Genomic DNA, 124,285 nt, shown 5'->3' with positions numbered 1-124,285 from the left:
CTCTTCTCTGCCCTATCTCATGTCCCTGCACTGGCTGGGAAAGCAGGCAGAAAACTGTCAGAGGAACGCATGTCAGATCCCTGGCACTCGTCATCCATGGAGCCTTGGCTCTAGGAATCTGCTTCACTTCGTCGCCCCAGACCGCCTTCCTTATAAAGCTAAAATGTCTCAGCACGGGAGCGCCAGGGCGATCGGGCAGGCTGGGGCACAGGCAGAGCGTGGCTGCCTGCTACCCGTGCTAACCCGGCTCTCCCGAAAACGCCTCCAGAGGGGCAGGCCAGACCTTTCACACACTTGGACGGGAGGAAAGGAAATACAGGCAGGGTTTTTTTCCGTAGATTATAGAGACGGAGAGGCCAGCGGGGCTGCCGGCGTAACTTCCTGCATGACACAGGCTGCCCTGAATTAGTTCTTGTGTAAATTAGAGCACTGTTGTTAGGAAAACAGTTGAACTGATAATCTCTGCTGCAGTGGCTGCTAGGTTGTTCTTAAGGTTACTTTTCTTGTTGTAGCTTATATTGAGGCTGCGTTGCTTTAATTACCTTCAAGTTACTGGATCTTCTCAGCCAGGGACTGACTCCCTGAGTTCCAGAGAGAGGAGCTGGATATTATGATCAGGCTTTCCTGATCCTTTTTTACCATAAACTGAACTGATTAAAGTCCCTTTTGTGTTGAGGCATATTTTCCATTTTCCACTTTTGGCTCACGTCCAAATCTTATGTATCTGTGTCCTTTGGGACACTGGACCAGAACATGCTATTCTAATTGTGGGAAAGGAAATTTCAAATACAGAACCACTTTACCCTCCTAACCAGTCATTGCCAGTGCTTGAATGTTTAAACAGGGAACAGGAATAGGCCTTTAACCCATAAAGTCACGGTGGAAATTCATGGCCCACTGCTTGTCACCGTGGCCTGCAAGTCCAACAGGGATTCACCATTCCCTGTGCACTGTGTCAGAATAAACGCATCAGCCCTGCTGGGTCAGGACAAAGGCTCCGTCTGTGCCTGGGTGCGGCGGGGGCCAAGCAGCCCCTCATGGAACAGCCTTCTCCCTGCAAGCATTAGACATGCTGCCATGCTGAGCCCTCAGGGTTTTTTCCACTGCTTTGTCCAATCACTTTTTGAGCCCATCTCTTCCTAACAGGATAATTTTGGCAAGGAGGAGGCTCAGCCCTGGTGCGGCAGGCGCTGCTGGGCTGTCTGGGCCCCAGCGAGAGCACAGAAGCGTGATGGAGAGCACGGGCGCTGGTCTGTTCTGGCCTCCAAGTTCCCCACCAGCACCCATCAGGCTCCAGCGCAGAGGACGGACACCCTTCATCGCACGGCCACACTGCCACGGGGATCCCAAGGGCTCCAGATTGCTGACATGCTCCAGGCTCCCAGAACCTCACGCTTTACCTGTCAGGACTTTGTTTCCTTCCAGGTCATTGGCTTTATGCTATTTAACATTTCCTGCTAGAAACACAACCTCAGTTCCAATTCCCCGGGGAGCATCTCCTCTGCTGTCTCGCACTTGGCCAGGTTGTTCCTTGATCACACACGCCGCTGCACCAGCAGCTCGCTCTCCGATACCGAGTGCCACAAAAATTATCATGTTCGTTTGAGAGGTTTATTTTCTGTACTCCCTGATGATTGGTATTTATATTTCTCTGCTTTCAGTCTTTATAGATACGATCACATATTTTTCAGTCATTATTTTGCATGGTATGACTGTTGAATAGACACACCTGTTTACAAGGCCATCCTGTTTACTTTTTTAAAATGCTGGCACAACATCAGCTTGCTTGTTCTCTGGAGCTTCTCCAGGCTTCCCTGTCTTACTGGATGCCAGCATTAATAGTTTGGATTTTTAAAAGCAGCTTTTTTTTTTTTAATTTTGAGATGCAGGATACCCAGACTGTTGAGTTTTTAACATTTGCCTTATGCAACTGTTGTTTAACATCTTCCTGAGTTACTGTTAGAGTGGAAAGCATTTCACCCTCGTGACAGGAATGCTTCATCTGGCTTCCTCCCAAACACAGGAGCGAGGTATTTATTGCCTTTCCTTCCTGCCCAGCTATCCACAGTCCCACCATTCCCAGCCCATACTGCGCATCCAGCCTGTCCTGCCGCTGCCCTGGGCCAGCTTGCTTCCTGAAGCCATGAAGCTCCGCGTGGTGCCACCACCTCCCTGTATCTCTTTGCATCCACTGATCAGCACAACAAACATGTACCTTGTGTGTGTTCTCTGGTTGTGTCCCCAAGTGGAGATGCAGACACAGGTGACTTCTTTTGCTCAAAAAAGAAGCCATAACACTTTCGGTTTTTTTAACCTACAGAGCTTTTAAGGTGCCAAGTCTTGCATCTGCATCGCTCCCAAATTAGCTTCACCTGCAGCTCACAGAGGAGGGACAAACGCATAGAAACAGCAGCAAAACATGCATCTGAACCAGCCACTGAAAAGCTCAGGAACTGCTTGAAAGTCAAAGGCACAAACAAACAGAGGGAAAATGGCCCCATGGTGGAAGCAGAAACCCAAGGTTGGCTCTCTGCTTTCCCCTGGGCTTTCCCCACCAGCTTGGTGGCCCCGGGGCGGGCAGATCGTGTCTACATGACAGCGGGTGCCTACAAAAGAATACAGAGGCACTTTGGAGCACCCATGGAGCTCCTCCTTTCAACCGAGTGCAATATATCTTCATCTGTCTTAGAAGTAAAATGTCGTCACTACGTACCTCAGATGGATGCCACGGTAGTAAAAGGACATGCTTGAGAGACAGGATGTTTGGATGTATTTGCAATACAAGCCATAAAAATAGTTCAGGCTGATATGACTCCACAGTTTGTTTATTGTCCTTATGATACTGTAGCACTCTGCCTGGATCCATGAATATTGCCCTGATCGAAACCTGCACTTAAAAATCAATGGAAACCTGGAATCTGCTCAAGGGTAACTCTGTACATGAGGGAGTGCGTAAGAGTAATGCAAAGTGTGCTGGCTGGCCCCTCTGAAGGAGAAGTTTTTGTCTTTTTTTGGTCTTTTTTTAATGAAAGGAAATTACTGCATGTATTTTTCTGGCTGAGACATATTGTCCAAAGTCAGAGGACTCAGAGCTGTGGTTCCTGCACCGGCCATCTTGTCACTGCTGCTCAGATTCTGTCACTGATTTACCTGCCTGGTGCAAAGTTTCTCCCTTTGCTACTGTCAAGTCCAAGCAGTTTCTACACTGAATTCACAGTGGTGCTAAGGCCTCACTGTGCTTCATGGCATGGCACCTCCTTTGCTGTGAGTGAAGACTGTGCCCCAGGCTACTTTTGCATTATTGTTTTCATTGAATGTTTGCTGGCCATGCTTTGGGCCAAAAGGGCACTGTTTCTGTCCATGGATGTGATTTTGAAGCTGCAGCATTTCCCAGGATGTTTCTCTTCTGAACCCAGACCTGTCCCTGCTGTGCCTATTGCCAGGTGGCCTTGGTGGGACATGTCTGTCAGCCACCCTGGCAGGCAGCACGGAGGTGCGCTGCTCCCGCGGGAACTGGGCTTTGAAGTGTGAGGTGGATGTTTACGTGGAGTTTCTTTTTGGTACTGATGCAGCACTGAAGTCAGGGTCCTGCTGGGTGGGAAGGGAGAGATGTCTCCTGCTCTGCTGCAGCAGCGTGGCAGGACTTCAAAGCACCGCCTAAAGAGCTAATGGCAGTAGCTAGTACAGGACCAGCTTCTGTCCCTCGTGAGAAACGCGTTCTGTGTGAGGCCGAGCAGCCACAATTTTAGCTGGCTTGGTTTTGTATTTTTAGGCTCCCATGGGCATTGCAGCAATAGAAACAGCCACAGTCATCATCATTCACCATCATAGCACAGCCTGTTTTGCCCCAGTCAGTGGAACAACACACCAGGTCGTGACTCGACTGTGTGGGGCTCTGGGAGAGCACACACCATGTGCAGCCCCACGGCGCAGAGCTCTGGGCTGGGCAGCAGGACCAGCGCTCTGGGCAGGGAGCCGGGCAGCAGGACCAGAGCTCCGGGCTGGGCAGCAGGACCGGCAGCCCAGGGCTGCAGAAGCCCCAGGGCAGCTGCCGAGCCAGGGCTGACTCACACTGGCTCTCCGGGTGCGCCCACCCTCGCTCTTAACCATTTGTGTTCACTCACATAGGGAATGAAAGAAAACAGGAATTAGCAGGAATGCTCCAACACGCAATCTGAGCGTGCAGCTCCCTCTCCTTCATCTCTTCGTGCCCTGTGCTCCCTGCTGTGTCTTGCTGGTGCTTGAGTGCAAGGTGCTTGTCCCCACCCACAGTGCAGGCACAAGGGCACCCAAGGAGACTTGTGATGGCCACCATAAACAGCACTTTTTTTGAGAGATATTTGCAGAAAGGAGGCCATTATGTTATCTGCCCACTATCTTGGAGAAGTTTACTGCATATCTCTGTTTCCCTCCTGGTTATATCTGTCCCTCCAAGGGAGGACGGTTGCTCCTGACTATCTCGGAGAAACACTGCAGCTCCTCACCATGGGAGCTGCCCCACTGCTGCCATCCCCTGCCCCGGTGCCCCTTGGACCTGACAGGCAGGCGTGGGAGCCTATGGCAGGACCTGCCATGGATTCTCTTATCCCTGAATTTCCTTCTCCTCCCCACCCACCTTGGGTCTCAGGGGCTGCATTGGCTGACCACACCAGTGGAGAACTTCAGAAGCAGAGAAGATGCCAGGTAGGCTGGGGAGGATGGCAACCACTGGGGAGGATGGCAACTGCTGGGGAAGACTCAGCATCCCCCACCAGCTTGCAGCCCGGACAGGCAGGCAAAGCCCAGCCCTGGCTGGAGCTAAAACACGGCCTCATTTCACAGAAAAACAATCCCTCTTTGTGCAGCCTGTTCTCCCAGAACAATCCTTCGCTCTGACAATGTCCTTTCTGTAGCTTAGTCCCACGGAACGACCAGCAGTGTGCTCAGCCTGACGCCTGGCAGCTTGCACCAGTGTCTGCTGCAGCCCCAGGTGCAGCACCTGGAACCCTTGGGCTGGGCAGCTTCTGCATAGGACTGTGGCCACTTCAGATCAAGTCTAAGTCTTCCCAGGAAAGTCCCCAGCAAAGCCTGGGGCACTTGGGAGGTGTTTTTCTTCTGGTTTTATTCAGTCCATGGGGCTGCGTGGCACTGCTGCACCGCATGTTAGGAGGGGAGCCCTGGGACGCAGTTGTGGAGTGTAGCATGTGGGTGTCAGGTCACCAAGTCTGACCATAACCCCAACTGCCTGCAGGGAGTGGAGAAGTCACCTGGCTTTGCCAAGCTGCTCTCTCAGGCTCCAAGCAGTCTGGGACAGGTTGCTGGAGCCAATCAGCTCCTGTGGGCTTTAAATCACAGAGATAAAGTTAAATGGTTTCAGCTGAAAAGAGAGATTCTGGGGAGGAGTAGGACTGGGGCTTTCCCACCACCTGCTTTGTCTCTCCCCAGGAGCATGTGCTCATGAAACAGCCTTGAAAGCTCCCTGAGAAGGGCCAGTTTTCAGGTCCCCACCAGAGGCAGAGCTCAGAGAGCTGCCATGGTCTTCTGTCACAGTATCCTGCATGTGGACAGTCACAAACGCTTGCACTGGTGACCAAGGTCTCCTGTTGTGCTGCATGCGTTGAAGCCCTCAAAGCTCCTGGTCCTTTCCAGCCTCTCACTGGTCTGTTCTGGGCCTTGAGCTGGTCCTGCTGTGCCTCCTGTCACGCAGAGGCACTGAAGAATGGGCTTCTCCAGGCTTTTAGTCTCCTTGGGTGCCTTGCTCCAGCCACAGCTCTGCTGCCTGTTCCCCACACAGGTTTTGTGTAGATTTGGAACAAGCACCGTTATTCCATGATGTTATCCTGCAGACCACAGGAACAAACAGGGATGCTTTAGCAGGTCCAGTGTAAGCTGAGACTTCTGACGTGTCTGTAGAAGACTCCAGGGTGCCACTCATCGCTAGGGTGGTGTTGCCAGCCCAGAGAAGTGGGTGTCAGGGCTCACGCTGGAGAGGCTGCTGGCCTTCACGCAGCTGATAAAGAATTCTCGTCCCAGCAGGAAACCTCAGTCATGTGTGCTGCCCAGCCAGCTGTCAGGCAAAGTCCAGCAATCAAACAGACCGGGGTGAAAGTCTGCCATCAAAGCACCTGTGCCCCAGCACACCACCACCGTGACTGCAAGCTTTGGAGTGATGCTTCTGCCTTCTCTTTTATCTCATGGTGTGCCTTTTTCCCGGTGATGTTTTAAAGTAAAACTACAGCATCATGTTACAGCAGGGATTTCAGCGGGGTCATTTCATGCCTGCTGGCTACAGAAATGTGAGCTGTTTGCTGGTCGCTTGAGGGGCTTCTGGGGACTTTGGATTCTGGGAGTGAAGGTATTTCTTGTGGCTGAGGGGGAAGAGGGCAACACTGACAGCGATGGGGTAATTGGCCTTTGCTCTCAGGATGATGTAATCAGCAAAAATAACAGACAAAAGTTTGCACAATATGAGTCACTTAATGTTGATATCAACCATGGAAGGAAGCAGGTGTGCTGGGCATGGCCTATCTGCCCATCTCCATTTGCTGAAATCACAAACAGACATTTTGGCATTTACTGGTCCTTCAGGCTCCAAATAGTGTCATATGTCTCCAGTTTTAGTGGCCAGGAAAGCCTTGCTTTATTTTCTCAGTATAGACAGAGGCGGTGAAAGAGCATTTCTTGGATGTTTTGCCGTTGTCGGTGTAATCAACTTGTCAGTTTTTGTCATGGAGTCACAGAGAAGGTGTACAGCACTGATGTGCGGTTGATAATGCTTTAGGGTCCAACCACAAGAGAAGAGCTTAAACATTAGAGAGCCAATTTACATCCAGTGGTTTTATCTGATCGCATGCAAAATCACTGGCTTTTCTTGATTAAAAATAAAAGGATGGGAGGATCCGGAAATTGTCTTTTCACTCTCCAAGTGTAATAAGTTAGGTGAATTTGCTAACTATGTATGTCAAATACACTACTGAAAAATTAGAGGGCACCTGTGTTTAATTTCACTAAATTAATTTGGTCTTTTTATTATCTTTCAGATTTTTCACATTGAATAATGTGAATGGTTTTTCCACATAAAAGCCTCACAATTCAATTTTTCAGTATTTAAAAAAAATTCATAGTTATAAATTCAGTGAATAAGAGAATATAAACTTACTACATAAATCAGACATGATCAAAAAGATGGTTTAGTTCCCCAGAAAGCCAGGATTTTGAGAATTTTGAGAATCTCTGTCATGAAAACTGAAAAACTTAGCACCTGGAGGGTCTGAAACCCCCTTTTTCCCCACCTAGCTGCATGGGGATCCTAAGCCACTCTTCCAAGACTGGCACTAGAAAAGGTGCAACACTGAGAAACTGCACCAGCATCTCTCATCACATGCAGAAGAAATTATCGTTGCTAATTCCTAAGGTCATAACCTTTCATTGAACTTCATTCCTTTTTCATTGCTTAGTTCCTCCAGACCTTCCCATCTGACAGTCTGATGATCCTCTGCAGTGACGATGGCTTCCATCTTTGGGCCTTCAGCAAGTCACATTAGTGCACACCTGCTTTTTGCACGAAGGCAGAGCAACAAGGAGAAACAGAGGTGCACCTGGCTCCGCAAGATGCCAGGAGAAAGCAGAAGACAAGGACTGGTGGAGGGAAACACAGAAAGGAGGACTGCAGAGACTTATGCTCACCTCCATCTGATCAGATCTCCATGTTGAGGAGGACCAGCAAGACCCTCACTAAAGCTAGCGGTTTATGATGTGTTGTTCTCCAGCATAAGCAATGGGGGAAGGAGCTTAAGCTCTTCCAAGCTGGAGCCTGGCACAGCCCAGGCTGCTGCAATCATGAGCACAACAGCCAGGTTGTGTCCTGAATCGCAGGTGAAGAGTTAATGACCTGCAGGGCTTTGCCTGCTGCGGGAGCAGTTGGTGCAGGAAGGACACCCTTGTGCAGGGGTGTGACACAATCATCTCGGGTTTGACAGTCCAGACTGCAGTCAGAGCGAAACGACAAGCTTGGCTGGCTGCAGACGGCTTCTCTCCCAGATTTCAGGTCACGCAGGTGGGATTCAAGATGGTGGCAGAAGATTCTCCATTTATAAAAGTCTCTCTCCAGCCACTTTGGGAACATCAGGCTGTACACAACAGGTCACGTCACTCTGGCCTTGTCTCCCTCACCCTCACCTCCCTTATTTTTGAGGGATTTTCTTTGCTACGTGTGCTCATGCTACCCTGCTTCCAAAGAGCCTGGAAGGCAGAAACCCAGATCCACAACATGCAGCAGATTAGTCAAGTCCTTGCTGGAGGCCTGTCCCCAAGGGTTAGGAGGGGACTCTGCATCACACCCCTGCCAGCTGAAACGGGGCCAGCACTGCACTGGGTCCCCTCACCCAGGGTGCTCTGGCAGCCCAGGGTCCTCGGGCCAGGTGAGCTCCTGCCCAGGCTGATGGAGCTTTGGGGACGAGGTGGGAATGGGGAACGCTGAGGAACTGCAGACACCTGCTGAGCATAAGCAGTAAAAAAAGGCAGACATGCCAACAAAGGTAACTCATCAAAGCAAGTGAGTGTGAAAAGAAAAAACAACTGATAAAGGAGAAATAAGATGGAAAAAAAATACATTTGATATGTTGGAGAATTAAGGAGAGAAACTGAAGATGCTATAACGAGGGAAATCCAAAGAGCAAATACACCACAGGAAAAATGGTGGAGATGGCAAATGCAACAGGGAACAAGAGTCCACGACCAAGAGAGAGGAAAAAGAAATTCCATTCAGGGCAGAAAAAAAGAGAGTGACCTGGAAATTTATTCCAATAGCAGGAAGAGGCTGGGCTGCATAATTTGGGGCTCAACCTGCCAGCAAGGGTGGATCCAGAGGAGAGAAAGAATGCTTGGAGAAAGCTATGAGATGTGGGATACGAGGTATCTAGTAGGGAGTGGGAAGGAATCTGCCGGTGATCTGTCATTTCATGACAAACAAAATAGCAAGATTTCCTCTGAACCGGAGCACAAAACAACTAAAAATAGATTAATGGTGCAAAATAAAAGGAGAAAAAAAAAGTGAAGAATAGCAAACAAGACTGGTGCCTGTACTTAACAAGGGAGAAAGAGTGATCCAGACAGCTGCAGGCCCGCCGGTCAGATGTTAATAGTATTCAATTAAAGAGTAACGCAGCGCATGGACAGGAAATGAAAAGTGGGTAAAAATATGGTCTATTATGTCTGACTAAGCTGATAGTTTAAAAACCCCTTTCTATAAAGCTATAGACCCTGTGTGGACTCCAGGGAAGGAGCTGAGAGCCTGGGGACCAACTGGGAACCTTGGTAGATGTTAGGGCAGAAACCAGTACAGGAATTTCGTGTGGGAAGGAGTGATGAAGGTCAAGATGAAAGTAGAGCCTGGTGAAAGGATGCATATCAGGACACACAGAAGGTTACTACTGAGGTACTTTGTGGATGTTCTTATAAATTGATTTCCCTAACGAGTGGCACAAATATTAAGAGTACTGGCACTGTAGGAGGGTAAAGAAATGCTGTACCATAAAAAAGGTGTGACAGTCACCAGGAGTGTAGTTCTTTACTTCATTTGGGGGACTTTGTGAGCTGTAAGCACCTGAAGAGGAGTTACAGGAGGCCAGAGAGGAACTCTGACCTGTCACTGCAAAGCAGGACTGAGGGGTGAATGCAGCCCTGGCTGTATCCAGACAGGGAATTCTCACCGGGAGAGCACTGTCTGTGACCACTTCTGGTCACCCGTCTTCAGAGCGGGAACTTGAACAGTGAGATGGCCAGAAGAGTTTCCCTGGTAGTAGACGCAGGGACAGGCTGGCTAGTAAGAAAATGCTGTAAAAACTTGTTCGGTCTTCCGTGTAATGGCCAAGAGGGAGATGATTGCTGTCTACAAATACATTGGAGCATAAATACCAAGGTAAGGATATATGTGAGAGAAAAGACAATGATGGCACAGAACAAATGGATATTAACTGGCCATGCATCAATATAAGCTGGAAATGAGAAGATAGCTCCCAACAATTAGAACAGTGAATTCTGAAACCGCCTTCAAATCAGACAAACATGAGTCAAAGCCCAGCCATTTTCTAAGATGAAGCTTGTTAAGTCTGTCAAGACGACACACCATGAAGTGGTGCTGCAGACAGCATGCAATCACACTTAAAATCTCTGGGGCATCCTTCTGTCCTGTGTTACCAAATGCTTGCAGTAGCTGTTGTGGTGTTACTGCCAAAAGAAAAATGACTGTATGTGACACTTGCTTATTGATCTGTAGTTGTTTGTTTCCTAAGTGTTAGGGCTGGAAGAGTCCACCTAAACCACTGAAGTTGAGGGCCTCCTGCTGACACCGAGCTCCTGTGAAGACGTGCACCCCACGGCCTGCGAGTGACCAGGAGGCTGTGCCTTGGCTGTTGATGGCGACCCAGGCTTTGCTTGGCCTCTCTGCCCACCGTGCGGCTGCTTCGCCTGCTGGGGAGCACCGTGGCCACCCTGGGGGAGCCTGCAGGACTGGGACTCCCATTGGCGTTGGACTAGGACAGGACCAGTTCCGCTTCCCGAGCACCATGGAAAGCAGAAGTCGGTGTGAGAAGCAGAGGTGGGTGAGTGCAGTGCCAGGACCTCTGTCCCCCCACTTCCCTCACCACCACCCTCAGGCCCACCCAGACCCTGGCTAGACCCGCGACCTTTTCTCAGCCATTTTCCATTTCTTCCCTCCTCCTGCTGCCCCTCGGACTCCCCAGCCTGCTTCCTCTTCCCTAAAAATCAGCCAAAACCGCCCCAAAACCCGGCACCCCCCCCCTCCCCCCCCAAAACGTCACGGCGCTGCGCGGCCCCGATCCCTCAGCCCCTGCCGACGTGGGCGTGGCCACGGCATGGGTAGGCCGCGACGCCAGCGCCGATTGGTCTCAAGGAGCGAGCTCCGCCCCAGGAGGTGGAGCTCTCCCCCTAGGCCAATCGGCAACGGCGAGGGGGGTAGGGCAGCCCTATTTAAGGGCGGGGCAGCGGTGGTGGCGGGCAGAGTGGGGTGCGGCTGGTGGTGAGTGGGTGCGGTACGGGGTGCAGCGCACACGTGGGGACAAGGAACACCGCGCCGGGACGGTGGGTGTTGGGAGGGAATGACGAACCCGCAGGGGCGAAGAATGATGGGTTCAGCTCTGCCTGGTGGGGCTGGCGTGAGGGTGCCTGGTCTTTCCTAGGAGTCTTCTCAGATTATCGTGGAGGGGGAAGTTTGGAGAGGCTTGGGAGGAGGTGTCTGAGCTCGCTGATGGGTTGGAGTTTGCTGATGGTGTGTGCTGGAAGGGCTTTTGGGGCTGTTTGCTGAAGGTAGTTACAAATCAGGGAAGTGCTGAGGCCTTAGTGGGGTTTAGCTGCTTTGGGAGTGAAGCTTTGCCTGCCATGGGTGGTGGGCCCTGCCCTGGCAAGGCCATGTGCTGCCTTGGCAGCCGCTAAACAGCAGGAAGAGGCTCGTGTGCGCCTGTGTCCCTGTCACCTGGGATGCCCCAGAGCATGGGAGTAGGTGGGTGATGTCTCCATTGCCAAAGTGTCAGAGGGATGAGTTTGGGGAGGTTGTGGCCAGATGGGCGGGAAGGGTGTTGTGACATGCCCTTGGCAGATGGTGAGGCCGGGTGTGGCTGCCATTAGGCAGGAAGGTGCTGGTGGGGGCTGTCACCCCCCTGGAGGGGGGGATAACTGTGATAAGCAGCGTGGCTCCATGTGACAGGCCAGTGGTGTGCAAACCTGCCAGGAGGAAGGTAAGTGGAATCCGAGTTGGATTGTTAAAATAGTTTTTAAGAGCAGCTGATGCTGTGAGGAGTTGCACCAAGTTCATGACCTGGTGCCGCTGTGCCGGGGCACCCTCTGGGGTGCCCAGGGAAGGGTGTAATTCCCTTCCCGCAGCCGGGTTGCCCTCCTTTGGGGCGGTTGTATGCCAGAGTCCCCTGTGTGCTGTCTTGGCACAGTGCTTGGGATGTTTTCCCAGCCTGCCAGGAGGGAGGACTTGCCTCTCCTCGCTGGTTGTGCCCAGGGCACGAACACCCTGGTCTCCATCCCGGCAGGTCTGTGTCCAGTGGCCGTGCTGGGGCTGCCTCCCTGCAGCTGGCAGCCATGGGCCCTGAGCCAGGGGGTCGTTTCCCCTCCGGGTCAAGATCTGGTGGCTGCAGAGCTTCAAGGAAGGAGATTGGCATCGCGGCGTTGGTGCTTCTGCTGCGGCTGGGGACAGCTCCGTCGCTGGTCCCGGCCCGTCCCTCCAGCCGGCAGCAGGACAGGCCGCGGCCGGGGCTTACTGGAAGGTGGCTTAACCCCCCCCGGTGACCTCGGAGCGGCGCGGGGTCTCTCTGGGACCCGCAGCCGCCGGGGTGTCACGCAGCGGCCCTTCCCCGCGGCCCCAGCCGGGTGGCAGCCCCGGGCCCGGCCGTGCAGGCCCCGCTGGCGGCGGAGCCGGCGCTCGGCCGGGCCGCGGCACGGCGCTTCCGGGGCCCGCAGCGGCGGTAGGCCCAGGCGGCGCCCCACCCCGAGGCCGCGCCGGGAGCCGCCCGCGCTTCCCGCTGCCGGGCTGGGGGCGGCGGGGCGGGTCCCTGCGGGCGTCAGCGCTCCATCCAGCCGGCGGTGGGGCAAGGGGCCTGTGCTGGAGCCACGTCGCTGGGGATGGGAGCGAGGCACATGTGGGACACTGCCGGGGGACCCTGCCTGTGCCGGCTCCCCAACACTTTCCGTGCTGGTGCGGCTGTGGAGCTCGGCCCTGGCTGAGAGCTGTGGGGATGCCGAACTGCTGAGGAAAGCTGTGGGCTGCTGGGCCTTCATCACAGCAGGGCGAGAGCAGCCTCCGCTGGCTGCTCGGTGGCCGGAGAGCGTTCTCCTGCACATCAATGTGCCTTTGAGATGGCTCTTCCCTCCTCCTCCGGGCAGGGTGGCAGTACCAGGCCTGCCCTGCTGCTGCCACACAATGTTAGCTTTGAGTGCCTGCTCATGTAGGTGCTTGGGCTCGCTCTGGCCCTTGCTCTGGAACGCTGGTGGGAGGAGGAGGAGGTCCCTGTCACCCTCCTGCTGGCAGCAGTAGCCTGGCTGCAAGCTCACCTTGGGCTGGTGTGCAGGCACGCACAGGGGGCTGTGCAGGGAAACTGCAGGTTTAATAACCATGGACGAATGCTCATCTGACCTTCCACAGGCAGCACTGGAGTTGGCCTGTAGGTCTCTTATGAGGGCTTGTTCCTCCCTTGTAATGAAGAGGCAGTTAGGAAAGCTACTTCTTTTTGGTCTCTGCAGCTGGCTAAATGAGGCAGTGTAAGTGCACAGGCATTGTGACGGGGGGAAGGCTTTGGGGAGGGGCAGTCTGTATGCCTCTGTGCCTGGCTGCTTCTGCAGGGGCTCTGTCAGGTGCTTTCCCCATGACTAAACACCTTGGTTCTGGAGTCCCAAGGGCAGGAAAAAGTGAGGTAAATACACCTTCTTATGCTCAGTGGGCAGCATGGGATAATATTGGGTGCTTTCCCTGCTAGTGTTTTCCAGCAGAGCATCTCTTCCCCTCTCGGAGGCCAGGATTGCCTATGCAGCAGTGCATCCATTCTGCTGTGCTGCCCCAAATTGGCCATGTTCTCTTCTGCCAGAATGCAGCCAGGGCAGATTCCTTGCTGGATGGAGCTGACCTTCCCACCAGACTTGCTGGGCAGCTTCTTGAGGATGGTTTAGAGAGTCAAACAGCTGGCTGAACCCCTGGGGCTTGACCAAGACTGCTGTGTCTTATCACTTTCCTAGGAAGCCCCTCTAGCTTATGGGTGTGAGCTCCTGCTGACAGCCTGTTCCTTTGAGAAGTAGCACAATGCCAGCTGTTGCAGCATCTCCTTACTGCATCTCGTTATGGGGATTAAACCACGCTGCACACACAGCCTATGCCTCCACAGTCCTGCCCTGCATTGTTTCCTCAAAATCTGTTAGATGGGGAGGATTATATCTAGTCCTTCAGGGGAGAAATGTAATATGAGATAAAGTACTGTTAAAGCTGAGGCTAGGGTAGTAAAAACTTGGTCTGATGTAGAGGTTTCTTGCACTATGTTTTGGAGGTGAAAATAATTGAGTTTATTCAAGGTGTGTAGTGTCTCCTTTGTCTTCTAGTGGAGGAAAGCTTTGCATCCCCAGGAAGCTTTGAAGCTGTCATTAGAAGCAGGTGCATTGCTATGTGTTTGGCTTGGCACTGTCCTTGAAGGTTGTTGGTGAATACATTCCCCTCTTCTGCTGGGGTTACAGCCCAGACAATGCTCAGGATGAGATCCTTCCTTTAGGAAGAAGCTTACAGGAGATACTGGGAGTGGTGCCTGTGATGGCCCAAGAGATCTTTGGTGTTTCTGTGCTTTCCTGTTGGATTTGTGCTAGCATGTGCCCTGCTGGTTCTTGGATGGTGGGAGTACTTGTGCTGGAAAGTCTGGTTCTCGCCAGTCAGACAGGTGAGGCAGCCTGGGCTCCTGCAGGGAGGAGCTGGTCCCCAGGAGCCAGGGCTTTCCCTTGCAGGAGTTGAGGCTGTTGTTGCTCAGAGATGACATGTTGCAGCTGCCACAGCCAGCTCTCCGCCAGCAGGTCTGTGCCGGGATGTTATCTGAGACTTTAGCGGCTTGGGGCTGGTGGATGTGGTAACCAGGTCTCATGGTTCTTGATTTTTCCCTTAGTGTCTCTCAGGGTATTTAATTTCTGCTTGTTCCTTCTATATGGCATGGATCAGCGTGGTAAGCTGTCACTAAGCAGCAGGTTCTCCAGCCTGGCTACAAGGAGTGCTCTTACCCTGTTTATCAGATCAACTCTCATGGTTTGTTAATAGATTTTCTCTTTATACATAGTTTTATCTCATGCTGCTTTTACTTAACCCTAAGAGGCTTTCTCTGGCTGTACAGGACCAGCAGTAGGAACAGCAGCCCTGGCTTGGAGTGGTCCACATACACTTGTGATAATTGGGCCAGATTCTTCTTTTTCTGTGTGTGGTGGGCTGTTACCCCCGTTAAAGGTGTTATCTGTTAAACCTGAGGCCTGTTGCGGTCTGTGGTGCTTCTACTGTGCTGCTGGAGTCTCTGGCAGCTCTAGCATTGCCAGTGAACATCCCTTCCCTTGTTAGAATGTGTTTATGTGACTGCACTGCCTTGGTGCAGAGGGTACGGGGGTCCAAAGCAGATGTCCTGGTGGCTTCCAGGCAGTGACCTCTTGTCTCGATGTGAAGTGGCTCTGGGTTCACACTTGGCCTTTGTGACTGGTCCAAACAGAGCTGTTGGAGGGATTTCAGGAGTCTGGCCTTCCTGCATCTTGCTTTTTTAGACTTCTAATGTCTGACTTGACTTGGTGTGCCTGTCCAATTAATGCAGGCCTGGTTGGGACAAAGTACAGTAATCATTACAGTGTAGTGATCACAGACACGCCTGTGGGAACAGAGATGAAGCCTTGTAGTGAGGCATTTGCATAATGATTAAAACCGCAGAGATGAATGCTCAGGTGCTGTGCGTCCCACCTCCAGGTAGAGATGCTCTGTGTTCATCTGCTAGAGGGCTTTGGAAGGCTTGACCTAGATCTGGAAGCAGGTGTCAGGAGCCAGCCTGGCTTGGTACTAATCTTGCCTGTCTTCCTCTGTTGCTGCCCTGGTTCTGTCTGTCTCAAATGCTCTCCTGTCATCTCAGGGGGGCTGCTGGGTGTCATCCCTTCAGAGAGGGAGCCCAGCCATCTTCACCTCCTTCCCTGCTCAGCTGGTGCTGCACGAGGGAGTGACCACAGCTCTATATGGTTAGCTTGGAAAGGAAATACCTTATTTTCCACTTCTGTAGGTATCTCACCCTCTGTTTCTTTTCTTCCTTCATTTCTTTACAGCTTTATTCCTTGCTATGTCAGACTTTCTGCCTAATGTTGCTTTTTCTCTGACTGCTCTCGTCTGTACTGATACCTGTGCCCTGAATATGCAGCCACCAGTGTCGAATGTGATAAGGAATAAGCCTACCCCCAACAGCTTGCCTGATCAGTTCGGGGAGGTGCTGTCCCTGAAAAAAACCCACTGTGTGCTGTGCATATAGGCCTTTTACTGCAATATATGCTCTTGTAGGACCTTGAAGTCTGATTACCTGCCTTGTGTTTCGTACAAGGTTATCAGTACCTTATTGCAATGGGCTTGCTCCTTCCAAAAGCTTGCGGGCTGCCATGCTGACTGCCGAGGCTCTGCAGAGCTTGCCTGCTAATCTGGCAGTCTCCTCTTGCTCTCCCTGCTCCCAGCGAGCATGGGAATGGGACATCTTAATCTCTGTTCATAGGATGTTATCCAAAAGCCTTGGGGTTTCACAGCCACTGCTTGAGATAGTGGAAGGAGGGTATTGACACACACTTGGTGAAGATGGGGAAACTCCTCAGCTTCAGACAGGTCATTCCCCACCACTGGCAGCCTATGTGCTGGGAGCAGCACCCAGCCAGTGTGACTCCCGTGCCAGCCACAACGCAGCTCTTGCAAGAGCTGTTTCACATCGAGGGTTTAAGAGTTTGGATCCCTTCTCTGTGAACACAGTCCTCCTAGACTGACTTCAGAGTACACTGATGCAGAGTAGATGGCAGCAAGCTGTTAGCGGTGTACTTTGACACTCAGCATGAGGTTGCTGAGCCAGAGGAAGCGATGAATAGATGCAATTCAAGTAGGAAAACTTACCTGGTGGTGTTAGCATGAAGTTTCCTTGTGGACTTTGTAGTTATGTCATGGGCGGAGAGTTCTGGGGCTCGTTGTCCTTAGACTCTGATCAGAGTCTGTGCTGAATCCTCAGAACCAAGGTGCCAGGCTAGGAGAGCTGCTGCCCTGCCCCAATGTGCTGGTATGGTGTTCCACACTTGAAACATAGCAGCTTGTGCTCTCCTGCCAGACTGGTTTCCTGTGCCCTGTGAGCTGGTTCACAGGCACCTCTTTAGGCTGTGATTTCTCTTGAGGGAACAGTGTGACTTTAGTAACTTGTGGACAACAGTGCCTTAACTGAGTCTGCAGTCAGATGGCTAAAATTGTTCGCTGTGATGCAGGTGTACTTGAATTCAGCTCTCCTGTTGAGTGCTCTCTGCTGCCTGTGCTTGAGCTGGTGCCTTGAGATGCTGTGTGGGAAGCAAGTGTGCACTGTCTCATTATGGGCCCCTCTCCTTTTTTCCTGGGCACAGAGGGACAGAAAGAGGAGATCCACATCCCGTTTTCTGAGTTTTAACTGGTAAACTTTAGAGCGATCCTGCTGCAAAGCTGATAAAGAACACAGTTTTGCTGCTTAGGGCTGGCTGAGCTCCTTCTCCCTCTTGTCTTGTTCTGGCTGCCTTGCTGCTTGTGTGTTGTTCAGGGTAGAAATGGTTCTGTGTTCCTCACCTTGCTGGATTCACTTGTGCATAAGCTCAGGAAAGCTTCTGAAGCTGTGACTGACAGATCTTGGTGATAGTTTGATTGCCAACATGAGTGTGTGTTGTGCTGAGCCCTGTCTGTTCCTGGTCTGGGGCCACCAGACCCTGGGTTGGTCAGTCCCACTCTTCTATAGAGGCAGATGCTTCTGAATCACAAGTCCCCATATCTCTGCTGGGAAACATCTCCCTAGATGCATGGACCTGCATGCAGGCCCTGCTGGACCTCACAGTGACTTGCTGGAGCTTCAGGAAGCTGGGCAACTGCTGTGGTGGAGAGCTGGAAGATGAAGATGCCTCTTCCTCAGAGCTGCATCAAGCAGCAAGCCTTGCTGCCAGCTTGTAGGTCAGGGATGCAGGCTGGTTTGATAGATGGCGAACTGGTTATCTCCTGACCTTCTTTTGAGGGTTGCTGCTCCCTTGAGAGTGCTACAGGGGCCAGGCCTGCTTCAGCCGGTTCAGCAAGGGCCCTGTGCCAGCTCTCCCTGGGGTGGCAGCTCTGTGGCCACCTACCAGACTGTTTTGGTGCTGCCTGTAATTAAACTAGTGGGGAGATTAGGGTGGCTTGCTTTCACGCTTATTATAGGTCTGATTTCTGATTCAAGTGCTGATGAGGTAGGAGTGTTGGTGTTGGATGGCTGGAGCTGAGTGGTGTTTGCAGATGATTGCCATGTGGGGAGAGATGCACCCTGTGATGCTGTTAACACAACTAATTGGGTTGAGCTCTGTTCTGTCAGTGTCATGGTTCACAATGCTGTGGTCTGACTGCTCTTGGACTGCTGGGGATGGTTATAAAGGCCTTTGCTGTTCTTGCTGAAGTTGCACTAATTAGCTGTATAGCTTGTTGGAGATGTGCGGTGTACATGTTGCATGGCGTAAGCAAGTATCTAATCCTTGATGCTGGTTACTGGGACAGACTGTGGCCCAATACTCTGGCTTGTAAACAGTGGGAACTTTCTCACTGATGTGGGGAGTGACGCCCTGTTAGTGAGAGGTGGTAGATGTGTTGCAAGGTTTCTAGGTATTGTGCAGGATTTGTTGGGGCCCTAAGGGTTCCTGGTGCTTTGAGATACTTGGACCTATTTGCTTGACTTCCCTTCAGCTGTTCAAGGCTCAGCTTTGGGTTCCCCGTCTCCTCTCAGCTCCTTGCCCAAGAGGATCAGGATCCAGGAGGAATCAAAGGAGAGTAAGTGGCTCCTCTGTGCAGAGAGGACAGACACCAGCCACTGAGCTGTAAATGCCTGCGGTGTGTGATGTGCAGTGTAGCACTGGAGGGCAGCAAGAGTAGCTGCCTGGCTGGATGGTAAGCCCCTCTCAAAATGCAGAAGGACATCAGGTGCTGGTGTTGTGCACAGAGGAAATGGCAGAGGTGAGTTCAGGTTCCCAGACATGCTCCCTTTGCAGCTCAGCTGCCAACAGCCTGAGGCCAGGGGCTGCCCCTTGGGAGACAGAGTGAGACATAGCTAAATCTGCTCACTGAGCAAGGCACACTTCAGCATCTGCCTAATGCAGGACCATGTAGCATGCCAGTGTGGATACCAGATCCTGCAAAGACCTGAAGACCTTGGGGGTTCCCTGGACTTGTGGTTGCTCTGTTAGCTGAATGCAGCAGGATGTTCAGAGTAGGGAAGCTGTGGAAAACGCATAGGTCCTTCTCATAAGGGCCTGTAGCATTATACTGCTAGCTCTGCCCTGGCAGGAGTCCTGGTGCTTGCCCAGAGCTCATGTTCAGGACAGCTCCAATGCTTCCTGTCACCCTGTGGCATGTCTAGCTGTAGGAGTGCTGGAGGTGCTTCACAAGACACAGCAGTAAGAGGAACTTGTTGCTGTTCGCACTCATGGGGACTTCTGTACTAGTGCCAGGTTGAAGTGAGATTTTTTTTTTTCCCACTGCTTAGGGGATAGTTGTCTGGGTTCAGGGCTGCTGTCAGGATGGCTCTTGTCTGCTGTGTGCTCTGTGCAGCTTTCAGCAGGTCTGTCAGGGTGAAACTGCAGTATGAGACTTCTCACCCAAGTCTACAGTATCTTTGAGACCCAGAATTGTTCTGAGCTAGGGTCCTAGTTGGCCAGTGGTGCTGGAGCCTTGCTGGCATCAGGGTCCACAAAGTAATCTGTAGTGCCTGAGCGCAAGTGTTTCCCTGCAGTGTGAGATGTAGGTCTGAGCTCATGGGTGACTGATACTATCTTCTCATCCTAGCCTGCCTAAAATAGGCAAGTACTCTGCATGAGTTTTGTGTCTGCCCTGGTCTTGTAGTAAGACTGACTCATTCAGCTTGATAAGATAAACACAGAGTTTGAATAGTCAGGTACCTGTGCTGGGAACTAACTCTTGAGGGCTCCTCAATCTAGCAAATAAAGGTGTAGCTGGATGTAGTGGTTGAGAGCTGAAACTAGACAGACAAGTTTGGAGCTTGCTCTTAGCCATTAAAGCAACATAAAGCTCAGCAGCTTTCAGGACTTGTACTTACTGCATTTCCTACAGCTGGAGCCTTGGATGGCTCTCAAGGATGCTGTAGTTGCTGCTATACTTTTCTGGCCTCTGCATGTGGAGAGTAGATGATCTTGGCAGTGCCCAGGACCTTAAATATTACTTGTATCACAGTGATACTACAAGTGAGTATTACTTGCTATTAAACCCCTTGAAACCTTGGGTTGGGAAGGTGAGCATCTGTTCTGCTGCTGGTGGCCCTGAGGTGTGGGGATCAGTCCTGAGTGTGCTTTTCCCTGTTGCTGTAGCTATCTCTGAGGTGGCATGGGGAGCCACCTTCTGTGCTTTCTGAAGCACAGCAAAACTTCTTGGGCTCTGTCCTTGGGGTCTGTGGCTGTGCAGGCTGCTCTGGAGCCTTGCTTGGAGGAATGGGTACTTTGGGGCCTGAAGTTGAAGGGGGAGGTATTTTCCACCCCAGTGCAGTTGCATAGAGGTTGAGTGGCACTCCCCAGTTTGGGGGAGCATGGAGGGTATGACTGGGCAGGCACAGAGCCAGCACTGTTGCTGCACCAAGGTGATCTGCAGGGGATGGTGAACCTGAACGATGTGTGCCGGGCCCCTGTGAAGATTGCTGCCTGCAAAGCCCGTCATGTAGGTCCTTGGTAGCACTGCACAGATGGTGTCTGCTGCTGTCCTGCCTGGGTCCCAGCTAGAGCAAAGAGGACTCCGCTGAGCTCCTCCTCTAGCAGTGAAGATGGAGTGATGCTGGTGCTGGCTGGTGATGGCTTGAGGTGGCAGTGGCTGCTGGGTGCTCCCAGCTGGGACCCTACTGGGATTAAGGTTACTCTGGCTTCAGCCTCCTGGCTGCTGGTCTGGGAGAGGCTGCATGTTTCCTAGTGGCAGCAGCAATAAACCTCCTGGGGAGACTAGGCTGGGGACCTGTTTCCCCAGGCCTGTATGTGGGCAGTGATTCCTGTGTGGCTTCCTGGAGGAAGGGGTAGGTGGAGTGTCTGGTAGCAGCCCTGGGGAATGCCTCCCTCGCAGGTGGGTGAGTCAGGTGAGGCTGGGCCTGTGCTCTGCCTCCCTTCCTGCTGCTCTGGTGTCCTGTGTGCTGGGGTGAGGTTGGGGAGCACAGGGGGCTGCGGGAGACTGTTTCAGACTTGTCTGCACCAGCAAGAGCCTGAGCCCCTCCTGCTTTTCTGGAAAGCTTCTGCCTGGATTGCTGTCTGGTGTGTGTTCTTAGGCTGGGCAAGTGTAGGGAGTGCCAGGCCTCCCTGCAGCCTTATATCCTTCTCCTGCATCTTTCTCCACTACCTGGAGATACTGTCCCTTGCCTGGAAGGGGAGTGCAAATGTCACTGCCATGTAGGATGCACCTAGCCTCTTGAGGTGCTGGGTTATCACAGAATGGTTGGGGTTGGAAGGGACCTCTGAAGATCTAGTCCAACCCACCTGCTAAAGCCAGGTTCACCTAGAGTAGATTGCACAGGAATGTGTCCAGGCGGGTCTTGAATGTCTTCCAAGAAGGAGACTCCACAACCTCTCTGGGCAGCCTGTTCCAGTGTTCTGTCATCTTCAAAGTAAAGAAGTTTTTCTTCATATTCAGATGGAACCTCCTGTGCTTGAGTCTGTGCCCATTGCCCCTCATCCTATCATTGGGCACCACTGAAAGGAGTCTGGTCCCATCCTCTTGACACCCACCCTTCATATGGGGTGATAGTTCTTGTCAGGAGAGTTTTGTGCAAGGATGTGAAACCAGGAACTCTGACACCAGAAACTGGTGTTTGTTTCTGAACTGATGAGTTTTGTTCCTCCTGCAGTGGGTCTGCTAGTGATGCTGTGGTGTTGTTTTTTCTGGTGGGGATCAGTGAGCAGGAGCCCAAAGCTGATCATAAAAGCACTGCTCTGTGGAGAATGTGGGCCAGCTCTGTATCTCCCTGGGAGACCTTGCACCAGTGCCGGGCAGAGCAGTGTGCTGGGTGGATGTGGGTGGCAAGGCTGGTATGGCAACATCGTGGTTGTTGTGGGTGCTAATGCTTGAGCCTGAAAAGTGAGAGCAAGACTAAGGGGCTGGAGATACAGTGCTGAGGTTGTAAGCTCTCCTAGCTGGACTGAGATCTTAGGATCCTGCCTTGGAAGGACTGCTGGTGGTAGATGATGGGGTTCGCAGCAGAGCTGGGGAGACAGAGCCAGGCTCAGTGAGGAGAAGTGGAGAGCATGTGGCTTAGCTGGGAAGCGTATGCTGGTGTGTGATGAACCGAGAGCAATGCTGGTCAGATACACGACTGTACTTCTCAAGCTGTACTTGAAATTTGCTGATCTGCAGGGCTATGCTCTGCAGGCTGCCCTCCTGGGAAACCAGCTGCTTGATCTGCCCTTCCTCTCTCCACAGAGATACTGCCACCACCATGGAGGGGATAGTGACCATGTATCAGGACTTCATGAAGAAAGCAGGTGAGTGTTTTGGCTCTACCCAGCTGCAGGGCAGGTGGCACTACATGACTTACTGCCACAGGCACAGGGGGGTGGTCTGTCGTCCCTGAAGCAGACTGGGTCTGGCTGCATCCTGCCTCAGCCCTGGCATAGATGCAGCTCTGGGGATTTTTGGGGCTGCCCGTTATGAGGCTGTCTTGCTTCAGTGCCTGTGCAGCCCCTTTTGGGGCACTTGTGCCCTTGTGGGTGGAAGATCTCCAGGCTGCTTTGCAGTGTGGCTTCAGGCTGTACCTTACTGAGTTTGGCTGGCTTTACCAGCCTCTGCTGCCAGACTGCCCCTCACCTGCACTCCTGCCCTAGGAGAACAGGATTGCCCTGTCCTTGCCTCTACGCTGACAGTGGATTAGGGTGAGGATGCTAACCGCTCTGCACTGTGGCCCTCTCTGCAGACCCCCGCATCGCTGATTATCCTCTGATGCAGTCCCCGTTTGTTGTGATGGGCATCCTTCTGGCATATGTCTACTTTGTACTATCCTTGGGTCCCCGGCTAATGGCCAACAGGAAGCCTTTAAACCTGAAGAAGTTCATGGTGCTATACAACTTCTTTCTGGTGGGACTCTCACTTTACATAGTCTATGAGGTGAGTTATTGGTATAGGCTTTGTTTGGCATATATAAAGCAGCGCACACAAGCTGCATGGGTGATGGGGAGCCCTTTTGCAGGCTGTTCCCTGCCCTTCTGTACAGGGCTTGGGCAGTGCAGTGGGTGATGTGTTGGGCCTCATCCTGTTGATGCTCTTGTTGCAGTTCCTGATGGCAGGATGGCTTACTGGGTACACCTGGCGATGTGACCCTGTGGACTTCTCACAGGACCCCAAGGCCCTCAGGGTGAGTTCTTGTCTCTTTCCTGGTAAGTGGGGATGGTCTTTAGCACTTCTGTTTGGACAGTAAGGTCACAGCTACCTGCCTCTCCTGAGGCAGAGGACTTACAATCCCTGGCTCTTGGTTTCACACCAGGGTTACTTTATGGAGACCCTTGGTCACTGGGCATGTTCAGGCTGAGGTGGGTCTCTAACGTTAACCTGTTCTGTTACAGATGGTGAATGTTGCTTGGCTTTTTGTCTTCTCCAAGTTCATCGAACTGACGGACACGGTGAGTTTGTTACTGAGGAGGCCTTGTCACTGCTTTCTGGGCAGGTAGTTGGGGCCCAATGTTCTATGGGTAGGTGCTTTCTTCAGCCCTTCCAGTCTGCCCTGGTAGTGCTTCTGTCTGGCATCACCAAGGAGGCTACTCTTGGCGTGTTATAGCCCTGGAAACTGTGAGGTGACCTAATGTGTGGTGGCAGTGAGCTTGGAGGGGGTGAAGTGTCCACCGAGATCAGACACTGTGAATTAGTGGTGCAGCCTGCCCTAGCTGCTCCCAGGGCTGCAGGTCCTTGATACTGTTGGGCTCTCATTGCAGGTGATCTTTGTCCTGCGGAAGAAGAATGAACAGGTCACATTCCTGCACCTCTTCCACCATTCTGTTCTGCCTTGGAGCTGGTGGTGGGGAGCAAAGTTTGGTCCAGGTAAGATGGAAACTCTGAGTGGACAGCCTGGGGAAAGGCTGGGGTTAGCCCCAGCGTGCTGAGAAGGGTATTTTGGCCCTGCTGGGCTCCCAGGAGCTCCTTGTAGGGCTGATTGCTGTGGAGGATTGACTTACACTAATGAAAATCTGTCTTAACAGGGGGAATGGGCTCATTCCATGCCATGATCAATTCCATGGTGCATGTTGTCATGTACTTCTACTACGGGCTCTCAGCAGCAGGACCTGCCTTTCAGAAGTATCTGTGGTGGAAGAAGCACATCACAGCCATCCAGCTGGTGAGTCTATGCTGTGGAGCAGAACATGTGTCCTCAGCCTCTGATGTGAGGGGCAGGCCAGCCCTTGCACCCGTGAAAGATGCACCCAGCAGCTGTAGTTGTCTCTTCTGTAGCTTTTCACTGTGGGTTTCTAGCAGTCCTGGCCCCCTGTGGGCCTTTGGCCCTCCCAGCCTGGTTGGGGTCTGGGTGCTGCTCAGCCTGCTGCCCCTGGGCTGTAGCCATGTTGGGAGGGTGAGAGGCGCATGCTGCCTTGAGACCTGTGCTTGCCTCTTCCAGCTGCTGCTGGCTGTGCCTCACCATAAGGAACACAGGAGGTCCCACTCAAATATGAGAAGAAACTTCTTCACAGTGATGGTGAACACAGAACACTGGAACAGGCTGCCCAGGGAGGTTGTAGAGTCTCCTTCTCTGGAGACGTTCAAAACCTGCCTGGACACATGCCTGTGTAACCTCATCTAGGTGTTCCTGCTCTGGCGGGGGGATTGGACTAGATGATCTTTCGAGGTCCCTTCCAATCCCTAACGTTCTGTGATTGTGTGATAAGGACAGAGTGGGAAAGGAGCCTGTTGGTTTCTTTTAGAAAGGTCTGGTGAAATCCCTGATCCTGCTCCCATGAGTAACTTGTCCCCGCTCTGCCTTGCTCCCAGGCACAGTTCGTGATTGTCTCCCTCCACATCTCCCAGTATTACTTCATGCCCAGCTGCCAGTACCAGTTCCCCATCTTCATCCACCTCATCTGGATTTATGGGACCATCTTCTTCATCCTCTTCTCCAACTTCTGGTACCAGTCCTACACCAAGGGCAAACGGTTGCCCAGGGTGGCTCAGCAAGCAGCCCAGCACAACGGTAGCAGCATCCATGAGAATGGCACCATCACCAACGGCAAGGTCAAAGCCAACTAGAGGGCAAGGCCCTCCCAGAGCCAATGAGAGCCCCGGGGCAGAGGCAGCTGGGACCTGTTTCCCTGCTCCTGGGTGCCACTAGCCAAGTCAAGTGCCTACAGACTGTTGTACCCCTGTGCCCAGCCCTGCTGTCCTGTCTGCATGCCCAGCCCCTCTGCTCTGAGCAGCCATGGGCAACTTCTCCTGCTCCTGGGAGGGCTTGTGCTGTTTCTCAGTGTTGCTGAGCAGAGAGGCAGCTGCCTGCATCACAGCTGTGGGGCTGCAGTCCCATTCCAGTGTTTCCAAAGGAACTTTCCCCAAGTGCCTACATCTGGCCCTTCTGCCCTGGGGGCCATTTCCTTCTGAGTAGGACCAAAAGAAGAGACCGGTCCCAGTCCTGGTGCCCTCTCCTTTTCCCTGTCTCATCAGAGCCTGGGTGGATGAGCAGAGTTGTCCCTGGCTGCTTGCCACTGCCAGCTCAAGCATGAGTGCTCTTGCTCTGCCATGCCTTGTGCCACTTTGTGCCATGCCGCAGCGCTGTATGTCCCTTCTGGTCCCTGTGTGCCCAGGTTGGGGGAGTCCTGCCCTGGCGTATCTGCTCAGGCGTGGCTGTGGAGAATGTAGGGACAGTGTGTATGGGACTCGAGGGCCCAGACCTGCCCAGTACAGTACACATGCCCTGTGCCTAGTGCGGAGCAAGGGTTGTGACAGCCTGAAGTGCCTCCCCCACACGATAAGCTCAGGTTGCCTTGCCGTTCTGTGCCTGGGCTGGGTGCTTGGTGTGTGCTTTAGCCACACTTACCTGATCCTGTATGGCAACTGGTGGCTTGCTCCAGAGTGAGGGAGGCCAAGCTCAGCCTTGTCTTGGACCACTTCCATTCCTGCGAGCTCAAGACTTGAGCAATAATAGCCCCTAGAATCAGCTCCTGGGCTCTCCTGCGTGGGACCAGCCCCGCTCTGGCCCAGTGTGGGCACAGCAGAAGATGGTTGTAGCGTGCCCTGCTGTGGTGTAACAGTGAGCACCTCTTGCCTCGGTGGGTCCCACTGGGCCTGGGTGAAGGTGCACGCTGCCCTACAGCAGGGCAGTGCAGCAGTTCTCCTGGGCCTGGTGCCCATCACCTGCTCTGGCTGTAATCAAAACCATGCTGATGGCCTTGAGGATGAGGTGAAGGAGCCAGGCCCTGTCAGATTGGGCTGCTCTTCTATCACAAATAAACAGACAGAAGGAGAATTGGCTCTGCCCTCATGTTTTCCTGGCTTGCTATATTCAGAAGCTGTTCCAGGTGCTTGGTCCTGCGCAGTGTGGTTGGAGGCAGGGCTAGGAGAAGTAGCTGGCACAGCAGGTTTGTGTGTTGGGGGAAGAGAGGGAGATAGCAGTGTGCTGATAAAGCAGATGGCAGATTGTTTCCAAGTGCTTTGGTAGAGCAGTGCTCAGGGCAGGAAATGTGTCAAGGCTCCTGTTGTGAAAGTGGTTCCACCCTGTGAAAGAATGGCTGGGGTGGATCATGGGTGTGAGCTGGGACCTGGGCCAGCTACCCAGAAGAAGCTGCTGCTTTTCAGAAATCCTGGGGAGCTGGGATGTGGGAAGAGAGACCCAGGAAACCCAGGTAATGTTGAGACAGCAGTCTGTTGCTTTTGGCATCTGCTGAAGCCAAGGCTGCTGCCATCTGTGAATGCCCCTGCAGCGTGGATCTGTGCAGAATGTAGCTCTGGCTGGCCAGAGGGCGGCTTATGTTGCTACTGCCCTGCTCTTGCTGCAGAGGCGCAGCTGGCTTGGCTGAGCTGTCTCTACTGCCTGAGACAGTCTGGCTTCAGCACTGCCAGGGTGCAGTGCTGCCTTCCCCATCACCTGGTGACTGGGCCCTGAGCAGAGAGGCCAGTCCAGGTGCTGACTCAGGGCTGGGCTGTTTGTGGTGGGGAGGAGGAGTGCGTCAGACCAGCAGGTCTCCAGAAGCTGAGTTCCACTGTAGGTTTGGTTGGGGTGTGGGAGGGCTTTGGTGGATGTCCAGCCAAAGCCCTAGAATAGGGCTTGATGTGAGGGAAAGCTCTGCTGACCCTTCCCGGGCTGCTGTGCACCTCAGTGCTGGGCTCTGACATGCAGGAAAATCTCGTCAAGTGACCTGAACTGGTGTGACCAATCTGCCAAAGGGCATGTGGGCATTACCCTATTTTACAGGACCCAGTGCCCTTCTACACATGAAGCCCTAAAAGGGGACCTGACTGCTTCTCCCAGTTGCTGCTTCTCTGGAGACAAGGCCTGGCAGGAGAGCTTGTTCTGGTCCCAGCTGAAGTGGTGTATAATGTTAGTTCAGTGCTCAGAAGTCACCACTGTAGGTGACAGTCCAGCTTTTTCAGGCCTTGCCTCTTCCCCACCTAGCTGGCTCTTGGTAAAGACAGGACTGTCTTTGCTTTTGCCCAAAATAGTAACAATACTTTAACTACTTCTGCTTAGCATTTTAAAATAGGCTGTTCCCTGCGTGTACTCTGCTCTCCCTTTCTCCAATTGTTCCTGTTAGCTGTGATCTTTCCATGGGCTGGTAATTTATACACTGTCATGGTCTGTACTGAATTCACACCGTATATGGCAGGGTTTCCTGGGCCTGCTGGATCAGTGCCCTGTTCCTTGCTCTGCTCCTCCTTGCTCCAGGACAGTAGGACCAGTATGGGGCCAAAGGAAGACACTGCAATACCATCACCTTCTAGTAATGCTCAGAGAACTTTCAAAGGGCGTGTAATGCACAGCTTCTGGGGGTAGGTATGTGCTAAGGAGAGAGGCAAGACAAGCTCTGTCTGAGAAAGATAAACTGCTATTAATGGGAGTGAAGAAACTCCACCAGCTGTCAGGCATATAAATGCTTCCTTCCAGGGTCAAGAACCACTGGAAGACTTAATCTGCTGTGGGGCCACAGGGCGAGTCTGTGCTAACTGGAACTGCAGGGGTGTGTGGGAGGGTTCCTACAACAGCAGCACAGCTCTGGGGAAGAGTGTAACCTTGTGTGCGGGTTCCTGCCCCATTAGATCCAGCTGCTGCCCTAGGCTTTGCTTCTGAAGAGAAAGAAGAGCTGCCTCTTCCTCCCTTGGACCTCCTCTGCTCTTCTCCAGGTGGCCAAATAGAGATGTAACAACCATTGTGCTGGGCTCAGCTGCTGCAAGCTGTTTTTTTAAAACTGCGCCCCCCATATCAACAGTAAGTAGGGGGTGCACACCAGCTGGCCTCAGCACAGCACAAGTTCGTGCCAACACTGCCCACCTTTGAAGGCTCCAGCTGGCTTAAAGCTCAGGAGGCAGAGCAGGAGCCTGGTGCCAGGTACACTGTGGTACTATGTGTGCTTAGAGGGAGGTGAAAACAGCTAATAATAATCCACCCTTAGCTAATCACAGGCTGATGGGTGGCACAAGCTTTGTTGAGCTGCTTTGCACAGGCCAAGGTGCTAATCTGTTGTGTAGCATCCCTGGCACCCCTGGCTGTACCAGTGCAGCCCCACAGCCTCAGACCCCACAGCTCCAGTGTGCAGGGCAGCTGTGGCTGTCCTGGCTCTTGCTCAGGTAAACACTCAAATATGCTGCCTTCAATTCATGCCAGCATAACTGAGCCTGGAAAAAATACATTTTCCAAGTGCTAAGGATACAAGCTCTACTAAAGGTCAGTTGGCTGCTGGTGCCTGCTTCCCTGTGTGCAGCCTCTGCTTGGCACCAGGGCTTCCACACAGCAGGAGGGGAGGGCAGTGATCAGGGCTGCTGGAGGAATATATGACTAAGGGCTGCGCACTGGCTTGGTGCTGCTTTGCAACTCTGCTGCATGATGTCCAGGCTGGCTATGGCAATGTAAATTAACCTTTTGTTTTGCATCAGGCTTCACACCATTGCCAGCCCCTTTTTGGCCTTTGGGGTGATTACAGCTGTTGCTATGTATTTCCAACCCCTGTCCTCCCTTTTTTCCCCAACTCCTAAATTCAGTACTGAACTCAGTGCATAAACAGCTATTCTACCCTACAGCACTGTAGGAGCAGGCAGCATTTTCTGCAGCAGAGGCTGCATGTAGCAGAACAAGACTGACTGCTGTGTGCAGGTGACATTACAGCTTAGACTGCCAAGAGCAAGTCCCCAGACTGCTCTGGCATGTGTGGTCACTGCTGGTAGTTGTCTGAAGGGGCACAGTAAGGCCCACCTGGCCAAGAGGCAGGACACAGCAGGAGCTGGGGTCACAAACATAACTGTCCTTTCAATTGAGCCTTGCTCGTCCTCACCACAGCTGAAACCACAGGAAGCAGCAGCTGGGCAGAGGGACCTCCCTGAGGCAGGAACCAGTATAGAGCTGGTTGACTGCTCTGGGGAAGCTGAAACAAGTCAGGGTATTTCTTCCTAGCTCCAGTGCAGGGCTGCAGCCCTGGGAAGGGTCAGTTTTGATGCACTCTGATCAGGGATGGAGGGCTAGGAAGTCACTCAGGCTCTAACCCTTTGCTCCAAAAGAAACCAAGAGCACACTAAACACTTCCCATTCTCTTAGCAGAGCCAGGACACCAGAACCAGTATCCAGCTACAGGCCAGGCTGCTCTATGATTGTCATTTGAGAAAGTTGAAAGGTACAAAGAAAGCCAGGTTTTCCTGGCAGAGCATTGCCAGGAGAGGCCAAGTGGGGACTTCTACTACTGCAGGTTAGACATCAGCTCCCTTTGGAGGGGCCTTTCAGTGGTACAGCTTTCCCCCTGTAGGGTACAAGTCAGCCACAGCCCCTCCAGAGGAGCTGCAGCACTTGTGTTCAGCATGAAGATGCAGCAGCTGACACACACCTGCCTTAGCTAAGACAGATACAAAAGTACAGCCATTGCACAGCATCCTTCTTTTCCCAGAACTTTAGGGCTATGCTGGGCTCAGGCTGACTGCAAAATATCCCTGAAGAACAGGAGCTCCACCATTTACCCAGATCTCAAACCTTAGGGAGGAGGGACTTAGTTCTGTAAGCCATGGCCTTTTCTTCCATCAGACTCCATAAAAAAGGCAAATTAAATCAGTTTATTAACATTTAAAATACTGTACAGTGTGTGAGCCAAATTCCCATGCTCCCCAAAAAGCCCTGTGCACTTATCGGATGCCCTGGTGAATAATGCTGCTTTTGGCACTGTTTGCCTTCTCTTTCTCCTTCTTCTTTATGGGGTCCATCTCAAAACAGCGCCAGAGCCGCAGTGTTTCATCAGCAGCTGCTGAGGCCACTGTTGCACCATCAGGGCTCATAGTCAGGTTCAAAACTCTGGCAGTGTGACCTGGGGAGGAGGGTGTGCAGTCAGGGCCAGGCTCATCACCATATGCCCTGGTCCCCCTGGTTCCATCACAATGGTCAAGCTTGCTCCCATATGCCCAGTGAGCTCCACCAGTTTGCATAGCTGCCCCATATCATGCTGCAGCAGCAGGAATTTACACCCTAGGCATGCATTTGAAGCTGCCCTGTTTCTTCAGCAGCCCACAGGAGTGCCTCCCTGTAGCAGCATGGCCCTGCACACCACTCTGAATCAATAATGATCAAGGCTTAAACTAAGGATTACATCCACCTTCAGCTTCTAGCAGCCTTCCCTTTCCCGGGCAAAGGGCCCAGCTTACCTCGCAGCTCAGTGACCTTGGCCATAGTTGGATACTTCCATATCACCAGCTGATTCTGTGCAAAGCCATGGCCTGAGATGAACTCCCTGTAGTTACTTGACCATAGGATAGAACAGACCTGATAAGAGACAGTAACACAGGTAAGACAAGCTGCTTGTGTTGATGCTCACTACCCAGAGATGAGTGGAGTCCCCTCCTTTTCCATGCCTATAGGCCTCAGGAGTTCTGAATAGGTGACCTGCCAGAAGGTGTGTCACCAAGATGATGTTCATGTCTCACCTGGGAACGGGCATCAACAGCACTGAGGCAGGTGCCAGAACACACATTCCAGATGCGGATATGTCTGTCACTGGTCCCACCTCCAGTGGCTAGAACATTTGACTGCCACGGACACCATGCCACAGCCTGAGAGAAAAGGGTTAATTTTAAGACATGCAAGAGGCAACCTGTGCACAGCCAGTGCTGTGTCTGCCTTGCACACAGCCACATGCTCACACCTCACCCACAGCAGCTCTGCACTCACCTTGACAGCACCCTGGTGCTGAGTGAATGTCTGTATAGGAGCAAAGTCCCCACTGTCCCCTTGAGTACAGGGCCAGATGTTCACCAGGTTGTCGTTGCCACCACTGGCCAGGTAACGGCCATCTAAAGACCACTTGAGTCCGCAGACCTCTTGCGTGTGGCCAGCAAGTGTGGCCACGTGATGCTCAGCCACTCTGACATCGTGGTGGTGGATATGGCCCGTCCGCGCTCCACTACAGAGAAAAGGCCTGCAGGGTCAGGCTGATGCATATTTTCACTAAAATCCATTTTTATGCTGTTGCAAGACTGCCATACCTGCCACTGGGTTTCAACAAGTGTTACCTGCATCGCTGGCCTGATGGTGTGAGTAAAGCAGCCACAGAAGCTCTTCACAACTTTAGCACAAAGGCAAAAGAGAGGCTTTCTCCCCGTAGTCCCAACAGAACAGGATAAGTCATAACCACAAGCCAGGACAGAAACTCTTCTCTGCCACCTCTAACCCACACCACCTACAGATCCAGGACAGGAATCTGCAACAGCCAGACACTGCCCTTCACCCACCCCCCCTTACCTGGAGAGGATGTAGCTGTTCCAGCTGAGGGAGCCCACACGAGAAGAATGGCTGGTCATATTTCGAAGACGTTTCTGCTGCTGTATGTCCCATAGCTAGAGAGGCAGAACAATAAGTTCTCCAGAGGATGAGGAAACCCACCCCTGTTGCTTTGCCCTAAGGAACCTCACTGCACAGTCTCCAGCACTGAACCTTGTCAGTATGGGAGCAAGGATCCATTTGTATCTCATGCTACCGGACAAAAGGTAACTCCAGGTGTCAGCCCCAAAACCAAACTGCCTTGCTGCTGCAGTTGGTCACTGGCCTTGCCTGGATGTGGACATTTCCATCCCACACCAATCAAGACAAGTCAGAGTGCATCTCATCCTCCATCCAAGCCTTTGTCCCAAGGCCCCACAGCTCCAGCAATCCCTAGACAACACCTCTAGTTTTACTCCTGCACTCACCTGGACCTCAGCATTACTTGTGCCAACAGCAAGGTAGTTTCCTTCTTTAATCCATGACACAGAAGAAACATAATCATCTGGATGCTCCATCTGCAGCAGCTGGATAATCTCCCCAGTAGTGTGATTCCACAGATAGACAGAGCTGTCCAGAGCCACTGCCAGGAAATTCTGAGAGCTCCAGTCAATGAGATTCAGATCTACAATTTGGAAGAGCAATGCAGGTCACACTGTGCTTACCTGGAGAGCCCTGCCCTTCACCAGTGCCAATGCCAGGCCTTCCACCTGCACCAAGTGTGTGCACACACACATGCAGGTAAGGGGCAGCCTTCTGGGTGTCACCATGTCCAGCTAGTGAGGTCAGGTAGCCCTGATCGAAGTCACCTATGTGGCACTCTGGACCACTGTTCCTCCTAGGTTACACAGGGACACTCCAGAAGTGGCCTGTGCCACTGATACTGAAAACAGATACTGAAGCAACCCAGTTAGAGCTCTAGTTCCTTGGACCACACTGTCCTAGGAACTGCACCCCAATACAGAATTATCTCAGCACACAGCACTCAACATTGCAGCCTACTTACAATAGTCATTGCGGATCTCCGGTGCATCCAGGATTCTGTCTGGTATTGAGGGAATGTATCTGCTATTCTTCCTGCTGGATCCAGGCGTCGTTTTCTGACTGTAGAGCACTTTCAGGTTATTCTGATAGCCTGTGTGCAGAGAAACAGACTTGTTAACCTGAGTTACTATATTCTCCCAGCGGAGCGCTCCTCACCCAACTAAAACCCCCTTCCAGTGAAAACGAAGTCGTGAGAGAAGAGAGCAGTGTGCAAAAATCACTGGCAGTGTTAACTGCTGAACCAGGCTGAGCTCCAGTTCCCTAATTCACAGGAACAAGTTTAACTGACAAGCACTTGGTTTTCTGTATCCCATTATGTTTAGCGATGGTTAAGCTACAAGGTGCACAGCAGAGATTTTGAAGCTTTCGCAGCCATCAGGAAGGTTTGTCACCTGCAGTACCAGTCAGCAACTGGCAGTCATTTCGGCTCTTGTAAATAAATTCACTGTAGCTGTTATACAGCCCCTCAACCTCAAGAAACATAAGGAGGGAGACTCCAGTGTGCACAGGAGTTCTGAGAAGCCAGTTAATCTCTCCAACGTCTACACACAGAGCCTCTGCATTGCTGTTCCCCAGCCCAGATCTCTCCTGAGTCAACTCACACAGACCCTGTATCATACCTTCTGGAGCATTCTGTGGCTTTCCACTGAGGCGGAGGATCTTTGCCTCTTCTATATCAAAGCCATTCAGATTCACTGCCCAGGCTTTCTGTTGCTCCTGCAGAGACAAACCACTATCAGTGAGATGCACTTGAAACACAAAGCCCATGCTGCACTTCAGACCACAGCTGGAAGAGCATACACCTAAGTCCCCTTTTCCCAGACTCAGGAGGTGCACAGCTCTGCTGTGGGGGTCAGCTACAGACAGGCAGCTCAAAGCAGTTTTCCCTCAGACATTGGGACACTGTCCTGCTCGCTTTTTCATACAGAAGAGTGGCAAGTTCAATGTCTCATTGTCAGTGGGGGAAGCCACAGTGGACCAAATTCCTCAAACAGATTTCACAACACAGTGTACACGTTCCAGAACAGCTCCCCGTGCAGACATTGTGCTAGAACAGCTACCACCAGCAGTTTCACTGTGCACAGGCTCACTGCTTTGTGTCTCTGTAGCCTGCTATCTTTTAAAGCCTTAGTAGCCCAAAGTTTAATTGTGCTACCAGAAGTGGCACAGGTTAGAGTGAATGGAAGCAGAGGTATAAGGCTCTATGCTCTTCCATGTGCTTTGGGAAGGGTCCCTGCAGAGCAGCTACACTCAGGCTCCTGTGTAGCAGCTGCATACTCATTCCATTTGCAGGCTCTACATCTTCTACCTCATCCCAGGGTCCTGAAGCCCAGAGCTGGAAGCGCTGATGGCTGGGGCTGTCAGCCCCATGCACCCACTTGACAGAACTTACAGTTTGCTTCTCTGTAAAAGGCCAGGAAGAATTAGGTGTTTGGTAGTGATTATTGTAGTAACTGTAACTTAGCAACATGCTCACCTTCTTGGTAGGGGACTCCTCAGCAGGGTCATTCTCTTTGGTGAGGAGGAAGTTTGCCATCTCCATCTGCATAGTGCTGCGGTTGGGAATGTAGCGATCCCCCCCCGCCTTTGTTGGGGTGCTCTGTATTTTGGATCCAGATTTACCTGCATTCACATGCATTAATATTGTATTACACCTGTTGAACAGCTTTCAAGAGACAGCAAACCCAGCACTTTTCCGCATCACACCTGCCAGACAATCAGGACTTAGAGAGCTCATGCCATTCAAGTCACAACTAAGTCTTATTTCTTAGTGTAAGGACACTAAGCCCTGGTTAGGGACTGCCAGAAGACAATTCCTTGGGCCTAGTGCAGCAACTCCAGGGTTCACAGATAAGGGGAGGATGCAAAAATGCAGTATGTAAAACAATCAGCAGACAGTTACATCCACACCTGTCCCAACATACAGCTGTGCCAGCGAGGCTCAGCAGTTCACCCAGTCCCAGTGCACAGAGCTCTGCCCACCTCATGCTGGGGAGAAGAAGGTGGGTGACTCCCGGGAGCCGGGCAGTGTAGGCCACCCCCACCAGCAGGCCGGGCACGGAGCCCTCAGCCCCACGGCTGCCGCACGCAGCCCAGGTGACCCTTCTCCCTCCCAACCTCGCCGCTGGTCGCCGCCGCTCACCGGGTGTCCTGGACGGCGTCTTGCTGGAGCTGTGGGAGCGGTTGGCCGGCTTCATGGGCGACACGCCGGCGGCGGGGCTGGGCCCGGGGCCGCCGCTCTCCTTGGCCTTGCGCTGCCACCGCGCGGGCGGCGCGTTGGGGATCGGCGTGTCCAGCTTGAGCAGCCCTTGCAGGTCCGCCTCGAACACGAACTGCGCCATGGCGCTGCGGGCAGGCGGCGTCAGCGGGACCCCGCGCAGGGCCCCAGCCGGGCTGCAGCCCTCCTCCGCCGGCCCCCCTCCGGCGGGGCTCAGGGCCCTCTGCCGCTACAGGACGCCCCCGCCCCAGGCCGCTCCGCAGGGGCCCGCGCACACCAACCTCCCGCCCGCCTCTCAAGGCCGCCTTCACCATCAGGGTCCGCTTCGCCTCAGGGTGCGCCCCCCACATTCCCGACCCCTTCTCAGGCCCCCACCACAGAGTGCCGACCCCCCGCCCGCCGCGGCCCTGCCGCCCCTCACCTCGGCCCTGCGGTTAGCACTCGCGCAGCCCCCGCCTCGGCGGCAGCATTTAAACCCCGCGCGGCCGCTCCTCCCATTGGCTGCTTCAAACCCAACCGCCGCTCGCTGCCATGGCGACCAAGGCGCACGGCGTCGCGATTGGCTGGCCCGCGCGGCGAGGCGGCTCCCCGTGCCCTAGCGGGAACGGGGGCGGGGGCAGCGCCGCTCAGTTTCCCGGGGGGCTGTGACGCTGTGAAGGAGAGAGGAGACCCGGCGGTTGCGCGTCTCGTTTATGTCGGGGCGGGGAGCACAGGTCAGGGCGGCCCGCGCGGCTCCCAGCCGCTCATGAGCAGGTAGGACTGGTTGGCGATGTCGGTGCTGGGCAGCCGGCCAGCAGCGGGCTCCGGCTGCGGCGGCGCGGCCGCTCCCCCGCGCGGGCCGGGCAGCACCTCCAGCAGGCAGGGCAGGACGGCCTCCTCCGGCGGCTGCTTGTAGAAGGCGTTGGCCTGGGGGGACACGGAGGAGGCTCGGTGGGGGCTGCATTCGAGCTGCCCCAGGGAGGCTCAGCCGCCGCGGGCGCTGCCCCGGCCCCTCACCTGGCCGTGCTTGCCGCTCTCGTGGAGGAAGCTGCCCAGTGCGCGGTGCAGGTCGGGGACGGGGGGCCAGAGCTTCTGCTTCATGCTGCTGGATGCGGGGAAGGAGGCGTCCAAGGCAAACCCCAGGCTGGGGTGCCCTGACTTTGCCGAGCAGGGTGCCCAGGCCTGGTGCTGGACCCCCACACCTGCCCCAGGCACAGCCCTTACCTGTACAGGGAGGGGAAGGTGCACCGCAGCCCCAGGAGCACTGCTGTGAAGAGCAGCGGCACCACTGTAACACTCGGGATGATCCAGCCTGCATCGGAGGAAGGATGCTGGGACTGTAGCCCTCCCCAGACCCACCACCACAGAGCCCTTCGCAGCCCTGTCACCCTCTGCCCAGTGCTCCCGATCCTATTTCCAGGACTCTCAGGCTCCTGCCCTCAGCTGTGTTGCTTCTGTGGTGGCAGCCCTCGCTCCTGCCCTGTCCCTTACCTGCATCAGCCATGGCATCAACAACGACAGGTTTGGACCAGGCGCTCCAGCTGCCCTGGTACCATGGTCCACTGGGCTGGGCCCGCACCTGGGCATGGTAGCGGGCACCTGGCCGTAGGTCCAGGACTTCTTTCCTGGCTGCCTGCGGGACCTGCAGGACCTGTGGGGCAGAGCTGAGCTGGAGATGGCGGATGTTGTGGGGTAGCCAAGGGCCAGCACTGGGGTGAGGGTCAGTCCTGCCTGACCCCAGCCGGGCCATGTGCTGGCAGCAGAGGTGGGCGGGGCTGCTTGGGGCAGCTCAGGCTGTGCCTTTTACCTTCCAGTCATGGCTGTTCTCCACAGCATAGCGGACCTGGTAGTCCAGCTGCTCTGCCAATGCCTCCAGGGGTGGCAGCCACTGCAGGCTCAGCTGGCCCTGTGACACCGTTGCCTGCACAAACTGCGGGGCATCTGTGAGCACTGTCAGTGACAGGGATGTGTTGCTGCCATGGTACAGGACATGGGATGCTACATCCCCTGCCACCCAGGCAAGTGCAGGCGCCCCGGTGGTGTTGGGACTCACCAGCCTGGTGCAGCCAGAAGGGCTCCTTAAAGTAGCTGAGCGTGGGTGCTGTGTGGGGCTGGGTGACATTCACCAGGATGGAGATGGCGCTGCCAGCCCTGGGCTGGAAGGTGCAGGTGCAGGTGCCCTCTGCCCCCACACTGACCTTCTTGCACTCCTGCCATGCGTCCTCCCTGCATGAGGAGCGAGGAGCCAGTCGGTCCCACTGTGGTGGCCCCACTCCCCTCACCTGCTGCCAGACCTGCTCTGGGGCCACCCTGTCCCTGCAACCAGCGCTGCCTTGCTCCTCCTGCACTTTCCCAGGACACGCAGTGCTGCCCGTAGTTGGAGGGGCTGTGTGGATGGGAGTGATGGTGAGGAGGTGCGGGGTCGATGGTGGTAGGTCAGGGCGTGGCTGGGTGGCACAGTGTGGGATGTGGAACACCGAGCAGGGCTGGGGATGTCCCTGGGATGTGCTGCCCCTCTACCTGAGCTCCACATCTCCACCATGTCCCTTACCTTGTGCTGGGCCTGCTTGGAGGTGGCCGGTAGAAGAGCTGGTGGGAGCTGTGGGGCTCTGCGGGCTCCCAGCTCCACTCGCAGCGCACGTGCCGTAGGTCAGGGGTGCTGCAGCTCAGCCCGATGTCTCCTGGGCAGGTGAGAGCCGGGGGGGGGCTGCTTCCCTCTGACCCTTCAATACTTGCGTGCTGCACCTTGCCTGCCCCAGGACCCCACCCCTCGCAGCCCCAGGTGTGGGTGCCTCCCTGCTGTGCCTGCCAGCACCCCAGCGGTGGGGATGGCCGCTCACCGGAGGAGTGGGGTGTCTCTGCAGCCACTGCCTGCGACCAGGGCCCCCAGACGCCATCCATGGAGGTGCCGTCGGGCTTGCTGCGCACCTGGATGTGGTACCTCACCCCTGGCCGTAGGTCCCGGAGGACCACCCAGGTGTTGGCCTGGACCAGCCCCTGCAGGAGAGGGGCCAGGCTGAGGAGTGGCTGTGAGTCCCAAATTCCCTTGCCTATCCCTGGCCCCTCTATGTACCTGACCCACTCCTGGGGAGGCTGCAGCTGCCCCAGTCATGGGTGTGTGGGTGCTGATGGCTGGCTGGCTGGAGGGATTCCCAGGGTGCTGCCCACCAGGGTCCAATGTGGTGCTGCAGGGCATCTCTGCGGAGCTGGCAGGGCAGCACTGCACCTCGTAGAGGAAGAAGTTCAGGTAGTCGGCGAGCGGCGGCTGCCACGACACGTAGAGCTGCCCTGCGGCCCCGGCCCAGCGGGCCGTGATGTTTGCTGGGGGGTCAATGAGACCTGTGGGGAACACGCCGGGGTGTTTGCCCTCCTGCAGCAGCTCCTGTCTGGGCACCACCTGGTCCTGCCGGGGGACACCCGCAGGTTGCCCCCAGGGCTGCCTCCATGCAGAGTGCTCCCAGGCCCCGGGGCGGGCAGAAGGATAGGGCATCCATATCTGAGGACCGTCCTGGTATCACCGGGGTATTGCCTGGTGGGAGGGACTCACCCACTGCATCCACACTGAGCTCCCGCCAGTACTTGGTCTGGTTGGTGGTGGCATCCAGGACACGGAGGTGGAGCTGGGTGAAGAGCCGCACGTCCTCGCTGGGGAAGACACAGACGTGCCGGGTCCCGCTGGTCCCGTGGTGCCACGTGGAGACTGCGCACGCTGTGGGCACACCCCTAAGGAACGGAGCGGGGGGTCCTGCAGCACCCTATGCCTCCTGCCCAGAGCCAGGGCACCTGGGGCACAGCACCAAGACCTCACCACAGAGCACCATCCCCATGGGACTGAAGGACAGCCAAGGTCCCAGCCCTACCACAGGATGTGCAGTGGCTGCTGTGTATCTCCCATGGGCTCTCCACTGTCTCTTCTTGCAGCTGGGAGCCACTGAGATGGCATGGAGAGCTGCAGCACCCTGACCGTGCTGCTGTGTGTGGGCAAGGGAGAGGCTGGACTGTGTCTCCACCACCTCCTACCTGCTGTACCAGTAGTAGAAGTGGCACATCCTGCTTGCTGCTGCGTCCTCCTCCTCATCCCAGAAGCAAGTGAGATCCTCGAAGGAGCGGGAAAAGCAGAGGATGTCCTCAGGCACCCCTGCCAGCAGCGCAGCATCTGGGAGGAGTTTGGGCATGAAACTGGGCACATACCCGTCCCCATCCCACCTGTGTCCCCCTGCCCCGTGCCCACTGGCCGTCTCGTCCCTGAGGCCAGTCTGTGCAGGTGCCTGGGGCAGTGTGGACATGGCCGTGGGCATGGCTGTGGCACAGGTGTCCTCCACCAGCTTGGCATGGTGGGGAGGAACATGGCACACATGCTGGCTACTGGCTCGCACCAGGGTCCTGGCTGGCAGCAGGGTTATCCACGGGCCTGCCCCACCGCTCCCCCCTCTTCATCATGTGGGGTCCTTTGAGACAAACAAACATCCCGAAATAGCCCTGCGGTCAGAGGGGCGCTCAGGGCCCGGCGATCGGAGGGAAGCACTCCTGCCCTGCTCATGCCGGAAGGTGCACGGAAGTGAGATAAGGAGGAGCAGTGCCCCAGGGACAGGGAAAGGGCCTCGGGGCTGATGTGGGGGCATGTGGTCCTGAGCAGGGGGTGATGCTCAAACCCTGGCCCAGGGACTGCTTGGGGGGCTATGGGTTTCTATGCCCCACTCAGCAAGCTTCTCTCCCAGTCATTGCAGGGATGAACCGGAGCATCACACGCTGCATTGTCAGAGAAAAGTGGACAGCCCCAAAATGCAGATTTGTGATGCACAGGGGTGGCCTTGCTGCCCCCAGCATTGCTCTAGTACTCCGTTCTCTCCCACTGCCTCTGCACTGGGATCTGCTCCAGTCTTCCTCCTCCTCTTCTTCCTGGGATGTGCCCCTTTCCCCAGGGGCTGCCCCCAGCTGCAGGACCCCACAACCAGCCCCCTGCCAGTGCCTGGCCCTGTTCCATGTGCTGAGTGCATCTGTTCTCTGCTACACACCCCCTGCACTGCCAGTTGCACCCACCCTGGGTGAAGAATAAGGGGCAGTCCCCAAATGTCCTCACCATCTTCTTGGTGTCCCTCTGCTCTTTCCTGTCCCTTCCCTTGCCCTAACTCACCACGTCTGTTCCTCCTTTCCCATCCTTTTGTTTCCTTCCTCCCCCAGCCCACGTCCCCTCCCTGCAGACCACAACCCCCCCAACCTGCTCTTCCCTTTTTGCACTCCGTTGCCCCCACCCCAGGCCTCATGCCAGCTCCGTGACCCCCCAGCTCCCCGTGCCAGGGGTTGGGATGGCCAGGTCCCAGCAGCCCAGTGGCAGAGGGACTCATGGCATTGGTGGGAGGCCACACGGGTCCTGTGGGCTACCAGAGCACCTTTGGTGGGTGCAGGCTGTTTCCTAGGAACAGCAGCCTCCCATGCCTGCAGCCCACATCAGCGTGATCCGGCAACGCGCTGCCAAGCTGACGGTGGGCTCGGGGCACAGGGATGTTGCAGAGGCTGTGAGCAGGGGGATGATGAGCCCAACCTCAACCTTCCGCCCACTGCCCCTACAGGGGTGACTCACAATGTGCTCTGGAGCTTGCTGTGGCCAGAGACCTGGGGTGGGGCTGGAGAAACGAGCAGGAGATTGACAGGATTTTATTCAGTTAATGCTTTTTATAGAGTTATAGAAAGTGTTAGCAGGGGTAAGGAGGTGCTCAAAGAAAGTCTGGACAGGCCTGAAATGGGAGAAAGCTGGGAAGTGGCTCTGCCAGGTGCAGCGAGCCAGGCTGGGACCAGCTACTGGCTGAGCTGAAGATGCTCAGCATGGCAGCAAGATCACGGCAAGGCTGGTGCAGGACCATTGGGATCAGCCTGGCAGTGTCGCTGCATTAGCCACAGTGCAGAACTGTGCTGTCAGATGTTAGCTTGAATTTTGCTCAGACCCTCATCATCGTAACTCCAACAACTTTTGATGTCTCAGGAGCTCCTCTGCTACCTGTGTGGGACTGGGAGCCCCAGGCTGCCACCCTGAACGGGTGCCCAAGGGCTGCCAGGTCCTGCCTATTGAGAGCAGGGATGTCCCTTTGCTCTGGACATCCCAGGGTGTCCCATGGGTGAGAAGGGCTCTCCATCATCCGCCCCAAACATCCCCTGCACACCCTTCTGGGACACCCCCTCCCCAGCCCTGCAGGTTTTGGTTGCTGTGGGGTGCTCGCTGCCTGTGCCCAGCATTCCAGCTCCTTTCTGGCCCATCCTGTGGGGGAAAAGATGGCCCCAAGGACCTACCTTGGGATGTCACTGGCTCGGAGGCCAACAGCAGGCTGCGCAGGCTGAGCAGAATGGCGGGGAGCAATGAGAGCAGCCAGCCCTGGAGCAGGCAGGCTGCCATCCTGCAACCCGTGTGCCGGGGCTGTGCTTGGCCCTTCCCAGCGCCCCAGGAGCTGCTGCGGCTCCTCCGGGTGATACCTTTATCTGGGAAGTGGTGGCTGTGCAGCTCAGGAAGCCTGGCTGGAGGCTCCCCCCACCCCATCGCCGGCACTTCCCTGTGCCCAAAACCACCGTGCCGCGGCCCCTCTGCCGCCAGCAGCAGTGCCAAGAGAGACTGCTCCTGTCAGATAGGCGGCACGGCCTGCCCTTGTGGCTACCGGCATGCTGAAAAGCTGGGGTAGGAGGAAAAACAACCCCTGAGAAACCAGGGAGGCCCCTATGTGGGGCAGGGCATGGTGCTGGGGGCTGCTGGCACACAGGGGCATGGACATGGCGTGGTTGCTCCGGCTCCATCTCACCCCGTGCCACCTGGCACTGGTGTGTGCTGGCTCTGCTCTGCACAGCCCAGCAGCACCGTCCCCATGGCTGTGCTGGTGGGAGAGCTGTGGGCACAGGTGGCATTGGCAGGGCCCACATGGATGCTAGTGGTGCCGGCGCAGGAGTGGAGCCAGCATGGTGGGGTCTTGCAGACGTTCAACTTCATGTCAGCCCACCACCGCTGCTCAGCATGGGCAGCCGGAGGGGTGTCCCACCCTGCTGGGGCACAGCTCCATGGTGCAGCCCAGGGAGCACCAGCTAGGGCATGAGGAGCCACTCGCACACCTCTCCCCACCACGTTGAGGATGGGTTGGCGTCTCCTTGCTCTGCAGCTGGAAACAGCACTGGGGGTACTGAGGGGAGATGGGAACACCCAGCACCAATTTGTCACAGTCAAATTTTGTCAAAGCAGTCCCACTTCCTTTTCTATCCGGCTACTGGGCTACCAGAGCGCCCTTGGTTTGAGCACAGCTGATGACGCTGCCTCAGACTCTGTTCCCGGCCGGCAGCAGAGGAGGTGCAGACGTGGTGGTACATGTCAGGCTGCCTGTGAGGGCCAGTCCCCATTACCATTTCACTGAGAACCTCAGCGATGGGGCAGAGAGGCTGCTTACTAATGGCTGCAGTTGACACCAAAGAGCACTGGAGGCAAGAATGGGAAATCAAAATGGTATTGACAGCATTGAAACACCTTCTGGGGAAAAAAGACTCTTGCCCAGAAGGGCAAATGCAAATGCCCCTGCCTTCAGCTGAGATACTGGGCTCCAGAGGAGCAGACCCTGCTTCCCATGGACCGCAGGAGACAGCTGGATGGGCAGCTGGATGGCACGCCTAGGGCTTAGCAAGCCGGAGCCAACACAGATGAAGCCCACCCACTGTCGATACAACACACAGCAGCAGTGCAGGATGAGGGACTGCAGCCGGGGACAGGAGCTCCCACGGGAAGGTCAGCAGAGCCCAGGTGATCCCCGAGGGACCCGCGCACGAGAGAGGATCACCCTAATGGCACACATTCACAGGCTGGTCAAATATGACGGTCCCTTGCAAGATGTGGGCAGTGACCTGGCACCTGGGTGTGGTGCTGGGCAGGCGAGGGCTGGCCAGGGTGGGATGGGTGAGGAGCTGTGCAGCCCTGCAGGGACCGGCTGGAGGAGCAGGGCCGTCCCCATGAAGCACAGCCAGCCAAGGGGAAGCTGCAGGAAGAGTTTTCAAGCATGCAAGAGGTGGCTGCAGAGAGGAAGGACATAGTCTGTTCTCCATATCCCTTGGGGACAGGACAAAGTCCTGCGGGGAGAGATCCCAGTTGGATACTAAGAAAACTCATCCCCATGGCATGGTGAGACCTGGGGCCTGTCTGGGGGTGCTGGGGCATCCCTGGGGGCCATCAGAGGACTCCAATGAGGACAGGAACCTGAGGAGTGCCCACCACAGCAGCAGAGGATCGGGCCCCTGCATCCTGCTCCCTGGTGCTGTTGAGGGGCAGAGGTGGGACCCTACCTCCTCTGCTCTGGACCCGTCTGCCTGTTGCACTATGTTTATTGTCCATAAGGCAGAGCTGGCACTTCCGAAGGGTTTCCACAGAGCTAGAGGCTGTGCATAGCCAATGCTGTCCCTTTGTGCCCAATGGAGTGGCCCCATCCCACGCTGGCAGCGATGCTCACAGCCCCACTGGCACCACTTCAAGCCCAGAGCATGCTGAGAGCTGCAGGGCGGGCAGCTGCCGGGTTGCTGTTTCCCTCTCACCCCAAAGTTCGGGCATTTGTGTCCGTGGGCTCAGGCGGCAGCACCCTGGCTTCTGAGAGAGCCCCTCTCCTGCCTGCTCTGCTGCAAACACCTGGCTGCTTGTCCTGGGGGGCCATCCCAGCATGTTCCCCAGCAGTGTGGGGCCGTGTCGGTGGCTGGCAGTGTGCCAGTGTGGCCAGCACATGCTGGGTGAGCAGTCAGGGAGGGAATGTCACTGTCCTGCTGCGGGGAAGACGCTCTCGGGAAGAGGCAGCAGTGTTTGGCTGCTTGGCCACAGCAGTGGTTGAGCAGCCCCTCGTCCCCACAGCACTGTCCCAGCAGGCTGGGGCCAGGGTTGCTGCTCTGAGCGGTGCCAGCACAGCCTCACGCCTCCTCGGCGGTAGCATCGATCCCCGCGTAGGTGAAGTTCTCGAACAGGGCCATGTTCACGTAGGCCTGTTGGGAAACCCCAGTCAGGAGCCTGTTGTGATGGTGATCCCATCTACCTTCCGTCCCCGCTGGCATGCTTGCCTTTTCTATCCTCTGGGGGGAGGCGATGGGGCTCCCCACACCCAAAAAATGATGCTGGGGTTACCCTCACCCATGGTGGGGTCAAACAGGTCCTCCTGCTGTATGTTCCTCTCCACACCCAAGAGATGCTCCAGCATTTGGACAAGCCCCATGCAGGGCGGGCATCCCTCCTGCTGCCATCACCACTCACCTTCCTGGCCTCCAGCATGCGGATGAGCTGCATGGAGATCTGGGCGAAGGGCGGGCGCTCGTAGGGGCGGTCACGCCAGCACTGCCGCATCAGCTCGTACCTGCGGGCAGAGAGCCGATGGCGGCTCAGCGTGCACAGGGAGAGAGGGGGCAGAAAAGCTGTTTGTGGGAGACAGGGCAAAGCAGGCTGGAAACTAAAGCCCAGGAAGAGTGTTTGGGCTATGGGACCCCAGCTCATCCCCCAGCCACCGTGCAGAGGGGAACCAGGCAGGAGGTACTGCAAGTGGTGGGAGCCCCGTGGGGCAGTGGGGTCAGGGGGACGTGGGTGTCACCATCATCTGGGGCTCTCTGCCCACTTACACCTCGTCATCGCAGTTGCGTGGCTTCTCCATGCGGTAGCCCTGGGGCAGCTTCTCGTACAGCTCAGCACACGTCATCCCACAGTATGGTGTCCCCCCTGTGGCCAGAGACACAGAGCTGGCTGTGGTGGGGACGGTCCCTGGGTGTCCTCTCCAGAGCTGCAGGAGAACCAGACCTGCAGGGACCCGAGTGGAGGCAGGGGACAAAGAAGAGCCTTACCCAAGCTGACGATCTCCCAGAGCAGGACGCCAAATGACCACCTGAAAGGGCAGGAGCCGAGGTTGTGATGGAGCCCCCAGCCGTGCCCCACTGATGGACATGGGGCAAAGCCCAGGGTGGAGCAGACAGCCAGGGCTTGGGCCGAGCCAGCAGCTCCCCAGGGAGATGCACCAGCATCACCTCCTGCCCCTGCAACACCCAGAGCAAAAGCATTGCCGCACCGACCACCCAGGAGGGCAATGGAGGTGGCTGCAGCCATGCCCCTGCCCGGGTGTCCCTGCCTGCAGGACTTACACGTCGCTCTTGGTGGTGTACACACTGTAGTTCAGGGACTCGATGGCCATCCAGCGAACTGGCAAGCGGCCCTGGGGAAACAGAGAGTGACCGTCAGGGTTGGGGGGATACCCTGCAGATGGAGGGCAGCCATGACCCAGCTGGTCCTGGCATGGTGGGTCATTCCTGCTGACAGCAGGGGTCTTGCCCACTGCATCAGTGCAAGCCCCATGGAGATGCTTCACTCCTGCCTCACCATCGTCTTCTTCACATAGACCTCCTCCCCTCTGGAGAGGCCAAAGTCAGCAATCTTGGAGGCCAAGTTTTCTCCCACTAGGATATTCCTGGCTGCCAGGTCCCTGTGAATGAACTGAAAGGGGCAAACAGTCAGCAGGAGCCACATGCTCCCTGTTGCTGGCCTTGGGGGTCTTGTGCCCTGCTCAAGAGTCCCCAGGCCCCTGGGGACAGGGTGCTCTGGGTGGTTTGCTGGGCATGTACCTGCTTCTCACTCAGGTACTGCATCCCCTTGGCCACGTCTGAAGCAAACTGGAGGAGCTGCTGGGAGGTGAGGGTGGAGGCAGTGCCATGCTCCTTGGCAAAGGCTGGGTCTGTCTCCAGGACTCGGCTTTTGCGGAGGAAGTCGAGGAGGTTTCCATAGGGAGCATACTCAATGGCGATGTACAGGTAGCCTGGGGAGCAGGAGAAGGTTGGGCTCATTGGGCTCTTCCCAGCAAAGAAGAATACACGGGTGGGCATGGGGCATGGGTCTGGGGAGAGGGAAGAGGGGGACAGTCCTCACCCTTGTTCTCGCAGGCACCCAGCAAGTTGATGATGTTGGGGTGGTGGCCCAGTTTGCACAGTACCTCCAGCTCCCCAGCAAAGTCTCGATGGTCATTCTCTGAAGCAAACTCTAGAAGCAAATCAATGATAGATGCCTCAGTCCTACAACAAGGGGCCTTCCTCTGCTCCTCTGCTGATGGCTCCTGCCCCTTCTCAGCCCTGAGCATGGTTGCAACCACAACCCGCAGCCCACCCTCCCCACCTCCCCGCTCTGCTCACCTTTCAGCATCTTGATGGCTGCATTCATTTTCAGGCCGTCCTTTTTGATCATGGCCCTGATGACCTGCCCGAAGTTGCCCTCCCCAATCATGTCCTCAAACTTGATGTCCTCCCACTCCAGGATGGGATAGCTGAGGGGCTCGGGCTGTGGCTTGGGCCGACGTGTCAGGGTCAGGGTCCCCGAGTTGAACTGCAGGATAGTCTCTTCCCCCTGGCAAACAGGAGCGGGTGAGGTTAGGGGCACCAGGCACCCCTCTGCCCGCCCAGCAGTCCTGGCAGGGCAGGCGCCATGGGCAAGGGTGGGCTTCGCACCCTCTCCGTGTGGAAGTGAGGTCTGGATGCATCCGGACTGGAGGCTACGGAGCGTGGCCTGGATCGGGCTAGGACGTGGGGAGCTGGGGACACGGTCCTGGAGGGGCAGGCAGCACTCACCGAGCCAGATTGGTACGTAAAGGTGCGGCGCCGGTGGAAAAAATTCTTCTTGATAAGGAAAAGAGCCAGAAGGGCAAAGAGGATGGTGAGGCAGGTGACGGACACGGAGCCGACGATGGCCAAGAGCAGCTGCTGGTCTATTCCTGCCTGCTCGGTGCTCTGGCTGCCCAGGCTGGGCGGCACGCTCAGTGCTCCTGATAAAAGGAGGGATGGAGGGTCATGGTCCATGGCCAAGCCCTGCCCAGGTTGCACAGGTGGCCAAACACCAAGAAAGCAGCCCTCTCCCAGCATCCTGGGATTCCATGAAGACACTACGACTGCATCCCAAGCTCCTGGGCCATGGTGGCACAGGGGTGAGGGTGTCACTGCCCAGGCCCTGCCACCAAACCCTCCAGTTTCTGGACCCTCCAGCCAGCCCTGGGTCAAGCCACCAGCTCCTCCCATGCTGGCTCTGCCCTGCTCCTTTAGCGCCTTGTCCACCGTGTCACCCTCTGGCCAAGGCAGAGCCACTCTGTGGGTGCCATGCTGTCACCGTGCCACCCTGCCCCATCAGGACTAGGAGGAGCAGGATTTCTGAAGATGCCTGCAAATGTTTTGGGTTTGGGCTGCTGCTTCAGAGCCACTCTCCGAAGTTACCATGAGCACCCTGGACACTCTTTGCTTACCCAGATGCAAGCCCAAGCTCCAGCAGAGCCATGAACCTCCTGCCTGCTGGGACACCCTACTCACCATCCCCCAGGGTCTTGGCTTTCACGGGCTGGCTCCACTCCCCTGGGACATGGGAGTTGGCCCGTACACGAAACTGGTAGCTGGTGCTGGCATTGAGGCCCCCGACGATCTTGGTAGTCTCGGCACCGCTGTCGGTGTCGATCCACTGGGGCTCACTGGTGCCCCCCACCTGCTGCAGCTCCACGATGTACTTGGTGATGCCCCCGTTGGGGTACTCGGGGACCTGCCAGGAGAGCTTGATGGCGGTGTCAGACACAGACTCTGCTGAGAGCAACCGCGGGGAGGAGGGCCCTGGAACAAGGATAGGAGGGTGTCAGACTCAAGATGGGGCTCTCAGTGCTGCAGGAGCTGAGCGCTGGGGTGAGGACTGGACCCCGTGGATGGCAATGGCCACCAACGCTGTGCCAGGTTTGAGGGACCTCTAGGGACCCCCGGCCCCCACTTGGGCAGAGGCAGAGCTGCTCTCCAGCAGCAGGGCAGGACTGCACTCATTAAACACTCCCAGCCTTGGGGAATGTAAAGCTACACATCTCTGTTTTGACTAGCTCTTGGGATATTTTCTTCCACTCCCTCACACATGGCAGGTTTTGAGCATCTTATCATTCCTACTGCCTCCTCTGAACCTTCTCCAGCCTGCCCATGTCCTTAACTGCAAATCACCAAATCACACAAAACTCTCAAATTTGCTGAGCAGAGAAAACCTCACATGCTTCAAGCCTGACATCCACCAGTCCTCCCAAAATGTGTGGGCTGGCACAGAGCGTCACTGAGGGCCTCATGCTCTGCTTCCCCCTTGCCTGCCAGAAAGGTTGGTCAGGCTGATGCCGCACCTCCCCACGGTCTCTCACCCGTGTGGGGCGCTGTATGTGTGTATATGTGCCCCCAGAAGAGGCTGCAGATCTCCTCAAGCCCTAGTGACTATCCAGCAAAATTACCAGGCGGCAGGGTTAAAGTGAACCAAAGGAAAATTATTTTTTCATGCAAAGGATAATTACTTCGAGGAACTTGTTGCTACAGGGTATTGTAAAAGCTGCAAGTACAGACAGGTCCATCAAGGCTTGAACAAGGGCATGGAGGACAGATGTGTTTGTGAGCATCACTTGTGATGACCTGAATGTCATGTTCAGCTTAGGATATTTCTCAGCTACTTGATGCTGGAGGCTGCTGGGTCTAGTGGGAAAAAGAGGACCCATTTCCCCCAAGTACCTGTTCATGCACTGTCAGAGATGAGATACAGAAGCAGCCAGACTAGAGAGGGTCACTGTTACATTTATAACTGCTTAATCATTGTAATTCCCTGTAATAATTCCCTGTGCACTACTGGACCCACCTTTGCTGTTGATCATGACCTTGTAGAGGTCAGACGGGGGGCCCAGGCTGGTGCAGTGGTAGACCAGCACCTCCAGCCCATACTCCTTGTTGAACTCCAGGTCTCCGATGCGGGCAGAGAGCACAGAGATGGACGTGATATTTTTCTCACAGACTAGCCGCCTTGCAGAGTCAAAGAGGTGGACAATGAACCCATGTGCTGGCTCATGGTTACTTGGCAATTTCCAGTTGACATGAAGTGTGTTTTTCTCCTCTATGGACCAGCCTTCGATCACAGGCTTGACTGTGGGCTCTGTGAACAAGGCAGCAAAACCTCATGTGCAAGGTTAAGGGTATGGTCAGTGTTAGGGTCAGGGTGAGGGAGGTGGAGGCTCACCAAGGCACTCAGTCACCATGATGGCCTCAGGCCCCTTGCTGCCCTCTCCACCATGCCCTGGCCGGCTCAGCTGCACCTTGACAACATAGGCCGTCACTGGACGGAGGTTCATGAGGGTGATGTTCTCACTGTTGTCAACTGTTGGCCAAGAGGACGTGTAAAAACCATGCCCGTGACCCACACTCTGCCCTGCCTCTGGTGTCCTCCCTGGCATCACTGGATAGGTCCCAGGATGGAGACCTCTTCCAACCCCAGATCCCCACTACTTGGGTAGCTGTCCGTCCTCTCCTGCCTCAGTCCCCTCTCCCCTGGCAAACACATACCCACAATGGATGACCATGCTGAGGTGTCGTCCTTGGGCTTGTAGAACAGCTTGATGGACACGATGGGTCCATCACCAGAGAAGCAGTCCACAGGTGACACCACAAGCTGGCGGCTCTGCTTGGCCAGCAGCCGTGGGGGGGTCAGGGGCTCTGGTGGCTCTGGGGATGAAGGAGAGTATGACACTGGTGGGACTGGGAACAGTGAGGAGCAGAATGTGGGGACATCCACAACCTTTTGGCTTCTTCTAGCTTTGTCAGGGAAGGCTTTTATCACCACCTAAATCTGTCTGCTGGCACTGTGGCACACGATGGCTGCCACCCAGTCCAGTGCAGGGGGTTTGGCATTTCCACACCATGTGGCAGCCTCCCCCAGCAGCCCCAGCTCATCCCGCTTGTGCCACTGCCTGCTCACCTCGGACGTTGACCTTGACTTTCCGGCTGTCCTGGCCCCCAGTTGTGGAGACCCGGCACTCCCAGAGCCCCGTGTCTGCCTTTGTCAGGTGCCGCACTTGAAACTCGCAGGTGATCTTCCCCAGCTCAATGATGGCTTTGATGAGCTGTGGGCACACAGGGTGCACTCAGCCCCCTGGCTCAGCCCCCCGGCTACCCACACCGGTCTGAAGCTGCAGAGCAGACTGGTGGGGAAATGGGTGCTTCTGGGGGCAATGCAGGTTGGGGCTGGTGTGAGGGGATAGCGGAGGGGCAAGAAGCAGGCGCCAGGCAAGCGGCAATACCTTGAGCATGGTGCCATCAGCCTTGCGCATCTCCACACTGTCGCTGGCAGGCAGTGGGTTGCCAGTGGTCACGCAGCTGACAACGGGCTCTGAGCCCAAGTTGAACTCCAGCTCTGAGGCCAGTTGGATGATCTGGGGGAACCGGTCTGGCACAGAGAAATTGGCGTTAGGGCTGCTCCCGCTCCTCCCCAGGCGCAAGAGGGGCTGGCACCTTTCTCTAGCCGCAGCTGGACCCTGGTGCTGGGGGGGGCTGGTGCTGGCTGCTGCAGTCCAGCTCCTGTCCCTGCCCCACGTGCTGGGCTCAGCAGTGCTCTCTGCACAACTAATCCCAGGGGGCCAGGCAAGATGCTCCCCTGGTTTCCATAGGGTTGGAGGCTACTTCTGCAGGCAAAGTGGGCTGCTGAGCCACCTGGTGAGACTGGTAGCTGAAGGCCCCCCCAGTCACTGGTGAAGAAGAAGCTGGAACCCACCCAAGAGTGAGGGACAGAAACGCGCTGTGGCCCCACGCCAGCCTCACCTGACTTCTCACAGTGCTGACCATGCCAGCCCGCTGGGCAGATGCAGCCACTGAAGCGGTTACAGCTGCCTCCATTTTGGCAGGCACACCCCAGGGCACAGTCAGGGCCATAGTATCCCGGAGGACAGGCTGTGGGAAGAGGAGAGCTCACTGCTACACCTGGCCATGGCATGGGGCTGGCACAGCGCAGAACCGTGCAGGCAGAGACTGCAGGCAGGCAGCAGCACTGCCCAGCCCAGGCCAACTCTCAGCCCAGGAGAAGTTTGCACTGACCCCAGAGGAAGCCCAGGTTGGATGGGCAACATGATGGATGCCCACATCCCCATACCTTGGGTGCAGCGGGAGCCGCTCCAGCCCGAGGCGCAGGAGCAGCCGTAAGGGTCCGGCAGGCAGAAACTCAGCCCCCTGCAGCCCTGGGCTCTCTGGCATGTCTCCTGGCAGTTGCGGCCAAACTGGCCTTCCCGGCAGGCTGGAAAAACAAGTGTGGTCTGCCCTCACCTGCTGTTTGCCCATGCACTGCTTGCGCACGGCTCGGCACTGGCTCGGGCTCCCCGAGCCCCATATTGCCATGCTGAGCAGGTACAGAAGCTGTGTCCTGCTGAGAAGGTGAATGGTCCAGCCCTGCTCCAGAAAGAGGGGGAGGTGCTGGGGATACATGTGGCATTTCTGGTCACAGTGCCAGGGTCTGGGGGTGCAGAAGGGACCCCATGTGTGCCCTGGGCGCAGCTCCTGCTGCCGGGCAGCCTGGTACCTACCTCGCTCGCAGCGGGTGCCCATGAACCCAGGAGGGCAGATGCATTCACCAACGTGGTCATGGCAGATGCCACCATTCAGACAGTCGGGACAGTCCTTCTTACAGGATGGTCCCCATTTCTTTGCAGGGCAGGCTGCAGAGAGAGTGGAGGGGACACAGGGTTGCACTGGGCTGGGGTCAGGGTACGGCTGCCTGTCCCTGCATCCTGGGGAGCCAGGTCCCTGCTCACCTCGCACAATCAGGCGGTAGAAGGCACTCCAGAGAGGGCTGTCGCCCATGAACGTGGCACTGTAGACCCCATTTTCGCTCACGCTGACGTTGGGGAGTGTCAGGGCGACGAGGTCACCCCTCACCTCACCCCGGTCTGTGGTCTGGTAGTAGGTGCCTGCAAGGGGGCAGAGGGTGACTCGGGGTCCCCCTGCGCCCCCAGGGCCAGCACCAGGCACCGGCTGGGAGCAGCCTCAGCCCCATGCCTGCTCTCAGGACCACTTGCCATTTCTTTTCCACATAACATCCGTCTCCTTCCTCTTGAGAACCCTGGCAGAGAAGGTGGCCATCTCGGCGACATTCACGGACTGTGTGACCTTCACTGGGAAGAGGTGGGCTGTGGAAGAGGAGGATGAGGAGGAGCAGGCTGAGCAGCAGTCACCCCCGCCCCCAGGGCTCTCACACCCAAGGGCAACACGGGCACCCGCAAACTAGCACCTCCAAAACGCAGCCCTGGTGCAGCCCAGCACTCACCACACATGTTTCTGCTGGGATGTTACGACATGTCTCCCCGTTGCCCCATGTGGGAACTGGGACCCCCCGAGCCTCCACAGGGATGGGCCCTTCCTGTCCACTCCAGCCCCCATGGGCAGACACCAAAGAGTGGGATGGGGCACCCTGTCCCCCAGCCAGCCCGCCAGCCTCAGCCCAGCGTGGGATGCCAGTGGCAGCAGCCCAGGGAGGTGACAGCAGGGACAAATCTGCACGGTGCACCCTGCTCACTGCCAGCCTGGGGAATGCGGAGCAGCCACAGGCAGCAGCAGCACGGGCAGGTGAGCGGCAGTGAGTGGAAGCAGGAGTCTGGAGGGACCAGCAGCCCTGTCATGGCTGTTTTCCTGATCTCCCAGGTGCTGGGTCGTGCAGCAGCAATGACCTCTCACAGTATTACTGTGAGTCAGCCAGAGCCCAGCTTTGAGCACAAACAGGGCCATAAATACTTTAAGGTCTGGGAAACCAAGCCCTGGGTGTGTCAGGACAGACACAAAAAGGCACAGGCAGGTGCTGGCTCTCGGAGCCTGCCTGCACGCCAAGTCCAGCTTGCACGCACTCAAAGTAGCCATGCCAGCTCAGAGCTAAGGCACCTCCAGCGCTTTGTCCTTCCCTGGTGAGGCTGTGGGCAGGGACGAAGCGGCACACGCCACGGATGCCCAGGGAAGGGCACCGCAGGTCATGCATCCTGGTCATTCCCCAGAATTGCCCCCTGACTTCAGTGGTTTGCAGCCCAGGAGGTTCCCAAGTCTGTTCTTATCCCTCTAGTTGAGATCTTTCTGCCACGGACTTTGCAGTCCCTTGCAAAGGCTGCACAGATGTGGCTCGTGTCCTGTCTCACGCCATCTTGCTCGCCAGAGTGAGAGCCCGACAGGTTCCTTGGGGATCACACACACACAGCGCATTGCATTTACCTACACTGAATTTTATCTGCTGCTCCACCTCCCGCCTGCAGTACCTGCAGCCCCCACAGAGCTCACCCCTCCTTGTGCAGCTTGGGGGCAGCCAAGCACCCAGGAAGGCTGCCAGAGACGTGCCTCAGTGCTACCTCCTGCGCCCCTGCCCTCCCCAGGAGCCCGTGGCAGGGACACGAGGCTGGCACGGCTCCCAGGGGCTGCCCCCGCCCTGGTTAATGTTTTCCAGACCCCACCACCTCCTCCAAGGGCGCCCGACTTCCTCTTGGACCTTGCCCTGCTGCCGGGCACCATCCCCAGCCCAGCGGCTGCCTGTGCTGCCGCCCGTCCCCACACACCTCCGCAGGGCCTGGCTGCGCTCCTCCAGCTGAACATCCCTCCCCTCTTCACCCCACCGGTGCCAGTGGACCCCAAACCTAGCCCATGGGTCACTGCCATCCCCCCACCACGTGGGCTAGTGCCAGGATTGCAAAGCACAGGGCAGGCAGCTCCCACACTGACCCGGCTGGCAGGCAAGGGGCTGCCCACTGCCTCCCCCAGCTGCTCACCGTTGTGGCTGTTGTGCACATAGACCACCTGTGCCTGCTCGGATGGGGTGCGTCCCATGCAGTAGAGGATGCCCACCAGGTCAGCCATGGAGAAGCCCCTGGCCTGGACGTGGTTGCTGCGGTTGCGGTAGTTTTGGAAGCCCGTCTTGGGGTGTGTCATCACAATCTTGTTCTCCCGCTCGATCTGCAGGTAGCTCACATCGTGCTCCCCCATGACGCAGGAGAGGTAGAAGTCAGAGTGGGACAGGCTCTGCACATTGGCGATCAGGGTGATGTCCAGGATGGCCCCTGGGGTGGGGGAGCATGAGGGCACGTCATGGCTGGACAGCCAGCTGCCTCAGGGCCAGACCCCATCCCTCTTTCCAGGACATTTTTGCCGCCCCCAGCCCAGGAGGCACAACCAGGGCACAGCCAAGCTGGGTGGAGACTCTTCCGGGTGACATGGTGGGCATTTCCACTCTCCTTTTGGAGATCCCTATGAACTCAGCGCCCTCCAACACGAGCCAAGCTTGCAGCAGGATGGGGGTCCTGGGTCCCCTCTCTTTCTGTGAGCTGCCCACACGCCAGCCCCAAGCTGGGGAGAGGCAGGCAGGGGAGGGCGCTGCTGGCCCCTGAGGTCTCCAAATGGCGGATCACAAAGGGATGCTTCCTCCCTTCAAACCCTGCTCTGATGGCACCACTGAGCTCCCACAGCCACATTGTCCCACCAAGCCTCTCTGGGGCAGGGGCTGCTCTCTGGGGCAGAGGGAAAGGGGTGATTTACCTGCCAGCCGTGGGAGAAGAAGCAGAAGATAAACCTGGAGTCCCATGTCCTTGGAGCGTGTCCTGAATCTGGCACAGGTCAGAAAATCCACGGCATGTCTCGGCCACGGGAGCTGGAGTCAGAGGCTGTGGCTGCCTAGGGGCTCCACAGGAGCTCAGGACCCTTGCTCTCTGCCCGCACCCCTCATCTTGCCTCTTGCCCTGCTGCTCGGCGTCTGGGGCAGCTGGGACCACCTCCTCTGGTGCATAGCCTGGGCACGCTGAGGAAGATGCTCCCGTCCCCGCTTGCTCTGCGGCTACCCGCCCGCTCGGGAGCGGGGCTTGGTGGCGAAGAGGCCACTGAGGTGCCCTGCCTGGTGGCAGCTCTCCTGGGGAGCAGGCGCCCACCCCTCTGGGGCTAGGGCTGCATGCTCAGGGCTCCCCAAACCATGCTGAGCCCCACGCCCGGCCAGGAGCCCTGACACCCCTCCTCGCCCACCATGCAGAGGATCTCATGCCCCAGCCCGCCCAGGCGGCAGCATCCCCATTCCCTCGGCGCAGCCCCTCAGCCGATGGCTGTGGGAAGGGTTCTCTGGAGTAGGGAAAGGAAAGGGGCCAAGGGGCCGTGGCTGGCGGCGGCGGCGGAGCCAAATCCTGTTTCCCATGCGGCGTTTCCTGCTCTCCACCCATTGTTTGGAGACGGCCCTGACTCCAGGAGACGGCAGGAGCTGCCCCGCTCAGGCTGTCCTCCGGCGACTGGCGCGTGGCCATACTGAGGCCGTACACACCTCGTGACACCTCGGCCTCCCGCCGCCACGAGCCGGGGCACCAAGGCATGGCCCCACCTGGGCTCCATGTTGCAGCGGGGCCCATCATGTGGCTGCTGTCCAGGTTGAAAGAGGTTGGGGAGGAGCACAGACAGGGCGACAAAAAGCTCACCAGCCTGCACGAGAGGGCAGCCACTGCCAGGGCAGAAAACCCTCCATGTTGCAGTAAACATGTCTGTGAGAAGAGGAAAGCAGCAGAAAGCCCAGCTTTCCCTGCGTGCTTTCCCACACACGGTGCCAGCATGGGCACGGGCATGGCACGGCATGGCCCTGCTGCCCCCCAGCCACAGGAGTCCCACCCCCAGCCCTCCTGGGGTGCCACCGTGGTCTCTGGCTGGCTCCGGCCTCTTCACCTGGCAAATAAAAGGCATTCGCTAGGAAATCACTGCAAGCTTCACCCACCAAACCTCACACTGCTTCACAAACCAAGTTGTTCCCACGTGAAAGTCAGGGCTGCCAGGGAGTGAGCCTCATGTTTTGGTGCGTCCCGAGCCCATGCTGTATCCGGCCAAAAATCTAAAGCACACATGGAAAGGAAGGGGAAATCCATTCATCACTTCCGACTATTTACAGTGCGCTCCGGGGCCACACGGTGCCCGCAGCATGCTGAGGGAGGGATGGCAGCGGGCAGGGGCTCCCCCAGCGCAGCCACCAGACCACCCCGTGACGGGAGGGATGGAGGGGGTCTGAGAAAGATGGGACACTGGATGCAACTGCCCACATTTAACTGAAAAACTAAGCCTGGTGTTTTGCCATGGGCTGTGTGTAGGCAAGAGGCTCTGTTTTTGGAAGACTCTCAGGGCACTTGAGGCACAACCATCGTGTAAATGCCGTGCTTGTGGCCGGCCCACAGTGGGACACGCAGAAGCTGGGCAGTTGAGGCTGGTCGCTGCTGCTGTCCATTCTCTCCCAGACTCCCACATGCCCCTGTTTGCCTGGCCAACCCCAAGCTCAATTGCAGGAGTGTTGGGTCAGGGACTCATCCACAACCTCTGTACAGCTGCAGGAAGGGGGACAGGTACATGAATAGATAAATAAATGGCTTCTTCCCCGAGTTCACTGGCTGTAGAGGTCAGTCTCACTCAGAACTGTAATTTCCATTATGCTAGTGTGTGCTTACACATGCTGCACTTGAGGCAGCAACCAGAGAGCACACACGGGCTGTGCTCCCCCAGCAGCACGTGCACAGACGTGAGTGATGATGCACTCTGTGAAATGTCCTCTGACACGAGGAATCACTTTGAGGACAGGATTATTTACACAGACCAAACAAGCGTTATGGGAAGGCTTTGCGGCTGCGGGCCCTGCAGGGTGCTCCTCCAGAGGGCACAGCATGGCTGCTCTTACTGCCTGAGGGGAACCGGCATGTTGCTTTGCTCTTTTTGGAAATGTGAACCATTTGGCATCAGAGCTCCACACCAGGTGATGCCCAGAAGGTCTCAGGTATCCATCAAAGGGTATAACCTAAGCTGATTTGTCCCCTTGCATTTTTTCTAGGAACATCTGGATAAGAGGTTTCTACCTGTGCAGACCCCTTGGTTGGGAGGTGGCATGGGAAACCTCTCTGGCAGATTTTGTGGGGAGACCCAACCAGGACCCTATAGCTCCAGTTTAACCTTATGTAGCTCCAGAGGAGGAACCAGGGAGCTGGGTGCAGCCGAGCCCAGCCAAAGCAGCTCGCCACACTTGCTCTCCTGCAACACGAAAAGCTCCAGCTGCCCAAACCACAGCACACTGAAAGCACCTGAATTTCTGCTGAATCCACAGACCTCAAATCTTTTGCTGAATCATGATGGGCTAAAAAAAAAAAAAGAGTAATAAAAATACCCCTTTTTGTTATCATTTGCATATTTTAATGCACGGCACCAGATGCCAGAAACCATAACACACCGATACATTTCCTGATAGGAAACGCAAACACCCTGCGAATCCACCGGTGGGCTGGTTTGCCTCAGCAACATTTTCTAGCCCTGTTTGTCTGGCTGTTTGTTTTGTTTTGTGTGCATGGTGGTTCCCGGGGACCTGCAACGTTGGGTTAAGGGCTGCTGCCCTGAGGCATAAGAGCAGCCCAGGAGCGCGGTGGCCAAGCACCCCCAGCCTGCCTGGTCGCATGTCAAGACAGCTGGGGAGCAGGCAGCTGCTTGGCTACTCTTGTGTTCAGTGCAAGCTCACAGGATCAAGGATGTGCTGCTGGGAAGCCCTGTCCCTGAGGAAAGGGTGGGACGCGTGGCTGTGGAGGAGCCTCCTGACAGCTGGGGGAAGCGGGGCCGCCCTGTGCTGACCGCCGCCAGAATGGAAACTGCGGAGCCGCAGTGCTCTTGTTGGCAGGCAGCTTCCTGCTGCGAGTGGGAATGGGGAATGGAGAATGGTGAGTGGGGCAGAGAGCTGAGGGCTCCCTCCTGCTGCAGAGCTCAAGCTGGGAGCAGGTGCTGGCAGCACCTCCCCTGCCCGGGCTGTGCCTCTGGCAGCCCTTGGCCTCTCAGCCGTCCCAGCTCCCACGGGCATGGGAGCACGTCCTGCCCAACCATGTGCCAGCAAACACCTGCGAGATGCTGCTTTGACATGATTTCCCTGGTTTTCCGTGACTCCATGGCAGGTCTGGCAGGGAGCACTGCTGATGAGTGGTGGGTCTGTGTGAGGGTGCCGGAGGCAGTGGGGCACCCCCATCCTCTGGGACCTTCAGAGGATGGCTCAAGGAAGTCACAAATTTTACTAGCAGCTCCCTGATGCTGGAAAGCCAACACTACTGAGCCACTGTGGGGCTCAGGGCCCTGCCAGTTTGTTGCACGTTGTAAACACCTTTCCGCCTGAGTCCCAGTGAGGCTTTGATTTTCCTGTAGGAAACTCGCCTGCTGCCTCAGCCCCAGCTTCTTCAGCTGAGGTTTGCTGCATGCCCCAGCACCGGCTGCATGGAGCGGGGGCACGGTGGCTGGGGGCTGCTCTCCTCAAGCATGGCCATCTCGGGGTGGATGCCACAGAGATGCCCCAATCCTCCTCTGGCCCCCCAGCACCTCCCAGTGCTCTGCTCCCACCGAGGCACCCTCACGGCACCCCATGGTCTGCCAGGCGGATGCTGGCAGTCCCCACTCGCCCGCCACGGGAGGCAGTGGGTGAGAGGTGTCAGGGCACGGTGGTTAATGTGTAACTGGTGCCGCCACCTTTCACCCACGCACTGCCAGCGGGAGAGCCCGGGCCGTGGCGGCCCGCACGCCGGCTCGCAGGTGCTGGTGGTCTGCGGGGCTGTGTGGCCGGGGTGTGGGGGCTCGGCGGGGGCCCCGGGCTGTGTGGCTGTGGCCACACCTTGCCCGGCACGGCCGGCTCTGCCGGCTTCCCCGCTTGCTCTGAGACTTGTTTTTCTGCCCAGCAGTTTCCTGGAGCCAAATGGCTCCCGCCTGCCTGCTCGGGGTCTGCAGCCTCCTCTGCGCCTGGTCGGTGGTGACGGGACACCCCTGCAGCCTCAGCCACCAGGTAGGGGGGCCGAGGGGGCTCTGGTGTGGGCAGCAGCTGGGGGCGGGCAGGGGCACCCCACTGCCGGTCCTGCCAGCAGGGCTGGGGTGGTGGCACCGTGCACCTGCGGGGCGGCAGGCCCTGGCAGGCAGATCCTGCTCTGCACGGCTTGAGACACGAGGAGCAATGATAACCCACAGGAGCAAGTGGAGTATGCTGGGAGATGTGCTGTGCTTGTGGCCACCAGCCACAGGGGTGGGTCACCCACACCTGGAGTCTGGCTGTCCTGCTCCCAGCCCTGCAGCACCCCTATCCCAGCCCAGCAGCACCCCTGTCCCAGCCTCAGGCTGAACATGTCACGTTGTCCAGCCTGTTCACCAAAGCACAGCAGGGCTGGCAAAGCCTTGCCTGAGCAATGGCATTTCTGACTCTGGGGGGTCTCTTGGCTGCCGCCATAACACAGCTGGTGACAAGGAGCACATGGCGAGCAGCAGCACAGCACATCTCCGAGGGGCTCCCAGCCCCTCGCTCCCTTCACTGCACGGTGACGCAGTGACCAAAGCCAGGGTCAGGGCAACTGTAGGGTCAGGATCCCTGAGCGCCTGGCAAGGAGCAGGAAATATAACTAACCCATCCCGCCGGGACAAGTGCCGCAGCCAGTGGCTCGGCTGCACCGGCAGGAGCCAGGAGGAGGCTGGAAAAGTGGCTGTTGCAGGCAGATGGCACAGGGCAGACCTGCCCATGGAGCTCTCAGATACTCCCTCAAAAGATTTTTGCTGTTTTCCCCGGACTCCCCATGCCCAGCCCTATGTGAGCTTGAGACAGGATCTGTGCAGCTCCCCCATTGCTCAGCCCCATTATAACCCAGTCCTCAGCAGCCCAGGTTTATAAGTGTACATCTGTTCCTCCAGTGAGCAGGGACAGCAGAGCCTGATAGGAGATTTAGGTGAACAGCAGGAGGAAAGGTGATCACACGAGAGGCAAGGAGGCAGAAAGGCTGGCTAGCTGGAAAGCAGCCAGACCTAGAAAGCCAGGACTACAGATCGCAGCAAACTTCCAGCTTATCTGCCTGTGGGGCCCAAACATGGCATCAAGCAGGAGCTCATGCCTGCCCAACCAAACTTAAATTGCTGACCTGCTCTCTGACAACTTCAGTTTGGGCAGCTGGCCCTATCCCACATAACGCACAGGCAGGTGTAACACATGCTGGGGACTGCTCCCCCAAACAAGCTTGAATTTGCGCACCCTGCTTTTTTGGGGAAAAAAAATTGATCCATGTGGGCTGATCGATCAATCCAGCATGCACTGCTGGCCTTTTGGGACAGCATATGGTCCCTGGTCTGGTTCGTTTGCTGGTGTAGCCACAGCCAGCCTGCAATAAGCTGCTGCCACACATGGTGTATCTTCTGAAATGCGGGAGGGCTGGAGGCAGGGCTGAGGTATCCTGCACAGGTCCCAGGGAGCAGCTCTTGACACAGGTGCCTGGTGCAGGTGCCCACCGCTTTGCAGCCCGGCTGGCTGCCGCTGCCTGCTTACCTGCCTGCTCCTGCCTGCCCTCGCAGCGGGCTGGGGTCTCACCCACATCCCTGCCCCAGCTGGGAGGTTGCCCTTGTGCCACGCAAGAGCTCCCGGGGGGCTGGAGATGGGGATCTGAGGGAGGAAGAGGAAGGCCCTCTGCAAGCTGACGCTGTATGACAACTGCCCTATAAGGGAGGGCAGGAGGGTGATAACTTAGTCCTTTCGCACCCATGCCATCTGTTTGTGTTTCCCCCAGCTCCCTTTCAGCTGGCTGCTCTCACTCTTGGTTTGGCCTGCTCATCTTTCTACATTTATCCTTGGCCCACACCAAATTGGCAGCTTGTGGTTTTTACACCTGTTTGTATCTTTGCTTTTTTAAAATCTGCAAGGGTAATTAACTAAGACATTTGAACCTCTGGGGAGTCTCAGTCTAGAGATCCTCCCCAGCTCAGAAAGCCTATGTCAGACAGCAGCTTTTTTTTCCCAGGGATGGGCCAACTGCAATGGAAAGAGCCTACTGCACGCTCCAAGTTCCCTTCCAAGCAACATCACCGGTTTGGACCTCTCCTTCAACAACTTGGTCATGCCCCGTCACGGGACTCTCTTGATGCATTTCCCTTCCCTGCGCTCCCTCAACCTCTCTAGCAATGCCCTGCTGGCGCTGAGCCCAGCAGTCTTCTCCAACCTCAGGGCACTGCGCTTGCTGGACCTGAGCAGCTGCAGCATCACCTACCTCCACACAGACGCTTTCGAGGGCTTGGGAAACTTGCACACGTTGCTCCTAAGAAATAACAGTCTGCAAGAGGTTGAGGTCCCTTTCTTCCTGCCGCTGAAAGCTCTTTTCCACCTGGATCTGCAGCACAACGCGCTGGTGTCTGTGGATGCTCTGAGCCTGCAGCTGATGGAGGCAGTCCCGCAGGTCCGGCTGGAAGGGAACCCCTGGGTCTGCGACTGCAGCGCGCACCCTCTGCAGCAGTGGCTGTGGCGCAGGCAAGGTGAGCGGGCAGGGGTGGGGGGCAAAAGAAGTGTCGGGCAGGAGGAAACCTGGGTGCAGCAGTTCTGCTCAATCCTTTTGCTCCAACCCCTGGGCTGGCTCTGAGATGGCTCCCCAGGTACCTCTCCCACACTGCTGAGGGACACAGAACTGAAATATGTCAGTTCCTGACTTGCAGTTACACATGATACCAAAGATTTCTAGGAACAACAGACAGGATAATTTATCCACTCTTCCGGGAAAAGGGCTACACATATACTTCAGCCCCTAAATCCACCTATATGTATCTACATGGAGTGACCATGTTGTCAAGAGCCACTGAGCACTCGGTAGCTCCTCTTGTGGAGCCAGATCAGGCTCCAGCCCTCTCAGTTCAGTTCCCAGGCAAGAGCCGCCCTGCAGCAGTGGGGTTTCTTTCAGTATTCATGAATTTGGCATTATCCTTTTACAAGGAGCCTGCTAATCACAGTCACAAACTCGCATGGTTCCTCGGTCAGGGAATTTTTTCTTTGGTTGTGCCTTACAATGTACTGAGAGCCGGCGAGGCTGGAGGGCAGAGCCAGGAACACCTTGCGATGCATTCCATCAACCCAGGAGCAAGCAGGGATCATCTTTTCTAAACTGGGAAGGGGACGGGCGAAGGCCCCCATCCCACCTTAGCCTGTGTGTCTCCCAGCTGTGCAGGTGACCTGCGCATCACCCCCAGGGCTGCGGGGCCGGGAGGTCGCAGCTCTGGATTCCCAGGACCTGGGCTGCCGGATGAAGCAGCGGTTTCCTCGGGGAGTGAGCACAGTGCAGCAGGTCACAGTGACCCACAGCAACAGTAAGTTGTGCAGCCATGGAGGTGTCTGAAAGGTGTAGCTCCCTCCTGCCCTCCATCACCCCAGAGGGGACGGCAGGTGGAGACCCCCTGCTCTCACCTGCAGCCTCGGGGGCTCAGGCTGACCGGCCACGGCTGGTACGGTGGCTTGGTGGGGAGGGTGGCCACCACCTGTAGGTGTCTGCTGGCTGTGCAACAGAAAAGTTAGCAGAGGCCACAGAGCTACACAGAACACAGAATTAATGGTGATGGGCAGCAGTATCAGACAACCGTCTGGCAGCTTTCCCCACAGTGTTCACATGCCCTTGGTAGCTAGCTCTTGATGAAGAGCATTTATATTGCTCCTAAGGAAAGCAATCCAGTGCTGGCTGCACGCCGCAGGCATGCACAGCGCTGGCTGCTGGGGGGTGCCGGGTGTGCCACAGGCTGGCCCGCTATGCCCTAATGTGGCTTTCCTGCACCACAGCCACTACACCACCCACTGGGAAGGGAGGAAGGAGCTGGCCGTACCTGGTGGGCTTCCTGGTGGCAGCAATCGGCATCTCCATCCTGATTGCACTGGCTGCCAAGTGCAAGCTCTTCCACAAGAACTTGGCCAGCTACCGCCACCGGCCGCTGCCTGAAACCAACTTGATCGGAGGCAGCCCCATGGAGGAGGGCAGCACCTGGGACAGGGGCTTCTCAGGCCAGGGGGCCAGCGAGAGCCACCCCATGCCTGGTGCTGCTGACCTGCAAGCTGAGGATGATGATGGCTTCATCGAGGACAACTACATCCAGCCAAGTGAGCATCTTCCAGAGGAAGAGGAGCGGGAGTCGCACCTCTCCATTTGAGCCTGCAGCCCAGACACCACCGCTGTGGCCTCTAGCTGCCCCTCCACCTCCATCCCCTTCCTGCTCTTTCCCACTTGCCCTTGGCTTTTGGCTCCATGTGGCTGGGGACAGGCGGAAAGGAGCAATGAGGAGAGGGAGAAGGGGTGGGCTCAGAATGGTGATGGAGGCTGGAGGCAGCCAGACCCATGGCGCCACAGTGTGATGCCAGAGGGGCTGCACCAACACGGTGACGCTGGACCCGCTGCTGCTCTCCCAGCGCTGCTCAGATGCTGACGATGAAGGAGATGGTGCCTGTTGCACCTGGGCATCCTGGTGGGATGGGAAGAAGAGCCTGTCCTGGTGCTCCCTATGGGTTCTTGGGCACCGGCCCTGCTGCCCCATGGTGCCGACCCCAGCCCTGCTCTGTCCCTCAATGCAGTGTCACTCCATGGTGTGATTAAAGCATGATTTAACCCTGCTCTGGCTGCAATGGTTTGTTGGGGCTCTCTCATCAGCCATGCTGGGAGGAGACCCCCAGGCCCAAAGCTGGGGTGTGGCTTTTTTTACATGTTCGTTCAAGGACCATAAATACATTCCTTGTTAACTGTGGTGGTGAGAGAACAGGTCTGTGGCACAAGTACTCCTGTGCAAACAAATCTGTTACCTGGTCTGGTGCAGGCAGAGCTGGTGCATCATCACAGCCCGTGCACGTCTCTCCAGTGTTGCTTCCCGCTGTGTTTCTTCACAGTTTTGTCTCCTCCTTCTCCAGCAAGATGTGCTAGAAAGGCACTTACCTTTCCCATGTCAGTTCTGCAGAGCTGAGCAAACTCGCTGGCAGCACCAGTTGCAGCATCAGGCAGGCACGTGCGCTGTGGCGAGACAGCCCTGTCCCCCGGCACCCATTACAGAGCCGTGTATCTCTAACCGTGGAGTTGTACAAACGTTATAATTTTTGCATTCCTGTAATCTCTGTGGTATGATAAACAGCACATGAGACATAGGTAACTCCATGTTGTTTCTGCTGTAGCCGGTCATGCCCTCGTGGCTCGTGCTGGAGTTAAAAGCAGGGAGCAGGAGTGTCATTTACCCTCAGTAAGTGATTCACAAAGCTGGTACCATCCAGCTGGGAATATTTCCCAGGGCACAGCCCAATCGTTACCATCCCTGATAGTCTGGGAATCTCTCCATCATGCTCCGGAGCGCGAAGGATCATCACAGGGATGGCATTTTCTGCAGCCCTGCCACACAGCTAGTTCCCTCATGTCCTTCAAACCTACATTTCACTGTAAGCTGCCTTTTTATTTCTCTACTTATTAAGATATTTATAGAACACAATGTATACAAAAGTAAATAATACACGTCAGAGAATGTAAACCAAAGCAGAGGACTGGCTCAGGCACTGGATGGGTGATACGGGCCTATGACTTAAAGCACCTTCCAGAGAGGGAACAAAGTGCTGTTTGAAGCCTGGAGGAGGAAAGCCTGCTAGCTTGTTTTAGCAGTCAGCCAGTGTTTGCTCTTAAATACCATATTTCTATACTGTGATTTACTTTTGCAGTCACTGCCTCATGTTTTGCCTTCTGGGCTGATCATAACAGCTGCCTGTGAAAATATAATATATGTTGTAATTTTTGGAAATTTCTAACATCTTTCAGATAACATAAGAGACTTAAATCTGAGGGCTGAAAAAATGCATTTCAGTTATCTTTTGGAAAGTATTCTCTGGCCTTTTCAATACGCATTTCAATCCCATGAACTCGTGTTAGATACAGTATTTTACTTTTGGTCTCGGTGATGTCTTCAAGGAGATTAAAAATACGACAGCTTCCCAGGCTTATTTATCCAGGATCTCTCTTACTCTCATCTCTCAGTACTTAGTGGTGGGTTGCTTGTCTAGTTTGACCCTGCTGGGAGGCCCACCCATTTATTCTTTAATGCAGCCCCTCTGCCCCTGCTTGGGGAAACTCCAGTGCAAGTGGGCAGGACCCCGTCAATTCTCCAGTTCTCGTGGGGGGAAATGCATCTGGCATGAGCTGGGAATACAAGCAGGTCAGAGCAGAAAAGGAGGAGCATCCTCAAGGGGGGTGGCCTCAGGAAGCTGCGGAAGGGTGGCAGGTGAGGCTGGTGGATGGGAGCAGTAGCAGGTATGCAGGCAGGCTGGTTCCAGGATTGCCACAGGCAGCAGCTGCTGCTGCAAGGCTCAAGGATCGGCCCTACCGCAGGGCGAAACAGCTTCTCTGTAAACAAACCAGCCGGCACCGACATATTCAGGGGGCTTTTCATCTGTCCCATGAGCTCCTTTCAGGGGCACGGCAAGATTTTGGGTTCACAGAGCAGTGGTAAGAGGAACCGCTGTGTCTAGGTCCTTAAGCAGCAGGAGATGCATGCGCATCTGGAGGTGGGAGTCGGGTATCAGGAAATAAGTATATGCATTTAGGGGGCTGTGGTGGCATTGCCACACTAAGTGATAAGCCAAATCTATAGGGACAGGAGGGACCTGGGGCTGCCATGCTTTCTGCCCTAGGCTCATCCTGCGCAGAGCCCAGCTCTGCACAGCCTTTCCGCCTCCCGCTCCACAGAGGGGCCGACACTCAAGCATCAGCCCTCAACACCGTCGACTTCCACAACACTTTATTATGTATTTTCACACATAACACAGGGATGGAGAAAGGAACAACCCAGTACTGCTGCAGAGGTGAGCCAGTGCCTGGGGCAGAGCAGGCTGTCCATCTGGGCAGCCAGACATCCAAAACGCCATCTTTGGGACAGCCTGTTAGTAGTTGTTATTTCATTATGTTGCTGACACAGCCCCCAAGCATCCTTTTCTGGCACAAGTCACGGGCACTCGGGGCACATTTTGAAGGGGCTATGGCGGGTGGGAGGATTCACAGTGACATGGAGGCAGTGCAGAGCTGCAAGCTGGGCACAGTCACGCATCTTTCACAGAAATACCCAGATGTGCAAAACAGCTGGCATACAGGCAGCTGTGGGCTGTCCACACCTGCAGGTTGGGGCAGCTGGGAGTAACCACTAAAACACTGGTGCAGGCAGAGGTGACGCAGCTTTGCACAGCTGCACATGCACCGACACAGATGTGCAGAGGAGTAGCAACAGTGATGGTGCAAAACTGTCCAGCTCTGGCCTGTCCCTCCCTGCGTATGCACAGGAGTCCCTGCTAGACCTGGAGTCAAAGAGCCCAGAGGGGAAGAATTTGGAGAGGATTTAGCACAGGAAGACTTGATCTTAGTAACATGCTCTGAAGCCTTGGTCAGATTAAGGGAAGTGATACCAAGAGGGGAAGGAACAGCAGTTTAATGAAATCTATGAATGATGTGAAAGTGGCAGAGAAAAATGTAGAAAAACATAGATCCAGAAAATAAAAGCCAAAATGATATTCCCATACTTTGGGGAAAACTACCCAAGGCCTTGGGGGAAGGAAAGCCAGCAGGAGCAGGACAAGAGCAGGTGAACACAGAAGTGCCCTCATGTGAGCTGAGTGCATTGGGGATGGTGTGGTCTGGAGCTGCAAAGGGATGAAATACTCGCTGTCCAGCATATACCTGGTGGGGTTCACTGCTGCTGAACTCTGACACTGCCTCCAGGCGTAACATGGACAGCGATTTGTGCTGTTACTAAGGGAATGAGCTACTATCCGCTTCCCAATAAATTTGCTACAAGGCATGAAAAAAGAATAGCTCAGTCTTGTTCCATTACAGAGGAAACTTAGCAAATAATGAGCAAAAATAACAGCTGGGGCAGAGCAGCTCAGTTAAGGGAGAGACAGGAGCTGACAGGAAGATGAAGTTTGCACAGGAGCAGCTTCACTAGGAGGTTAGAGTCTGTGTCTATGGAAAGGGCAGGGAAATGGTTTGTAGGTCTACGGAAGAACTAAAAATTTTGACAGGTAAGTTAGCCTCAAGTCACAGGAAAAGCTCCCAAGGGTGAGTTGTTAGTCTGCCTCTGGGAAAGGCACCTCAGTGATAGATACCTTGTAGAGATAAAACACCAAAAAAACTCCAGGTAAGGCCCAGGCAGTAGCAGAAGAATTTTCTGCCTCGCAGCAGCTGCAGCACTTGGGAGACAGAACCAGTGCAGGAACACTCAGGGACTGGGACGAGCTGCAGCGCTCCCGCAGCAGCAGCAGAGGTGCCTCTGCTTGGGAAACCCCTGTCTGAGGGCAGCAGCTCTCCCCTCGCATCGCCCTCGCAGGGCAGTGGTGCTCACTGGGACCAGCCCCAGCCCTGGGCTTCGGGCGTCCCATCGCCAACCCCCAGCGACTGCGCCTTGCTGTTTGTGGCTCGCGTGGCTGCAGCGCACTGGTGTGGTAACAGAGCCCCAACATACAGCCCAGCACTGAGAACCCGTCAGGGCCCTGACACCAACACCCTCTGATCACCCCTCCGATAAACCACAAAATATGGTGGGCTGCAGAAAGGTAATATCGGAACAGATCCTGGCATTGCAAATACAAACAGCATTTCACGTCAGGCCTAGCCATGCTGGGGGCTCTGGCACACAGAATCCCACACAAATCCCACGCTCCCTCCCACAGACACACAGGTGCCTTCTCGGGAGCAGCCCTTGCAGCCGTACCTCCCTCCCGAGCTCCCTTTGCTTGCGCTGCATGCCTGCTGACACACAGAATATTCCCTGCCGTTCCTCAGCTCCTAGAGGCTCTGCTTTGCGCAGGGGTCCCACAGCCTGGGAGCGAGGGGACACACGACACAGGGCATTACAGCATGCTCAATGTGTGCCCGCCTTCACGGGCTCAGAGGCACAAAGCACTGGCAGCAGCTGAGACAGGGGACTGAGCTGGCAGCTCTGCACAGAGCACGGGGTAGTTTTACATTGCCCACAGTCACAGCCTCTCCTGCAAGGAGGGTGCACGACACAGCCCCGGGAGATGCAGGAACCAAGCAAGTACTGGGGTCCCCAGGGGTACAGGACAGGCTCACCTTAACTCTGTGACAGGGTCACAGCCGGGCAGGCAGCAGCTGTCGCAGGAGGCTTTGTGGAGATAAAACGCCAACCAGGGCAGTGCTGTGCTCCTAATGCGCCCGGCCACAGAGCCCATCCAGACAACCCAGATCCCTGCTGCACCGTCAGCCTGGGCAATGCAAATGCCAGTCATCTCCGAAAGTAGTGCAAGGTGCCCCAGAACACTTGCCCTTCTGTGGGGAAAGGCCAGCACAAGCCCTGCTGACGGGTTGTATCCAGTGAGGCTCACACAGGGGTGCCCTGGGTCAGATGAGGTTTGCCATGCTGGAGGTGGGAGGAAGCCGCCTGTTTGCAGCAAGGCGGCCGGAGATGGTGAAGACACGGATCTCGCCAGTCTCCAGGCTCCGAGGAGCAGCCTGGCGGCAGGAGGTGCAGAGCAGGTAGAGCAGCAGGCAGAGGAGGATGGCACTGCCAGCAGTCAGGAGGACAACCCCGCTGGTGAACATGCTGGCCAGTGGCCGGGCAGGGCTGAGCTGCATGGTCGTGGTGGAGAGGGTGGTGAGCACGACCCCACAAATAAGCAGCACCAGGGCACTGAGCAGCAGCACCAGGCAGTCTGAGAATCCCCCGCTCTTCAGGAGCTCGATCTGATCCCGACTGCGGATGCAGTTCATGTCCTGGATTGCAGAGCTCAGCAGCTGCTTCAGCAGCACAAGCAGGGCCAGGAGGCAGAGCGTGGTGCCCACCGCCAGCCGCCACTCCCCAGAGCGGCTGCTCGTGCTATACAGCAGGATGATGCCCCCGATCCCACAAGCCAGGATCAGCACCACAGCCATCCCGTAGCACAGGATGGACTTCTTGGGGTCCTGGAACCACCAGAGCTCCACATGCTCATCCAGGATGTTCCTCTGGATGTGATCCGCGTCTGCCGGGGTGCGGGGGGTGCTCATCTCTGCCAGCTCTGGCATGGTGGGCGGCTGGGTGGGGAGGGCACGGCAGAGTGGTCACACAGATGAGGCTAGATCCTTACAGCAAAGTGGAAGGTCAAAACAGCAATGATTGCGAAGGCAGATGCATTTCTCAAGCAGGGACGTCTCTATCACGTTCTTTGGAGCCTGGTGGAGCTCCCTTCTGCAGCAGTGCCACCTGGAGAATTATGGTCCATGTGCTGAGGCTGAGCCCACCCCCCAGGCAGGGCTGCAGGACATAGTGGAGCATCCCCAGAGCAGCATCATAAGGGAACTACAAGGGCTGTGTCCTTCCTTTCCTGTGTGCTTCATCTGAAAGAGTCAAGAACAGAAGTTAGCATTAAACAGGGACTAACCATGCTCTTCTGTACCAAACAATCCTCTGCCAAACCCTGGGCCTCAGTTGTTCAAGGCTGGCCTGCAGACCTTTTCCTTTCAAAAGCCCCGTGCACTGGAGCACAGGTCAGCAGCACACACCTTCCCAGGAGACTTCCATGCACTGCAGGGGGCTCAGCCTGCCCCAGGGGCGAGACTCCTGCGCTCAGCGGCTACTGGCACATCACTGCCCGCAGGACTTTGCCTGCAGCTGGCGCTGGCAGCAGGGCAGGGATGGAGCAGAGGCAGGTCCCTGCTGGGATAAAGCTCCATTCACATCTCTGACTTCACATGCTCCCTCATCAGCATCAGCCTCTTGTCACCAACTGGCTCTGCTGCCCAGAATGACAGCAGGAGGTGGGGGTCAGGACTGGGGTTAACCCTTCCAGTCCAGTTGCTGGAAGAGCTAGAGCTGCCCTGTCTGCATGTCCTCAGCCCTGTCACTACCCCTGCACCACCGGTGGTCCCCCAGCCTAGTCCCCTACAGAAATGTCATGGTTACATGTCCAGTGGCCTCAGCACTTCCCTGGAAAGAGCCCCCAAACAGCTGGGACCTGGCACTCGGCAATTTTGCTCGCCTCTCTGCTCCTCTTGGTCTCTGAAGCCCTCGTGGCATCACCAGGGGGTAGCAGGGAAAGGCACCGATGGCTGCAAGGTGGACTCAGGCTCCATGGTGCTGGGCTTAGCTGGGCTCCCCTCAGCACAGCGCCTTGTCTCAACCCGCAGCCCAGCTTCCCAGGCTGATCACCTCCTCAGTGTCCTGCCCCCTTTATGCTTCTCTGGGTACTATTTTACTCCAAGTATAGAAACGATTTGCATTTGTTTCATGTAACAGCCTGCTCTAGCATGTGAGTGCTCCAGCTGGGCCCACAGCACCAGAGGGACTCTCCAGCACAGCTGGTACCCAAAGCAAGGAGAGGTGCTGGGGAGGACACCATGGGGGTGCTGAGTTATGGTTGAGCTCTTGAGACGTGGGGCAGACCCTGGAGATCCCTGAACTGTCTCCCCGGTCACCTCCAGACCATGACAACGCACCCTCAGCCATCATGGGCACATGCACACGAACTGCTCAGAGTCCCGCAGGAGCCTGTGCTGAGGACAGGAACTGATGCAGATCCCCTGTGTCAGAGCTGTCACTTCTCCTGGGTGGGAAGACAGTCACACAGCACCCTGTCTGCTACAAAGGGCTCTCCAGGAACCCATCAGCCCAGCCATACACACTCTGCCTGTCTTTGTGCCCTGCTCTGTACGGCCCTAGGACTCTGGGCTCATTACGGATGGGTGGGGACAATTCGTGACCTCCACGCATGGCGGCTCTGCACACACCAGGGATCTTTCCTCCCACAGCTCTCCCTGTCCTCAGACAGTCTCCACAAACGGCATCCACTTATGGCACTGCCTTTGCTACCTGCAAACACCTCAAAATCCCCCTCCATTGGGGACAAGCCAAGGTCGGGGGGGGTGGGAATAGAGAGGACAATAGTGTGGGGGTGCCTGAACCAGACACCGCCTGACAGTGTCAGGCCAGGCTCCTCCTGAGTCACTCCCCGGCTGTGATGGAGCATGAGGTCACTTTGGACGTGGCTCGGGCACGCTGCCAGCTGGCAGCACGTGTCCAGGAAGTCTCTAACCATGGCGGGTTCGCAGGCCCCGGACCCATCGCACCGTGTGAGCTCATGCTGTGCTGTTTCCCTGCGCGGCTGCTGGTGCGCAAATTGCCTGGGCGGGGAGCAAACTGGGGCACGGAAACCCAGGCTGCAGAGGGTACCCCTGCCTGGAGATCCATGGGAGATCTGCAGCTCCTGGCTAGAGCCAGAACAATCAGAAAACATCAATTAGAGGGGAAAAAAAAGCTGTGGTTGAGCATACTGATTTGTGCCTGCTGGGATGCACTTTGATTCTGCACGAGACAACAGATACCTTGTGCTGTCTGCAGATGCCCAGGACGCATGTTCCTGAGAAGGTCACGATGTCTCAGGGCACTTTCAAAGGAGAGAGATGAGAAGATGTTGAGCCTGGAGACATTTCACAGCCTATGCAAACCACCTCGGTGCTAAGCACTACTTCCTCCTGCCTTTCCTTCTCCAAGCACAAAGGTGCCTTATCTCCTCCTTATCAGCAAACGGGTGAGTCTAGTAGATAGCAGGTTTGTAGATTACATCGAGATTTTGGACTAAGAAAACATAAAGCTTGAAGAAGTGCAAAGTCTGTGGCCTTCTGCTGCTTGACCGAGGTTATGCACAGGAGTTGTGAGTCAAACAGTAAGCAAAAAAAAACCACGACAGCACAAACCACAATGAGGAAAAACATGACCAAAAATCAAGCTACAGCGCTGCATTCTCATGTTACTTTTGAAAATTTAACCATTTTAATTTTCATTTGCTCAGCAGAAGGTCATGGAGCAAGATAAACCATCTGGCTGCAGAACAAAATAAGGCATGACCTCTATGGGCACACATTTCCTAGTGTCATATTCACATCTATTAAACAAATTATTTGGAGAGGCAAAAACTTCCACTGCGGTGTGCCCCCATGGTTTTTTTTGTCTGTTTGAAAATGCTCTGGGAATATTATATTTTGTTCTATAAGCATCCACACTTGCTTGGCCTTCTCTGCACTGCAAGGGTTTGAGTCACTAGTGACGGTATTTTTATTCTTAGAATCACAGAACAATTCAGGTGGGATGGGACTTCGCGAAGTCACCTGGCCCAACCACCTGCTTAAAGCAGAGGTAACCTCAAAGTCAGACTGAATAGCTCAGGGCCTCATCCACTCACGTACTGGATACTGCCAAGGATGGAGGATCCACAGTCCCTCTGGGATCATTCCAGTGTTTAACCATCCTCATCATGAATAATTTTTTCCTTAAGTCTAACTATAGTTTCCAATTCCTCAGCACGGGTGTGTTGCCTCTCATCCTTCCCTTGCGTATCTCTTAAGAAATATCTGTCTGTCTTTATATTTTAAACCAGAGCAAGCCCTATCCTGGGCTGTTACCCACCACTCTTTGAAGAAGGAATGAAACAAGATCTCACAGCAGCTTTGCTGATCTGGTTTATTGGCATTATGCAGCATATCGGTTTGCCCAGATCAGACTGAGAGGAAAGGAGGAATGTGCATCCTTGGAGAAGGACAGCCTTTTCATATCAGCTGCCCCTCCTGTAGCTCTCCTTTGGGCTACCTGGTCTCACTGGTCTGGAATAGACCATAACACAAACCCTTCAGGAGCTTAAGCCAGTTAGACCGTCAGATTAGTCAGTCTGATAACATGTATCACAACATCTCTACCATTTACTTTACACTGAACCCAGTACCTTCAGCTCTCCCCTCCTCATGTGTAAGAAAAAAAAGGAGAAGAGGACCAGCTTAGTCGCATAATGCTTTCTGACTGAAGGCCACATCTCAGGAAAAACTGACAGGCTGTCCTTCCCCGCTGCTGGCTGGCAGCTGGGGAGGAAGAACAGGAATGCTCTGGGAACACAGGAAAACGAATATGTTAATGTCTTAGCTTTTTTTTTTTTTCCTTTCTTTTCTTTTTTCCTATTCTGACAACATTTAACTGTGATTTCAGGGTCATCATCAACTAGTTTCTGGCCACTTCTGGCTGCAGGTGTGAGAGATGCATGCCTGCCGACCGCCTGGGAATGGTATATGCCTTTATTTATTTAGGTACAGACTTTTTACGTCTGACTGTCCGATATCTGACAGATGGGCCATGGGCTGTATGTTAATTAACACTTCCATTTCAGAGCCACATACAACTCAGTTCTTGAAATATTCCCCACTTCCCCCCCTCTCTCCGAACCCAGGGTACACGATGAGAAGTTGCTTACCCACAGCATTCAGGAGGGGAACCCTGAGGGTGGGACAGGCTCCTGCGGTGCTTCCAGTCTTTGGAAGGGTTTTATGAAGCTGTGTGGGCTATGTGAGCATCATGGAGACCAGGGGAGTCTGGCAAGATTTGCTGCAAAATAAACAATAATACATAAAATGATTTGCACAAGCAATCTAGATGAGAGCCAACAGAGCCTCGCAGCCTCGAACAGATACAAGCCGTCTCCTTCCCTGCTTCTCCAGTCCATCACAGCTTACTCACTTCTTGGCCAGGTCTGGCCATAGCCTGTTTGGGATGGACTTGCCACCACTCTGTGTCTCGTGTTACCCCTTACCCAGCCCCACAGAAACCTCTAGCCCAGAATAGGCATCGATATTTTCCTATCCTTTCATGCAATTTTTCCAACTCCTTAGCAGGTTCAAAGAGAAGCTCATAGGTCCTGTTTTATGCCTGAATTACTAACAATGCACAGAGAAGCAGCTCTGAATTTTGGAGTGCTCAGGACCTACCTGTGCCCCTGGGAGCGGGAATGCTGCTGCCCTGGGACATGTGGGAAGGTTCTCTTTCTTCTCCTGAGAACTCAGGAGTGGGGTTAGAGGAACCCGTGGGGAATAGAAGTAATGTGGCTTTTATGTGGCATCTGTCTGTCTCAACAAAAATCCTGGCAAGAGATCCACGCTCTTCTGGCTGCTACATCAACCACCAATTCCCAATGCTCATCCTTTCTGGGGCTGCTCAAAATCCAGGCAAACCTATGCTGCCTATACCTGGGGAGAGCCTACCCTCTCTACTCTGCCAGAGGGATGATGCTTTCCCAGAAGTGAGCATCCCTCCCACCAGCACTCCTGCCACCAGACATCATTCTGGAAGCCCTGGGGAAGCCCTGGGTGATGTCAGATGGTCTCTTCCTTTCACCAAGTCTGGAGGCTCTGGGGGTAAGGGTGGTGGAGGGCTTGTTGCAATGGGGTCAGTGTGCAGCTGCTTTTTACAGGAATCTGGATAGCTTTGGCATGCTCCATTACAAAGTTTCATGTTCCCCTTCCTCTTTGGACCCCACAGACCCTGTCCTGATGCGCTTCTGCCAAGGGGGACCTGGGAGTCCCAAAGGAACAAGAAACTCCTGAGCCTTAGGTACCGAGAGAAAACACAATAGCGCAAGGAAGAAATGATGTGGAGGCAAGAGGCAGAATCTCCTAAGAAGCATGTCTGAAGCAGCCCCCAAACCTGCCAGCAGCTGCTGCTGAAGTACGGTCCTTCCCACACACACACGGGCCCCAGGGAGGACTCACTCACCTGCAGCAGACGCTGCCCACACGTGAAAGCCCGGCATTGTTCTCTGGCTGGCAGCAATGGTTTTCCTGGGCTTTCCTTCCACTGGATCGAGCTACCGAGGGAACTCACGGGGAAAATCTCTTCCCTTCCGCCAGCAACCGTCTGCCAAGAAACAGGTGCTCCTGCCGGCTCCGCTTCCTGGTGCAGCCGGGCAGCACCAACGACAGGCTGCAAACCCTCACCTCTCGCCCCGGCAGGTGCATTCCCCAGCAGGGTGGCGTCTCAGCAAACCTGCTGCTGGCCTTGGAGAGGCTCCAGAGCCGTGGCGTGCAGGCACTACCCCTCCCTCCCTCCCCGGGCAGGACCTGGCTGCGCACCCGTCCTAGAAGGTGGCTCATTTCCTCCCAGCTGGAGGTGAAGGGGTTGCCGGAGCCAGGGAGCAGCTCCCAGGCAGCAGGTAAGAGGAAGCCTGCAGCCAGGTTGGCAGCGCTAGGAAAGATTTGACACATTCAGCAAGTATTTTGTATTACGTGGTATTAAATAAAGTAGCTCCTGCAGTACTGCATAGGCTATGGCCATCTGGTCGCATCAGGACTGGATCTTTGTATGGCATTAGTCCAGGCAGGCACTTAAGTCAGGCAAGATGACATTGTGGTTTTTCTAACTGCGGTGCCATCCCCACATCACTGGGCAGCCACAGTACCCCCCTCCCTGGGAGACAGCGGCATCAGCACAGCCTACCACTCTGCAAGAGAGCTGACCTCCTGCTAATCTAGTGGGAAGAAAAGGGTGACCATTTTGAGAGGAATTAGGGAAACAGAAAAGGACTCATTTGAGTGAGACAGAGGAAAAAAGGGAGTAGCAGGAACGTTGAAGCCAGCAGGAGAAGGGGACTCCCAGACTGAGTGCATGTCCTCTCCTTTGTGGCAGGGCTTAATGACAGCAGAAGGCTCCAGAGGGATCAGTACTGTGAGCCTGAGCGGGTGGAAAATCTCCTGGGAGATGCAGGAACAAGAGAATGGAGCTGAACAACAGCTCTTGCCTGACTAATGTAAAGAGAGGCTCAGTTCCTAAGCTGCATGCTTGTTTTTTAGCAGGCTATGAGAAGGGAAACTTAGGATATGCTAATATAATAGATAGCAATTAGTGTGACAACTTCAGAAATTTGTCTGAGGTACAATCTGACAGATCTTTTGAAACTTTTGAAATATCTTATATCCAGTGGTTGTTGTCCTAAACCTAAAGCAACAAATGGTATGTGGTGGATTTCCCTATACAAACACCCTTGAACAATGAGCTTGCCCCTACCCAGAAAAACCTGTCCTTTAGTTGGACCAGTTAACAAACACGTCAGCCAAAGGGAAATCTTATTCAGCTTTAAAGATAGACATATATTCACTTTAAAAAGTGGGCTGAAAACTTGTAAGAGCATGAGATGCTTACCAGCTCCTTTAGAGAGGTACCAAGAGGAGAAACAGACAACGCAGAGTAAGAGAGGCTGAAAGCGGAAAGTGTCTTTGCACTCTGAGAGAATTCAGATGACCATTAGCAGACGAAACATAATCCAGCTACAACTTAATTCTGAAAACATGTCTACAGCACATGTGTGGAAGATTGACCTTGCTCTAGTTTTCCCAGTATAGAAGGGGCTTGTAAATATATTTTGCTTCCAGCAGGTCTCTGATAAACCTCAGTCGTAACACTCTGCTGTGCCTGGCTTTTAATGTTCTCTCTTACAATGTTTTAGCTGCCTCTTAGCCACCATGATGAAGTTCAAGCCAGCTGCCTACCTAGGCTTCATCTGACAAGCCTTGGATTGCTTTTAAAATCTTTCTAATGAGGGTGACACATGGGCATAGTTTTAAGCATATTAATCACCACTTAGAAATAATTCTTCATCTGCATATGCTTCTTCCTCTTATTAGGACAAGGTTCTTCTTTTTCAGAAAGATTGCTTCAATTTCTCTAAACCATGTCTACTAAAGCAGTGGCTTCTACCACTCAATTTATTCTGACAGACTAAGGGGAAAATTATACCACATGGGAGTCTAGCAAATTAAAATGGGTGTGTTCTGAAAATTTAAGAGGGAACTGGTTTCTAAAATATTTGCTAATTATATTAATTACATCCTCTTTCTGTACAGGAAGTATCAAGATGATTATATGGGGATGGGGGCAGGAAGAAAGGGTGTTAAGCTACCACGTTAACAGACCAATTCAATCGTAACTTCTTCCTTTTGTTCCTGAGAAACCTATTCTTCATACAGGTTAAAGCTGCAAAATGAAAAAAGACTGAAGGACCTTAATTCCGTGTTAATGGGACAAAGCACTCAGCTGAAGTCCCATAGGTCATAGGAGTTTGTGCAACCAGCTGTTTTGTCATGGTGTTAGCCTGGAAATGAGTCTAGTGTCCCTAACGGCCATACAGCTTGCACGTTATCCAGCCTAGGCACCACCATCTTCTGTATAAATTATTGCCAGTATGTTGAAAGCACTTGACACTTCTCTACAATTCAGGATAGGAAATGGAAACAGTAACATACTGGCTGTTACGATACCATATAGATCCATGCTCAATCAGTAGTTTAAGCTTCTCATATACGTGAAGTGTTCCTCAGTGAGACAGTGTGTCATGCACTGACAACAAAGGATGAAAAATTTACTTTTTTTCCCCCCTCATTATTAAAGAAATTACTCCCTGCCTTTTTCTATACATGAATACTTTGCAAAGTTACTTATTAGGAAAATTTCACTGAAAAACTGCACTAAAGTGATTACAAACGTTGGAAAAAAAGACAAGCAAAGATTAATTTACCAAAGTTATAGGAGAGTTATGGCATAAGGTTAGGACTTTATTCCAGACTTTGGAGTCTGAAACTAGGCTGACCTTTTGTCCTGACGAAATGATTGTCACAGATAGACAACACATCTCTAGACAGGAGGCAGAAGATAGAGCAACAGCTCTAGCTCAGGTGTGCTTGACCACTAGTCAAAGGCTGCCTTCAAATGTAATTGATTTTTAGTCTGTGACTGGATACCTGCTTGGAATTACACTGACATATGCCTTAAGTGTGGGCTTTGTATGGATACAGGCAATTTAGTACTGGATAATAAAATGCTGATGTTGACTTTTGCAGCACGATGACACTAAATCAGAATTCTAGTGGAAAAGGCTTACAGAGTTTGACCAGCTCATCTGAACTGGGACACATTATTTTTCAAGCAAAAGATGTGTACCTGTCCTAGGATGAAGGCACAAAGATCAGTCTTGCGCTAACACAAATTTATTTTTTTTCTCTTGGCTCCTAGGCCTCATGGAAAGGGCAGATTTCAAGAAAGTAGAAAAGGAGTGAAGGTTGCTGCATTAATGTTCAGAGCAGTGAGTGCTGCACAAATGCTTCTAGTGGAAGAATATGGGATCATGGAAGTCTAATTTATGCTGTTGCATTTCTGATCTTGCCAGAAGAATATAATAATGTAAAGCATCCTTCAACCAGGTCACTGCTGCTGTGTCTTGTGACTTCTTTCCAGATTCAGTGGAGGAAGATTTCCATCTAAGAGAGGCTCAGCTGCAAGGACTTTGATTTGGTCTTGCAGGTATTGAATTTCTAGCTGCTGCATTTCTATGATTTTCTCATTTTCCTTCTGTGCATTTAACATCAGGACAGCTGGGCTGGGCAGCACTTCACTGGAGGGAGCTGGAAGATAAAATCAGAGAGGATAGAGTAGAGCAACAAAAGTCCAGCTTGCAGAGTTCTTTGGCATGAATAAGGAAAGGCATCTTTCAGGGCTGAAGGAGTAGAGCCAAATAGTAAGATTCTGCAGTATTTAGCAGCTTCTACAACTGACATTATGTTATAACAGGCACCACCAGGCAGACAAGCTGGAATGATACGGAGACAGTAACAGAATTGTTCACCAAAGACAAAAAGGGCTTCTGGAATGAGTACTGACAATATGGAAAACATACAACAAGCACTATTCACCTGTGTCTTGAACTGCTTGCTTTTTCTCCATTAATCTTATCATTGACCGAAGGTCATGTATCTGGGTGTGGGCCACCTTCAGTTCTTGCCGCAAGTTATTAATTTCCTTAATCAGACTCACATTTTCCTGCAAAAACAATATGCCATATGAGGAAAAGCACAGATACTACCTGGCTCAGCAATGTGTGTCTTTATATCCTTGGGAAGGACACTGGACAATATAGATTCAGTATCACAAGCAGAAGATACAAGGTAATCAGTACAATACACAGCATTTCAGATAAGGCCACAGTAGATTTGACACAAAACATGACAGTATCCAAACCATGTTAGCTCAATAAGCTCATATTTGTTCTGCTTTTCTGACTGCAGCTGCACTCCAAGGTATTATCTTCCTTGCCAATTCCACAGGGAAGCTTAGGTCCCTTCCCGGATTGATCCAATTAATTCAGAATTAATGTGAAGAATTCTCATTTCTCCCTCCAGTGTGTATTATTTTGCTTTTCATTTGCCACTATGTGTCTGTTCACTTAAATTATCTGTATCTCCTTGCAATTCTTCAAAGCCCTCTTCATTAGTTTTGACAGACATAATTTTCCAACAGTCCTTCCAAATTATTAAGAAATACATAAAGCCTATGGAGACTTGAGATACCTACTGCTAACATACTGTTATGAGGAAAAGTTTGCCATGCAGTTTCCAACCTATAAAAGTTCAATTCCCTATTTTTTTAATAGCCTACAACAAAGCATCTTGCTGAAGGAGTTGTGAAAGTACAAGTGAATGTACTTTACTGACTGAATTTCTTTTCTGAATTGAAGTGGAATTATATATTTGCCTCTTACAAAGACAGTGAAATACCTTATCACATCAACAGCTAGTGCAAATGTTAAATGGCTGCCATCATACTTGAACCAAGAATAGCAATGATTTCTGCTACCTGTGGTGGTTTTTTAGAAGTTTTGGAACATAGCACCATTCCAACCCCTGGAACTTCATCATAAACGGCAATATTTTAAAAGGATAAATGGCCAAAAGTAATGCTTTGAGTACCTCATATAATACCAGCCTCAAGCAATAGGGAACCCACCTAAACAGCAGGAGATAAGAACAAGGATTAACGTCAATTTCCTATGAAAAAGATGTCTTCAAATCTTGATTTTTTCTTTAATGATAATTTTGTTTGATAGAGATAATTATGATGCCATAAGAGATTTATGTAAGGCATATGATTTGGTTCCTTACAGTATACTTCCAAATTATTGGCACCACACAACTGAAACCTGACGAGTAAAAAAGTACACCATCACAGTTATCTGTATACAGATCCACTCAAAGAGTTCAAGTCGGCAGCAGTAACTCAAGGTGCATGTACGTGGCAAGATTCTCAATACTGCACACTCAGACAAGTACAGCACCTGTGCTTCAGTTTCCCCTCAGCTGAAAGTCACTGACTGGAGGAAAATTATGGGATGTGTTAAGGTTTGAACTTGTTGGGCAAGAAGAGTTGTTCTTGCAGTGGTTGTGCTGGACTCTAACTGCAGCATGAGTGGGTGAGCTTAGGCAGCCTATTCTGAAACTGTAATATTTTGTTGACTCCAACTTGCTTAATTTGAGTCTTTAAACACACGTGAAATTTCACTGCTATGCATTTATCCCAGAGCTTGATCCTGAAAGGAACACATGAAGAGGATAACTTCCAAGAATAAGTCAAGGAAATTTCCTTTTGACCAGCTTTCAGGGTAAGGTCACATAATTTCTGTTAGGTGTATTTTAGTCATGAACATCTTAATGAGTTGAATGCTGTTATTAAATGAAGATCTTGCTTTTGGTCTGTTAGACAATATAATACATAGTGTTTTGTGTGAGGCAATCTGGGCTACGTCTTGTTTGGTTTGCTGGGTGCTAAAAGGCTGCTGGTTGACACTGGTAATATTTTTCTGAAGAGGCATGCTGTCCAGAGAGATTAGCCTTTAATTTAGTCCTTGCATTCTGACAGAAAGCTTGCCCTGCAATGCAATGATCATGCAATGGATTAAAATTAATGTTCATGGTAAAACTCATTGTCACAGGATGTTGTGGCAAAGTACCAATTGTTTCAGAAAAGGGACTGAACAAATGCATGGAGGATGAGTCCATCAGGTACAACTGCATATGATGTCCGGATGCAATCTACAGCCTAGGAAGTCCCTACAGTGCTGACTGTCAGAGGCAGGTAGGGCATACTATAAAAATTAACATCCTATACATGGTTCAGTTCAAGTAGTGTTACTTCAAGATTATTCCATGTGTCTGTTTTTAGGTATCCAAGTGACAAAAGAAGCCATTACAAATACAGAAGGCTGGAGGAAAAACTAATAGTCTAATAATAAGCAACTTGCCAGTTGGTAAGAAAATTAAAATTATCTTGACAGTTCTAATCATCTGTTGCAGCAGTCACTAGTGGAATGCACATATGAATAGTCACTCGAAGAGGAATGCACCGCTCTGAAAATGTAAGCACAGGTGAAGAGAAACAGACATACAGAGCTAGAAGGCCGCCAAGACATTATTTACTTTTTCAAAGCCCTGACAGAAGGTTTCAAAACTAGTCTTAAAAGCCCCCTGTGAAGGACTGGAAGACCATGATAATTCCTCCTGGCTGTAAAGTCTCATTAATCCACCAGACTTCAGAGAACTGCTTTTTCTTTGAAGAAACTAGGCTGGTTAGAACCTTTGATATCTTCATCTTCCAGATGTTTTATTAATTTGGTTTTAATCATAATTTCATGTTAGGCTTACTGATCCAAGACATCAAGTATTATCATTATGACTACCATCTGTCACCCCATTTCAGCAAGGAAATTCTTCAGGTTATTTTCTGAAGTCATCACTTTCTGTGCCAAAAAAACCCACCTAACACACAGAAGGAGTTAAAACAATAAAACAGGGCCAGGGAAAATCACTGCTGCCTGGGCCTGAAGAAGCATTATGAATAAATAGTAAAGGACAGATGACTTCGGAGGCAACTGAGGTCTAACGATCCTGAGGAAGCATAATAAAGTAACAATGAAGAAAGGGCTAGTGAGGGGAAAAGGAAATGCTGACTGAGCAGAAGGAGATCGTGGTAAGAAGAGGCTGCAAACGAGCTCTCCTCCCAGGATGTCTGGTGTGGGGCTTTAGATCCTCTCACTCCAGCTGAAAAAAAATTGTATCTTTGGCCCCAGCAGTCACAAGTTTACTTTGCCTTGTAAGGAACAAGGATTCCGAGCAAGAGATCTTGGTAAAAATAGGCATAGAATCATGTGTTTCTGAACTTCCTCAAAAATCCTGGATGTAAAAAGCAGAAAGTTCTTCTGAATTCAGACCAGTAGGTGTGGGACTATGTAGATAAAGAAAGTTGGGTTGTTTTTTTTTTTCCTTTTCTTTTCTTCCTGCAAAATTACTTCCTAAACACCATCACACAGCAACTACAGCTTGGCACTCAGGTGAAAATCAACTATGACGGTAGTTATAAATACTCTTTGAAATAAAAAATAAGTACATTGATTGTGTAAAAAATATCCAGGCAGTAAAAGTTTCCTGTCTCCTTTTGCATTAGAGAGTGGGAGATAAACAAATGTGTCTACAAAACAGCAGCAATTTCTGCAGAGATCTTGTACTTTTCATCCAGAAAATTATAGAAATCAGTAGCTCAATTAATACTATGCTTGAATGGAAGCACTTGAAAAACTTAGGAATTTCTGGCAAGGAAGCAAACCAAAACTGTTACGAAGTCCTAAGAAACCATAGTGGTAAGGTTGCTAAAGATTCTCCTGCTGCTTCCTTTTTCCCTCTGCATACCACAACAAAAAGGCTTATTACCTGTATGATGTGCAAGTAAGCAGCTTGGTGGATTTCTTGATCCTTCACCACCTTCTTTTTTAAAGCTGCCAAATTCCTCTCAAGATACTCTCGCTGTCTCATGTACTCCTGCTGCATATCTATCTCTGCTGCTTCAGTCTCCACCTGAGGGGGCACAGCATGTTGCCTCAGTAACTACACTACCAGAGAAATTCATCTGCAAGGAGAAGGCAAAGGCCATGACTCACCTCGTCTGGTTGCTGCACATACTTGGTGTAGAGCTCGCGGATCCCATCCTTCAGTTTTTTTGAATCTTGAATGAAGCCCACACAATTATGAAGATCTGTTTTAAATCGATTGACGAGAACTTCCATATTTTGTTTCTGCAAGAATGATGTATTATAGGTACATTCTTATTTGGCTCAGCAGAGCACATTATCATGTGCAATTTTCTAGAAAGTCTAGTAGAACTGGAGAAAGCTCTCTCCTATACTTTACTTCCACTTCTTTTTAAAAAAATATGTCTTTGAAAAAAACTGCTGGGGATATAAGCAGCGATAAGTTTTAACAGTAATATTAATCCAAAATACTTGCATTAGGTAATGTAAGTGTCAGAATCCAGAGGTCTCATCTGAAAAGCCTATTATCACGAATGCTATCACCCACTGTCCTTTCCCAAACAACCTACATTCTTACTTAGAAATAACACACAGTTAAAGAGAGAAGGCAAGGGACAAAACACATTTCAGACACAGGCACTACTTGACAATTTCACATCAAGACTGCCTTCTCATTCTCACGTGGTTTCTACTAGGACCTTCTATGTGCTTGCTCAGGCCTGCTACGCTCCTTCACCTTCACTTGCAGTCCCTTTTCCTCCCTCATGACTGACAAGCTTGTTGTCAAACACAAAGGGTTCTTGTCTCCTCCATTAATAAGCCCATCCTTCATTTCATCCTACTGATGTCTGCATACCGTTGCAGGTGGTAGTCTACATGCTGCTCCTGTTTAGGCCAAGTGTCCCCAGATTTGAGGCCTGGTCAGGAAAGGGTAGTCAGTTAAGTATTTGCCTTACTGCTCTGTTAAACCCAGGAGAATATGTATTGATTGAACAAACTGATACATAAATAACTGGATTTTTTTTAATATCAGCTCTCTAATCTGGTTGCAGGCTTGAAAGTTTTCTGTCTTTGTCCCCACTGACCAGAGACTCTCCTTGGATAAGTATCCTTGAAGTAGCTGTTTGCTCAGATTAATGCTTCTGCAGTGTTCTGTCCCCACAAACTTCATTATGTAGGACCTGCAAAGTGGTTGTGCCCCATACCTTCTGCCTCTCTCTGTGCATCTCACGGTCAGTTGCCTTTAGTTTCTGTTGCATTTGTGTGATGTTCAGCTTCAACTGTGTGGTCTCCTTGCGAAATCGTTCCAGCTCCCCCTCCATCTGAAAGGAAGCAGAATTAGGAAATCCGAACTAAAAGGAGACATGGAAAAACAACACACCGCAGGAAAATCAGAGACTGGAAATACAGACTTGAGGGAGTAGATCCCCTTTCAGGTTGAATTACAACATGAAAGAAGTCAATTTTGGAACAATACTGCCCTCTGTCAGAATATACAGAAAACACAAAAATAGATATTCGACTCTCTTTTGAGCTACAGGTATTTAAGTGATGTGATGCCCACTCATTTCCTTGAGCTGAATTGGAGCTTTACTGTTCCTTCTGAACATAAATGTGTGAAATGGAAATTAACAGTCAATACTGGAAAGAGTAAGCACAACAATAAGAAGAACCTGACACTGAAAAGAAACAAATGCATTGAAAAGCTGTTGCTACATATGTAGAACACAGGGAAAAAAAGAAATAAGGGTACTACAGCATTTACTGGCATGAGATGGTGACCAGAAGAGAGAATAGAGCTTTCAGCATGCTAGTCTAGCATACATACAGACTGTTCATTAGTTTGCATTTTATTTAAAAGGCTTTTGTTCTGAATAAATGGGCTTATGAAAACTAATAGGTCACTGATTAGCTATGTCACCATAGTCCTAATTTAGCTGAGTAAAGTTACATCTATGGAGAGATCACACTAAGTTTCTATCAAAAATACGTTGCCTCAATGAATTTTCTGCAAGCTAAGTATGAATACAGGGAAATTTTCCATGGACCAGCTGATGAACAGTAATTTGTCCACATACCTAACCTCTAAACAGAGTTATGTTTGCATAAATCTGCAATTCTTCTGAGAGAAGTTGTCCACTCTCTCTTCCTTCAGATCAGTAAAAGTCTATATGGTATGTGGAGAGCAACCACATAAGGACAAGATATATTTTTAAGGAAAACTTACATTACTCAGAGTCCAGAATTAAGTGCTGAAACAGGAGCTTAAATAACCGTGTCGATCACCAGTAGCATGCAATAGAAAATTAAATAGGAGCTACTGTGCATAACTATTTGTTATTAGCTATGAAGATATTGAATCAGTGCTGTGTAACCTTAAAAGAGGTCGGGGAACAGAGAGTGGAGTCTTCCATGGGATTTGTCAGGCTATCTTTTTATCCAGACAAAGGGCTTAGTAGCAGAGGCCAAATTACAGTGTTACTCACCTCACAGATCTGCTCCTTCATTGTTTTGATATCATTTTCACGTGACACTATTTGCTTCTTAAATTCCTCTATTCTGTAATCCAGTACAAACTTGAACTTTTCTAGTTCCTGGTTTTTCTTTTTTAGGTCATATATATCCTTCTCCTAGGAGAAACAGGTTCAGAGATCTGAATCAGGCACAGCACACTCAAACAGATCCCTAGGACAAGTCACAAATATGGTACAGGTAAAAACAGCAGTCACATATCTAGTGGAAGACTGGACTTCGGTCACACATCTAACACAGATGGGGTGGGAAGAAAGAGAGCAAATAATGCAGAGTCACCTACAGATTCCACAACAGGGGACAAGAAACTCAACATCCTGAACTTGAGCTCCCCAAGAAAAGCTTAGAATGTCAGGCGAAAACTAAAATCTCAAACTAAAGATCGCAAATTCTTTAAGTTAAAACTGAGTTTCCAGTAATGGGATATTATCACAACATGATACTACTAAAATAAACATAAGTATTAAATTAAGGGAGGGGGAATTTGATTTCAGCCAGTTGTCCAGTTTCTCACCTTGTCTTGGATAGTGTCAGCCCTCTCTTGAATCTCTGTCTTCAGTGCCGAGATGTCCTTTTCCAGTGACTTAATGATGCCTTGCAGCTTCTGCTGTTCCAGTCTCATTTCCTCAATGTCCTTGTTGCGCTCCTTGAGCTCTTTCTGTAGGCTGTTCAACTAGAGAAGCAAACGAGTAAGAACTTAACAGTCTCCAACAGCTACACACAACTTAGCCATCCTGTCAGATACCCTGTAATTCAAAAGAGGGTTGAATATCCATTCTAGTGTTTTCCGTATAGTCTGACAGAATACTCACTGTACCACAAGGAATGAAGGAATTTGCATCCAGAGCAAGAAGGGTATGGATATCGTACCCAAACATCAGCTTCAAATAACACTCAAGCCATGGAAAATTATTTTAAGGTGATCACTTGTCATACATCTCTAAAGATGTCAAACGTAGGCCAGAGGTGCCTAGTTCATAGCTTTTGGGTACCCTTAAAATCCCCACCTCAGTACTAAGATCTGTGAAGCCAAGAAGGTTGGAACCAAGGAATAGTGCTGGTCAACTGTGAGAACCCACAAAGAAATTTGTGGTGTCTAAGAAGCAACGGAACTGAAGACAATACCATGATAGAGGGTAGAAGGAAGAAAACCTGTCTCCAGATAGATACTAAAGAAACTGAAAAGAAAAAGTGTTCCTCTAACATCCTTAGGGAAATGCAATACCCAGTCAGCAAAAGAGCTAAAAGGTTTTATGCCTCCTTAAAAGTCCTAGAAATAAAGCAAATAAAAAATGATGATGCATACAAAACACAAAGTGTTTATTGCATCGAATAAAGCAGAAGTATTTTTCTAACAAAGTGACACATTAGACCTTGTAAAAATAAAAAGGTTCATTTCTTTCCCATCACAGGATGAACAATATTATTATTTATAATTTAAAACTATGTAAGATAAACCAAAGTGTATTAATAAAAACACACTTCCTCTATTACCTATCTGTAATCATATCAGCAATGTAATCAGCACACAGCTGCTTCTTCTGCCCAAATATTCAAACTGACAAAAGAAGTGGCTACTGTTCTCACATGAAATGCCAAATATTTACAGACTATATTAACAGACTAAATTGGCATGTCATTAATCACATTCAGTCCTTGGCTATAGGTATCCACATGCAGGTCTGATCCTATCACAGAATAAGAGGTACCCTTTTATTCATGACTCCTATTTCTCCTTTCAGTTGGAGGTTTGATTCCCTTTCTTCCATGAGCTGTCTCTCATACTTGATTTTCATTTCCAGGATTTCTTGGTCTTCATCTTCTTCAATTTGTTTCTTAATTTCTTCGTGTGCTTGAAGCTGCAGCCTCATATCCTCCCGTGCCTGCAGTTAAGGGAAGCAAGCATTAGAGAAGACAACAGTAAGAGACCAATAAAGAAGGGGAGAATTCTTTCTTTGTAACTGTGTTTCTCCTGGGAGGATCTATATTTAGCAGACTCTTCAACCGCAGCAATATCATTTAAGATAACGTCTTAGTGGATTAAAGTAACTTTAAAAACTGTTAAGACAAACATAAAGTATTCTTCTTAAAAAAATTCTTCTTAAGGCTGGGATGCTTCAGGTTAGGAACCTGGCCCAAATACTAACATCAGCAAAACTGTTCTGGCAGCAGAAAACACAAACGTAACACTTGAGAAGATCTTTTAAAATTGCTGTTTCTGATGTGTTAGGACCAATTACCGCTCAGGTTTGCATCAGTCTCTGTGTGCCTCTCTTCTCACATTCATTCTTCACATTCTTTACAAATCGGTATTGCAACACAGGGAAGCAAACAGTAATGTTGATAGAATTATTGACTTTAGATATATAAGCATCAGTTATCTGGCTACCCTTTGTCAAGCCAAGCCTATGACCTCAATGTGCAAGAGTTTTTGAAGTACTCAGGATATTTCCCTTTGTTCCCCCCAAATTATGCAGGCAGGAACCTCAGGGACTCTGGAATGGAATTCAGCATTTTAGAAATGTTATTAATATTTCTTCACTAGAACAAGATGATTGACTCTTTCTTCGATTACAGTAAATGTATCATTAATAAACAGGAATTATTTGATCTAGGAGAAAGAGAGGTGAAGCTGAGAATGCCCAAGGATATTAATTTTAGCAGGTTACTTACTCAAGGTATGAAGCCCAGAAAAGCTGGTAACTTAGCTCGTTGCTATTCTACCCATCAACACATTTCCCCAACGTTACAGTAAGATTAGGATTTCCATGGAGGGGGCCAACCTCTCATCTCCTAGAGAGCATTTTATCACAGTTGGAGAGAAACTTAGTCAATAATTCAAATGGCAAATCAAGTTTCCTACCTCTTCCAGCAGAAGAGATAACTCTTTAAGTTTTCCCTCATAATCTTCTGTTAGCTCCTTCACAGTCCTGCTTTTGCTTTCTTCTGAGTTGTGCAATTGTCTCTCATATTGCTCCTGCATCTTCTGGGATTTCACCTGCAGCTCCCGGTATTTCTCATTTTCCATTAAGAGTTTCAGATTATTTTCAGATTCTGGTAACAGGAAACATATGGCATGGATAAAACTAACAGAAAGAGAAGTATGTCCTATTTTTCTATGGTCATCTATGTCCTGTTCTCTAGTGTCTTTTTGGCAACTGGTTGCAATAAGTTATACTAGAAGCACTTCACCTCTTTCTTCATCAGGGGTTTTAGACTCTGTGGCCATACAAAATTTTACATCAGAAAACCATCTCCTGAGTTTCCTCATCTTCCTTGTACTTACCACTTCACTAATAATGCCTGTTCCAAAGCTGCCATTCACCTTTCTCAGTTGTGTCTCTGGACATTCTAATATATCCCTGCTTGCTGCATCGGGACAGCATGTTGTTCTGTTCCAGCCTGAAAAAGGCTAAAACATACACCAAAATCTCCTACTCTGCCATTATGACAAATTAGTAACAGCTAATTCAGGCATTCCCTTAAGATGACAACTATGACAGAGTTGTATAAGTACAACTGTTATGGAGTATGAGTACACAATGGACTAATTTATGCTTTTTGGTACTAATCTGCAGTATTTCTGCTTTATCTTCTTTTCAAATCTGGGGTCCAGGTATTGCCATGCTGTGTGCATTGTACATTGCTGAACTGTATGACTTCCATATTCTTGCACAGTGAGCTGTAACATAAATGAATAAATTACTACTCTCAACACAAAAATATCTAAGACACAGTGCCCATGTACATGTTTTCATCAGGGTCACGTGTCTGGTGTAGTTTAGACTAATGTTTGATCTGCAATACGTATATGACATAAATGCATTTTTCTTTGCATAGAATCATAGAACCATCTAGGTTGGAAAAGGCCTTTAAGATCACCAAGTCCAACCGTTACCTAGCACTGGCAAGTCCACCACTAGACCATGTCCCTGAGCACCACATCTACATCTTTTAAATACCTTCAGGGTTGGTGACTCAACCATTTCCCTGGGCAGCCTGTTCCGATGCCTGACAACCCTTTCCGTGAAGAAATTTTTCCTAATGTCCAATCTAAACATCCTTTGGTACAACTTGAGGCCATTTCCTCTTGTCTTACACTTGTTACTTGGGAAAAGAGACTGACACCCACTCTAGTAATTCCTTTCTGTCATATTACTTGCTATGAACCTAACGCACTTTCTCCATATTCAAGTTACAAACACTTGTTATAGTCTAACCTAGCTGTTGGACCTCCCTGGCCTGTTTATTCTGCAGCTCAGACAGTTGAAGCTGGTGTTGTAGGTCCTGTTTTTCTTTTTCTGCATGTAAAATCTGGGAAAAAATAAGAAAAATACATTTTAATTTGAAACTGGCCAAAGCAGTGTCTGAATTGTTTGTGCTCTCGCCTGTGTTGGGGAACAGATACACAACAGAACTTATGTTTGAAGTCTCTCACCAAAATTCAGATGCCACGTGTCACTAACCCAAGCTTTTCCAGAAATTAGTTTGTTACGACGAATTACAAAGCTATGGAAAACTAAGTTAATGTAATACAGGGTACTGTAAAATTCTAATATAACAAGAAAAGTTTGTGAGCTACAAAAGTCTCCACTTCCGTGTGTGTGCCTACTTGAGGAGAATTTGCAGTTCCACAAATTGTTGTCCAGATATTACAGTTCAAACTGCTTCCCGTCTCACTTGAAGCAACCTTGAGGTCTTAAAACACTGACATTTGCATAGAATGACATAAACATAAGCAAAAGCGAGTTCTGAATGCCATTTGCTTGGAATGTCTGACTACCACTACAGATGACTTAATCTTCTAAAAAAGCACAAAGAACCGGAACAAGAAAATGGGTGAGAAATTTCCCAGAAAAGTCAGAAATTGTACCATAGGTACATTTTTTTCACTTCCTTCTTATAACAACTGTATGGGTCTTGCATAAGCAGAAATACTCCATTTGCCTGCTGGACACAACAACTAGAAAGGTTAGCCCCAAGCTTGCCCAAATCTGTCGTTCAGTTCAATTTTAACATTTACTGATTCTCAGACAGGAAGTACAACTTGCCTGCCTAGAAAACGTCTATTCACCTTCAAAGGCATTTCCTTACAAACCCACAATCAACAAGCCTGAAGGAGTTTCAGTGTAGCTCAAATTATTGTAATTCTATAGCCAAGACCTGAAGAAGCATAGAAGAATACCAGCATGGGTAAAACACAGGTAAAGGAATCTATAAGAAGTGAAGTGGCTTTCTTGTAAAAGGTTAAGCTGGACAAAAATGAGTAAAAATAGAAAGGTTAAAACTGAGGTTACTTAAATGCAAAAACCACAATGAGAAAAGCCAAAGAGTCAGAGGAACTACTTGAAAAAATAATAAAATAATTAAACTTCCTCGAAAAAATACAAAACTGAAACCTGCCAGAATATTTGTAGGACCAAACGGTAAGAAAGAGATAAAGGAGCACTTCAAAACGACAAGGCCATAAAATAATAAAACTAGTAAGTAACCTGGCAAGCTTTCATATTGGAATCCTCCTTCATGTAGAGTCAAACTGAAATACTGCTTGAAGGGACTATATACAACTCAACAAAACAAGCAGTAACAAATCACCAGGACAAGGTAATATTCATCCAAAAGCTTGAAAAGAACATGAAGCTGACAGAATTGAATCATGTGATATGTAATCTCTCACTTGAAGCCATCTTACTGCCAGAGAAATTGCTATTAGATGACTTGCCTTCTAACTTCAAAGAAGATCCAGAAACATAGCAAATTACAGGTCAGAAATCTGGTGTGTGCAACAGACAGATAGACAGAATAGAATTAACAGACACAGATAAATAAGACACTGGAAAGAATTATCGTGGCTTTTGCCTTTCAGGGAAGTCCTGCTTCATGACCACAGAGAAATCAATAAACACATGAACAGAAGAAATCCAGGGAACATATTCTACTTCTATTTTCAAAAAGCATACAAGACACCTCAGCAGATGTTCCTAAAAAAGCTAAGTGGCCAAGGCATAAAGAAGGTGTCATTAAGAAGAATAATTGTTGGATCCTGCAGCAGCTGCAATTTTATATGTGACGGAGCTTCTAAGGCATGGTGCCATATCTACCCAAGGGTGACATAGCTTACTGATCCTTGGTCTCAGGCAGCATTTATTGCTGGAACTGGTTTTATGTGCAGATACTTACAGGCTACCTAGGAGAACTCTTGCATCCCTTGTAAGAGACTTGACTCAAAGGTAGCTTCAATGCTTTACAAATATCCAGAATATCTTTATTGGAAAGGAATGCTTCATTTTTCAGATGCTTTGTGGCATTCATACATATATAATGCAAGCCTGAATTAAACTCTTCAGTGAAAGATTTCTTGGTATTTGGTTCTGCAATAGGAATCATACCTGGTATTTATTTTTAAGGGAGTTTATTTCTTGAGTGAAATTCTCTTCTAATTTCTTTATTTTTTCATTACAGTACATATCCTTGAGACGTAGCTGGTAATCATTTTCTGTCTGTAGCTCTTCCACACGAATCTGCAGGTCTATCAATGCCTGACTCTGTTAGGACATGGATGAGAAGACGGTTTAAACAGAGAGATCATCTGCCATTAGCAACAGCATGTTAAGGATGTTTTATTTACATGCATGTATTTAAGAAAGACAACCTTGGCATAGAATTTTCAGACAGACAGATCAAGAAGTAGTCCCAGAAGTAAGGTTCCTTTGTCATCTTACAAGATGGTTTATAAAAATGAAGCTTCTGACTTCTCTACTCCCTTAAAACTGCTTTAAAGAGATTGAGGAAAGTATTAGAGAAAAGACTAAACTTTTCTTCACACTCACTGTTCATACAATGCAGTTTGCATATTAACAAACATCTGCAGCTACTTGCTGTAGCCTCTTTTTATTATGAAAGCCATGCAAGGCCTCTTAAACAGAAGGCCATATAGGAACAGGCAGACACAAACATCATGCAAATGTAATTCATAATCTGTACGCTGGGAATCCTATGGTTCATGTTCACAAGTTGCTCCTCTTACCTTCTCTTCTATATCTGATCTCATGATCAGCACTTCCTCAGCATACTCAAATTCCTTTTCCCATTTCAGTATCCCACCTCCTTTATCATACAATTTCCAGACAAATATGGAGCCATCTTCTGAGGCAGTCAGCAGAAATAGGTCATCATTTGTTATGGACATCTTAGAAGGAAGACACAACAAAATAAGAGTAGAGACAAGGAAGAATGGAGACACGGTTTGATTTTATACCTTTTTTCCCCACTCACATACTCTGTCATTTCTACCACAGGAAGTCAACAGTGGAAACATTAACATAGCCCCACTACCAACATTTTGATTACATCCTCTACTCCTGCTCCACCCTGGTTCAGACAACAGGGGAAGCAAAAAAAAAGAACATGTGAAGACGCTGATCTGCTTCTGCTCTCAAAGCTGTGGAAAGATTTTTTAAAAACCTGTAATAGAAAAGACCTTATAGACAGTTGTAGCACAGACAGGCAATTTATATAACAATTCCAAAGGTCTCCAGCTTTTTCCTTTGAGAAGTCGTTTGAACAACAGACGGCTAAATGTTTTCTTTTGAATCTGCAAATAAGCCTGTCAAGAACTATCTAGTGATAACTGCTGTGACCTCCTCCAGACCTCCTGTGACTGCATGGCCTGGCATAGACTACCTAGGAGCTGACACAGCTTATGAGCAAGGTCAAACTAGAGTTCCAATAACTGAAGTTCATAGCCTGATGTTGGACTGTGCAGCTCTGAGTCAAGATGCTATATGTGACAGTGATAATTAAAAAGCCAAAATTATGAACAATTTTAACAAGAAAAAGCTATATCAAAGTCTACATCCAAGTTCTCCATCAGGAATATGCCATGTTACATATCCTGGTGCAAGCCACTTTTTAGCCAACAACAGATTCTCCAATGACATATATTTCTAGAGACAGGACTTCTATGATTGCTGTAATATTCATTGTCCACATGCAGGCTCAACTTTGTTTTTAACATATTACGTTATGAAATTGGAAGGAGAATCAGTGCTAAAGGAGACATGCAGCTGGTATTGCAAGGGAAAAGAAAGTACTTTATGTTACCTTTGTAACAGCACCTGCATGGGCCTGATACTCATTGAAATCCTTCATCAAAGGTAACGGGTATTTCATAATTCGAATTGTCCCCAGGGATGTACCAACAAATACCATGTGCCCGGAATGAGAAACAGCTACTGCAGTGTAAACAACACCAAAAGCAGACACTTCATTCTGGATCTAAAAAAAAAAAAAACAACCAACCAAACAAAAAAAACATATGAACCCCTCACATTACATTAAGTTCCCCAATACTATTTGACTAGTTATTGCATGAGCAATTGCCATACCTCTGCCTGCAGCAAATAATGCCGTTAAAAGAATCTATGTGCCTATAAGAGTAAAGCCATTAATAATTTATTAAGCTTTATAGATGTGCAGTCTTAACATTTCAAGCCAAGTTCCACAAGTTGATCACTTTTGAAAAATGTAATGGTTATCACACACAATGTACTACTTTTCCAGACCAAAAAAAAAAGAATCGCATGTAGCCTACAGTGGTAGATGCAATACACTTGCATTTCAGCAAAACAGTTGATACAATATTGGCAAGTTAGTTTGTTAGCTGAATTAGAAGATTTCTAGGTAAATCCAAGAGGAGTTGTAAAAGACAAAACCACAACAAAATCTCAGGTTTCATGGTAAAGGACATAAGAACACAAGAAAAGTGTCAGTAAATATTGCAGCTATCAAAACCAGACTGATTCCTACTTACCAAATGGATGATAAGGAAACCAAAGCACTAATACCCTCCCCAGACAATTTAGCAAAATCCCAGAGTTCTTGTTAGCTCACCGAAGACTCTGAAATTTCTTTGAGAGTTTGGTCAGATCCAACAGCAAAGATGACTTTGGCATCAGAAGATGGGGCAATGCTGCTGTAGATGCAGGACTTGAGCACACACTCTGACTCTCTTTCAGCTGTTGACAAGTTCCACTCATACACAGCACCACGTGTGTCACAGGAGACAAGTTTAGCATCATCTGAGCTCCATTTAACCGCTTGTATCTGGCAAAACACACCAAGGAGCCCAATGTGTAAGTTATAGACATGCAGCATGGAGCCATTTTACCAGTAAATCCATGACAACTTTGGAATCATACTTCTAAGTCTTACTTAAAAACCTCTAGATTTTTCTCAACTAATTCCATTTTAGTATTAAAAAAAAAAATCAGTAAGAACTACTTTATGAACACACTGTCAGGAAAAAGCTTATTTCAATAGTGAGTAGTGCATTTTATTTTCATAATTCATTACTGGGATATTTTTCCTGGTTCAGCTACTGCCAATCATTCACCTTTAAATTAAGGACAGACTCTTTAGATGTATTTGATGCATGCATACATTGACTCCTGACCAAAGAAAAACGACTTTTGTTTTTCTGTTTTTAATTTTTGGGCCCATTTCTGATAAAAAAATGGTACCTTACCTTTTCAAAATGCATCTTACCAACTAGTTCATACTTTAATGAGTTTTATTGTATACAATTGGTTTACTAACCTTCCCACTATGTCCTTTCAGATTATTAACAATCTCAAAGGTGATGCTGGAATAAATTTGAATTACATTTCCATTAACTGCAGCAAAAAGATGGCCTCCGTTACTGAATGAGCACTACAAAAAGAACATAACCACCCATTACTGTAGATGCAGTGGACAAAAAAAAATCATGTATTGAATTCCAATGGCATTGTCTAATAGCAGAATGTTACACAAAAAAGAAAACTGCATGACATAATTAGCCTCTTACTGCTTTCTTAATTGGTGCTTTCCCCTACAAAATGCAGTCCTTGAGTATTTCTGAGCGAACTACCCCTTCTGCTGCTTCCCGTGTCCTTAGTTACGCATCAGCCTCTGGGCTCATTTTCCAGTAGCTGGAATCCTTTTCTCTGTGCCTCGATATCCCAAACCCTACTAGAATCTATCGGAGAGGTTTCTATCTTATTTCATGTTCTTTGTCACTCTGCTCCCTATAACTCCTCAATTTCATTTCTGCATCACTCCTTACCTCTCTACACTTTCTCACAGCAAACTCCTTGAAAACATGCATGTCCTCATACAGTAGACTTATAAATCGTAGTTTGTCAGAAAAGCCAACCAAACAGAAAAGGCCACTGGGATGGATTGATACTGTGTATGCTTCCTCCCGATATTCCTTATACAGCTCCAAAGTGCTGAAAGAGAAAACCATTGTGCAGTATGGAACAGTACAAACTCCCTATGCATGCTTGATAGGACATTATCTGGCCCAGCAAGGACACCAGCAGCTATAGTCTGACTCTGCCTTGTCCTTGAGTACGTGTTGTCATACAGTTAAGTGACAATAACATAAATATTACACGAAACAAAGGCAAACCTGAACTTTCTGGTTCACAGAAAAGATGTGGAAGGTGCAAGAGCAAATCCTTGTTTACTGTAATATAATGAAGAAGGTAAACGAACTGCTGATTGCAAATCTACACAAACATCCGTTCTGAGATTTGTTTTTCTTCCCCTCTCCCTCCATAGAACCTTAAATGCTGGAGTTATTTTGCTTAAGAACTATCGCTATGAAGCAGGAGATTGGACAACAGTATCTTATGACAAAGCTGAATTAAACATTCCTGAAGATTTTTGTTTCCAAAATACATAAGAAGTCTGACACAAAAATGCCTTAATAGAAAAGGATTCATATTCTTTTTGCACTGGTTTTAAAGCCACTGCATATTCACACTCTCCAAATCATGTCAATAAGACCATTCACATTCCACCCACACAAGAATTTTACCAGAACAACATTCTCATTCATATGAGATTGCTGCTATTGCCTGCTAAAGACAATATACAAAAAGGCAAGAGGTAATAACAAACACAAACAACTCTTTACTTCGTCTTGTAATTCCAGATGCGGACAGATCTATCCAGGGAACAAGTAGCAAGAATGGGTTTCCAAACACACATGTCCAAACCAGTGATCGAAGCAGAATGCAATGGGTAATTCAGATACACAAAATAAGCTGCCTTCTCCTGAGAAGCAATGAGAACATAAAAAAATCATAAATATTCCACTGCAGGCAGTAAGTCAGGTAAGAAATCTATCATAGCTCTTTGCATGCACTAATCAAATAGATTAGAGGAAATTTTAATCCTTTCACTGCGTCAGTCTCAACATAGCCATGTTAAAAACATAACAATATTAGAATCAGTTTTAACTTTATAATTAAGAATCAAGAAAAGTGATGCAGGGAAGATGTAGGCTCCATAGTTTTCATACAATAGTGAGAACAGAACATAATTGTAGGTGTACAAAGAAATGCAACTTAGATAAATAAACAAAACTGCATCTGCAAGAATTCAGTTAAGACCTTCAGGTCAGACAGATATTTAAAAATAATCAAGTGCTGAGTGATAAGCAACTTAACAAGGATGTTTAGCTATTACATGCTGGAAGTGAAACACCAATAAAATTTCAGGCTGAATGCAGCAAAAGGACCTGCAACTACAAAATCCCTTCCTGTAAAGATCTTTCTGTATGCCTGTACACAGGCTAGGTATTTAACTCAATGCAAATCTTTTTCATGATAACACATTTATCTCTTTGTATTATTTAATCCCTTCAGAGTAGGGAATGTTTTTCATTATGTTTGCCCTTCACGAAGAGGACTAACCAGGACTTCAGCAACTATTATTTTAGAGTAATATGAGAATCCCATGGCTGTTCCAGATTTATCATTGCATTAAAGTTTCCGCATAATACAGTAGAGCATAAACTATGACAGTTACATTAAAAATCTCTCCATTAAAGTCTTACTTAAGTGGTTCAGTAGTGACATGGACCCTTAAATGGCCTTGACAGTGTCCTCTACCATTCTGCTGAATAACATCAGGTATGCATATGGAGGGATTCTTGAACAAGGGGCTACTCATATACAGCTCTTGTAGAAGCACAGAGAGCACTTCATACCATGAGCTTTAAGGGTTCAGATACTATTTGACGGATTTTATGAGAATGTATCATAGAAAACAACACTGAATACCCCATGCCATTACAATGCACCCCTTACTGGACACACTGGCTGTGAAATATGACAAGATTGCACTCACCTTCATGAAGTCGGTGGAGAGTATAGTAAACATGTAAAGCTGATTTTTATTTGTGTTAACGACTATTGTTTCCTCAGAGGGGCTGAAGCATATACATATAATGTCCTGTCTGCTTGACTGTTTTGGCTCACTGCTGAATTGGTCCTCGGGAAGCTGCACAAAAAATGTATCCCATGGGATAGTCCACGTCTTCATGTTTTAGTAGTAGGTGTGAGCACGCACACACACACTTTTGCTACTCTAATAAGCATATACATAATATCAGTAAGACAACTTGGATATTTAATACTACACAACTACTGCAAGGCAGGGAACAGATGACAAGATAACCTAACTGTACCTATAGCATTATAGCTGAAAAAAGTATCAGAGGACATTTCAGCAGTAATTTTAAGTAGTACATTAAACAAAAATGATACTAGAAAAACATCAAGAAAATAACCTAGCAAATGTCAGAATGAAAACTCCCTGAAAATTGTGATCTCAGAATAACAGTTCTTTGCAGTGTATCATTCAGGCTGTTAACAGCCTTATTACTGGGTCTCGTGCACAGTCAAGAACTGACCTTTTAGGCCCAGAGTATGAAGGCTTGACCAAATTAGAGTTAAATGTTCCTATCCAGAGACTGCAGTATGTCAATTCATACAGCGTGCTATAGAACATTTAGAAATCTTACTGATTACTTAAGAGTGCACAAGTCTGATGACAGTGATAATAAATATCAGAGGGGAGAAAAGCTTTGCCTTGGAAAAAGCCAAGCGGGCTAGTTCTTTAAAACTGATGTAGACTACTTCTTAGCTCCAAAAGTCTCCATAAATACAAGTTTCTTAAAGGTTTCCTGAAGTTCAGCAGCCTCAAAGCACATTTTATATGTGGTAACATGCAGAGGTACTTTGCAAAAGTACATCTGTCACTGACTTTCAGTGTGACCTCTGGCAACTCCCTTTCGACATCACCAGGACAGTTAGCTAATGCTTATCATGTAATTTAGAGATGTGCTAGAAATTGTTACTAATAACTGAATTAGAAGCACCCCCACACTCCCAAACAAGCCTCTGCTGCATAATTGCTTGGACAAGATTTTTTTCTCTCTACCCAGATTTCTTGACTCTCTTTGTAGACTTCCTTTTCCTCGGTCTTCTCAAACAGAAGAACAACTCCTGGGCTAGATGAACATGCAAAGCCTTTGGAATAAGCTGCAACTGCCAATATTTGAGGCAAAGAATCCTGGTGTGAACCATTGTCTTCAGAGGCCAGCCCACTAGAGACATCACAGGAACTGCAAGCAGGAAATTCATAAAGACTTAAGAATACAGAAGAACAAAACAAAAAATGCTTATCAGCAGCAATCAAAATATTATAACTCATTTATAAACCTGACAAGAAGGAAATAGGTGAGTGGCCTGCAACTTATCTGCATGCACAAGCATGAAACTACTAGTACTAGTATTTAACAAAGATTTACCTGTCATATTCTCCTGTTGCATCTTCTTCTAGTTCCATGGGTGGTTTTTTGTACTCTAATTTTGTCTCCCAGCGCAGCTCTCCAGTTTCAAACAAGTTAAGTTTGCCTGTGTCAGTGCCACATATAACTTCTTCCTCGGACAGCCAGGCATGGCACAAGTAGTTTTGCGGCTCTCCCTTTTGTAAATTTGTCTGCTTCAAGGTTCCTTCACTGTACTTAAAAAGTTTTAAAAAGCCATTTCCAGTGATACAAACCTGTGCATTTTCTTGAGGACTAAAGCTCACCTATGGAACAAAAGAGAGAGAAATTATTTTACACAACTACTATATTCACAAATAAGCAAATATTATACCTATTCTGAAGATGTTCAATACTAGATACAGGAAAACAAACAAGGAAAGGAGGTTCATAGAAACATATAGGAATACAGAAGAGACTAAGAAATAACCATCATAACTACATTTTGCAGTTTTTCTCCTTTCAAAACTGTGTATATCAATTTTACACAATGCTACAAATACATTAACTCTATTAAGCTAAGACACTATCTGAATCACAATGCAATGTTGATGAGGAAGTTGTCTCTGCTCCTCAGGATTAAATGACAAGAAGCAAAAATACATCTTTACCGCTGATTAGCAAGTTTTTCAGGTAGCAAGCTTCCTGAAAAGTGGAACCATTCATTCTTAAAGGACAGGAATTCTGTATTTCAAGTAAACCTTGCTCATTATGCATATTAATTCACATAATTGGGTGTTTATTGGTGAAAACACTGGAATAGCCATCTCAATACCCAACATGGAGGGGCAGTTAGCCCTAATTTTTCATGCTTAGTGGGACTTTAAACAGCAGTTATGTTTACAGTCACTCTCCTCTCTTTAGGAATTGAGCTCATGAAGTCAGCAGTTCACCCAATCTCTGCTTGTAGCTGTACCCCAGAAAAAAAGGCAGCCTGAGTCCCACCAACCCAGGTACTGAAAGCTTCTTGCCTCCCTGCAAGAAACCAAAAAAGGGCACCCAAAGCAGGATGCAGGAATTGTTTGAGTGCCACGAGCCTGCTCCTAGCCCCTCATCCTGGGCTGCTCCTAGCCCCTCATCCTGGGCTGCTCCTCTGATCTGCACACAGAACAGACTGTAGGAAGGAAAAGGTGCACGAGCATGCTGAGAGCTTCCAAGATGTGTGTTAAGCTTACTGAGCATAGCCAATATATTTAATGAGTGTTTCTGCAGGGACACGTTGCACACTCACTGGCCTGCTGTACTGGCCGCATACCATAGATCTCATGTGATTTAAGAGACTCTCATGTGATAGAAGAGATATGGACATAAGAGACATCCCTTATGGGTCAAAGCAAAAATTCATTTAGCCCAGTGTCCTATTGCTGAGGAAGGCCAACAGCAGATGCCAAGAAGAGCCACAGAAACTATGTAAAATCTACAGTGTGGAGCCCTCTCCTCCCTTTCTTGCCCTGGTTAGAAGCCACGTGAGCACAGAAAAAGGTACCTGTGCACACATCCTGCAGACAGAACTTATGTGCAACCTGGCACCCAGTACTTGAACTAAAGTTTGATCCTTACATCCACCTTTTGAAACAGTGCAGCACATTCCCAAAGAATCAGTGAGTGAAAATGTTAAAAAAGCACCACAGAGATATGGGCTCAGCCGAAGCTGCAGGAGTGTGCAGCTGAGTGTGCAGCTAAGTGTGCAGCTGAGTGTGCAGCTGAGTGTGCAGCCGAGTGTGCAGCCCCGTGTGCAGCTGAGTGTGCAGCTGAATGTGCAGCCCCGTGTGCAGCTGAGTGTGCAACTGAGTGTGCAACTGAGTGTGCAGCTCCATGTGCAGCTCAGTGTGCAGCCCCGTGTGCAGCCTAGTGTACAGCTGAGTGTGCAGCTGAGTGTGCAGCCGAGTGTGCAGCTGAGTGTGCAGCCCCGTGTGCAGCTGAGTGTGCAACTGAGTGTGCAGCTGAGTGTGCAGCCCCATGTGCAGCTGAGTGTGCATCCCCATGTGCAGCTGAGTGTGCAGCTGAGTGTGCAGCTGAGTGTGCAGCTGAGTGTGCATCCCCATGTGCAGCTGAGTGTGCAGCTGAGTGTGCAGCCGAGTGTGCAGCCGAGTGTGCAGCTGAGTGTGCAGCCCCGTGTGCACCCCCGTGTGCAGCCGAGTGTGCAGCTGAGTGTGCAGCCCCGTGTGCACCCCCGTGTGCAGCCCCGTGCGTAGCTGAGTGTGCAGCCCCGTGTGCAGCCCCGTTCCCGGGCGAGGCCAGGGGAGCCAGCGGGCCACGGCCGGCCGGGTGGCCGCGGAGCCGCGGCCGTTACCTGGCAGCCGCTGCTGCCCGGGGCGTCGATGCGGACCAGCGCCAGCAGCCGCTGCTTCTCCCAGCGCCAGAGGGTGAGGTGCCCGTCGTGGGGGGCCGTGGCGGCCGCCAGGTACCGGCAGTCGGGGGAGAAGCCCAGGGACACGATCTCCTGCGCCGGCAGCTCGGCGGCCGCCAGCGTTCTCCGCCGCCGCGCCGGCCCCGCCGACAGCTCGTAAACCGTCAGCGCCGGCCGCTCCGCCACCATCTCCGAGACGGCCAGGTAGCGCCGGTCGGGGCTGACGGCCAGCGCCTGCACGCCCTGGCTCCTCTCGGTGCCTGCGGGGAGGAGAGGGGTCAGGTCAGGGTGCGCCGGGACCGCGGGGCGGGGGGGGCAGGGTTGTGGTCGGGGCGACCTGGGATGAACTTGTGCCACTTCTGCTCAAGGTGGAGCTGCAGGCAGCCCGCCCCCGCCGCGTGTAGCACGACCTGATCCTCCAAGAAGCAGACGCCGCCGGCGACCCGCGGCCGGCAGCCGAAAACGGCCACGGGCTGCGCCCCCGCCGCCGCCATCCTGCCGCTGCCGCCGTCGCCGTGGCAACCGCGGCACCGGTCCCGCCGGAAGCCGCGGCGCGGGCACGCGCACGCGGCCGGAAGCGGCGGCGGCAGCAGCAGCATGGCGCGGGGTGGGTCACCGTCCGACTCGGACTCGGAGGACTCGTCTCTCTCGGACTCGGAGGTGAGCCTGGGTCCCGGCGCGGGCCCGCGGTTAGGCCTCCCCCGGCGGGCAAGGCCGCCCGGTGCCCCCGCCGGCGGCGCGGCCTGACCGTGGCCTCCTCACAGCTCCAGGAGGCCTTCGCCAGGGGAGCGCTGAAGCCGGGGCTCAACGTGGTGCTGGAGGAGCGGCCGAAGCGGCGCAACGACGCGGTAAGTGGGGCCTTCCGGGACAGGGCAGAGACCCGCGTCCCCCAGCGCCGGGTGCGGGGCAGAGGAGCCCCGGCTGGGGCCGGGGTGCCGGGGCAGGGCAGGTCTCCGGGGCTCCTGCACCGCCCTGGGGGTTTGGGGATCACAGCCCGCGGTTCAGCCGTCTCGCCTCGGGGAGGTGGTTCCGTGAGGCGCTGTGCAGGGCTGTGCAGAGCTGTGCTTCTTCCCCAGGCCGGCCTGAGGCAGTGCCTGGCCGAGTTCAAGCAGCAGCTGGCGTGGGTGGAGCGGCTGGATGTGACTTCGGGCCAGGTCGCAGATCCCGCCTCACAGAGTGCTTCAGACAAAGATGCTGTTGACGCTGAGAATGATTTCCAGAGAGAGATGAGCTTGTGAGTGTCAAAAAATGAGATTTCTCGTAGGGTCTCAGCACCCTGCGGCATGCTTGTAGGCGTGTGTCACAGGTGTGCTGCAGACTGCCACACTGGCTGTCACTGTGGCACTCTCAGGCCATGTATTTTACATTCGATAGCTCTGGGTGTTTTCCAGAATAACTACAAGCTAATGCTAGTACATTTAACTTTTCTTGCGACTGGAAATAGTTTCCCTCCTCACAGCAGACTTCCATCCTGCGCGGAGAAGTTTACTTAAAAAGTTCCTTGATTGTAGCACTGTGGCATTAACACAGGATATGGATTTTTCTTTGTGGATTTGGTTTGGTGTTACTACAGTTCTCTTGTTTTACCTTGCCTTTTATAATCCAACATATAAAACTGTAACTGGAAACTAGATAAATGTATGTGTGCGAGTTATAAGTGCTAATATTCTACTGGCACCTAAATTGCTTTTAGTAGCACTGAATGCTGTAGGGCACAGAATGTTGATATAATTCGAGATCAATGCTTGTTAGATCCCAGTATCAGCTACCTTATGTGAGCAGAGTGTCTGTCAGCGCTGTGAGATGCCCGATACCCAGTGACAGAGCTGCTGTTGTTCTGTGTCCCTAGTTACCGGCAGGCTCAGGCAGCAGTCCTGGAAGCCCTACCAAAGCTGCGTAAGCTCCAAGTTCCTACTAGAAGGCCAGACGATTACTTCGCAGAGATGGCCAAATCAGACCAACAGATGCAGAAGGTATGTGCAGAGAATTATGACTTTCTTTCCCATGTTATGTGTTGGTTTTAGCCTGTGTTAGGGATCAACTTTAAGGTGTGATCTGAGAATACTTACCTTCATTTCTTTGACAAATGCCTATGACAGTGTTAGTGTTTGAAATTTTATTTGTGAGAGGAAGTTTCTTCCTGTTTAGGTATTGCAGTGCAATGCGGGGATTTCCATAACAAGTTGGAACATAAAGTAGAAAAGCATAGTTTATATTCTGTCTTGAATGTATATAATATTAAAATTGAGATTTTTTTTTTTTAACCCATGTGTGGAACAGTGGTAGTAAAGCTGGCTGTGTTTATGCTTTGTCCTAAGACTTGCAGCCAACTGTGACATTAACGTGATCCATTTTCCCTATTTAAGTATCACCCTTTGTTCATAATCAGTGTGTTGTGGTTCTCTGTGATTTTAGACTGTGTGTTATTGATTTAATCTATCATGGGTAGTAAGTCAGATTTATGTAGGAAATAAGAATTTCACAAACTTGCCTCTTGATTGTGGTCTTCGTTCAAAATGGATCCCTAATTTTTGTTTTGGAAGAAAGACTACATTTTATAACTTAAACAACTGTGAGCTGGAGGTTCATGTATGACTTGGTCACTGTTTTGATGGCTGATAGAATCTTCCTAGAGAAGATGAAGGTTAATAATTAGCTTGTGCTGAGACTGAAGTCAATTCTGCACGTTACTGGTAACTTCTTTTGCTGGCTTCTGTTTGAAAAACAAGTATTTTTATCTCCTAGTGGAGTCACAGGCTGAATCCAGAGGATCTATGTGGAAATATTTATAATACTTTGTAATGTGGCATCCTTATAGAAATGTTTGTGAACAAGGAGGGAACAAAAAAGGTATTTTTCTATGGCACAGAAGGATTGTTGACTCTTCTTCGGTGCTTTACTTTTATAATGACAAGAAAGAAACCACCAAGTCTTGTACATACACATGAGTAGGCTGACAAGATGTGACAAGATAGTCTTGTGCAGTGGTTCCATTAGATCCCATTATAAGGCTTTGTCTTGTCTCTTGTATGAGTTTTGTCTTTTTAACCAGATTTTGGCTACAGATTGTTTCAGGAGTTTCTGTAATAACTATTCCAGCCTTGAGTTGAAAGAACGTTATGTCTCATAAAGCATTTTCTGATTGAGAGACGTTTTCTTTTATACAGTCATTGATAGTCATTGATAGTTTGGATATAATTATTGATTTCAGGACTGCACAAAATCGTAATTCTCATATTTTCTTTTGCATTACTGATAAATTTTCTTTTTTCTATCTGATAAGATTCGACAGAAGCTAAAGAGTAAACAGGAAGCAATGGAAAGGTCTGAGAAAGCGAAACAGCTCCGTGCAATGAGAAAATATGGCAAGAAGGTGAGGGCGAGCTACAAAAGGGATCTGTATATGACAAGAATCTAAAGCCTGAGTGAGTAGCTTAGCAAATGAGACCACAGGAGGCTGCCTAAAATATATGGAATCTGTCTAGTCTTCCGTCTAGCTGCTTTGAAAAAAGGCAGAGTAAAAGATGGGATACCTTAAAAAAAAAAAAAGTATGCGACACTACAAGGAACAGCACTAATATTCTGCTTCTAATCGCAGGTGCAAACTGAGATTCTGCAGAGAAGGCAAAAGGAGAAAAAAAATATGTTGAATGCAGTCAAGAAATACCAGAAAGGTAAAGTTAACTTGTCTAAGAGAGCAAATGTGTAATGGGAATAATGACGTGTGAGCTGTGTAAGGCAGTGTGATGTACGGTGTCAGTCTGTAGTGCTGAGCAGTGAGCTTGAAATGCTGCTGTTGTACAGAACCAAATGCCAGTGGCTGGGAAAGTCCTCCCAAGTAGCTGTTCTTCGGTGAGGGAGACTTATTGCTGTTAATTACTTTGACTGAAAATTTGTGTTTTCTGTGGTGGCAGCTGTTATGTCTTCACTCTTGCAGGTCTCTCTGACAAGCTGGATTTTCTAGATGAAGAACAGACATCGTCTCAGGGGAATAAAAAAGGCAGTGCAAGTCAACGGATAAAGAAGGGGTGAGACCAGAAAAGAAAGATATTTAAAAGCAGAATCTCTGATTTTTTTTTTTTTCACTCTCTTAGGGGATCTGTTTGTGGAATGACAAAGCTGTTCTGATTAATGTTTGTTAAAATAAGTCCAAGCGGCTTTCTGTCCCTAGAGAGGAGGAAAACTGTGGCCAGAATGGAACAGAGACTGAAGTGTGCTAATTTCTGCCTCTTCAATAAGAGGGAAAGGGTTTATGATGGCTGAGAGGAGTCCATCAGCAGATACGTATGCCTTCTTCAGAGCTTCCTGAGGAAGCGAATACAGGCAATGATGCTGTTCGTTTGTTTTTCAGACCAAATGCCAAAAGACGATACAAGAATCAGAAGTTTGGTTTTGGTGGGAAGAAGAAGGGCTCGAAGTGGAACACAAAGGAGAGTTTTAATGACGTATCTAGCTTCCGTTCAAAAGTAGCTCACAACAAAGGCCCAGGAAAAGGAGGAAAGAAAGCCCTTAATGTAAGTAAAATGTTGCGTGCAAATGATCCTGGTTGGCCGGGAAGCCAGCCCTGGTCTGGGAGGGAGAGCTGAGTACATGGTGGGTGCCTCCAGCATCTGGAAGTGATAGTGCCTGTCTTTTGGAGCTGACCGTAATTCAGCTGCAGGCAGAGTTGAGGATGGTTATGCAGTATCTCAGCAGGGATATGAGTGGAGGAGTTAGCAAGTACTGTTTGTTGCTACCTGTGTCCCAAAACCTCCCTCCCCAGAGATGCTGACAAATATCCTCTCCCTGGTATTCTCCCCAAGCTATAGAGCTAGAACAAAGATTGAGGATGTGAAAATAAAGATTTGAATCTGTCCTTTTTTTGCAGAAGAGACCTGGAAAGAGAGCAAGACAGAAAATGAAGAGCCGAGCACGCTAAGAGGACTGTGCACCCCAGTGGGGTTCCTGTGTTTCTGTGTGTTGCAAGACGTGTTTCTGCTGTCATCAAGCAGCTAACTGTGGAGCGAGCTGGATGCTTCCAAGTGGCAAGAGTAAAAATCAGTGGAAACTAGTGCCTTATCACTAATTTCTTCTTACTGTCTGTTTTGTTGAAGGATTGTTTTCTACTTAAACCTTTGTTGTGTGAACACATTAAATAGTTTGCACGGAATTATGTCTTAATTCTTGTTTAGTTGTGTTATGAACGGTGGCTGAAGCCTGCCCTTTGTTCCTTTCATTCTGGCAGCTTTTTCCACAGCTATTGTTGACGTGTACCTGGTGAACGTGAGTTCTGGGTCATGTCGCTGATGTCAAAATAAGAAGAAAGTGGGTTTGGAAGCCTGTCAAGACGTTGAAGTGTTTTTTAGACTATTCATATAAGCGGGTTTGGAAACAGCAGTGAGACAAATGCAGCAATCTTATCAATAGGTTTATTTCTGTAGCTATTGTCAGGGTGCAAATCTGGACAGACTGAAATTCTCTCTTCCCTTTTCCAGATACCATCTCTTGTCAGAAATCTACCAGACTCGCCCAATAACAAGCAAGGCCTAACAGTTGTCGTTAGCTTCTTCTATCTAAATTGTGTGGCTTTACCACTCTACTACTGCAGGTTCTCAGACTGTTCCTCCCCGTTTCCCATAGCTGCAGTTTAGTTTAGTGACCTCGGTTTTCCGGCGTGGGAAGAAGAGTCTGCAATCAGTACGGTCCATGTGAATCTGGGAAAGAAAAGTGGTGAACGGTCATGTGCTTTTACTAGAATTAGTAGTAATAGTCCCTCCTGAGAAGAGTGATGCACAGTGTTCCTGCTGATGAGAAATGCCCGGATGACAAATGAGTAGGGTACCGTTTATTTGAGAATATACTGTTCGCTGCTTTGTTACAGTAGAACCTGGTGAAAAAGGAAAACTTGAAATATGAAACAGCATCATGAGTCCTGATTGTAAGTTTAACTCACTTCCCTACGTGCAAATTTATTTGCCTCTTTCCTGCCAGCCTAATTGTGTCTGAAGGTGTAAAACCCCATTGGGATGTGTGTCTCTAGCCTTGCTGTGAGTAGCTAGTTTACTTGAAGTGTAATATGAAAAGTTGCAGAAGAATATCTTATTTTCTTATTTATCTTAGATTTCTTTTTAACAGGCCAAAATTAATCAAGCCTTCATTTGCCTTTCTCAAAACACTAATCTGAAAAGTCAATCATCAACACAGCTATTTGTTTGTCAGATATGATTGATGTCTCAGCTTGTTCACAAGATTTCTTTTCCTTCCTGTTTATTCACACTTCCCCAAATGAATCCTCACTGGTGTATTCTGCCTCGGGTATACTTAGCCGATTATTAATTTTATGGTTCTGCTTGCCATTTGTTTGAAACACACTTTACAGCAGCACATTTCTTTTCACAGTACTTACATATGCCACTTCATATTGCTCACTATGCTATTTCTTATGGCTGAATGCTTTAATAAACAGCCACGACTACATATTTGACAATATGCTTGGAGTCTATTGTCACTGTAGATATTTTGCATGCAAGTTTCTCAGGAGAAGTCTGCTGTTTCTGTGTTCACAAGCCTATGCCAGTGTGAATAGTCCTCCTAGGTGTAAATTTTAAAAACTTGTTGTCCATGAACAGCTCCGCTCATTCCTAGTCATTTCTGTTTTCTATGTTTGCCATAAGTTATTTTCTTCCTTGAATATCTTTCGGTGTGATGGGCTGAATCTCTCTGAATCTGCAAAGAGCTGAGCCCTTAAGCACCTTACTCACCAAAGGTGTCGTGTTCCAGCCAATTTCTTGGCTTTCAGTTTGCGGCTCCGAATACTTCTTTGTTGGCTCCAGTGCTGCATCGTGAATAACACTCAGAAACTTGGCTGTTGGTTTAAGAGACACAAATACAAATGAAGGAAAGTATGTGTAAAAAGCAGTTACCTGTGGATGTATGTTAGAATGGGACATCCTAAGACTGTCCCAGCAATAGCAAGAAAGCCAAGGTTGGAGGCAACCGCTGTGCTGCAAACGATCTTGTAAGAGAATGCAGGATGACATTTCTACTAAAATTTATCCTGATGAAGTTTCAAGATTTGCCTACCCATACTGTCCTGTTAATTCTACCATCCCTGTCTACTGTGTTGCAGCATCCTTTCTTATACCACATGTAGTGTCAAGCAGCGCTCCACGTTAGCTGTCATCTTTCTCAGTTGCCTGAGAACTGCTGCCTTTCCATTTTGTTCCCCTGCTCTCCCCTTAATCCCTGACTAGAGCAGGCCAACCTTAACCAACCATTAAGGTTTTTAGACAGAATTGGTGTGTTAGAAATAAGGGAGCAGTTACTATAAGGGATCTTGTTACTAGTGCTCTAAAGCAAGACTCAGCAGCCATTTCAGCATTTACCATATGCAATGGCTATGTAGAATCTGCAATGACAGGCAACATGTATGTATAGAACATGTCGCTAGATTTTTTTTTTTGTTTTCCCCTGGGGTTTATATTCACAAGCAGAATTTTATAAAATTATAACTAAAAAAAAAAGCATAATTGCATGTATGCAAGCTTGTAGTAATAATGAAAAGTAACGGGAAAGGGCCTTAAAGTAGAAAAAACCCTACCTTATGTGTAACAAAAAATCATGAATGAGTTTAACTTCCTTATATTGTCACAGGCATGTTTCCATGTATGTCATCTTTTAGATTAATTGGAATTTTAAAATTTTATTTATTAGTCATTTTCTTATGTAATTATCACAAGCTCTTCAGAGATTTCTTACCATCTGCCGGCTCTTCTATATTATCATGCCAAGACATGGGCTTCTTGGCGATTGTGTGAACTGAAAATAAATGATGCAGGTGAATTACTTTAATGTGAATTTATCATCACAGCCAGATATAGGACATCTATAGCTGCAGATGTTCTCTTTGGTTATTCCCCAGTCTGGGCCCAGCTATTTGACTGGCATTGCAAAGGAAGAACAGCACGTGAACAGAGCAAAACAAGTTAGAATAGTAACTAATAGCAACTTCGTAGAAAGGAAGGGCTTAGGTGTTGCTGAAGGCCCTTCTACTGGATGATGCTTGCATTCACCACATCAAAGTTCTACCCCACCCATGTGCTGGCCTGCAGAGATCCAAGCTTTAGCAAATTGTTTTCCTTTGGTTTGTTTTTGTTGTATTGTAAAAGCTAGACCTGAAAGAATTTATTCATGTCACCCATCTGTGCCACCATAGTGTATGATATTCTGCGGCTGTGCATTAGCAGGTAGAAATCAGCCCGGGGGCTGAGGAAACACCGTGTAGTATTGGAGATCTCTGCCTCATCCTAGCTGTGTGGTGTTTGCTCAGAATCTGTGGGTTCCAGGTCCTACTCACACGTTTACCAAGACACCATCTAAGCTGGGCAAATTGGCTCCATGTCTCCGTGCTGTCTCCGAGTGTGCAGGCTGGTTCATTGGGTAAAAGAAAACCCTACCGCTTGCTCCTTCCAGATCTACCCCTCTGGCTACTGCTGGCGTCCTGGTCTCTGCCGAACAGCTGAGCGCTGCGGGCCGGCAGCTCCCGCGCCCTCCCTCCGCCTCGCCGCTCGGTGCCATCCGTGTCCCGCCCTCGAGGCTTCCGCGCCGGTTCTGTGTGACCGTGGGGCCGGCCGCGCCGCCTCACCGCGTTGGAGCGGGTTCACGCCGTACTCCGTGTGCAGCTTCTGGCACCGCAGCTCCTTCCGCACCCGCTCGCACATGAGCTGGTTCAGCAGCACCGCGTCCGGCGGCTCCTTCCCGCTGCGGGCGGCCATGGCTCCGCCGGGCTACACGGCGTCCCGTAGCCTGGCAACGCCTCACGTGATCCCCCACGAGGCTGCTGATTGGCCCGGGTGGTGCTTCGTCCCACCTTCCTCGGACAGATTCCTTTCCCACCTTCCATTGGCCGCCGAGTTAAAGCCCCTGGCGCTGATTGGCGGCGGCTGCACGCGGCGGGTTTGAACGGCCGGTGGGGCCGCGGTGGCAGCAGGATGGAGGACGCGGAGCTGCGCTGCACGGTGGCCGTGGAGCAGCCGCTGCCGGGCGGACAGGGCCCGCGGCGCCGCGTGATGCGGGGCGCGCTGGTGCTGCTGGGCCGCAACGAGCTGCGGCAGCCGGTGCTGCGGGTGGTCGGCGGCAGCGGCGGGGCGGCGGCGGCGCTGAGCTTCGCGCTGGTCGGTGACGCCGTGCGGCTCTTCACGCGGTTCGCGGGAGACGGGCGGGCGGCGGTGCGAGTGGGGCCGGGCGGCGCCCAGGTCCTGCTCTCCGACTGCCCTCCGAACGCGCTGCGCCGCTTTCTCCGCCTCCTGCGGCTCAAGGTCGCCGCCGGGCCGCGGGCCGCCCCCCGCGAACCCCGCCTGCTGGACCGTCCACCGCCGGCTTTCTCTGCCATCAGCCCGCTGCAGGAGCGCGACCTGCTGCGCGCCCCCGGCCGCCTCCGCGGCGGCGAGGGGCAGGGGGAGCGCCCGGCCGAGGTGAGTCCCGGGGCGAGGGGGGCAGCTCCCGTTGCCGCCCCGGTTACCGGCCCTGCCCTCACAGCGCCGCCGCCCGTCCCGCAGGTGCCCCGCGCGGAGAGGCGGCCCCAGGCGAGGCTTTCGGCGGAGCAGGAGGCGGTGCTGGGCGCCGTGCGGAGCGGGAAGAGCATCTTCTTCACCGGCTGTGCAGGTGAGGGGGCCGGGGCAGCTGTCACCGGGTGGAGTCCCCGGGCCTCGCTGCTGACCTGCTTCTTCTCCCTCTGCCAAGGGACCGGGAAGTCGTTCCTGCTGAAGAGGATCGTGGGCTCCCTCCCTCCAAAGAGCACCTACGCCACAGCCAGCACGGGAGTGGCAGCTTGCCACATCGGTGGCACCACTCTCCACGCTTTTGCAGGTAATGGTCTGCCCAACAGCAGAGGGCTGGGATCTCTTGCTCCCTTCCCAAAGAGTCAGGAACTTCCTGAAGTTTTGCTTTCTTCTTCCCCTGCCAGGGATCGGCTCTGGGAAGGCACCACTGGAACAGTGTATTCAGCTGGCGGAGCGGCCTGGGGTGCGCCAGCACTGGCTGGCCTGCCAGCACTTAATTATCGATGAGATCTCCATGGTGGATGGCAAGTTCTTCGACAGGCTGGAGGCAGTGGCAAGGTGAGTGAATTTCCAGGTTACTTCCTTCCTCTGGTTATGTGAATGGACGCAAGGCAACCATTGGCATAGGACTGGAAGGAAGCACGAATTCATAGCCAGCAGGCCTTTATCTTGAGATAGGTTTTGATCATGTCCCTACTCCCCAGCCATGGCTGTTCTGGTTCTTTCCATTTCCCAAGCCAAGTGCTGTCTATAGAGCTGTCTATGCTGTGTCCAGCAATTCTCTGTTGGAGAAAGGAGGAGTGTAACAGCTACCGAGGAACCAAGATGAGTAATGAAAGCTGGGATAGGTAGGCAAAACTAAAACAAATGCCTTATAATAGCATTGCTTAATTATTTGAATTCTTCTGACACAGCTGAGGATAATAATCTTTTACCGCAGGGGGTGTATGCTTGAATATACTGGCAGACTAAGAAGTAACTTCTGAGACCTGACTATGTGCAGGTCCTGGAGGACATTCAGAGCTTCTCTTCCTTCCTTTTTAGGGCAGTCAGAAAACAAGACGAGCCTTTTGGAGGAATTCAGCTAATCATCTGTGGGGACTTCTTGCAACTACCCCCAGTCTGCAAGGCTAATGAAGAAACCAAGTTCTGCTTCCAGGTACAAAGCCAGCCCAAAATTTATTGTCATACTTCAAGTCTGCTGCTTTCTTAACAAGATAATTACTTGCCAGGCAAAAAGCTGGAGGAAATGCATCCACATAAACATGGAGCTGACCGAAGTGCGGAGACAGACTGACAAGACTTTTGTCTCGCTCCTCAGTGCAGTCCGTTTAGGCAGGTGAGAAACTCTGCTCTCTTTGTAATCCCTGCTCCCTACTAATGGACCAGAGGAAAGACCAGTTTGTCACCTCTCTGTGCTCTATGAGGAACGTGTGGCCAGGGCAGTAGCTATAAAGGCTTTAGTTAACGTAAGCAGGTTTTATATATGCTCCTCTGATTAGGTACACTTCCTAGAGTCCCTCTTTGCATTTTCTGCTGAGGAATGCAATGGATCCTGAGCTGACAGTGGCCAGGGCAGGGCTGGGGCAGACACTGCACTGCTCTCCAACTATGTGTACTTTCTCTGCCCATCACTCCAGAGGTCTGGGGCTTGCACAGCCAGATCTAGCTGTGTGCAGGTTACTGCTGCTCAACACCTCTTCCTGATGACTTTAAATAATCATCTTCTTTTCACGGTTACAAGGTGCACAGAGGAGGTTACCAGACTGCTGATGCAGACTGCTACTAACAGGTCTGAGCGCGATGGGATCCTGGCTACACGGCTCTGCACCCATAAAGATGATGTAGAAATAACTAACGAGAGACGCTTGCAGCAGCTCTCAGGTGAACCCCTTGGAGGAAGCTGCTGGCTTTGGGGCTGAGCTCTGAGTGGATGCAATGGGGTGTCAGGAGGAACTGGAGGTCTGTCATGCACAGCAGCACAAGTCTAAGCTGTGCGTGTTGGAGTTGAGTTGCCTGGGGGCAAAACTTCACAGATTTTTGCTTAAAAATCCCCACTGTTACTTCTTGGTGTGTAACAGACAGTGAGCTCATTGCCTGCTGAGGAGTAGGGTGGGTCATTATTGCCTCCATACCCCTGCTTCTTCTTTCCATAGCATCTCAGGAAGGCTGTGCTCTATTCAGCCACATCTGGAATTAAGGGCTACTTCATTTCTGCCTCCCTTTCTGGCCCTGGGAAACTTCCTCAGTCCTCTTTGGAGAACTGGTGTTGGCAGCAAGTGAAACTAGTCATAAGCTCAAAATGCTGACTGCTCAGTTCCTACTTACTGCTGGCCTCTGATTTCTGAGCCTTCTCATGCTCTGGGAGGTATGTTGGGAAGAGAGTCAATAGTGAGCTTTCTGCTGTTAGATGTGACAAGGCTTGTGAGAAGATGTCTTATCAGCAGAGCAGAATGGATATTAAAAGATGAATTGCTGTTAGAAATAAATGCTGAGCCTTCTGCAATGCTGTGTGAAATATATTCAATGATTGCAATCTGTCACATCTTTTTCTTTAACAGGAAAAGTGCACGCTTTTGAGGCTTTGGACAGTGACCCAATGCTAGTGAAGTTGATTGATGCTCAGTGTCCTGTGGGTGGTAGAGTTGAGCTAAAGCTTGGAGCTCAGGTGAGTGTGTGCACATAAGCTTGTGAGAGACCAGTGTGTCAAATGGCATAAAAAAACCCAGAATAGTAGATAGATGTATAGGTTAGATTAATGTATAGAATGCAGATTCTGCATGGAGCAGTTATGCCAGGCTAACAGAAGATTCTGGCCCAGTTTGCGTATCCTTTCTGCTTGGAATCTTATCCAGACAGAGAACTGGTTTGAGCGCAGGTCCATGTCTTGTGGACAGTGGTGTCCACTGTGACTTTGGCACACACCTTCAATGGGGTTTAAAGCTTCCAGGTAGCAGAGAGCACAGGCAGTCCTTGCCTGCGGTCTCAGCTCCACGTACAGCAGCCCTCCTGACCCGTAAGAGTATGGCACAGATTGCCAGATTTGCAGGAGTGGAAAGGATGCAGGACTGTGCTTAGCAGCAGCACTGTTTGCCTTGGGAAGTTGTTCCTTGGGTGTTCCTAGAATCTATACATGTTTAGGCTTGCTGGTGTTTGGGAAAGTTGAATCTGTTCCCTGAATCTGAGCTCACAGCTGGGGACAGAAGCAACTGAAGTGTTTAGTGCTGCAGAATGTTGTAGCTGGGAATCCTAGGAAGCAAAGGCTGTTAAACAGTTTGAATCAAATTGGAGATGGTGCTGTATCCTGCAGTTGCATGATGTGGCTGTGGCCACACGAGCCTGCTGTGCTTATGCTTCCTGGCTAGAAGCTGAGCTGCAGGTGGCTGAATGGGCTGGAAAGCTAGAGCACTGAGGGATTTTTTCTTTTTCTCTTTAGGTGATGCTAGCTAAGAATCTGGATGTATCTCGAGGGCTGGTGAACGGGGCACGAGGAGTTGTTGTAGGATTTGAAAGTGAAGAGAAAGGTAAGTAAAAGATCAAAAAGTTTGAGGAAGCAGGGGAGAAAGGCAGTCAGTAATAAATTTTCTACTGCCTGGTAAGGGTAACTTAAAGGAAAGCAGGGAGGAGGTCTTTTCTGCAGTGAGAGGTTTGGGGTACTCATGAGCTGTGATGTCATGTGCTGCATCAGCTGGAGCTATCTGTAGGGCCTCTTATGTTTGCTTATCCTTATTCTCTAGATGTGTATACTTGTTTGCATTCCTGTCTGTTCTGTTGAAGCAAGTCTTGGTGGTTGTGTTGTTTGTTTGTGTGGGGTTTTTTTTGTTGTTGGGGTATTGTTTGTTTGGTTTTTTGTTTGTTTGTTTTCCTCAGATGATGATGTTCTGCTACTTGCAATATGTATTTTTTCTGCATCTCAACTGACAAATTATCTGAGTTTAATTCTTCTGCTTAAGTAGGTTCCAAATGTTGTTTTGGGACATTCTGTTTACTGTGCGTGGATTTAGTTTTTTTCAGTGTGGGATTTTCTTTCTCTTTTTTTTTTTAAATTCATAAGAGACTGACATGGGAAAGGAGTGGGGGGAAAAAACTCTTCTTAGATTCCTGGCTTCCTGGCTACTGAGTGTCAGGAAAACATCCCTGTTTCTCTCCTGCTCCCATTCCTACAGGGCTGCCTAAGGTTAGATTTCTTTGTGGGGTCACACAGGTCATCAAAATGGAGAAATGGGTCTTCAAAGGGCCATCAGGAGTTCATCTGAGTCGTCAACAGTTGCCTTTAAAATTGGCATGGGCCATTTCCATTCACAAGAGTCAGGTGAGTATACTTTTGCAGCTGCCTACAGACTTTACACTATCATAAGCCTTTTCTGAGTGAGCTTGCATTGCTGGTATAATGGGGAGGAAAACTGAAAGGCCTTTGTGGGGGGGTGGGGGGGGCAAGGGTGTGTGTGTATGTCTTTAGCTGTGGAGAAGGCAGCACCTCTTTTCCTGTTCGTGATGCTTGTCCATAGCAGTATAGCTAGCCTAGAGTTTCCATAAGGGTGCTGCAAACTCTATACTTGCTGTTGGACTATAAAGTATCATCGTTCAGTGCTGTGGGCTGATCAGGGTAGTGTTCCCCTGACACCAGGACACCATTAGTGACCCTGAGGTTTGCAGTGTATGTGAGGAAGGTGCAGGAGTCACAGGTGTGCTCTTTGGCCTGAACTTTTCCTTCAAAGGTGTGTTGCATTTTCTCAAAGTAATACCTTTCCAGAAGACTTCATACACTTTGATAAACACATCTCTCAGTAAAAGACCTGTGAGTTTGTTCCCATGCCACTGTTTAAAACAGTCGATGTTGTAAATACTGTTGCCTCCTGGGATGTCTCTTGGTGCAGACAGGGCTGGCCAGGCCTACCCAAACTCTGTCTCAGATGGTCTGCTTCAGCCTAGCTGTTCCTCCAGTTAATTACTAGGAGTGAAAACAACAGGTTTTCTTTTCCTGCTGTGTTTGGTATATAGGCTTTGCGGAGTTTCACTCGAGCAGTTTATCAGAGTTATTGGGCCCTACTGTCTACTGGAAAATTCCTGACAGTGCAAAACTGTTCTTTTTTCCCCCATCTTTTAATCAGTTACATAATCAAGCAAGGGAATTTTTTTTTAATGAAGCCTGTACCCCGAGGATGGTACCTTTGAGAGACTCACAGGACAGGTTAGTGTGGATACAATGTAGTGTTCTTTGTTTGTTTTGTAACAAGCTTTTCTGTGTCTTTGATAGGGCATGTCTTTAGATTGTGTGGAAATCTCCCTGTCTCGTGTCTTCGAAAGTGGGCAGGCTTATGTAGCCCTTTCCCGAGCCCGTAGCCTTGCAGGTCTCCGTGTTCTGGATTTTGACCCAAAAGTAGTGAGAGCTGATCCTTTTGTGTTGCAGTTCTATAAACAACTGAGACGACATCAACTTCTAACCCAGGTAAAAAAAAAAATCTCATGCTAGCTAGGACTGCCTTGTGCAACCAGGATGAGAGATGTTTGTGCTGAGATCCTTCCGTTTTCTTCTGAAGCAAGACCATTCAAAAACTTGTAGTGGTAGGAGACTTGAAACTGCAAAGAAGGAATGTGGTGGGGCAGTTCTTGATGGCAAAACATCCACTGTAGTGTTTGGATGGTATAACACTGCCTGGCCCTGTGGGTGAAAGGGAGGGTTGGAGTTCTTTGATCCTCCTCCTGCAATAAGGACTGAAGGTGAAGTGGGCACACAAGAAATCTTAATTGTGTGGTGTTTTTTTTTTCCTTTTTTTTTTTTTTTTTCCCTTAGGATTCCCTACGCACTCATTCAGGTGATGATGAGAAGGAGAACTGGAAATGCAGTTGACAATGCTCTTCTGGCCTCTATGAAGCAATGGACAGAATGCTGATTTGCAGTCATCTTGCTATTAAGTATATTGGGTAACATAGATGAAGTCAAAGGAAATTCTTTTATTTTTTGTAATGTGTGCTTCATTCAGTTCTTGGATGTGTAGAAGTCTCTCTGTCTCATGCCTCTGAAATCTGGAAGGCTTCTGTAGCCTCTTCCTGGGCCCACAGTCTTGAATACTTCTGTGTAACAGATGCAATTCTATCAAATGAAATGACTGAACAAGGACATGCCTGAGGGACCTTCCTACAGTTCTATCCTGTCCACCTTGTTGCATTTTATTCTCCACCTATGCAGACTGAAACCTGTGTGCTTTTCTTCAAGTATACTACAGCTGAGACATAAAAGGTTCATGTCCTGTTTGCCTGGATGGATTGGACCTGTTCACAAGAGCTGCTGACACAAGGGAAAGTAGTGCTTCTGCAAGCGAGGAGCTGCCAGGAACTGGGTTATCTCTTCATAGCATGCTGGGGTGTTCTTGCTTTCCAGATGTTTACCACCAGGAGGCTTTGCATAACTTCATCCACAAGTAGAACAAAGAGTTATACATGGCCTGTTATGCTGATGCACAGCCTTTTAATCAGTCTGTTGCACACAATAAGATGTGATTTTATTTTTATTTTAACCTTTTGAAATGAGCTGGCATTGTTAAAAACAGGAAAAAGTCCTACATCTTATACCCGTAATTATGGAGCTACAAGAATTGTGGAGATCAATTACCCTATTAGAAAGAAAGGAGTGAGATAAGATGGGTGCTCATGGGAGCCCCTCTTGTTTAAACACATGAGGCTCACTCAAATGGGAGGGAATTTCTGCTGGAAACAACACATCAGACTAATGAGGTGGAAGTTGAATGTGCAATAGGAAATAATGGGCGACGACATGTGAAGTGAGCTGTAACTTCACCTGCTTCAGCAAAAGCAGGGCTGTATTTTTGAAGTCTTAATAAAGGAGAAGCTTTAGTCTTTGTATTTTAGCACATTGCTTAAAGCTTAAGTACCTTGTATATTTTTAAATGTTTAACATGTGGGAATAATGTGAAATATCAACATCCAGCTGGAATTCATCTCTCGCATAGTAGTCTCTCTGTAACAAAGCCTTGTAGTTTGATCAAGTTGAAGGCCACTTCTTGGCAGCTGTTCTCCTCAAAGCCAGGGAAGGATGTTGACTAGCCAGTGGTTAACATAACAGAAAGCAGACTTTTGGTAGGATTTCAAAATATATTTTTTTAAAGTGAGAGTGTTTTTTCTGGGATTGGGGGGTAAAGTGTCAGACAAAGCAAGAGCAGAAGACAAGTGTGGAAGTTATTGAGAACTGCTTACTTTAAGAAGGGGTTCTTAATGTATCAGCACATGGCTTCTTCAAAGAAGAACAGATGGAATTACCTGAAGCTGGGCTGGAGTCTGTGGAAGGTGAGACCCTTCCCATCACACTGCAGGCTGTTCCTGGAACTACCTCTGCTCTTTCAGACCCTCATTCCATTTGTGTTGTATACTTTTTTTCCTTCCTTTTTCCCCCTAAACCACACCCTCTAATCCTTTGAGCTTGACCTGTTTGTCCACCTTGGTGAGGAATTGAAAAATGACCTTCCTATGCCTCTGGAAAGGAGGGTACTGCTTCACTGCTGAGGCAGATGAGCCTGGGGCTCCCAGAACCTTCACCAGACTTGGGAGGGGGCCTGGACTCCATAGCAGCCCTGTGCTCCAGGGAAACTGGTGCAGGTCTCTCTGCCCCCAGCTGCCTGGGGGCAGTACCCAGTTGGGGTGGGTGGGGGTGCTCAGGTTGTCAGCCTCCTGTGCGAGGCTGGCATCAGCCTTTGGCTGCCTCCATTCCCTTGGCTGCACGAGCCCTACCCTGCTGCATGTCCCCCTCTCACAGCACTGCCCCTTCTCTCCTCCTGCTGCTGTTCTGTGGTAGATGCCCTGGCCATCCTCCCTACATCTTCACCTCATGTCCTTGTGCAGGTGGTCAGAGGCTGTGGATGCCCTAATTGTGAGGGGAAGGGCTGTTGGTGCAGGCAGGGAAGCCTGATGGGTAACCTGAACAGACCATATGCTTGGCCAGGGGGCTGGGATGGGGCTGGTTTGCACTCATGGGTTTTTAGAGATGGGATGCTCAATTATGAGGAGTTTGTATTGCATCCAAGGTTGATGTATGGGGTCTGAAACAGTTAGGGATGTTACAGTGAGTTTTACTGTTGATGTAGACAGTTAAGATGATGATGCCTGGCACTTCTAGTCATACACAATACATTGATTTATTGATGGATTGCGTGAGAGTAATGAGATAATGCAGGTTCAAATCCTTTAACATCTCTTTAAAAGTTCCTGTACCCCTGTAACAACAAGATAATTTAGAGTGTAAGCGGGTTGACTATGTACAATGCAAATAAACTTTTAATTGTGATCTTGTAAAGTAACTCACTTTAGCTTTCATGGGTTTAGGGACTGAAATCTTTCCCATTGTATGGGGATGTTTTTGTGCTAATTTGAGGTTTGAGGTAAAACACTGAACAGAACTTAAACCTGCAAAGGGTGACAAATACTTCATGTTGGTATTAAATTTACATAAAATATTATGGTCGTGGAGCAGTGGGATCTGAACAGCAATGGTTTTTGAAGGCTTGGTAGCTGTCCTGAGGCCAAAAGCAGTCTGCTTGTGTAAAATTTGGATGTTCTTGCTCGCTTCCAGCTAAAGCAGATGGAGGGACGGAGCTGAGGCTAAACATTGCTGCTTTTAGGATTTAAATAGCAGTTAGGACAAATCCAAGCTGCCAGGCTCTGTTATGGTTCCCCTGCAGCCAGGGTTGTGATGTGGTCTTTTTAACAGAATGATGCTTACATATATATTGTAGCATCATAGAATACCAGGCTGGAAGGGACCACAAGGATCATCTGGTCTAATCTTTCTTGGCAAAAGCACAGTCTGGGCAAGACGGCCCAGCACCTTGTCCACGTGAATCTTACAAGTGTCCAATATCTGGGAAACTACCACTTCCCTGGGGAGATTATTCCAATGGCTGATTGTTCTCATGATAAGAAATTTGCCTCTTTTGTCCAATCAGAAGCTCCTCAGAAGCAACTTGTGCCCCTTACCCCTCATCTTTTCCATGTGACTCCTTGCAAAAACGGAGTCTCGGTCTTCTTTGTAGTCACCCTTTAAACACTGGAACATGGTGATAAGGTATCCCCTTAGAGGTAAATAAATCTTATAATACAATCAAAATCCCTTCTTCCAAATACCCCTTAAAATGTTAATTTTGCTCGCAGAGGGATATTAATTAGTCTGTAGCTAGAACCAAGTCCACCAACACAGGAACTGTTAGTTTATTTATATTGCACTGACTCTACTTGGAAGAACAGAGCTGCTCATCCTCTCTTCATTAGTAAGTATAATAAAGAACAACCTGAAGATCAAGCATCTTCTTACATGCAGCCACCATGAGGCATCTCTGAAATGTCTGGTGGTGCTGTTGCTTTCACCTGCTGAGGCAAAGCGCTCTTAGCAGGTTGGACTTTTTCAAGGACAATTCACGTGGCAAGTTGAGTATACAAGCAAGTACGTGTGCTGTTCTCAGCTTACGTGACCCAGAGCTCACGCTGTCCCCCTGCCGCAGTGCAGATCCTCTCCACAGCTGCCGTCCTGCAGGAAGAAATCCGCTCCACTGCGGTCTGTCCGGGGGCTGCAGGGGAGTCTCTGCCTGGGCACCTGGAGCTCCTGCTCTTCCTCCTCCTCCCTCTCTGATGTGGGTGCTCATGGGGCTCATTTCTCGCACCTTTTTATCCTCGCTCCTCCCAGCGGTGCAGCGCTTTCCCCTTCTTGAATCTGTTCCCACGGAGGCATCGACGGCGCTGGTGATGAGCTCAGCCGTGCCCTGCGGCGGGGCTGCGTGGCACCGGCCGGAACCGGTTGGAACCAGCCGTGCCAGGCGCCGGGCAGCCCTGACGCCCCCTCACAGAGATTCCCGCCGACACCTGCGCACAGGCACCACATACGCCAAGTATCAAGTGTGTTAGCTCCTCCAAAATTGCCTCTCTACACTCTGCTGTAGGTGTTCCTGACATTTGCACGGTTGGGTGCTCTGGGTACAGAGGTGGCAATGTCGGAGGGGCTGTGGCGGGTAGAAAGGGACATGGCGGGTGACGAAGGACCCGCCGTTCCCCTGAGGTGATGGCAGGAGAGGCCGCAGTGCGGCTGCAGTTCAGCTAAACCACAGGCACCGCGAGAGCAAACGGCTGCAGTTTCCTTTCTGTTCCCCCATAAACATAAGGACACAAATATTGTCCCTCCACTTTCGCAAACTGAAGAGAAAGTATTTAAACAGGGCTTTTGTCTTAACTGCAGCTATAATTAAGTGAATGAAACTATGAGTTTGATTCATAATTGGCATTTCTGTTACCACAAAGTATCAGCCATTATCTTCCCAAATACATTAAGCCATAAGAAACTGCTTTATACCAGCTAAAGCTTCATGATACATTTATGTGTTATTGGAAGCATAATTCACATGCAGAGTGTTATTAAAACCTTACCAGTTTCCAGTTTAAATCTTTGTACAGTGATTTAACTCCCCTCTCATTCCTAACGTCACATTTTCTTAATAATTAAACGTGAACGTGTCCTTACAGTCTGTATCCAGGAATCCTGTGGTGAGCAGGAAAATCAGCAATAGTCCTGTTGGTGTCAGATGCTGTAATAAGGTTGTGTCCATGAATTAGATCTTCCTATCCAGAATTACTTTGAATAGATCAAACAAATACTGCTCTTAAGTCATGGAAATACGGTACATTATGGGCTATGCTATGAATGCTAATAATGTCATTTTTTCTCACAGGTATTAAAAGTTCCTCATTTTGTGTTATGGCACTCCGTGACATGCAATTGTCTTCTGCTGCTAAATCTAAGCAGTTCTATTGCTAGCATGAGAAAAGTCTTGAATTACTAGAGATTGCATTTTGATGTGTAAAACCTCTGTATTGCTATTTCCTGTATGATTATTTTATGCTTGTTTCTATTACAGATCATAAGGATGTTGAATGGAATTTTTTTAGCTAAGCTACTGACTAGTATATAATTTATGAAGTCTGGTTATACAAGCAAAATAAGTTGATAACAAGTTTAGGAGTAAACTTCTTTACTTAGAATTATTGAATACTGCACTATCTGATTTTTTTTTTTTTTTTTTTTTTTAATCTGTTATGGTGTTGATACAGGGGCCAGTCAGATCTGACACAGAACCTATGAGAGGCCTTCTGGGATGGCAGCTGGAGGCCAGGTAGGCACCAAGAGCATCTTAAATTGTACCACATGCCAATGTACGAGCAACTAATTTAAGCCTGTAATGTTCCAAGTGTAACTGTAGCACATTTTTACTAAATTGTTTATTGCAATCTTTTTGCAAGACTGTAGAGCTATAATAGAGATGCTTCTGACAGAAATTTGATTAAGATTTTATTAATTATTTAATCATATGAAATTTGTCATTTTAGGACTTTTTCTCTTATTTCTTAAAGTATATGGTTTTATCAACTAGTAGGTGAATATGTATATGAATCACACCTTCCATCTACTCCTCTCAAGTCACTAGGCTATATCAGTTTTCCACAAGTACATAATATTTTTTTTTTTTTTCAAATTATGATTAACACCCTGAGAAGTATAGGGGGATTTGCCCAGACTTTCAGTTGGGCGTTGAAAGTTAGTCCAGATCTTCAAAGACTCTGGATGCTGCTTTGCTTATTGAAAGATCTGTGATTCCTTATAATCAAATATCATCTCAGAGTGGACATAATGTGTTTTGCAGTTGATGTTAGTTATTAAAATAAAAACAAAAGTAAAGCTTCTTAAAATTATTCCAGTAGCTAATGATTCACAAAAGCGAGGCAACACACATCTTTTAACATCTCCAGGTAAAAGCTGGACAGACTTATATTTGATTTATTACATTCACTGAAAGATACTTATGTGGATTAATGGAAGAATAACTTGGTTTAAAAATAGCTTCTAAAATGTGTAATTTATCTTAGAAGTTGTACATAATGACCAGCTTGGTCTCTAAGTTGTTCTGTGAAAACATTCCAGGTAAGCTACCTTCCTGTTTCTGTTGGATTAGTGGGGCACCTCGTAATAAAATATTTGATCATAATAAGACTAGGTACTTTCAACTAACACTTTGCAATACAAAGTAAACTTTTAAAATATATCTTGAATCTTGAGTAATGAGCTAGTATTAAATTGCCAGAATTTCAATGCATAATGCATTAGGTAGAGGGATGTTATAAGAATGAATTTAATAAAAGAGAAGCAAGTTTTGAAATAGTTTGGTTTTTACAAGTCTTCTCTCTAGAAGAAGGTGGCCTTACAATAACCTTAACCATTTTACTTGTGACATTAGTAAGCTATAGCTATTTTAACATTAAGTCCACACTGAAAATAGAACACATCAGATGATTCAGTCGGGTCAAAATGACAAACTTTCATAAAATATTGTCCCTTTGTCTTCATAAGCCATAATTATTGCTGTCAGCTAAACTTTTGAACAAATATTAAATGTCTTCCTGTTGTTTTAAAAATAAGGGGTAAAAATTACTCAATGTACAAACAATTTTAAGTTCATGTTAGAGATAAAATATTACTTTTGACAGATTGCTGTGTAGTTTTGTGCACTCTCAGATCTCAAAAAAATACAAGGTCAAAAATATTGTTTCTGATGACCTATATATTTTAATACAAATATTGTCAAAAGAAATGATAATCAGATCTTGACACTTGTCCTGGGAGAGTCATTCAGAGCCTCCATAAAATATAACACATTAGAACCATTAGGCAAAAAGTCATAAGTGTAATGCTTATTCAGTACTTCTGTAAGGTATAGATCATCTTACAGTGCTAAGTTTTGGCATTAGGACACTCATATAAAAAAGAAGTATTAGCCCCTTGGCAACCTTTTCTATGGGTTTCAGGAGATTTTTTTTTTTTAAACAAACAAACAAAAAACCCCAAGCAAACAAAAACCCAAACAACAAAAACATTTCTGGCCATCAGTGTGACTCAAGAGGCATTTCGCTGTCAACAGAAATTAGAGCTAGAGGGAACCTTGGGCATGAATACAGCATTTGATATTGCTTTTCCTGCAGGAAGACTCACTGAAGAAAGAATTCAGCACTGTACCAAATTGTAACAATTCCAGATAGGGTGCTAGGAGCAGGATATCAAACTAAAGTGAAAGCTATGTCAGAAACTGAAGATGAAGAGAGCATGTGACATCTGAAGGACACTGTCTTGTACCAGAGAAACTGAATCGTTAGGAATATGTCCAGCTCAAGGCATGTAGAGGAAATAGATTTGGGATAGTTACCAAGTACATTTCCAGATTTGATACACTCATGGGCTTTTGTGATAGTTAAGAGATCTAGTATGGTCAAAAAAATATCTGAAAGAACAGGGGAACTCATAAGCCTGGTACCATCCTTCACATAGTTAGAAGTACAGCACAGGTAACAATGCCCAGGAAGGAGGGCCAAGGGCAGCACTGAGGCCAGTTCAGTAGAGCTTGCAGTGCTTTGATGGGCACAGAAGGGAGATAAGCTCAAATTTAAAAGGAGCTGCTGGCTGTATTCTCTGCTGCAGAATGAGTTTGTCAGAAAGTCACGGCTGGGGGCAGATACATAGCACACACTGGCCAGACTACAGTCTAGACAACTTTTTGGAACAGAAGAAAACCTATGAACGTGCTTCAGTATATCTTTTTTTTGCATTCATGAAGTATGTTTTGCTACAATGGACTGTTTGAAGGGAGGAGGGAAAAAACAGTATTTCCAGGACATTTAAGAGGTGAGAAAAGATAGGTGCTACATGTAGGTACACAGAACACATTGTATGATGATGATATGTCCACAGGCTGGTTATGTATTAATAGATTTCAGCCCAAACAAGTGGTAAAAGACACAAAAAAACCTTGATAAAACTTATCAAAAGGGAAGAGGTAACAACTAGTATAGAGCCTAAATGGAGGAGAGGATATTGTAAAGGAAATGAGTTCAGATTCTGCAATGTTCCCTTCATAAGGATCTAGTTTGCTTTTCCAAGTAAAGAGCCTTTTCATTTCATTTCCAGAGCACAGTCAGTGGAACATTATTTGTCTTTACCTCTCAGTTAATAAAGACCTCATCTTGCTCTCGCTGAAATATTTGCTGGAAATCAAGGGAGAATTCTTTGCTCAGTGTTCTGACAGGAGAGATAACCGCTTTATATCTCCTTTTTCTTCCTTTCTCTAGGGTTTGGCTGAGGGTTCTTTGTTTATTTTGGAATTCCAATCAGAGACATCTATATTTCAAAGAGAACTGAGTTGTGCTAAAACCCCAAA

The 124,285-nt window shown here is 50.5% G+C and overlaps 10 protein-coding genes across 13 annotated transcripts; 4 read left to right on the top strand and 6 right to left on the bottom strand.

Annotated features, from left to right (window-relative positions):
• The first annotated feature begins 10,997 nt into the window (after positions 1–10,997).
• On the top strand, positions 10,998–26,186 carry ELOVL1 (ELOVL fatty acid elongase 1). 2 transcript variants are annotated; one of them, XM_065655592.1, is made up of 8 exons: positions 10,998–11,017; positions 22,172–22,233; positions 22,662–22,852; positions 23,019–23,099; positions 23,308–23,364; positions 23,674–23,779; positions 23,938–24,074; positions 24,722–26,186. In XM_065655592.1, the coding sequence occupies exons 2-8, from the start codon at positions 22,188–22,190 to the stop codon at positions 24,974–24,976; spliced, it is 873 nt and encodes a 290-aa protein (XP_065511664.1). In that variant the 5' UTR covers positions 10,998–11,017; positions 22,172–22,187; the 3' UTR covers positions 24,977–26,186. The 2 variants fall into 2 exon arrangements, with proteins under 2 accessions (XP_065511664.1, XP_065511663.1); XM_065655591.1 differs by having other exon boundaries at positions 11,011–11,079.
• A 3,851-nt stretch (positions 26,187–30,037) lies between these two features.
• CDC20 (cell division cycle 20) lies at positions 30,038–35,065 on the bottom strand. Its single transcript, XM_065655593.1, has 10 exons — positions 34,849–35,065; positions 34,183–34,328; positions 33,326–33,422; positions 32,668–32,796; positions 32,090–32,286; positions 31,644–31,738; positions 31,074–31,305; positions 30,830–30,955; positions 30,551–30,668; positions 30,038–30,216 (listed from the first exon to the last, which is right to left on the bottom strand). Exons 1-10 carry the CDS (start codon positions 35,045–35,047, stop codon positions 30,038–30,040), a joined length of 1,518 nt encoding a protein of 505 aa, XP_065511665.1. The 5' UTR covers positions 35,048–35,065.
• A 572-nt stretch (positions 35,066–35,637) lies between these two features.
• MPL (MPL proto-oncogene, thrombopoietin receptor) lies at positions 35,638–42,195 on the bottom strand. Its single transcript, XM_065655992.1, has 12 exons — positions 41,188–42,195; positions 38,923–39,058; positions 38,450–38,625; positions 37,976–38,241; positions 37,743–37,899; positions 37,454–37,583; positions 36,956–37,128; positions 36,710–36,852; positions 36,394–36,553; positions 36,127–36,214; positions 35,920–36,007; positions 35,638–35,829 (listed from the first exon to the last, which is right to left on the bottom strand). The coding sequence occupies exons 1-12, from the start codon at positions 41,429–41,431 to the stop codon at positions 35,638–35,640; spliced, it is 1,953 nt and encodes a 650-aa protein (XP_065512064.1). The 5' UTR covers positions 41,432–42,195.
• Positions 42,196–42,373: 178 nt separating this feature from the next.
• On the bottom strand, positions 42,374–54,810 carry TIE1 (tyrosine kinase with immunoglobulin like and EGF like domains 1). Of its 3 annotated transcripts, none has more exons than XM_065655988.1 (23): positions 54,235–54,810; positions 53,472–53,759; positions 51,747–51,857; positions 51,483–51,638; positions 51,255–51,386; positions 50,828–50,968; positions 50,500–50,628; positions 49,983–50,128; positions 49,661–49,805; positions 49,249–49,407; positions 48,926–49,063; positions 48,551–48,841; positions 47,221–47,511; positions 46,372–46,685; positions 46,060–46,270; positions 45,800–45,910; positions 45,499–45,689; positions 45,257–45,370; positions 45,022–45,092; positions 44,728–44,768; positions 44,509–44,605; positions 44,150–44,249; positions 42,374–43,884 (listed from the first exon to the last, which is right to left on the bottom strand). In XM_065655988.1, the coding sequence occupies exons 1-23, from the start codon at positions 54,278–54,280 to the stop codon at positions 43,813–43,815; spliced, it is 3,495 nt and encodes a 1,164-aa protein (XP_065512060.1). In that variant the 5' UTR covers positions 54,281–54,810; the 3' UTR covers positions 42,374–43,812. The 3 variants fall into 3 exon arrangements, with proteins under 3 accessions (XP_065512060.1, XP_065512062.1, XP_065512061.1); XM_065655989.1 differs by having other exon boundaries at positions 42,403–43,884; positions 46,492–46,685; XM_065655990.1 differs by lacking the exon at positions 53,472–53,759.
• Positions 54,811–58,420: 3,610 nt separating this feature from the next.
• On the top strand, positions 58,421–62,649 carry CZH1orf210 (chromosome Z C1orf210 homolog). Its single transcript, XM_065657687.1, has 4 exons — positions 58,421–58,507; positions 60,492–60,999; positions 61,675–61,821; positions 62,285–62,649. The coding sequence occupies exons 1-4, from the start codon at positions 58,421–58,423 to the stop codon at positions 62,647–62,649; spliced, it is 1,107 nt and encodes a 368-aa protein (XP_065513759.1).
• Positions 62,650–67,871: 5,222 nt separating this feature from the next.
• On the bottom strand, positions 67,872–68,534 carry TMEM125 (transmembrane protein 125). Its single transcript, XM_065657609.1, has one exon. It carries the CDS (start codon positions 68,532–68,534, stop codon positions 67,872–67,874), a length of 663 nt encoding a protein of 220 aa, XP_065513681.1.
• Positions 68,535–77,514: 8,980 nt separating this feature from the next.
• CFAP57 (cilia and flagella associated protein 57) lies at positions 77,515–100,997 on the bottom strand. Its single transcript, XM_065656085.1, has 22 exons — positions 100,826–100,997; positions 100,432–100,748; positions 98,121–98,404; positions 97,751–97,934; positions 96,656–96,808; positions 95,439–95,578; positions 94,581–94,746; positions 94,073–94,186; positions 93,368–93,580; positions 92,579–92,752; positions 91,503–91,664; positions 90,865–91,020; positions 88,696–88,789; positions 87,339–87,529; positions 86,185–86,358; positions 84,990–85,148; positions 84,430–84,573; positions 83,149–83,265; positions 82,073–82,207; positions 81,846–81,989; positions 78,003–78,129; positions 77,515–77,714 (listed from the first exon to the last, which is right to left on the bottom strand). The coding sequence occupies exons 1-22, from the start codon at positions 100,980–100,982 to the stop codon at positions 77,515–77,517; spliced, it is 3,705 nt and encodes a 1,234-aa protein (XP_065512157.1). The 5' UTR covers positions 100,983–100,997.
• A 67-nt stretch (positions 100,998–101,064) lies between these two features.
• On the top strand, positions 101,065–106,875 carry EBNA1BP2 (EBNA1 binding protein 2). Its single transcript, XM_065656086.1, has 9 exons — positions 101,065–101,148; positions 101,253–101,336; positions 101,565–101,722; positions 102,338–102,461; positions 103,772–103,861; positions 104,087–104,162; positions 104,426–104,516; positions 104,840–105,002; positions 105,356–106,875. The coding sequence occupies exons 1-9, from the start codon at positions 101,086–101,088 to the stop codon at positions 105,404–105,406; spliced, it is 900 nt and encodes a 299-aa protein (XP_065512158.1). The 5' UTR covers positions 101,065–101,085; the 3' UTR covers positions 105,407–106,875.
• Positions 106,080–109,241, bottom strand: CFAP144 (cilia and flagella associated protein 144). Its single transcript, XM_065656087.1, has 4 exons — positions 109,112–109,241; positions 108,226–108,285; positions 107,229–107,332; positions 106,080–106,181 (listed from the first exon to the last, which is right to left on the bottom strand). Exons 1-4 carry the CDS (start codon positions 109,239–109,241, stop codon positions 106,080–106,082), a joined length of 396 nt encoding a protein of 131 aa, XP_065512159.1.
• Positions 109,242–109,457: 216 nt separating this feature from the next.
• Positions 109,458–115,878, top strand: PIF1 (PIF1 5'-to-3' DNA helicase). The gene is made up of 12 exons (XM_065657254.1): positions 109,458–109,940; positions 110,025–110,130; positions 110,209–110,334; positions 110,432–110,585; positions 111,072–111,186; positions 111,260–111,366; positions 111,772–111,911; positions 112,589–112,695; positions 113,464–113,551; positions 114,194–114,339; positions 115,285–115,476; positions 115,822–115,878. The coding sequence occupies exons 1-12, from the start codon at positions 109,458–109,460 to the stop codon at positions 115,876–115,878; spliced, it is 1,821 nt and encodes a 606-aa protein (XP_065513326.1).
• The last annotated feature ends 8,407 nt before the right edge of the window (positions 115,879–124,285 follow it).

Source organism: Caloenas nicobarica, chromosome Z (assembly GCF_036013445.1).
Source record: "Caloenas nicobarica isolate bCalNic1 chromosome Z, bCalNic1.hap1, whole genome shotgun sequence".
NCBI lineage: Eukaryota > Metazoa > Chordata > Aves > Columbiformes > Columbidae > Caloenas > Caloenas nicobarica.
This window is presented reverse-complemented; position numbering and strand designations above follow the sequence as displayed.

Excerpts from the sequence above, each read along its gene's own strand:
- CDC20 (XM_065655593.1), bottom strand. The coding sequence starts at position 35,047 with ATGGCGCAGTTCGTGTTCGAGGCGGACCTGCAAGGGCTGCTCAAGCTG. Across the intron at positions 32,797-33,325 it reads GCCACAGAATGCTCCAGAAG|GCTATCAGAATAACCTGAAA; the intron begins GTATGATACAGG and ends CTCTGCACACAG. Across the intron at positions 30,956-31,073 it reads AGCACCAGGGTGCTGTCAAG|GCTGTGGCATGGTGTCCGTG; the intron begins GTGAGTGCAGAG and ends CTTTTCTCTCAG.
- EBNA1BP2 (XM_065656086.1), top strand. The coding sequence starts at position 101,086 with ATGGCGCGGGGTGGGTCACCGTCCGACTCGGACTCGGAGGACTCGTCT. Across the intron at positions 101,149-101,252 it reads CGTCTCTCTCGGACTCGGAG|CTCCAGGAGGCCTTCGCCAG; the intron begins GTGAGCCTGGGT and ends GCCTCCTCACAG. Across the intron at positions 104,517-104,839 it reads AGTCAACGGATAAAGAAGGG|ACCAAATGCCAAAAGACGAT; the intron begins GTGAGACCAGAA and ends TTTGTTTTTCAG.
- CZH1orf210 (XM_065657687.1), top strand. The coding sequence starts at position 58,421 with ATGGCTCCCGCCTGCCTGCTCGGGGTCTGCAGCCTCCTCTGCGCCTGG. Across the intron at positions 61,000-61,674 it reads GTGGCTGTGGCGCAGGCAAG|CTGTGCAGGTGACCTGCGCA; the intron begins GTGAGCGGGCAG and ends TGTGTCTCCCAG. Across the intron at positions 61,822-62,284 it reads CACAGTGACCCACAGCAACA|CCACTACACCACCCACTGGG; the intron begins GTAAGTTGTGCA and ends CCTGCACCACAG.
- TMEM125 (XM_065657609.1), bottom strand. The coding sequence starts at position 68,534 with ATGCCAGAGCTGGCAGAGATGAGCACCCCCCGCACCCCGGCAGACGCG.
- TIE1 (XM_065655988.1), bottom strand. The coding sequence starts at position 54,280 with ATGGGACTCCAGGTTTATCTTCTGCTTCTTCTCCCACGGCTGGCAG. Across the intron at positions 50,629-50,827 it reads CGGCTCCCGCTGCACCCAAG|CCTGTCCTCCGGGATACTAT; the intron begins GTATGGGGATGT and ends CTCTTCCCACAG. Across the intron at positions 49,408-49,660 it reads AGTCAAGGTCAACGTCCGAG|AGCCACCAGAGCCCCTGACC; the intron begins GTGAGCAGGCAG and ends CTTCATCCCCAG.
- PIF1 (XM_065657254.1), top strand. The coding sequence starts at position 109,458 with ATGGAGGACGCGGAGCTGCGCTGCACGGTGGCCGTGGAGCAGCCGCTG. Across the intron at positions 110,586-111,071 it reads AGGCTGGAGGCAGTGGCAAG|GGCAGTCAGAAAACAAGACG; the intron begins GTGAGTGAATTT and ends CTTCCTTTTTAG. Across the intron at positions 114,340-115,284 it reads TTTCCATTCACAAGAGTCAG|GGCATGTCTTTAGATTGTGT; the intron begins GTGAGTATACTT and ends TGTCTTTGATAG.
- CFAP57 (XM_065656085.1), bottom strand. The coding sequence starts at position 100,982 with ATGGCGGCGGCGGGGGCGCAGCCCGTGGCCGTTTTCGGCTGCCGGCCG. Across the intron at positions 93,581-94,072 it reads TGAAAGGACATAGTGGGAAG|ATACAAGCGGTTAAATGGAG; the intron begins GTTAGTAAACCA and ends GTGTTTTGCCAG. Across the intron at positions 78,130-81,845 it reads CTTACTTGCACATCATACAG|GAAAATGTGAGTCTGATTAA; the intron begins GTAATAAGCCTT and ends TTGTTTTTGCAG.
- CFAP144 (XM_065656087.1), bottom strand. The coding sequence starts at position 109,241 with ATGGCCGCCCGCAGCGGGAAGGAGCCGCCGGACGCGGTGCTGCTGAAC. Across the intron at positions 107,333-108,225 it reads TATAGAAGAGCCGGCAGATG|CCAAGTTTCTGAGTGTTATT; the intron begins GTAAGAAATCTC and ends TTAAACCAACAG. Across the intron at positions 106,182-107,228 it reads GCTGGAACACGACACCTTTG|ATTCACATGGACCGTACTGA; the intron begins GTGAGTAAGGTG and ends TTTCTTTCCCAG.
- MPL (XM_065655992.1), bottom strand. The coding sequence starts at position 41,431 with ATGGGGTGGGGGGAGCCTCCAGCCAGGCTTCCTGAGCTGCACAGCCAC. Across the intron at positions 37,584-37,742 it reads AGAGACACCCCACTCCTCCG|GAGACATCGGGCTGAGCTGC; the intron begins GTGAGCGGCCAT and ends TCACCTGCCCAG. Across the intron at positions 36,008-36,126 it reads ACCTTCCCCTCCCTGTACAG|CAGCATGAAGCAGAAGCTCT; the intron begins GTAAGGGCTGTG and ends CCCCGCATCCAG.
- ELOVL1 (XM_065655592.1), top strand. The coding sequence starts at position 22,188 with ATGGAGGGGATAGTGACCATGTATCAGGACTTCATGAAGAAAGCAG. Across the intron at positions 23,100-23,307 it reads AGGACCCCAAGGCCCTCAGG|ATGGTGAATGTTGCTTGGCT; the intron begins GTGAGTTCTTGT and ends GTTCTGTTACAG. Across the intron at positions 24,075-24,721 it reads ACATCACAGCCATCCAGCTG|GCACAGTTCGTGATTGTCTC; the intron begins GTGAGTCTATGC and ends CCTTGCTCCCAG.